General features: G+C 43.5%; 14 non-coding genes and 47 pseudogenes across 14 annotated transcripts; all 61 read right to left on the bottom strand.

The window, feature by feature from the left end:
* Positions 1-18,073: 18,073 nt before the first annotated feature.
* LOC142500562 (5S ribosomal RNA) lies at positions 18,074-18,192 on the bottom strand. Its single transcript, XR_012803108.1, has one exon. It is a non-coding gene; the product is annotated as a 5S ribosomal RNA (ribosomal RNA).
* A 7,778-nt stretch (positions 18,193-25,970) lies between these two features.
* LOC142500405 (5S ribosomal RNA) lies at positions 25,971-26,089 on the bottom strand. The gene has a single exon (XR_012802964.1). It is a non-coding gene; the product is annotated as a 5S ribosomal RNA (ribosomal RNA).
* A 285-nt stretch (positions 26,090-26,374) lies between these two features.
* On the bottom strand, positions 26,375-26,493 carry LOC142500031 (5S ribosomal RNA; annotated as a pseudogene).
* Positions 26,494-36,533: 10,040 nt separating this feature from the next.
* Positions 36,534-36,652, bottom strand: LOC142500705 (5S ribosomal RNA; annotated as a pseudogene).
* A 300-nt stretch (positions 36,653-36,952) lies between these two features.
* LOC142500677 (5S ribosomal RNA) lies at positions 36,953-37,071 on the bottom strand. Its single transcript, XR_012803209.1, has one exon. It is a non-coding gene; the product is annotated as a 5S ribosomal RNA (ribosomal RNA).
* Positions 37,072-37,371: 300 nt separating this feature from the next.
* LOC142500716 (5S ribosomal RNA) lies at positions 37,372-37,490 on the bottom strand (annotated as a pseudogene).
* Positions 37,491-37,774: 284 nt separating this feature from the next.
* On the bottom strand, positions 37,775-37,893 carry LOC142500783 (5S ribosomal RNA; annotated as a pseudogene).
* Positions 37,894-38,177: 284 nt separating this feature from the next.
* LOC142500196 (5S ribosomal RNA) lies at positions 38,178-38,296 on the bottom strand. The gene has a single exon (XR_012802843.1). It is a non-coding gene; the product is annotated as a 5S ribosomal RNA (ribosomal RNA).
* Positions 38,297-38,581: 285 nt separating this feature from the next.
* LOC142500372 (5S ribosomal RNA) lies at positions 38,582-38,700 on the bottom strand. Its single transcript, XR_012802931.1, has one exon. It is a non-coding gene; the product is annotated as a 5S ribosomal RNA (ribosomal RNA).
* A 285-nt stretch (positions 38,701-38,985) lies between these two features.
* Positions 38,986-39,104, bottom strand: LOC142500683 (5S ribosomal RNA; annotated as a pseudogene).
* A 300-nt stretch (positions 39,105-39,404) lies between these two features.
* On the bottom strand, positions 39,405-39,523 carry LOC142500487 (5S ribosomal RNA; annotated as a pseudogene).
* A 285-nt stretch (positions 39,524-39,808) lies between these two features.
* On the bottom strand, positions 39,809-39,927 carry LOC142500556 (5S ribosomal RNA; annotated as a pseudogene).
* Positions 39,928-40,212: 285 nt separating this feature from the next.
* Positions 40,213-40,331, bottom strand: LOC142500125 (5S ribosomal RNA; annotated as a pseudogene).
* A 282-nt stretch (positions 40,332-40,613) lies between these two features.
* LOC142500475 (5S ribosomal RNA) lies at positions 40,614-40,732 on the bottom strand (annotated as a pseudogene).
* A 300-nt stretch (positions 40,733-41,032) lies between these two features.
* On the bottom strand, positions 41,033-41,151 carry LOC142500083 (5S ribosomal RNA). Its single transcript, XR_012802797.1, has one exon. It is a non-coding gene; the product is annotated as a 5S ribosomal RNA (ribosomal RNA).
* Positions 41,152-41,452: 301 nt separating this feature from the next.
* Positions 41,453-41,571, bottom strand: LOC142500416 (5S ribosomal RNA). Its single transcript, XR_012802975.1, has one exon. It is a non-coding gene; the product is annotated as a 5S ribosomal RNA (ribosomal RNA).
* Positions 41,572-41,856: 285 nt separating this feature from the next.
* Positions 41,857-41,975, bottom strand: LOC142500694 (5S ribosomal RNA; annotated as a pseudogene).
* A 300-nt stretch (positions 41,976-42,275) lies between these two features.
* On the bottom strand, positions 42,276-42,394 carry LOC142500727 (5S ribosomal RNA; annotated as a pseudogene).
* Positions 42,395-42,679: 285 nt separating this feature from the next.
* On the bottom strand, positions 42,680-42,798 carry LOC142500427 (5S ribosomal RNA). Its single transcript, XR_012802986.1, has one exon. It is a non-coding gene; the product is annotated as a 5S ribosomal RNA (ribosomal RNA).
* Positions 42,799-43,098: 300 nt separating this feature from the next.
* On the bottom strand, positions 43,099-43,217 carry LOC142500446 (5S ribosomal RNA). Its single transcript, XR_012803003.1, has one exon. It is a non-coding gene; the product is annotated as a 5S ribosomal RNA (ribosomal RNA).
* A 285-nt stretch (positions 43,218-43,502) lies between these two features.
* LOC142500311 (5S ribosomal RNA) lies at positions 43,503-43,621 on the bottom strand. Its single transcript, XR_012802901.1, has one exon. It is a non-coding gene; the product is annotated as a 5S ribosomal RNA (ribosomal RNA).
* A 13,339-nt stretch (positions 43,622-56,960) lies between these two features.
* On the bottom strand, positions 56,961-57,079 carry LOC142500499 (5S ribosomal RNA; annotated as a pseudogene).
* Positions 57,080-57,379: 300 nt separating this feature from the next.
* Positions 57,380-57,498, bottom strand: LOC142500522 (5S ribosomal RNA; annotated as a pseudogene).
* A 285-nt stretch (positions 57,499-57,783) lies between these two features.
* On the bottom strand, positions 57,784-57,902 carry LOC142500789 (5S ribosomal RNA). The gene has a single exon (XR_012803293.1). It is a non-coding gene; the product is annotated as a 5S ribosomal RNA (ribosomal RNA).
* A 300-nt stretch (positions 57,903-58,202) lies between these two features.
* Positions 58,203-58,321, bottom strand: LOC142500025 (5S ribosomal RNA). Its single transcript, XR_012802777.1, has one exon. It is a non-coding gene; the product is annotated as a 5S ribosomal RNA (ribosomal RNA).
* Positions 58,322-58,606: 285 nt separating this feature from the next.
* Positions 58,607-58,725, bottom strand: LOC142500660 (5S ribosomal RNA; annotated as a pseudogene).
* Positions 58,726-59,025: 300 nt separating this feature from the next.
* LOC142500383 (5S ribosomal RNA) lies at positions 59,026-59,144 on the bottom strand. The gene has a single exon (XR_012802942.1). It is a non-coding gene; the product is annotated as a 5S ribosomal RNA (ribosomal RNA).
* A 300-nt stretch (positions 59,145-59,444) lies between these two features.
* Positions 59,445-59,563, bottom strand: LOC142500394 (5S ribosomal RNA). Its single transcript, XR_012802953.1, has one exon. It is a non-coding gene; the product is annotated as a 5S ribosomal RNA (ribosomal RNA).
* A 290-nt stretch (positions 59,564-59,853) lies between these two features.
* Positions 59,854-59,972, bottom strand: LOC142500829 (5S ribosomal RNA; annotated as a pseudogene).
* Positions 59,973-60,257: 285 nt separating this feature from the next.
* On the bottom strand, positions 60,258-60,376 carry LOC142500772 (5S ribosomal RNA; annotated as a pseudogene).
* A 284-nt stretch (positions 60,377-60,660) lies between these two features.
* On the bottom strand, positions 60,661-60,778 carry LOC142500090 (5S ribosomal RNA; annotated as a pseudogene).
* Positions 60,779-61,063: 285 nt separating this feature from the next.
* On the bottom strand, positions 61,064-61,182 carry LOC142500114 (5S ribosomal RNA; annotated as a pseudogene).
* A 7,795-nt stretch (positions 61,183-68,977) lies between these two features.
* On the bottom strand, positions 68,978-69,095 carry LOC142500818 (5S ribosomal RNA; annotated as a pseudogene).
* A 9,538-nt stretch (positions 69,096-78,633) lies between these two features.
* On the bottom strand, positions 78,634-78,752 carry LOC142500545 (5S ribosomal RNA; annotated as a pseudogene).
* Positions 78,753-79,037: 285 nt separating this feature from the next.
* On the bottom strand, positions 79,038-79,156 carry LOC142500534 (5S ribosomal RNA; annotated as a pseudogene).
* Positions 79,157-79,456: 300 nt separating this feature from the next.
* LOC142500592 (5S ribosomal RNA) lies at positions 79,457-79,576 on the bottom strand (annotated as a pseudogene).
* A 286-nt stretch (positions 79,577-79,862) lies between these two features.
* On the bottom strand, positions 79,863-79,981 carry LOC142500671 (5S ribosomal RNA; annotated as a pseudogene).
* Positions 79,982-81,151: 1,170 nt separating this feature from the next.
* LOC142500065 (5S ribosomal RNA) lies at positions 81,152-81,269 on the bottom strand (annotated as a pseudogene).
* A 1,047-nt stretch (positions 81,270-82,316) lies between these two features.
* On the bottom strand, positions 82,317-82,434 carry LOC142500077 (5S ribosomal RNA; annotated as a pseudogene).
* An 809-nt stretch (positions 82,435-83,243) lies between these two features.
* Positions 83,244-83,362, bottom strand: LOC142500605 (5S ribosomal RNA; annotated as a pseudogene).
* A 1,335-nt stretch (positions 83,363-84,697) lies between these two features.
* LOC142500150 (5S ribosomal RNA) lies at positions 84,698-84,814 on the bottom strand (annotated as a pseudogene).
* An 810-nt stretch (positions 84,815-85,624) lies between these two features.
* On the bottom strand, positions 85,625-85,748 carry LOC142500102 (5S ribosomal RNA; annotated as a pseudogene).
* Positions 85,749-86,558: 810 nt separating this feature from the next.
* On the bottom strand, positions 86,559-86,677 carry LOC142500649 (5S ribosomal RNA; annotated as a pseudogene).
* A 284-nt stretch (positions 86,678-86,961) lies between these two features.
* LOC142500054 (5S ribosomal RNA) lies at positions 86,962-87,080 on the bottom strand (annotated as a pseudogene).
* An 809-nt stretch (positions 87,081-87,889) lies between these two features.
* Positions 87,890-88,008, bottom strand: LOC142500042 (5S ribosomal RNA; annotated as a pseudogene).
* An 810-nt stretch (positions 88,009-88,818) lies between these two features.
* On the bottom strand, positions 88,819-88,937 carry LOC142500638 (5S ribosomal RNA; annotated as a pseudogene).
* Positions 88,938-89,222: 285 nt separating this feature from the next.
* Positions 89,223-89,341, bottom strand: LOC142500761 (5S ribosomal RNA; annotated as a pseudogene).
* Positions 89,342-89,624: 283 nt separating this feature from the next.
* Positions 89,625-89,743, bottom strand: LOC142500627 (5S ribosomal RNA; annotated as a pseudogene).
* Positions 89,744-91,715: 1,972 nt separating this feature from the next.
* On the bottom strand, positions 91,716-91,834 carry LOC142500806 (5S ribosomal RNA; annotated as a pseudogene).
* Positions 91,835-92,644: 810 nt separating this feature from the next.
* Positions 92,645-92,763, bottom strand: LOC142500616 (5S ribosomal RNA; annotated as a pseudogene).
* Positions 92,764-93,045: 282 nt separating this feature from the next.
* On the bottom strand, positions 93,046-93,164 carry LOC142500841 (5S ribosomal RNA; annotated as a pseudogene).
* An 809-nt stretch (positions 93,165-93,973) lies between these two features.
* Positions 93,974-94,092, bottom strand: LOC142500464 (5S ribosomal RNA; annotated as a pseudogene).
* Positions 94,093-94,902: 810 nt separating this feature from the next.
* On the bottom strand, positions 94,903-95,020 carry LOC142500138 (5S ribosomal RNA; annotated as a pseudogene).
* Positions 95,021-95,830: 810 nt separating this feature from the next.
* Positions 95,831-95,949, bottom strand: LOC142500750 (5S ribosomal RNA; annotated as a pseudogene).
* Positions 95,950-96,759: 810 nt separating this feature from the next.
* Positions 96,760-96,878, bottom strand: LOC142500452 (5S ribosomal RNA; annotated as a pseudogene).
* Positions 96,879-97,688: 810 nt separating this feature from the next.
* Positions 97,689-97,807, bottom strand: LOC142500440 (5S ribosomal RNA; annotated as a pseudogene).
* A 1,735-nt stretch (positions 97,808-99,542) lies between these two features.
* LOC142500738 (5S ribosomal RNA) lies at positions 99,543-99,661 on the bottom strand (annotated as a pseudogene).
* Positions 99,662-100,472: 811 nt separating this feature from the next.
* LOC142500510 (5S ribosomal RNA) lies at positions 100,473-100,591 on the bottom strand (annotated as a pseudogene).
* A 285-nt stretch (positions 100,592-100,876) lies between these two features.
* LOC142500795 (5S ribosomal RNA) lies at positions 100,877-100,995 on the bottom strand (annotated as a pseudogene).
* Positions 100,996-101,414: 419 nt separating this feature from the next.
* Positions 101,415-101,534, bottom strand: LOC142500580 (5S ribosomal RNA; annotated as a pseudogene).
* An 810-nt stretch (positions 101,535-102,344) lies between these two features.
* Positions 102,345-102,463, bottom strand: LOC142500569 (5S ribosomal RNA; annotated as a pseudogene).
* Positions 102,464-130,809: the final 28,346 nt, after the last annotated feature.

The raw sequence follows: 130,809 nt of genomic DNA, 5'->3' as shown, positions 1-130,809 counted from the left end.
AGTAACATTAAAGAAGAGGAGTCCCTGCCACGAGGAGCTTACAGTCTAATTGTTAGATAGGGAGAACGTACAGAGACAGTAGGAGGGAGTTCTAGTAAGTGCGTCTGCAGGGGGCCAAGCTTTATGTATCATGTGTTCAGAATATCCACAGTGCTATTCATATGCTTCTTTAAACAAGTGTGTCTTAAGGTGGGTCTTAAAGGTGGATAGAGAGGGTGCTAGTCGGGTACTGAGGGGAAGGGCATTCCAGAGGTGTGGGGCAGTCCGTGAAAAAAGTTTAAGGCGGGAGAGGGCTTTAGATACAAAGGGGGTAGAAAGAAGATATCCTTGAGAAGAACGCAAGAGTCTGGATGGTGCATAACGAGACATTAGGGCTGAGATGTAAGGAGGGGCAGAAGAGTGTAAAGCTTTAAAAGTGAGTAGAAGAATGGAGTGTGAGATGCGGGATTTGATCGGAAGCCAGGAGAGGGATTTCATGAGGGAGATGCTGAGACAGATCTAGGAAAGAGTAGAGCGATTCTGGCAGCAGCGTTTAGGATAGATTGTAGGGGAGACAGGTGAGAGGCAGGAAGGCCGGACAGCAGGAGGTTACAGTAATCAAGACGGGAGAGAATGAGGGTCTGAGTCAGAGTTTTAGCAGTCGAGCAACAGAGGAAAGGGCGTATCTTTGTTACATTGCGGAGGAAAAAGCGTCAGGTTTTAGAAATGTTTTGAATGTGAGGGGCGAATGTGAGAGAGAAGTCGAGTGTGACTGTGACGGGGAGGAAATAGTTAATACCTGATTGCCATGCATTACTACTGTTACCCTGTCCCCGCCATTTTTATTCCCCATGTGCAGGCCATTTCCTGTCTGCGAGGGTAAAAGACGAGATGCATTGCTTGCCATACCCTCTAACCAACACGATAGCAGATCTTAAATGTAAGGCAGGATGTATTTTTTTTGTAAGTCCATGCAGGAATTACTTTGACCTCCAGCTGTGATATGGGTGAATGAGCTTTGGTATTTTTATGACCAAGCCTCAAAAGGTTTTAATTATTTTTATGATGGAGCCTCAAAAGGCTCCCACAGATTTAGAGTCCCCCTGTCTAAAAGAGTGTCAATTATGAAAAGACCCAGAGGCCCATAATGTATACAATACTGGCATACTGATGCACAGCAGATGTCAGGCTAGTGACACCTTTAAGTCAAAAATCAGACTTAGGGGCCCCAAGTTATGGGTATAGCCCAGGTATGCTAAGTGGCATGGGCTTCAACCTGACCCATGCGCCCTGCCCACCGAACAGCCCTTTTGACCAGTCTTATGAACTGTGGGTCACTTGGCTATTTGTGGTTTTTTTTTGTTCCCACGAGGGGATTGGATCCACATGTTAAAGATAGCTTTGGGCAGTCTATAAATGTGGCTTCCCAATTATTCCCAGTGTGATTCTTGAATTTTAATCCATGATGTAAAGATGCAAGACTTTGTTCCAGTACAGCAGCAACCAGTCCAAGAGTGAAGGGGTTAACAACCACATAACCACAGGACTTTTAAAACCAAGGCTGCATTTCTTGCACTGGCAAGCAAAGGACAATTTCTTTCGTTCCAAGGACAATTTCTTTCATTTCCTTATCCCAGTGAGTGTTGTTTTGAGTGTATTCTGCAGATGTCGTGTGTTTGTCTATTAAGGAAATAAATCACAATTTATTTTGCAACTTGTTCTGTTCCATCACGTTTCCAGAAATATAAATGTGTTGATAAAAGTTGATGTCATCGTTACAGGCTTTTAAAAAACTACTGGCAGCTGGTGGTTTACTGATTGAACCTATATTGCAGTTTCCTGCGGGCTCTGTAATATAGTGAGGACCTTGTAGCTTGCGAGCTCCTCAGACAAGTAGCAACTGACACACTTCTAAAGAGCACGAGAGACTTCACTGTTCCCTTCACCCATACCCCGAAGGCACCATGAGCTATCGCTGAGGAAGGTTCAGGTCATGGACCAGAGAGAAAGTCGTGGAGAGATGTGTGGGATATGGCTTACCGACAGTAGGGCGGTCGAAGGCATAACTGGAGGAGGATTGGGAGCACTATGAGGACCGCATGGTCCTACCAGAGGGGCAAGTCTCTGTAGCTGCTGTGTTGGCTGACGCTATTCAGCCCGGAGTGCAGGAGGTCCCTCCAACTCTGGGGCTGCAAGGACATGAGGAGAGTGCTAGTGACCCCCCGGTCATGGGTGGCTTGGCGCCGGGGGTTGCGGACGAGGTAGCAGCTGCGGCTGCTGAGCGTGCCGTCCCCCGGGCTCACTGCACTTCTGGCTACATGGGGAAAGGGTGTTAGCACTGCGGAGCGGGTACAGCTCCTGGCGGCAGTGCTCGGAAGAACCCACAACTCCTACCTTGCAAACCGGGAACAAGGTCTTTCCCGGGCAGATCACAGCTTCAACAAGTTTGTGGATGGCACAGATGACCTCGTTGCGTTCCTGAATTACTTCGAGATGCAGTGTTCCCGGTTCCGAATTCCAAGAAGGGACTGGGTGGTCAGACTGCGACCACTGTTATCTGGCAAAAGCCAAACGGACTGTGATGGGTATTCCACGCATGGATGCCGATGACTATGGTCATGTGAAAAGCAAGCTGCTAACCCAGTATGCCCTGACCCCAGAATCTTACAGGGGCAAGTTCCGGATGGGGGTAGTACTCCCCGAGAGTCATACAGTACCTATGCCAGTAGAATGGCTTTGCACGGGACTCAGTGGGTGGAGGGGAATTTGGTTACAACATTCCATACCCTACTGGACTTATTCTTTCAAGAGCAGCTGCTGCAGCAGCTTCCCACAGATGTGAAGGGATGGGTCTATGACCATAAACCTCAGACCTATGAGGATGCAGCGAGAATGGCAGATGAGTATGTGGCCAGCCGAGTTGTAATGAAGGACCCTGTAGCACCCAAAGGAGCGGGCCGTGCGGCCCAGGGCGCTAAGACTACCCCTCCGTGGACTCACCAGCCTGAGGCAGCAAACAGCACACCCAAGGCTGCAGAGTTGAAGCATGAGAGGCGGTGTTACACTTGCAACAAGGGCATCTCAGGCCAGACTGTCCGGACCGGGACAGGTCCAAGGGACCCCATCAGGGGCAATGCTCACCAGCTGCGAGACCGGTCGCCCGTGTGCGACTGGCACACACAGAGGAGCCAAGTACAGCCGTGGAACCAGCCCACAGAGGGATGCCCAGCGGAGAGACTGCCCTTGCCACCACAGGACCAGCAGCTGAGAGCGGGGGACATCAGGTTGCTCCAGTCTGGATGCAGCCCAATGATGTCCGGCAGAAGCATCTACGGAAGGTGACCATCGGAGACCGGCAGGCGGACGGCTTGCTAGACTCCGGTGCCACTGTGTCTCTGGTTCGCCCTGATATGGTGCGGCCAGAGGATTTGCTGCCGGGCACCGGGATGCAAGTGACCATGCCAGACGGAGGACCGCGGTCACTCCAGGTTGCCCGGGTCTTTTTGGACTGGGGTGCCGGACGTGGCGTGAGGGAGGTGGTGGTTTTGCCTGGGTTAGATGCTGAGGTCTTGCTGGGTAACGACCTAGGACACGTTACCTGTGTTTTTACCACTGAGCTGGCACCTGTTGCAGCGATCACCAGGAGCCAGTCAGCAAGGATTGCAGCAGAACTAGCCCCTGTCCCCCTGCATTTTGGACCTACAGTTCCAATAGTCTCTGCAGAGACCAGACAGGTAAGCCAGACTCAGTCGCTTTCTGACACTGACTTACTGTTCCCTGTACCTGTTCCCTGTCCCCCTGACTCAGATGTGACCGGGGGGTGGCCAGAGTTAGGTGCCCAGGTTAAGGATGCAGTGCGATCTGATCCCAGCTTGGAGGGCATGAGACTGCGGGCGTCCGAGTCTAAGCCAAGCAAAGGGTCTGATTACTTGTGGCACCGCGGGCTCCTATACAGAGAGCAAGGGACCACCGGGTTAGATGAGGTATGGACGGGGAAGAGACAGCTAGTGGTACCCCGGGAATATAGGCAGCAGTTGTTGCGGGTAGCCCACTCCATTCCACTAGCGGGGCATCGGGGTCGCTAGGACGTGAGTCCGGCTGTTGCAGCGTTACTAGTGGCTGGGGGCATCCAGTGAGGTGGCAGAGTTCTGCCGATCCTGTGATGCCTGCCAGCGAGTAGGTAAGCGGGTGACTGTGTGAAGGCACCCTTGAACCCGTTACCGGTAATAGGGGAACCCTTTCAGCGGGTAGCTATGGACCTCGTGGGAACCCTCATGGTTCCCAGCTGGTCAGGAAAGCGCTAAATTCTCACGGTGGTGGATTTTGCCACCCCGTAGCGCTTGCCAGTATTGATGCTCGGGCAGTAGCTAGAGCTCTTTTAGCCATTTTTTCTAGGGTAGGTTTCCCTAGTGAGATCCTCACCGATCAGGGGTCGCAGTTCATGAGTGAATTGCTCCAGTGTCTCTGGGAGGCGTGCGGGCTGAAGCACTAGCGCACAACCCCTTACCACCCCCAAACCAACAGACTATGTGAGAGGTTTAATGGTACCCTGAAGCAGATGCTGCGAACATTTATAGAGGCAGAGGGAAAAGACTGGGAGATTCATCTGCAGCATTTGCTGTTTGCGTACCGAGAGGTGCCGCAAGAATCTACAGGCTTTTCTCCCTTTGAGCTGCTATATGGTCGCAAGGTACGTGGACCTCTGGACCTATTCCATGAGGGATGGGAAGGGGAGACTACCACTACTGATGCTTCTGTGCTTCAGTATGTGATAGATCTCAGAGTCCGGTTAGAGATGCTCATGGGGTTGGCACAGGACAACCTTAGGGCTGCTCAGACCAAGCAGAAGACTTGGTATGATCAGAATGCCCGTAGCAGAGAGTTCATCCCCGGACAGCAGGTACTTGTTGTCAAGCCCATTCGGGAGAACAAATTAATGGTTGCCTGGTCGGGACCGTATCCGGTACTGCGAAAGATGAACGAGTGCAACTATGTTGTACAGGTAGGTGCTGAGACAGGGAGAAATAAGACTTATCACATTAACATGCTGAAGGAGTACATAGCACCGAGTGTGGCGTCGGTGCTGGCCATTTGCAGCCCACCGATGGGGGATCCGGCGAGCAATGCTCTGCCTGATCTCCTGGGGGAGGCTAGGCAGGGAGGTACCATAGAGCAGGTGGAGATAGGGACTCAGCTGAGTGTCAGGCAGAGAGCAGAAGCCAGGGTTATGCTAGAGAAGTATAGGGCTCTTTTTTCAGACAAGCCAGGGAAGACACACATTGCAGAACACCCAGTGCTGACAGGATCTGAGACCCCAGCATAAGCACGCATATAGTGTCAGCAGAGGTGAAGGGAAGTATAGAGAGGGAGGTAGAAGAGATGCTGGCCCTAGAGGTAATTGTACCCTCCCAGAGCCCTTGGGCTTGTCCGGTAGTCCAGGTGCCTAAGAAGGACGGAACCACCCGGTTCTGTGTGGACAACCGGCAGCTCAATGCGGGCACGGTGTCAGATGCCACCCCAGGTTCGCATCGATGAGTTGTTAGATGAACTCGCGGGGGCAAGGTATCTGCCGACTATGGATCTCAGTAAAGGATACTGGCAGATCCCTTTGCCCCAGGAGGCTAGAGAGAAGTCTGCATTTATTACCCCAAGTGGTCTCTATGAATTGCTAGTGATGCCATTCAGGATGAAAAATGTACCGGCTACCTTTCAACGCCTGGTGAATCGCTTGCTGAAAGGTATGCAAGGGTTTGCAAGGGCATACCTGGACGACATTGCTGTCTTTAGTAATTCGTGGGACTCACACTTAGTGCATGTAGCTGCGGTGCTAGCCAGGATTAGGGAAGCGGGACTCACGTTGAAACCCACCAAGTGCTTAGTAGGGATGGCAGAGGTATTGTACCTAGGGCACAGAGTGGGTGGCGAGCATTTTAAGCCAGAACCAGCTAAGGTGGATGCTATAGTGCAGTGGCCCGTTCCCAAAACCAAATAGCAAGTCATGGCTTTCCAAGGCACCGCAGGCTACTACAGCAAGTTTGTCCCTCAGTATAGCGCCATTGCCAAATCCCTGACTGACTTGGCTTAGAAGCGACAGTCTGTGCTGGTAGTCTGGTCTCCTACCTGTGAGGTCTCGTTCAGGCATTAAAGACTGCACTAGCCAGCGCTCCTATACTTGCTGCTCCAGACTATGCAAAAAAGTTCCTGGTGCAGACTGATGCCTCAGACTTTGGCATTGGAGCTGCCAAAGTGGGCACATTGGCTCAGCCAAGTGGAGGAGGAGGGCGATGAGCACCCGGTAGTATATCTAAGCCGCAAACTGCTGCCCAGTGAGGTGCCACCATTGAGAAGGAGTGTCTGGCCATAGTGTGGGCTCTAAAGAAGTTACAGCCTTATTTGTATGGCAGACATTTCACAGTAATAACTGACCACAATCCTTTGAGTTGGTTACAGAGGGTGTCGGGGGGGGGGGGGGAAATGCTAAACTTTTGAGCTGGAGTCTTGCCTTACAGGAGTGGAACTTCACCATCCAGCACAAGGGAAGTGAGCATGGTAATGCTGATGGCCTTTCCCGCCAGGACAGCCCTCAGGACTTACTAACTTCAAGAGCTGGCAGGTCAGCCCAGCCACCGGATGGGGTGGTCAGGGCAGTCCCTGCGTCTTGAGTGGGGGAGGTGTGACGGGGAGGAAAGGGTTAATACCTGATTTGCCATGCATTACTGTTGTTGCCCTGTCCCTGCCATTTTTATTCCCCATGTGCAGGCCATTTCCTGTCTGCGAGGGTAAAAGACAAGATGCATTTAAGTCAAAAATCAGACTTAGGGGCCCCAAGTTATGGGTGTAGTCCAGGTATGCTAAGTGGCATGCGTGTCAATCTGACCCATGCACCCTGCCCACCGGACAGCCCTTTTGACTGGTCTTATGAACTGTGGGTCACTTGGCTATTTGTGGGTTTTTTTTGTTCCCACGAGGGGATTGGATCCAAATGTTAAAGATAGCTTTGGGCAGTCTATAAATGTGGCTTCCCAATTATTCCCAGTTTGATTCTTGAATTTTAATCCATGATGTAAAGATGCAAGACTTTGTTCCAGTACAGCAGCAACCAGTCCAGGAGTGAAGGGGTTAACAACCACATAACCACAGGACTTTTAAAACCAAGGCTGCATTTCTTGCACTGGCAAGCAAAGGACAATTTCTTTCGTTCCAAGGACAATTTCTTTCATTTCCTTATCCCAGTGAGTGTTGTTTTAAGTGTATTCTGCAGATGTCGTGTGTTTGTCGATCTTATTATATATTAGTGAAAGCACTGTATACCTGTCTGCATCTTCCTGTGTCCCTAGGGGAAATCTCATTGGTCCCTTGGGCCTCCCGCCCCCGCACCTCTCATTGACTTGAGGCGGAGTGACGACACACACACACACACACCTCTCTCTTCCCCCTCGGCCACACATACACTCTCTCTGTCCTCTCTCCCCCCCATCACACTCACCTCCCTCCCCGGAGCTCCACTCACCTCCCTCCCCGGAGCTCCACTCACCTACCTCCCGCTCCACTCACCTCTCCTGCTCCACTCACTTCCCTCCCGCTCCACTCCCTCCCGCTCCACTCCCCTCCCGCTCCATTCACCTCCCGCTCCACTCCCCTCCCACTCCCTCCCGTGCCACTCACCTCCCGCTCCACTCCCCTCCCACTCCCTCCCGCTCCACTCCCTCCCGTGCCACTCACCTCCCGCTCCACTCACCTCCCTCCCGCTCCACTCCCTCCTGCTCCACTCACCTCCCTCCCCGGCGGGGGGGACACGCGGCCACCTAAGATGGCGGCGCCCGGAAGGACCCCCTTCCTCCCTCGCGGACTAACTAAGATGGCGCACGGAAGGAGAGGTGACGTGTGTGTGTGTCTCACTGTGTATGTGTGTGACACTGTGTGTGTGTGTGACACTGTGTGTGTCTCACTGTGTGTGTGTGACACTGTGTGTGTGTGTCACATGGGGGGGCAGGAGCGGAGAGAGAGAGGGGAGCGAAGAAACATACAGGGAGAGTGGAGAGGAGAGACCCGGAAATTTTAACCAAACCACCCCCCTCCTGTCCACTGTTCCCCCCTCCTGTCCACCCCCCCTCCTGTCCACTGTCCACCCCCCCTCCTGTACACTGTCGTCCCCTCCTGTCCACTGTCGTCCCCCCTCCTGTCCACTGCCCCCCCTCCTGTCCACTGCCCCCCCTCTGTCCACTGCCCCCCTCTGTCCACTGCCCCCCTCTGTCCACTAACCCCCCTCCTGTCCACTGTCCCCCCCCCTCTGTCCACTGTCCCCCTCTGTCCACTGTCCCCCTCTGTCCACTAACCCCCCCTCCTGTCCACTGCCCCCCCTCCTGTCCACTGTCCCCCCTCCTGTCCACTGTCCCCCCCTCCTGTCCACTATCCCCCCCCTCCTGTCCACTTCCCCCCCTCCTGTCCACTTCCCCCCCCTCCTGTTCACTGTCCCCCCCCTCCTGTTCACTGTCCCCCCCCTCCTGTCCTCTGTCCCCCCCCTCCTGTCCACTTCCCCCCCTCCTGTCCACTGTCCCCCCCTCCTCCTGTCCACTGTCCCCCCCCCTCATCCTGTCCACTGCCCCCCTCCCGTCCGCTCTCCCCCACCCTCCCGCCCGCTCTCCCCCCACCCTCCCGCCCGCTCTCCCCCCACCCTCCCCTCCGCTCTCCCCCCACCCTCCCCTCCGCTCTCCCCCCACCCTCCCCTCCGCTCTCCCCCCACCCTCCCCTCCGCTCTCCCCCTGTCACACTTGCCTCTGATCCGCGCGGAGACCGACTCAGGGAAGCACCACGGGGCAGAGTCATGCGCCCACGCACTGCCAGGGCAGTGCAGGCGCAGCGGCGTGATGGCGGAGCTCCGCGAGACGCATTGCGCACGCGCACGGGTTGCTCGGCAACCAGGAAGCAGGAGAACGTGAGGGAGCTGCTGGAGCCTCCCACAGGCGGAGACTTGCTGAGTAAACCGCATGACGTCGTCGCGACGCGCATCGCGCACGCGCGCGGGTTGCCCGGCAACCAGACCTAGCATCAGGAAAGCCTAATTGCAAGCTGTTTTTGATCAGTGTCTCTCTGACACCATTGGTGGATCAGTACACACCCCTGCAAGGTAATTGGACCCTTCCCACATATATACCTGCTTCTGCCTGTCCTTGATTGCTGAGCATAAACTCCTGTTTATGCATTGTGCTCACCGCTGCTGTCTAGTTTTGTCTTGAACTTTGTCTGACCTGTTTGACCCTGCCTGTTACTTGGATTTCTACACTCTCCAGCACTTTGACCCCGGCTTCGTTACTCGACTACTCTACCTTCTATTACCCAGGACCTTGGCTACGAAACTCTACCTACCCGGACTCTCCAACCCTGGAACACGGCAAGTACCCTGACTACCCTGACCTCTCCAACCCTACGACGCGGTACGACTAGGACTACGCATTCCGGACAGGACTGCGTGGTTGTGGGTCGGTGCCTATCAATCCCCACCTCAGCCCCGCGGTCTTCCGTCCTGTTTGTGGTGAGCGCAGCGTGACACCCCCCACCCTCCCCTCCGCTCTCCCCCCAACCTCCCCTCCGCTCTCCCCCCAACCTCCCCTCCGCTCTCCCCCCAACCTCCCCTCCGCGCTCCCCCCACCCTCCCGTCCGCTCCCCCCACCCTCCCGTCCGCTCTCCCCCCACCCTCCCGTCTGCTCTCCCCCCTCCCCCTCCTCCTAGCGGGAAATTTAACTCACGGGCACCGCCGGGTCTCTCAGCTAGTTAAGGAAATAAATAACAATTTATTTTGCAACTTGTTCTGTTCAATCAAGTACCCAGGAAAAGGGAGACCAAAGCACCAGCACAAAAGGAGCAGGAAGGACCCAAAACAAAAAATTATTAAAAGGGCACTTTAATGTGACAAAAGACCCATCCAACGCGTTTCGAACGTCACAGCGTTATTTTTCAAGGATAAAACACAATGTAATAACATCCATTATATACCCTCTTACCTGTGGGCCGTTTCGCGCCAAAAAACGGAACCTGATGACATGACGCTACGCGCGTCATCGCGCATGCGCAGAGCGACTCAGTGCCGATCTAAGGGCAAAGCAAGTCTCACAGGCAGTGTGGCCATCTTGGTTAAGGGCAAGTCATAGAAAATCACTGCCCCACTAATACAATACATCCCTACGACGCATACATGCAGTGCTAATCACTGCGCATGCGCATTGCGACGAGGCAAACATCAACAATGCTGAAATACAAACGTTAAGAAATATAGAAGATAGAGAGAAAAAACATTCTATAATAGGAAAATTGAGAAAAACATAATAACTTCCAACTTATACTGACACATATGGGATAAATAAGAGATATTCAGCATTGTTGATGTTTGCCTCGTCGCAATGCGCATGCGCAGTGATTAGCACTGCATGTATGCGTCGTAGGGATGTATTGTATTAGTGGGGCAGTGATTTTCTATGACTTGCCCTTAACCAAGATGGCCACACTGCCTGTGAGACTTGCTTTGCCCTTAGATCGGCACTGAGTCGCTCTGCGCATGCGCGATGACGGAGCAGGGTAGAGACGGTTACATCAGGGAGGCTTTACGCCAACTGGATGATGGCCGGTCCTATCGTGTACTACCCGCCGATCCCACTCCTCACTTCTTGGATGTCCTTACTGAACTGGTTGACTCAGGTGTTATTATGGAAGTTTTATCCAAGGAAGAGGTTAAATACATTAGACCATCACATCCCATTATCCCTATCTTCCACCATCTCCCAAAGATCCACAAGACATTGGTCAACCCTTCGGGTCGTCCAATTGTCTCCAGCATTGGATCTTTGGGAGATGGTCTGTCAAGATATGTGAATGGTTTTCTTCAGCCATTTGTTAGGAAGTTTCCCTCATTTATACGGGACTCTGGTGATCTTCTTGATCAGATCAAAAATGTTAATTGGGGCAACCATTACTTGTGGGTAACACTTGATGTTACCTCTCTGTATTCAGTTATACAACATGATCATGGGATGGCAGCTGTCCGCCAATTTATTGAGATACCAGAAATTTCAATCTTTCAGTCGGCTTTTATTTTGGACGCTATTCATTTTTTACTCACGCACAACTTTTTCACATTTAACAATAAGTTTTATTTACAATTAATTGGCACTGCTATGGGCACAAGTTTTGCTCCTTCTTTTGCAAACTTATTTATGGGGTGGTGGGAAGCACTCTATATATTCAAGCACAAATTCTTTTCGTCACAATATTGTTTTTTATAAAAGGTTTGTGGATGACTTAATTATTATCTGGAAAGGGGATGTCACTATACTTCACGCTTTTGTATCCTATCTTAATGACAATATTTACAACTTAAAATTTACACTAAATTTTCATTTTCATCACATTGAATTTCTGGATCTACAATTATTTGTAGATACTGCACCGACACACTTTATTCGAGCAAATACCCAGTATGTACCTGGCAGATACCTGGAATGCGCCGCTCCTCACCTCTGACAAACCCCGTTGCGTTTGCCTTCCCAGCCTGGGTTCATGCCTGGCTGACGGGCGGCTGATCTGTTAAATGATAATGATTAGGATTTAATAGGTTGCAATGCTTCGCGTGTCTACCAGATGGCATAAATTCATGAATTGTAATGCAGTATATATATATATACTGTGCAGTATTGCAGCCAGCGGGAATAAAATGCTTCAATCCCTGCCTGGAAAATACCTCAATGCACTCGGGCAGAAAACAGTCACAAACCTCAATACACCCGGGTATACCCGAATTCGTGGAACTAGCCGAGCTCGAATAAAGTGTGTCGCCAGTGTATAGATAAAAAAAATCCAAACAGATGTGTGTAGGAAGTTAAACGCAAGAAATACATTTCTTAGGGCGGACAGCTGCCATCCATCTCATATTATAAAAGCCATACCCAAGGGACAGTTCCTCAGACTGAGAAGAAACTGCTCCACATTTAGTGGTTTTCTTTCTCAGTCTGAGGAACTGACGAAGAGGTTTTTGGAAAGGGGATATCCTAAATCCCATATAGCAATTGCTTTCAATAATGCAGTACAAACAGAGAGGGCATCATTGTTGCCCGCACATTCAATTGGGGATTCTCGCCTTGGCAATACTGAGACCATTGTTAATAAACAGGGTACACATGGATTGGTAAAGTCTAAAAATAAATGTCCTCTTTTTATTTCACAGTTTAATAAACAAAGTGGAAAAATTAACTCTATAATTTCAAAACATTGGAATGTCCTATCCATGAACCCTGTCCTTAAAAAATATGTTGAACCTGGTCCTACTTTTGTATACCGTAGAGCGAGAACAATTGGATCTTATGTCTCACCAAGTGAACTTAATACTTCTGGGTCTACAAAACGATTTATCACCAGGGGTTCCTTTAAATGTGGCTCTTGTAGTGTATGCAAACACATGAAGCCGGCAAAACGTTTTCTACAGTATGCCTTGCCGCAGCCACATGATGTGAATAAAGTAAAAAATAAGGAATTTAAGATCAACAGTTTTATAAATTGTAAAAGTCAATTTGTTGTTTATCTCATAACATGTGGTTGCGGCAAGAGATATGTGGGTAGAACGACTGGAGCCCTTAAGGTCAGGATGTTAGAGCACTTGAGGCTCATAAGATTGAAAGACACCAATCATCCTATTTCCAAACATTTCACGGAATGTGGTCAGGGAGGAACAAGTAATTTTTCCTGATCACCCTGGCAGTGGGCACCATTGGGTTAATCCTTTCTCACTCTAGGTAGGACAGGAAATAGACTTTTGCAGGTAGGCCATATAAGGCCCCTCCCTCTACCTGCACCTTAGTCTTTTTCCTGTCCTCACAGCTAGGAGTAGGATTTGTTATTTTCTAACAGGACTCACCTACTGCACCTTGTGCAGATATCCAGGGTCTCAGCCTCTCTGCCCTGAAGCTCCGGGCGACGCGCCCTACGGGTGGCAAGACGGAGACCCCTTAGAGTCGGGGGAGCCCCTGGTTGGGGGGGGGGAGCAGCCGCGGGCGGGGAAGCTTAGGTGCAAAGCCCCAGGACCAATCGAAGGCGCACAGCAGCTGCAGCTGGGAGCCTTGGAGGCCCAGACTCACGCATTAGCGTCTGGTATGCTGCGGTAAAGTACCCAGCAGCCCGCTACACGCGGAGGGGGGAGCAGCCATAGCTGCGAGTGGAGGAAGGCTCAATTGACCGCGCTAGCGTCTGGGACGCGGCGGTAAACTACCCCAGGAACTCTGCTGCGAACCGAAGGAGGTTCATATTGACCGCGTGAGTATCTGAAATACTGCGGTAAAAGGGTACAGTGCACGCGGCCGCTCGAGAGCGCGTGTGTCACGGCCGGCCGGCAGATGCGTGCACAGACACGCGAGCCGTGCACGAGCACTTGATGACGTCAGAGAAGCGACGACCACACTGTGTGTATGTGTGAGTGAAAGCTGCAGCATGGAACGCTCAGCAGGGAGAAGCCAAGTGCTGGATATGGATTAAAAAATGGAAACACCCAAAACTTCAGTTCCCAAGGCAAGGTGAGTCCTTAGTTTTAGTTCTACATGGGAAAGAGAGATGGTATATATACATTAGGGTGTATGTTTAGTATTTATTTTGTTTTTATAAATTAGTTCGGTGGTTACCCTCCCAGAAGCGGGATCTTCAAAAGGGACGGGGGTATCCCTGCAACATAAATGAAAGGTTGCTAAGAAAACTAAATGGTGTTCAGCTTGTGAGAAACCAGCCCTAATAGGGAAGTAATTATGTGAAGATTGTCTTAAGACACCTGCAGGTGATACCAATGAACAAATGAGCACTTTCCTTATTGATGAAGGAGGCTGTTAAACAGAGTGTTGATGCGGCTGTCCAGCAAGCTGTTAACCCTGCGCAGGAAAGATCTAGATCCCAGACCAGTCTGGATAAGGGGAAAGGTTTTTCATCATATGGGTCTGAAATTGATTGTTTTCATGTGTCAGAGAGTGAAATGGATTCATCAGATCAAGATATTCAGGAAGGAATCTGAATTTGATGTAGAAAGGGTGGATCCACTCATCAAAGCCATGATACAGGCTTTGGAACTGGAAGACACTGAGGAGTTAACCCACAAAAAAAGATAAACTTTTTGGGGCGAGACAAAGAGTGTCCTGGCTGCTTCAAGAGTTTCTGTACTGGCCTACTGTTTACAAGCTAAGCGGTCTGCTGCTGCTGCTGCTGCTTTATAAAGATAGAGTCTTTACTATCCATCAAGTAATTAAGGACCTCATTCAGGTGGAGTTGGCGCAACCAGACGCCAGAGTATTTACGCCTAAAAGGTTTGGGAAGATGTATCCATTCCCACAAGAGGAGGTAAAATTTTGGGATGTCAGCCCAAAGGTGGATACTGCTATTTCCAGAATAGTAGGAAAGACCACAATTCCAATAGAGGAACTTGCGTCATTGGAAGACGCTATGGATAGGAAGATGGATACGTATGGAAGAAAGCATATGTTACCGCAGGAACATCCTCAAACCTGCCATAGCAAATAAGTCAGCAGCAAGGGCTATGCGAGTGTGGATTGCCAACATGAAGAAGCAATATACAAAGGTGTGGGAAGAAGTGCAATTCTTAAAGCACTGTCCGAAGTAAAATGAGCAGCCAAATCTATGGTGCTGGCGGTATCAGCAAGAAGGGCTTTATGGCTCAGACAGTGGATGGCTGACACAGCATCAAAGAACAACTTGTGTGGATTACCATTGAAGGTGAGTTCCTCTTCGGTAACAAACTGGATGCAATAATAGCAAAAGCATCAGGAGGTAAGAGCATTTTTTACCTCAAGAAAAGCAGAAGATTCAGTTTCCAACAGGCTAATAGAAACCAATATAAGGAAGCAAGGCATATAGACCTGGCAGGTCATCTCCAAGACAAACAACATGCAGGGGCGGCCAGAACCGTTTTTTTCGTGACAGTTGCCAGTAGGAGGGCGACTGAAGCAGTTTTCTGCAACATGGGCCCAAACAATACAGGACAATTGGGTATTACAGACCATTCGTCAGGGGTACAGTATAGAATTCAGAGAGATGCCAAGAAGAAATATGTTCTTAACATGGATACAGTCCAAGGAAAAAAGAAGGCAGATGAATTCGGCTTTAAAGAAATTATTACAAGCAGAAGTAATAAAGAAGGTACCTCAGGAAGAGGAATTTTCTAGTAAAGAAACCTACAGGGGAGTACAGAGCAATTCTAGACCTAAGAAGTGTGAATTTATTCTTGAAAATAAGAAAATTCAAGATGGTGTCGTTGAACCTGATTATTCAAGAGGTACAACCAGGAGACTGGATGGTGGCAATAGAATTAAAAGATGCTTATCTACATGTGCCCATAGCAAAGGGACACCAAAGATGCCTAAGGTTTACAGTAAATCAAGATCATTATCAGTACACAGCACTGCCATTTGGTCTGGCGACTTCCCCAAGGACATTTACAAAGGTTCTAGCCCCTCTAGTGGCAAAAATGAGAGAAGAGGGGTAGAAATATACCCATACTTGGACGACATCCTGGTAAAATCAATGAGTCTGGAGAAACTCCAGCAAGACCTGAAGATGGTAATAACCTTCCTGGAACACCACGGTTGGTTAATAAACAGAAACAAGAGCCATCTCATGCTCACTCAGCTGTTAAGATTTCTGGGGGTAGAATTTGATACAGCAAAAGGAGAAGTGAGACTACCAGACGCAAAGAGGCAAGGCATAGCCATGCAACAAAGAATCTCAGGAAAGCTACCAGGACTTCAGCAGAAGAATGCATGAAGCTCCTAGGGAAATTCGCTTCAACATTAAGCGTCAGAAAATGGGCAGCAATACATATGAGACCACTGCAAAACAATTTTCGGCAACAATGGAACGGGAATCACAAGGAGACAAGACAAAGAATCTTGTTACACCCACACACAAAACAGGAACTAAAGTGGTGGGAAGATACCCGAAACCTGGAAAAAGGACAAACACTACACCCAGTGCACTGGGTAAGAATTACAACAGATGCGAGCAACACAGGTTGGGGTGTCCAGAGGGGAGAAACATTGGTGCAAGGAACCTGGACAAACCAGGAAAAGCATCTTCCATCAAATCTGCTGGAATTAAAAACAGTACAAAGGGCCTTAGAGCAGAAAGCTGATGAACCTCACAGCAGAAATCCTCTGCCACTTGTCGGAAATTACAGCCATACATATCCCAGGACTAGAAAATGTCACAGCAGACTTTCTAAGTCGGAACATCATACACCCAGGAGAATGGGCATTATATCCACAGGTGTTTCAAGAACTGGTAGAGCGATGGGGTCAGCCAGACATAGATCTCATGGCGACACACCAAAACCGCAAGGTAAGGAACTACTGTGCCAGACCGTTTCATCCAAGCGCACAAGGTACAGATGTTCTCAGTTTCAAATGGCACTTCAAGTTGGTATACCTGTTCCCTCCAATTCCCCTAATTCCGGAAACAATCAGGAAAATCAGGGAAGACCAAGCAGAGGTGATATTCATAGCACCATACTGGCAAAGAAGGCTTTGGTTTACACACTTGGTAAATATGGCAGTAGATACACCATGGCACATACCAGATCGCAAAGGGCTGATGCGACAAGGGCCAATATGTCATCCGAATGCCAAACAATGGGCTTTGACGGCATGGCGATTGAGCGGTAAACATTGAGACAGAAAGGTTGTTCAGACAAAAAAATTCAAACCCTGTTACAAGCAAGGAAAAGTTCCACATCAAGAGTATACCATAGAATCGGGCTTTGCTTTTGCGATTGGTGTGAAAAAGAGAAACAAAATTTCCTTTCACCAAGAATTGTATCTATAGTGGAGTTCCTGCATAAAGAATTTGAGAAAGGTCTCAGTCTCAGCTCATTGAAAGTACAGGTGTCTGCACTATCAGCTTTGTTGGAAAGAAATCTGGCAATGGAAAGATTGATAATCAGGTTTTTTCAAGCAGTTAAAAGGTTAAAACCTCAAATCTAGAACAGGGTACCTACATGGGACTTGTCTCTAGTGTTGGATGTATTAACAGCAGCTCCGTTTGAACCTATACAGGAGATAGGCCTAAAATGGTTGTCATGGAAAATGGCGTTTCTGATAGCAATCACCTCAGCAAGGAGAGTGGGAGAACTACAGGCTCTATCAGCCAAGGAACCATTCCTAGTCATACATCAAGACAAAGCAGTTCTCAGACCAGTACATCAATTCCTGCCAAAGGTGGTATCACAGTTCCACATTAATCAAGAAATTGTGATTCCGTCAATTTGTCCAGAACCAAAAAATTAGAAAGAAGAATGACTACACAAGTTAGACGTGGTAAGATGTCTTAAAGTATACCTGGAAAGGATGCGAGATATCAGAAAGTCAGACAAATTATTCGTCATTCCAGAGGGACCAAAGAAAGGACAAGCAGCATCAAAGACAACAATTTCCCAGTGGATTGTGTCTTGTATTAAAAAAGCTTATGAAAGCAAAGGACAAGATAAACCTTTGAACGTTAAAGCTCATTCTACAAGGGCCATGGCTACTTAATGGGCATTTAAGGCCCAGGCTACACCAGGACAAATATGCAAAGCAGGTGTCTGGTCTTCATTCAATACATTCTTGAAATACTACAGACGTACAATCATCAGCTGACGCAAGCTTTGGGCGTAGAGTGTTAGAAACTGTAGTGAAATAAGTGTAAAGTGTAATAAAGGTCAAACTGATAAGGCATTAAACTGGTGTTGTCTATTCTGATGTATCCCTCCCTAAAATTTGCACTGCTTGGGTATGTCCCAATGGTGCCCACTGCCAGGGTGATCAGAAAAGGAGAAAATTTAAACAACTTACCGTAATTTTCTTTTCCTGGAACCATGGCAGTGGGCACATAGGCATTAGACATGCATAGGGAGGGTAACTATGTGCCCACTGCCATGGTTCCAGGAAAAGAAAATTACGGTAAGTTGTTTAAATTTTCTCCTTTCTTTGCCACTGCGGGAAAAAGTAGCAAGAAATAAAACATTGTCTTTTGCTGCGAGGAATGCCATGTATATTTTAATTAGGGAAGTGAAAAATAAAAACACCTACAGCACCTGGTATTCCCAGGCAGTCTCCCAACCCGGTACTAATCAAGCCTCACACTGCTTAGCTTCCGAGATCTGACGGGATCGGGCGCTTTCAAGGTAGTATGGCCGTAGGTGGAGATTGCTGTCTCATGATATCCTCTCATTCTTAAATTCATGAGCCTATATCTTGCTCCATGCATACACAGAGACTGAGAAAAGGACAGGTGCACTCAAATGTACTATAGACGGAATTCTTGATGTCAGAATTCTTGATGTCAGAATTCTATTTTGGAAGGTTGCATTGTGTTGAACTTTCTGAGGAAAAAACGATATATTTCTTTGCCACTGCGGGAAAAAGTAGCAAGAAATGAAACATTTTCTTTTGCTGCGAGGAATGCCATGTATATTTTCATTAGGGAAGCGAAAAATAAAAACACCTACAGTGGGGGGCGTGCCGATGACGTCATCCAGGACAGACGGGTAAAGGCTGAGCTCCAGAGACCCACCTGAATAACCGTTGATTTTCGCCTTTTTACCCCGGGCAAAACCCCCGAAAAAAGCCCCTGACGACCCTCTAAAACCAGTGGCATGGCTAATAAGGGGAAAAATCCACCGATTCAGGGGGTGGGCAAGTACTTCAACCCCTGCAAAACAGCCCGCTGACACGGGGAGTAGAAGGCAAGATGGCGCCCAGGCTTCGGGCCCAAGAGGCAAACAAGGCCTCTCAGACACAGCAAGCCCTACTGAGACCCCCCCTTCCCCGGACGGGAGGATCACGAAGGAATATCTGGAGGAACTCCATGCCAAACTCCAACGTTCATTACAGGCCAATATAAAGGACGCGGTGGCGGAAATTAGGCATGATATCCAGGGTCTGCAGGAACGCACTACCACACTGGAAACCAGACTGGATGAGGCCTTACACCACCAATCGGAGGCCGATGATGAGATTATACACCTGGGCCAAGAAATAAATACGCTCCGAGACAGATTGGAAGATAAGGAAAACGGATCGCCGCCAGATTCTGCGGATCCGCGGCATCCCTGAGGCGGTACTACCCACGCATCTACGAGCATACCTGAATGATTTCTTCCTCTCCATATGCCCAGACCTTGATCCCCAGGATTTGGAACTTGATAGGGCGCACAGAGCCCTGGGCCCGCGCTCCGAGGACCCAAACCGTCGGCGGGACGTGATCGTGCGACTCCACAGCTACTCCACCAAATACAAACTAATAGGAGCTAGCAGAGGGAGGGACACGATCGCGTTCCGAAGCGAACCGCTTCAGGTCTATAATGACCTCTCCAAGCTGACAGTGGATCGACGTAAAGCGCTACGTCCCCTAACGTTACTCCTCCGCGAGAAAGGAATAAAATATAAATGGGGTTTTCCCTTTAAATTGATTATTCCCCACAAGGGTAAATTCCTTACCATCCGGCACCCAGAGGACATGGTACACCTAGCAAAAGCTCTGGGCCTTCCCGTGGATTCCCTCCACAATCTGCCCACCCAGCTGGTAACCAAAACCAGGATAAAGATGACCAACCTGTGAGAGCCTCGGAGCGGATTGCGGAACAAAGACAATCCCGGGACAGATAAAGAGAGATCCACAGTCATTCCAGCTTCCCGCCCGGGTCCACGCCACCATCAGCCCCGAAACCCCTTCAAAATGGCACCTGAAGCGGCCTTACCTCCCCACGTGGAAGGCCTCCGAGCCGCAGCCGCGAAGTATCCTTCTTCCTTCCCGGATCCAGCAGTCTTGCCAAGGACAATCGGAGGACCGACACCGCGCAGCCAACTTCGGATTTCCGCAGCAAGCCTCGGTTCCCGTCGGGGAGAACACCATCGCCTGCTCTGAAATTTCCTCAAAATGGCGCCCGGAGCGACCTTGCCAGCCCACGTGGATCCCTCAAACGAGCTGCAATCTCCCTCCACAAAATGGCACCCGGTGAGGACGTCCCCGTCCGCGGAGCGCCACGAGGTCTACTGACGAGCCATGACTGACGTCAACAAGGTGCGCGACTCACATCCGGCACCGACGGAAGCCTCGCCTGAACCCGGAGGCGATACTTGTACCAGAACACCAGGGCTCCCGAGTGACCTCCAGCCGAAGGGTCACACGTCACTCCCAGTTCAAGTTTGCCCGGCGCTCCCCCCCTCGGCCGAGGGGACCTCCCTAGGCATTCTATCTTTCTCACCGGACCCCTGGTTCCCCCTCCCTCCCTCCCTGGAAGAATGCCACCAGCGCAAGACTTCACAGACCCGCCCACGCCCTTCCGTGGACAAACGTCTAAGGATAGGGTCTGTAAAACTGTTGTACCTGCATACATTCCCCTCTTAGAGTCTCTCTTCCACCCTAAATTCAGTATGGTTCCCCCATTATTACCCTATTGTTGTGTTACCCCCCACTAGAAGGTTTATTATGATTAGATACCGACTCCTTCCCTCAATCTCCCAGGACCCCCACCCCCCCCTTTTTCCCTCCACCCAACCCCTCCCTCCCCTCTCTCCACCCCCCTCTCTCTCATGTGTCCCCCCCCCTACCCCATAACCAGCCCCCTCCCCATCACCCACGGAACCCCGACCACTGGAGCTCTGATAGGGCAATGCTAGCGTTATAGATATTCCCCCCTTTGATTCAGTACCCCATGAAATGTTGTTGCTGTTGTTGCTATCGTTACTGTTGTCGCTCCGAATGGAGCATAGGTTATTACTCTCGCCTCACTTACAGGCTGAGACAAACTGTTGTTTCTGCTGATATACAGTGGTACAACCCATACGGTTCCTATGTACATGAGCTCAAAGGTGCACTTTTGCCGGATCAAATCACTACTCATATGCCGTATCTCCGCCCCTATGCCCACCCACCCCCCCTCTCTCCCCCTCCCTCTCCACAAGGATCCTACCTTCCCGGAGATGACTCCTAACAATATTATCCCACCAGATATCAAGAGTGTGTAGCCTTTTCCAAAATGTTGGTACTACCTACCCTGGTGGTCAAGGAATATGTAATGTAATGTGTACTTTGCATGTATCATGCTAGCTAAAATGAAAACAAAGGGGGATATGTACATGAACTGACCTCTCACCCTCCCACCTCTACCCACCCACCTCCCCCCCTCCCCTTTCCGTATTTTATCTTTCCTTTTCCTTTTTGGTCCTCCCTTTCTCCCTCCCCTCGTCCCCCTCTATCCCTATGCACCCACCCTCATACCAGCAACTCATCCCCCCACTCCCACCAGCCCTTACCCACTTCCCCCCCTTCCTCCCGGACTCCCAACCTCACCCACACTTCACTACATGGGAAATCCAAAGAAGTTCCTCCCCTTCAATCTCCCCCACACGAAGGGACATGGGGCGTTGGCCGCATAGATCCTATCTGCCCTGCCGGCAATAGGTTCCATAGAAGCCTCTTCAACTAGGATACCCTAGAGAAAATATGCTCGGGTGTAACCGTAGACAGTTAAGGGTCTCTGCCCAGCCCGCCTCTGCTGGAGACCGTTACCGGACCCGCCCCCAAGGGTCTTATACCACACCTTAGATTAGACCAGTTTTCAACCTTTTAGACCCCATTAGGGTCGACTTTCTTCTCTCCTTCTTCTACCCGCTGTTACTGTCCCAGCGGTTCCCCACCCAACCCTCCCCCTCCTCCTCTCCATTTTGGCTGTTTGTCTCTAGCACTACTCCAACGAAAACATACACGCCGATTCCCCTGCAAGGCAGGAAACTCCCGCTACCGAGACTCCCTCTCAAGCCTCCCCCCCCTCAAACCGGAGGGGACCCCACCCACGGGCCAACAAAAGCTTTAGACAAAATGTCTCATCAAAAAGCATTAAAAATTGTTTCCCTAAATGTTAAGGGCCTACATAACAATAGGAAGAGACGCCTGGCTCTCCAGGAAATAAAGAAGTCGGGGGGTGATGTGGTTTTCCTCCAGGAGACACACTTCACATCTCAGGAGCCGCCTAAAACATTTCAGCAAGCGTATCCGTTGAGCTATTTCTCATCATTTAGTAGCAAACGAAGAGGGGTTGCCATTCTGATTCGTCAGGGTACCCCATTTAATCTAACAAAAATTCGGGCAGATCCAGAGGGAAGATTTATTGTGGTATACGGCTCACTTTCAGGCACGGCAATCACCCTTATTAACCTATACGCCCCAAACGAGAACCAGACAGAATTCTTAAAAAAAGTTCTGGAAGAAATTGACCCACAGTACCTATCCTCGCTACTTATCGCAGGGGACCTAAACATGGCTCTCAACCCAAGAGAAGACAAATCGAGCCTCCCAGGATGACAACATTCCACTCAGTCACAAAGACTGGGGAAAAAATTTAAAGACATTATGGGTGACTTTTCTCTTTTGGACATTTGGAGAACAAAACATCAGGGGCAAAGAGATTACACCTTTTACTCGGCACCTCACCAGACCTATTCCCGTATTGACTACTTTCTTGCTACCAAGAACATTCTAGAAGCCACCACACACTCAGATATCGGCCCAATCACGTGGTCAGATCATGCTCCCATCACCATGACCCTATCCATTCCATTTGTGAAAACGATCTCGTATTGCTGGAGACTTAACGACTCCTTACTGAATCACTCTGGGACAGTTCTGGAGCTCAAAAAATCCCTTAGGGAATACTTTCGCATAAATGCAGGGTTCGTCTCATCTCCAGCAAACCTGTGGGAAGCCCATAAGGCGACAATCTGAGGAAATCTCATCTCGATTGCCTCCCACCGGAAAAAAACTAAACTCAAACTAACCAAAGAGCTTACTGACAAAATAATCAGTTTAGAGTAGCAGCACAAAAATAATCCCTCCCGGAGAATTTATAAACAGCTGACAACTGCTAGAAGCGAATTAAGAATCATTCAATTGGATAACGTACAAAAAGCTCTCAAATGGACGGGTCAGAGGTATTATGTTAAAGGGAAAAAGGCCGATAGACTTCTTGCTAGCAAGTTACGAGGTATACAAAAAAGATCGCAAATAACGGCGATCCGGAACGGCTCTGGTGAGCTTCTATATAACGAAAAAAATAGCGGAGGAATTTACCAAATTTTATACCAAATTATATAACCTAAGGGCCAACTCTGCTAACCCAGGCTTAAAGGATCTTTCAGCAGCCACTGACTATCTAGCAGATTGCGATCTCCCCTCGCTAACAGAGGAGGAAAATCTTATCTTGAACGCCACAATCACAGCTGAAGAACTAGAAATGGCTGTAAAGGATTCAAAAATCTCCAAAATGCCGGGCCCTGATGGTTTTACAAATGCCTACTATAAGAAATTTCTCCCCATCTTGTCCACCCATCTATTGAGCTTGTTCAACTCATTCTTAGAAGGGAGTCCTATCCCGTCTTCAATGTCGTCCGCCAATCTGGCTATAATACTCAAAGAAGGGAAGGACCCCACCCAATGCGGAAGTTATAGACCAATCTCACTGTTGAACAATGATCTAAAATTATATAGTAAAATCTTGGCGAACAGACTTAATCCTATCCTCCCGAGACTAATACACATGGACCAGGTCGGGTTTGTCATGGTCCGCCAGGCCTCAGACAATACCCGTAAAATCATTAACCTAGTTGACCACGCCCACCTTTCAGGAGCAAAGGCGATGCTATTAAGCCTTGACGCGAAGAAGGCATTTGACAGAATTGACTTGCTATTTTTAGATCAAACACTGACAAAATTTGGGTTCAAAGATTCGTTCCTGAAGGGTGTCCAAGCGCTATATCAAAACCCATCAGCCTCAGTAAGACTATCAGGTGGAGGCCCCGAACGATTCCAAATTCGCAATGGAACCTGACAAGGATGCCCCCTCTCCCCTCTCCTTTTCGCCCTCACGATCGAACCACTGGCGACTAGAATAAGACAAAACCCGAATATCCAGGGTATCCCCCTCGATCAAGAACAATACAAAATTTCCCTTTTCGCTGATGATTTCATTCTAACTCTGACTGAGCCCCTAACTTCCCTCCCTAACCTTCAGATGGAACTAACGGAGTTTGGAAAGGTATCAGGATATAAAATAAACAGCGACAAATCAGAGGCCCTAAATCTTAGCCTCCCAGATCCCGTAGTCAAACTCCTTAAACTAAATTTTAGCTACAGATGGTGCCCTTCACACATTAAGTATCTGGGAATTAATGTGTCAAGGCACTACCGGGATAACTACCCGAAGTTATGGGACAAGATCAAAAAGGATCTAGATCAGTGGGAAGGTTACCAGATCTCGTGGTTCGGGAGGATGATCTCCGCAAAAATGAATATACTCCCAAGAATGTTATACTTTTTTCAGACACTCCCGATCCACGTTCCGGCCACTGATCTAAAATACATACAGAACAGATTGCTCCACTTCATTTGGCAGGGCAAGAGGCACAGAGTAGCCAGATCGGTCCTGATGGCCGCGAGATCCAGAGGGGGGTTGGGGGTACCAGATTTATATAAATACTACTTAGCTGCCCAGCTCAAGCAGGTAGTAATGTGGAACTCAGACCCGACCCGTTGTTGCTGGGTAAAAATAGAGACTCAATATGCCAAAATGCCTTCTTTGCAAGCCTACCTCTGGAGCCTGGACAGAGGAGATGGGCAAATATATAATCTTAAACTGCAGGCCTCACGATACACGTGGGACGTCTGGAATAGATGCAAAATTAAATATGACCTCTCCTCAACAAGCTCTCAACTGACCCCTATCTTTAACAACCCGAAATTCCCTCCGGGATGTGGATCTAAACTGTTCGTCCAATTCAACACACGGGGTACAGAGGCGATTGCTGATCTTCTGAGCCTAGGGACGCTCCTGAGCTATCAAGAACTGAGGACTAAATATAAAATTCGGGAATTGGACATATTTAAATATCTACAAATCAGAAATTTTGTACGGACCACCTGTCCTCTTCAAGAATACCCCACTCTCACTAAGTTCAAACACCTTTGCGAGGTTGAGACTCACCAGAAGGGTCTAATCTCGGAAATATATAATGTATTAGAGCACTCAACGACTCCCACACAGCATGACTACATGCTCAGATGGTCAGCAGACCTGAGTATGAATATAGAAAGAGAGACGTGGGATGAAATCTGGCAGGCAGCCTCAGAAACTTCCCTATGTACTACAATTAAGGAAAATATTTACAAGATCATGTTTGGCTGGTATCTTACCCCAGCACGATTAAACCAGATCTACCCTCTGGCATCAGACCTATGCTGGAGAGGCTGTGGTAATAGAGGGGACATGGTCCACATCTGGTGGTCCTGTCCAGAAATTGTGAAATACTGGGCCAAGGTCCAAATTTTGATAAAAGAGGTCACCGACCTAGAAATACCTATTGAACCACTGACCTACCTGTTGGCCGCGCCAATGCCAGACATTGTCCGGCCCACCAGGAAATTCATATCCTTCATTCTTACCGTGGCTAGATGCTGTATTGCGGCCTCTTGGAGGAAAACGACCACACCAGCACTGAATACAATCAAAAACAGAATCGGTGATGTGACGATTATGGAAAGGCTTACCGCCATCGTTAGACAAAAATTTCCCGCCTTTGAGGATATCTGGGAACCCTGGATCCTCCTTACTAGAGAGTGTCAGCCAACTCTGACGGGTCGAGGCCCACCCCCTCCCCGTAAAGGACTAATAAACTGTCCGAAATAGAGAACCTACAACAGCCAAATGGGTTACCCCCTCCCCCTTTCCCTCCCCTTCCTCCTCACCCCCCCTCTCTTTGCCTTCCTTCTCCGAAGGCATCCCCCCTTTTCTCTGGCAACTCTGGTTGCCACTCTGCTTCTCCCACAGAAAAGTTGTTCAAAATTTTTTTTTTAGGCTGTGATATTTGCTATGACAGTTGTATTGTTTAATTGCCTAATAAAAACACTGAAAAAAAAAAAAAAAACATCTACAGCACCTGGTATTCCCAGGCAGTCTCCCAACCCGGTACTAATCATGCCTCACGCTGCTTAGCTTCCGAGATCTGATGGGATCGGGCGCTTTCAAGGTAGTATGGCCGTAGGTGGAGATTGCTTTCTCATGATATCCTCTCATTCTTAAATTCATGAGCCTATATCTTGCTCCATGCATACACAGAGACTGAGAAAATGACAGGTGCACTCAAATGTACTATAGACGGAATTCTTGATGTAAGAATTCTATTTTGGAAGGTTGCATTGTGTTGAACTTTCTTAGGAAAAAACGATATATTTCTTTGCCACTGCGGGAAAAAGTAGCAAGAAATTAGACATTTTCTTTTGCTGCGAGGAATGCCATGTATATTTTCATTAGGGATGCGAAAAATAAAAACACCTGCAGCACCTGGTATTCCCAGGCAGTCTCTCAACCCGGTACTAATCAAGCCTCACCCTGCTTAGCTTCCGAGATCTGACGGAATCGGGCGCTTTAAAGGTAGTATAGCCGTTGGTGGAGATTGCTGTCTCATGATATCCTCTCATTCTTAAATTCATGAGCCTATATCTTGCTCCATGCATACACAGAGACTGAGAAAATGACAGGTGCACTCAAATGTACTATAGACGGAATTCTTGATGTAAGAATTCTATTTTGGAAGGTTGCATTGTGTTGAACTTTCTGAGGAAAAAACGATATATTTCTTTGCCACTGCGGGAAAAAGTAGCAAGAAATGAAACATTGTCTTTTGCTGCGAGGAATGCCATGTATATTTTAATTAGGGAAGCGAAAAATAAAAACACATACAGCACCTGGTATTCCCAGGCAGTCTCCCAACCCTGTACTAATCAAGCCTCACCCTGCTTAACTTCTGAGATCTGACGGGATCGGGCGCTTTCCAGGTACTGCACCGGCAGCTTTTATTCTTACTAATAACTGGCATGTACCTGGCATGTTCCTGGAATGTGACAATTTTCACCCGGAGCATGCCGGGCTCCTTTTGCCTTCCCAGCCATGCGCATTACACGGCTGACGCGCGGTTGATGTGTTAATTAATAATGGTTCAGGATTTACTAGGCTGCAATGCTTCGCGTGTCCGCCAGATGGCATAAATTCATGACATTTAATGCGCCGAATCAGTAATGTGTCGGCACTTGCTGGTGTTTCGTTTAAAAAAGATACTGTACCACAGTGTGCCATTGTAACTTGTAGAGAGTGATGCAGCGCACCGCGATCCAAAGGAAGGACATGTCTGGCCAAAAATGTATTTTCTTTATTGAAGTATCATAAAATCAAGGGATGCAACCCTTCTACGCGTTTCGTGCAAAGCACTTTATCAAGAAGTGATTATACACGATATACACAACATTTATGTAGTAATGGCTGCCAAATCTCGCGATAACTGTGACGTCACACTAATCTCTTATCCAATAGAACATAACTGTCCTGCGCATGCGCATCGCGGCTCAGAACGGGGGAATGACAGTCATAATGCAATCTCCTCACCTCTCCTGAGAAACGCCCCTAGGGGAGTGCCAGGAAGGGAAGAGTAATGACAGAAGAATCTGTATCCGCCCCCATCCCGGCTCTGTATGCCTGCTGCTACTGTGAGACAGCACAAAAATGTGACAGTAAGCATTAAGCTATACATAATCAGAGGAATTGTGAATATTAACCCCATCACAACACATATTATACCCCCATGTGGTGGGAGACTGACATCCAGACTCAAGCCAGCTCATCATCCAGGGAAAACAATTCACCAGAGAGAACTGAACAATGGAGTATGGTGTGTCTCCCCCAATCATGTGGACTGCATATGGGTCAAAAAATCATAACCAAAAGCTCATAAGCAAGAGTCATAAAAAGAAATATGTATTTAAGAAATAAGTAAATGATAATAATTAACATGTGCTTCAATTTTATGAACTAATGCTGTTAAGTCAAATAAATCATATATGGGTTGTAAAAAAAAATCTATATGTATATAACGATACTGGGCAACCATTTAACAAAAAACAAAACATACAATTTTATTAATTAAAAAATATATATATATCTATGAATACATGACAGTACATCTAAAAAAATATACGAGTAACTCGTGTAAAAACAAATGAGCATCCTTGTGATGACAATGAGACATGATTAATTCAAACAGTCTTATTTGTATATTTCATTTTGTGGGGCACCTAAGGAAAATTATCATTCATCTATATGACGACCTCAATACTATTTTTTATATAGAGAATACAAAGCAAGTCTCTCATATTTTATGATATTTTTTAATTTTAGCAAATTCGTATTATCGTATCTATATGCCATTGTAACTTGGCCTTGGCCTTGAGACTGAAGGAAGAGTTGCCAAAATGTATCAATTTAGGCTTTTCATATTAAAGAAAGACAAAGACCAGTTTCAGTTTGTACACTATTCTCCAGAGACCCACCCGCCATGAGTGTTCAAGTGCAGCCTGCTTTCCAAAAACCTGACAGAAGTTACGCGTATTTGATATGGGCTGCGATTAATGCAACAGAGGATTAAATGGCAACAGTTGCTCAAATTTATCAGTATTTTATCGAAAAATATGACTTTTACAAATTTTCGCCAACTCCTCATAAGTGGAAGCGTGCAGTAAGGAAAAGGTTATGTAGTGACCCCTGTTTTCACCGTATTGAGCCCCAATTTGTTGGAGGGTATTGGTGTGTATCACCGGGTTTTTCCCGTATCTATGATCATGGAGGCGGCAAAAGGCAAAGGGTCGTGTTAAAACCAAATAAGAAGCGACAGTCGCTGCCAAGCAATGCACCAGCACCAGAAACGGCTTCCAGTGACGGTCCCACTGTCAGTGACAACCCTGAGCCTGAGGCTGAGCTGGATTTGGCGTGCAGTTTTGATGAAGCTTGCATGTACCTACAAAGCGATTTCCAGCCTCACCTGCTGACTACAGATGGACTAGTCCTGCTGCCAACTATTGACGTGGATGATGAAGAAAGCTGGACTGGCAGTGGACCCGCGCCGGCGCAAGCTGAATGGGAAATTCAATGGTGAGTACTGTCTTGTTGCCGTATTATTTTGGTGGGGCTGGCTGGGTACTTCTTTAGGGGGTTGACCATTACTGTACTGTACTGTACATTAAAACTTTTCTTTTTGTTTTTTCTCAGAAAAGAAAACGGCTAATGGGGGGATTTCGATGGATAATATTGTATTGTATGCTGATGTTTTCCGGCCGTACAGTAGTGTAATAAACCCTGATTAAATAAAACTATGCATTTATTCTACATATTCAGTATCGTTTCATTATTTGTCTTCCACAGTATACTGTACAGTGGTATACAGTGCGTAACATCTATGGGCAAAAATAATTTTATTCCTAGGTGCCCTAGAACAGAAGTTCCCACGTCAATTGCCCGTGAACTTGACCGTGGCCCTAAGTAGTTCCCACGCCAATTGCGCGAATATAATGTAAAATAACCCGTTCTGTGGGTCTGAGCGGGTTGAAATTTACCTATCCCCATGCGGGGGACCCTTGCCATAGTGGCAAAATATCAGCCTCCCAAGACCCCCGGAACCGGAGGTACCAAAAGACAGTTTAGAAGCACATTACCAAAGTGGCTTTTTTTCTGCCATGCAAGTCAATGGCTGAAACCTGAACTTTAACATCACCCTGACTCTGTTCTGTTGATACGAGAGGGTCGCAATTTGCCAAGCAATCCTGTCGCAACTAGGGCTACATGGTGACCGAATTTGAGCGCTCTAGCTCGAACAGAACCGGAGTTCTGGGTTCCAGGTTTCTGCTCATTGTGACTTAGCTGCTTCAAAGCTTTCTCCGCCATTTGCGCTCAATGGTAGGACCCTCCTCGCCGGCGTGACCCTTTCTCGTCGCCATTACTGCTCGGACCCTGTTGGGGTCAAGTGAAGGGGTTCCTAACATCTAGGGGCCAAATAAATTTTATTTCTAGGTGCCCTAAAACAAAAGTTCCCACGCCAATTGACCTAGTTCCCACGCCAATTGCCATAGTTCCTACGCCAATTGCGCGACCAGCCAGTACAAAAACAGTACAAGCCTCTACAGTACACAGTACATTTGTTACACTGGCAAAGCAGCAGATGGAAACAATGTGAGGCAATTCAACATGGTCTTTTATTGGTTATTTACAATATTGAAACATTTAAAGTGCACAGCAATTCAAAACATCAAGAAAAACTGTGAAAATGAAAAAAAACACACAACATCTCCTTTGTTTAAGTACAGCAGGTACTGTAGGGCAAAACATGGAGAGTACAATACAGTTTAGCACAACAGTATGGTCTCACTGACAGTCCTCCACATTGTCCATCCATGGCCGATTCCTTGCATGGCGCAAAACGCCATTAATGCAGTCTCTAACGCCTTTCATTACAGGATCTGTAACTGTATAAAAGCGACGCATTTCATCCAGAATGTTTTTCCTTAAATTGTCAGGAAGGGCCTTTTTTACGCGATTCCCATCGTAGTTCACTTTGAACACCCAGTCGCAGTACAACGTGTAGGGAACCTGGGGCTTAAAAATGATCAAGGCATACTTGTGGGGTGCACCAGCACTCATCACCCTATACTTCTCCCTGAGCTTCAGTGGCAGATCGCGCAGGGTGATGTCGGGCACTGTTTCGATGCGAGCGGGTGTAGGTCTTTTGGGAGCGGGTGTGCTTGTGGCGATGGGCGATGGTAGGATGTCTGAGAGGAAGCTTTCCTCCGGTCGTGGTCGCCGTGTTGTCTCCTGGCGTGGTCTTGATGGGGTTGTCATGTCCTCCTCAACGGCATACATGTACTGGTACACTACATCTTGTGGTGGAGGGGGGGCGCTTGGTGATGGAAGGGGTTCGATGCTCCCATTCATCACATCCATGTCACCCTCCTGCTCCGGCGTCGGGGAAACAGGGGCATTAGCACCGAGCAAATAATGTATGCCCGCAATGTCAGCCTCTATCTTCTCCATCCGTTGATCCATCCGTTGCTCCATTTGTAGCATCCGTTGATCCATCCCTTTGCTCCATTTGTAGCATCCGTTGCTCCACATTTAGCATTGTCTCCAAAAGCAGATCTATCTTTGATAGCAAAATAGAATTCCCGGGGAGATCCAAACTTATCCCATTCAGCATCCGGTCCAACAGCTGCTTCTTGTGCATGGCGTCTGGACATCTGGGGGGATGGGTGCAACGGAGGATGAGATGGGGGTTCCATGGAGAGAAGCGGCATCGATGGAGAGTGGAGGAGGTGACCTGTGGATACCCGGTAGAGGAGAAGCGGCAGCATCGTCGAAGAGGGATGGAGAAGGTGACCTTTGGATTTCCGGGCGAGAAGCAGAGTCATCTAAGCGCAAAGGAGAAATTGACCCGTGGATTTCAGAGGTGGCAGCGTCATCAGATGGAACCGGAGAAGATGGGGGTGGAGAAGACGGGATGAAGATTTCCGGGACAGCTACAGCAGAGTCGTCGAAGCATATGGGTGGAAGTGGTCTGCGGGTGCGATGGGTTGGCTGCCATTCGTTTTCTGTAGAGAGCATATTAGCGTATATCTTCACATAATGAGGCTTATGTTTAAGAAAACCCTTAGCCTTTGGGGTCAGCAGAAGGTTTTCTTTATTGGCCTTAGCCTGTCGCTTTGCCCTTGGCGTGGAAACGGCAACCGCCTTTCGCTTTTTCAGCATGACAGGCACGGCAGAGGTGAGAGGGTTCTTGTGTCCATAGAACCGGGGATGCTCCATGGAAGCAGGTGGCACAATGCAGTACAGTATCTGGACAAGGGCAAGTTCAGATAAAGATCCTGGAGTGGTAGACTATGCAAAGTGTGTGACCTTTTATGCATTGTGGCCAGGTACAGGTGTTGAAAGTGGGCGTACTCTAATGTGAGTCATTACCGTATAAATACACCATCCATTTTGTGGATTGACTGCACATTGAATACACATCGACTAAACATCGAATATACATTCTTGTGTTTGTATTTCTTTCCACTCGCAGCAATGCCTGTTAAAAAGATTTCAAAGGATCTCAGCATGCGAATGAAGGAGATGTACAGGAGCGGACACCGAATTGCTGCTATCCAACGCTGGTTAGCTACTTCTGACCTCGTTATGCCATTAACCACCGTGAGCTATCATGCACAAGGAAAAAACAGAGACCGGAAAAAGGCACCAAGGGTTACAAACGCGTAAGTATATTTATAAAACTTAACAAAATTTTTTTTTTTTTGTATATTTCAATTAATCTTACAACGGTATATACTGAATAGGATGTACTGTATATTTATATTTATATTACAACAGTAGATTTATTTGGTATATTTATATTTATAGTACAACAGTATATATATTTTGTCTATTTATATTTATAGTACAGCAGTATACATTTTTTGTATATTTCAATTAATCTTACAACGGTATATACTGAATAGGATGTACTGTATATTTATATTTATATTACAACAGTAGATTTATTTGGTATATTTATATTTATAGTACAACAGTATATATATTTTGTCTATTTATATTTATAGTACAGCAGTATACATTTTTTGTATATTTCAATTAATCTTACAACGGTATATATATTTTGTCTATTTATATTTAATGTACTGTGCAGTATATTACAACATTGCATTTATATACATCTTATATTGCTGCATATTAATAAAACAATATAATTTCTTTACATTGTAGGGAGACAACTGTTCTGGTGGACAAAATAAGTGAGGAGAATGATGAGAGGAGTGCATTAAGGGTCAAATACACTCTGCAGGAAAAGCACAATCTGACTGTATCCGAGAGCAGCATAAAGAAGATGCGACGCAGCATTGGATGGAAATATGGACGTGTGAGGTTAGTACTGGACAGTACAGGAGGTAAAAGTGTTGTTTCGCAAACTGTATTGCATTGTGCCGCAAATTTTTTTAATTTCTTGTCATTACAGAACGTACCCCATGATACGGGACGCAAACAAAATCAAAAGAGTGCTCCAGGCCCAGGCATGGATCGACCGACAGCGGGGAGACTTTCCAGGATTGCATCTTCACTGATGAGTCTACTGTGTCGCTGGAGAGATTTGCAAGGTTTGCGTTCCACAAAAAAGGTCGCTTATCTTTGAAGCCGCGGCCAAAACACCCTGTGAAGCTGCATGTGTGGGGTGCCATCTCTAGGCGTGGACCGGGATGCATTGTCATCTTTGAAGGTAAAATGTATCAAATATAATGTCGCCTAATGCACTGTACTTGACTAGTGTTGCCTTACCGTATGCACTGTACTGTACTATTGTGCAGTTTTTTGAGCACTTTTCTTTTCTTGCTATAGGAATCATGAATAAAGCTTTCTTCCAAGACAACATTGTGCCCGAGATAGTGCAATACATCACACGAGACTTCCCCAATGGTCACTGCTTCTACCAGGACAATGATCCCAAGCACACCGCGTCAACGGCACATATCCTTGAATGCGGCATCAACTGGGTGAAGACGCCAGCGGAGTAAGTGCAGTAGACCGTGTCCCATTTTTGTTCCCCACTGTTTTTAGCTCTTAAACCAATTGTCCTTTCTTTCCAATGACAGGTCGCCAGACTTCAATCCGATCGAAATGGTCTGGCATCAGCTGAAGGACCATATCCGTAAAGTGGTGAAACCCTCCAAAAAGGACGAGTTGTTGAAAGGCATACTGAGTTTTTGGAAGGATGTACTCACCGTGGAACGCTGCAATAAATATATAGACCACATTGCCACTGTGTTGCCCATTGTCATGGCGCGTAATGGGCAAGCATCAGGAAAGTAGTACTGTGCTGTAGTATTGTAAGTACAGTACAGTATGTTACAGGTAAGTATGGCACAGATTTTTTCTTTCCAGATAGTAAGAGTATACAGTAGTTAGTTTTTTCTTTACAGAGACAGAGAGAGCAGCACCAGCCATTAGGTTACAGATACTCTGTACATAGAATTTAACAGTAGTCAGAGTATACAGTAGTTCCAGTACGGTATACAGTACACTAGTTGGACAGTACTACAGTAACTGCCTACTAACTGCCCCATTTTTTTTCTTTCCAGAGAAAGCTGCACCAGCCACCTACTACAGTAGTTCTGCCATAATACAGTACAGTAACTGCACTAATTTTTGGTTTTCTTGTCGTTCCAGGAAAAACGGTAGCCTAGCGGGATGGGGGCGTTGTGTCCAGTCAAATCTGCTTGTACAGTCAAATGTACAGTATATAAACAGCAGCAATGATGTACACAAAACCTCTCCTCTCTCAATGAACTACTGTACTGCAGATAGAATGAGGAAAAGATAAAGAAAGACTAAAGAAAAATCAATTTTACTATACAGTATGTACAGTACAGTATATTATACACTACATTACAGTACTGTACTGTATACTGTATACTGTAGTATTAAATAATATTCTTATAAATGTGCATTACTCATGTTTCCCCATGTTTCACAAAGGTTTTCCAAATTCGAGAGGGGACTTTTGAAAGCATTACAGTACCGTTCAAAGAACAGGCCTCTAAGGGTTGGGGGAGGGGGATGGTGTGATTAGACCCCAAAGACAACCCCCAAATATAGTATAAAAAGCAAGCCACTTTAACTCCCTGTGCCCCACGCACCAAAAATGTTTTGTGGCAGGCAGAAGAATTTAATAAAGGCTGCAGAATGTTTTATTGTGTATGGATGGTTAAAAAAAGCAAGCCACTTTAACTCCCTGTGCCCCACGCACCAAAAATGTTTTGTTTTCTTGATGTTTTGAATTGCTGTGCACTTTAAATGTTTCAATATTGTAAATAACCAATAAAAGACCATGTTGAATTGCCTCACATTGTTTCCATCTGCTGCTTTGCCAGTGTAACAAATGTACTGTGGACTGTAGAGGCTTGCTGCACTGTTTTTTTACTGGCTGGTCGCGCAATTGGCGTAGGAAATACGGCAATTGGCGTGGGAACTAGGTCAATTGGTGTGGGAACTTTTGTTTTAGGGCACCTAGAAATAAAATTTATTTGGCCCCTAGATGTTAGGAACCCCCTCACTTGACCCCAACAGGGTCCGAGCAGTAATGGCGGCGAGAAAGGGTCACGCTGGCGAGGAGGGTCCTACCATTGAGCGCAAATGGCGGAGAAAGCTTTGAAGCGGCTAAGTCACAATGAGCAGAAACCTGGAACCCAGAACTCCGGTTCTGTTCGAGCTAGAGCGCTCAGATTCGGTCACCATGTAGCCCTAGTTGCGGCAGGATTGCATGGCAAATTGCGACCCTCTCGTGTCAACAGAATGGAGTCAGGGTGATGTTAAAGTTCAGGTTTCTGCCATTGACTTGCATAGCAGAAAAAAAGCCACTTTGGTAATGTGCTTTTAAACTGTCTTTTGGTACCTCCGGTTCCGGGGGTCTTGGGAGGCTGATATTTTGCCACTATGGCAAGGGTCCCCCCGCGTGGGGACCAGGTAAATTTCAACCCGCTCAGACCCACAGAACGGGTTATTTTACATTATATTCGCGCAATTGGCGTGGGAACTACTTAGGGCCGCGGTCAAGTTCACGGGCAATTGGCGTGGGAACTTCTGTTCTAGGGCACCTAGGAATAAAATTATTTTGCCAATAGATGTTAGGCACTGTATACCACTGTACAGTATACTGTGGAAGACAAATAATGAAACGATACTGAATATGTAGAATAAATGCATAGTTTTATTTAATCAGGGTTTATTACACAGTATACTGTACGGCCGGAAAACATCAGCATACAGTACAATATTATCCATCGAAATCCCCCCATTAGCCGTTTTCTTTTCTGAGGAAAAAAAAAAGAAAAGTTTTAATGTACAGTACAGTAATGGTCAGCCCCCTAAAGAAGTACCCAGCCAGCCCCACCAAAATAATACGGCAACAAGACAGTACTCACCATAGAATTAAAATTCATTTCCCCCCAGATGTTAGTAACCCCCTCACCTACTGTACTTTAAAATAAATTAAATATGCAATTTTACTATTACTGCGCGCACACGCACAGACTGTGTACTGCAGGTTGAACGCGAAGGTATTAGACTTCAGAGACAACAGCTCGCAAGCGCCCCCATGCATTTTTACACCGCATTGCAGTATTGCAGCAAGCCGGAATAAAATGCTTAAATCACAGCCGTGGAAATAACGCTATACACCCCGGGAGAAAATGACACAAAACCGCACATCACCGGGATACTCTGAAATTCGCGGAGCTAGCCAAGTAAGAATACATTTGGTTGCCAGTGTAGTATGGTCGTAGGTGGAGATTGGTGTCTCATGATATCCTCTCATTCTTAAATTCATGAGCCTATATCTTGCTCCATGCATACACAGAGACTGAGAAAATGACAGGCGCACACAAATGTACTATAGACGGAATTCTTTATGTCAGAAATCTATTTTGGAAGGTTGCATTGTGTTAAACTTTCTGAGGAAAAAACGATATATTTCTTTGCCACTGCGGGAAAAAGTAGCAAGAAATGAAACATTTTCTTTTGCTGCGAGGAATGCCATGTATATTTTAATTAGGGAAGCGAAAAATAAAAACACCTACAGCACCTGGTATTCCCAGTCAGTCAACCAACATGGTACTAATCAAGACTCACCCTGCTTAGCTTCCGAGATCTGAAGGGATCAGGCACTTTCAAGGTAGTATGGCCGTAGGTGGAGATTGCTGTCTCATGATATCCTCTCATTCTTAAATTCATGAGCCTATATCTTGCTCCATGCATACACAGAGACTGAGAAAATGACAGGCGCACACAAATGTACTATAGACGGAATTCTTGATGTCAGAATTCTTGATGTCAGAATTCTATTTTGGAAGGTTGCATTGTGTTGAACTTTCTGAGGAAAAAACGATATATTTCTTTGCCACTGCGGGAAAAAGTAGCAAGAAATGAAACATTTTCTTTTGCTGCGAGGAATGCCATGTATATTTTAATTAGGGAAGCGAAAAATAAAAACACCTACAGCACCTGGTATTCCCAGGCAGTCTCCCAACCCGGTACTAATCAAGCCTCAACCTGCTTAGCTTCCGAGATCTGACGGGATCGGGCACTTTCAAGGTAGTATGGCCGTAGGTAGAGATTGCTGTCTCATGATATCCTCTCATTCTTAAATTCATGAGCCTATATCTTGCTCCATGCATACACAGAGACTGAGAAAATGACAGGTGCACTCAAATGTACTATAGACGGAATTCTTGATGTAAGAATTCTTGATGTCAGAATTCTATTTTGGAAGGTTGCATTGTGTTGAACTTTCGGAGGAAAAAACGATATATTTCTTTGCCACTGCGGGAAAAAGTAGCAAGAAATGAAACATTTTCTTTTGCTGCGAGGAATGCCATGTATATTTTCATTAGGGAAGCGAAAAATAAAAACACCTACAGCACCTGGTAGTCCCAGGCAGTCTCCCAACCCGGTACTAATCAAGCCTCACCCTGCTTAGCTTCCGAGATCTGACAGGATCAGGCGCTTTCAAGGTAGTATGGCCATAAGTAGAGATTGCTGTCTCATGATATCCTCTCATTCTTAAATTCATTAGCCTATATCTTGCTCCATGCATACACAGAGACTGAGAAAATAACAGGTGCACTCAAATGTACTATAGACGGAATTCTTGATGTCAGAACTCTATTTTGGAAGGTTGCATTGTGTTGAACTTTCTGAGGAAAAAACGATATATTTCTTTGCCACTGCGGGAGAAAGTAGCAAGAAATGAAACAATGTCTTTTGCTACGAGGAATGCCATGTATGTTTAATTAGGGAAGCGAAAAATAAAAACACCTACAGCACCTGGTATTCCCAGGCAGTCTCCCAACCCGGTACTAATCAAGCCTCACCCTGCATAGCTTCCGAGATCTGACAGGATTGGGCACTTTCAAGGTAGTATGGCCGTAGGTGGAGATTGCTGTCTCATGATATCCTCTCATTCTTAAATTCATGAGCCTATATCTTGCTCCATGCATACACAGACTGAGAAAATGACAGGTGCACTCAAATGTATTATAGACGGAATTCTTGATGTAAGAATTCTATTTTGGAAGGTTGCATTGTGTTGAACTTTCTGAGGAAAAAACGATATATTTCTTTGCCACTGCGGGAAAAAGTAGCAAGAAATGAAACATTTTCTTTTGCTGCGAGAAATGCCGTTGTATGTTTTCGTTAGGGAAGCGAAAAATAAAAACACCTGCAGCACCTGGTATTCCCAGGCAGTCTCCCAACCCGGTACTAATCAAGCCTCACCCTGCTTAGCTTCCGAGATCTGACGGGATCGGGAGCTTTCAAGGTAGTATTGCCGTAGATGGAGGTTGCTGTCTCATGATATCCTCTCATTCTTAAATTCATGAGCCTATATCTTGCTCCATGCATACACAGAGACTGAGAAAATGACAGGTGCACTCAAATGTTCTATAGACGGAATTCTTGATGTCAGAAATCTATTTTGGAAGGTTGCATTGTGTTAAACTTTCTGAGGAAAAAACAATATATTTCTTTGCCACTGCGGGAAAAAGTAGCAAGAAATGAAACATTTTCTTTTGCTGCGAGGAATGCCATGTATATTTTCATTAGGGAAGCAAAAAATAAAAACACCTTCAGCACCTGGTATTCCCAGGCAGTCTCCCAACCCGGTACTAATCAAGCCTCACCCTGCTTAGCTTCCGAGATCTGACGGGATCGGGAGCTTTCAAGGTAGTATTGCCGTAGATGGAGGTTGCTGTCTCATGATATCCTCTCATTCTTAAATTCATGAGCCTATATCTTGCTCCATGCATACACAGAGACTGAGAAAATGACAGGTGCACTCAAATGTATTATAGACGGAATTCTTGATGTAAGAATTCTATTTTGGAAGGTTGCTTTGTGTTGAACTTTCTGAGGAAAAAACGATATATTTCTTTGCCACTGCGGGAAAAAGTAGCAAGAAATGAAACATTGTCTTTTGCTGCGAGGAATGCCATGTATATTTTAATTAGGGAAGCGAAAAATAAAAACACCTAAAGCACCTGGTATTCCCAGGCAGTCTCCCAAACCAGTACTAATCAAGCCTCACCCTGCTTAGCTTCTGAGATCTGACGGGATCGGGCACTTTCAAGGTAGTATGGCCGTAGGTAGAGATTGCTGTCTCATGATATCCTCTCATTCTTAAATTCATGAGCCTATATCTTGCTCCATGCATACACAGAGACTGAGAAAATGACAGGTGCACTCAAATGTACTATAGACGGAATTCTTGATGTAAGAATTCTTGATGTCAGAATTCTATTTTGGAAGGTTGCATTGTGTTGAACTTTCGGAGGAAAAAACGATATATTTCTTTGCCACTGCGGGAAAAAGTAGCAAGAAATGAAACATTTTCTTTTGCTGCGAGGAATGCCATGTATATTTTCATTAGGGAAGCGAAAAATAAAAACACCTACAGCACCTGGTATTCCCAGGCAGTCTCCCAACCCGGTACTAATCAAGCCTCACCCTGCTTAGCTTCCGAGATCTGACAGGATCAGGCGCTTTCAAGGTAGTATGGCCATAAGTAGAGATTGCTGTCTCATGATATCCTCTCATTCTTAAATTCATTAGCCTATATCTTGCTCCATGCATACACAGAGACTGAGAAAATAACAGGTGCACTCAAATGTACTATAGACGGAATTCTTGATGTCAGAATTCTATTTTGGAAGGTTGCATTGTGTTGAACTTTCTGAGGAAAAAACGATATATTTCTTTGCCACTGCGGGAAAAAGTAGCAAGAAATGAAACAATGTCTTTTGCTACGAGGAATGCCATGTATGTTTTAATTAGGGAAGCGAAAAATAAAAACACCTACAGCACCTGGTATTCCCAGGCAGTCTCCCAACCCGGTACTAATCAAGCCTCACCCTGCTTAGCTTCCGAGATCTGACGGGATTGGACACTTTCAAGGTAGTATGGCTGTAGGTGGAGATTGCTGTCTCATGATATCCTCTCATTCTTAAATTCATGAGCCTATATCTTGCTCCATGCATACACACAGACTGAGAAAATGACAGGTGCACTCAAATGTACTATAGACGGAATTCTTGATGTCAGAAATCTATTTTGGAAGGTTGCATTGTGTTAAACTTTCTGAGGAAAAAACAATATATTTCTTTGCCACTGCGGGAAAAAGTAGCAACAAATGAAACATTTTCTTTTGCTGCGAGGAATGCCATGTATATTTTCATTAGGGAAGCAAAAAATAAAAACACCTTCAGCACCTGGTATTCCCAGGCAGTCTCCCAACCCGGTACTAATCAAGCCTCACCCTGCTTAGCTTCCGAGATCTGACGGGATCTTACTCTTTCAAGGTAGTATGGTCGTAGGTGGAGATTGCTGTCTCATGATATCCTCTCATTCTTAAATTCATGAGCCTATATCTTGCTCCATGCATACACAGAGACTGAGAAAATGACAGGTGCACTCAAATGTATTATAGACGGAATTCTTGATGTAAGAATTCTATTTTGGAAGGTTGCATTGTGTTGAACTTTCTGAGGAAAAAACGATATATTTCTTTGCCACTGCGGGAAAAAGTAGCAAGAAATGAAACATTTTCTTTTGCGAGAAATGCCATGTATGTTTTCGTTAGGGAAGCGAAAAATAAAAACACCTGCAGCACCTGGTATTCCCAGGCAGTCTCCCAACCCGGTACTAATCAAGCCTCACCCTGCTTAGCTTCCGAGATCTGACGGGATCGGTCGCTTTCAAGGTAGTATGGCCGTAGATGGAGGTTGCTGTCTCATGATATCCTCTCATTCTTAAATTCATGAGCCTATATCTTGCTCCATGCATACACAGAGACTGAGAAAATGACAGGTGCACTCAAATGTACTATAGACGGAATTCTTGATGTCAGAATTCTTGATGTCAGAATTCTATTTTGGAAGGTTGCATTGTGTTGAACTTTCTGAGGAAAAAACGATATATTTCTTTGCCACTGCGGGAAAAAGTAGCAAGAAATGAAACATTTTCTTTTGCTGCGAGGAATGCCATGTATATTTTCATTAGGGAAGCGAAAAATAAAAACACCGACAGCACCTGGTATTCCCAGGCAGTCTCCCAACCCGGTACTAATCAAGCCTCACCCTGCTTAGCTTCCGAGATCTGACGGGATCGGGCGCTTTCAAGGTTGTATGGCCGTAGGTGGAGATTGCTGTCTCATGATATCCTCTCATTCTTAAATTCATGAGCCTATATCTTGCTCCATGCATACACAGAGACTGAGAAAATGACAGGTGCACTCAAATGTACTATAGACGGAATTCTTGATGTCAGAATTCTTGATGTCAGAATTCTATTTTGGAAGGTTGCATTGGGTTGAACTTTCTGAGGAAGAAACGATATATTTCTTTGCCACTGCGGGGAGAAAGTAGCAAGAAATGAAACATTGTCTTTTGCTGCGAGGAATGTCATGTATATTTTCATTAGGGAAGCGAAAAATAAAAACACCTAAAGCACCTGGTATTCCCAGGCAGTCTCCCAACCCAGTACTAATCAAGCCTCACCCTGCTTAGCTTCTGAGATCTGACGGGATCGGGCGCTTTCAAGGTAGTATGGCCGTAGGTGGAGGTTGTTGTCTCATGATATCCTCTCATTCTTAAATTCATGAGCCTATATCTTGCTCCATGCATACACAGTGACTGAGAAAATGACAGGTGCAATCTAATGTACTATAGACGGAATTCTTGATGTAAGAATTCTATTTTGGAAGGTTGCATTGTGTTGAACTTTCTGAGGAAAAAACGATATATTTCTTTGCCACTGCGGGAAAAAGTAGCAAGAAATGAAACATTTTCTTTTGCTGCGAGGAATGCCATGTATATTTTCATTAGGGAAGCGAAAAATAAAAACACCGACAGCACCTGGTATTCCCAGGCAGTCTCCCAACCCGGTACTAATCAAGCCTCACTTTGCATAGCTTCCGAGATCTGACGGGATCGGGCGCTTTCAAGGTTGTATGGCCGTAGGTGGAGATTGCTGTCTCATGATATCCTCTCATTCTTAAATTCATGAGCCTATATCTTGCTCCATGCATACACAGAGACTGAGAAAATGACAGGTGCACTCAAATGTACTATAGACGGAATTCTTGATGTCAGAATTCTTGATGTCAGAATTCTATTTTGGAAGGTTGCATTGTGTTGAACTTTCTGAGGAAAAAACAATATATTTCTTTGCCACTGCGGGAAAAAGTAGCAAGAAATGAAACATTTTCTTTTGCTGCGAGGAATGCCATGTATATTTTCATTAGGGAAGCGAAAAATAAAAACACCGACAGCACCTGGTATTCCCAGGCAGTCTCCCAACCCGGTACTAATCAAGCCTCACGCTGCTTAGCTTCCAAGATCTGACGGGATCGGGCGCTTTCAAGGTTGTATGGCCGTAGGTGGAGGTTGTTGTCTCATGATATCCTCTCATTCTTAAATTCATGAGCCTATATCTTGCTCCATGCATACACAGAGACTGAGAAAATGACAGGTGCAATCAAATGTACTATAGACGGAATTCTTGATGTAAGAATTCTATTTTGGAAGGTTGCATTGTGTTGAACTTTCTGAGGAAAAAACGATATATTTCTTTGCCACTGCGGGAAAAAGTAGCAAGAAATGAAACATTTTCTTTTGCTGCGAGGAATGCCATGAATATTTTCATTAGGGAAGCGAAAAATAAAAACACCGACAGCACCTGATATTCCCAGGCAGTCTCCCAACCCGGTACTAATCAAGCCTCACCCTACTTAGCTTCCGAGATCTGACGGGATCGGGCGCTTTCAAGGTTGTATGGCCGTAGGTGGAGAATGCTGTCTCATGATATCCTCTCATTCTTAAATTCATGAGCCTATATCTTGCTCCATGCATACACAGAGACTGAGAAAATGACAGGTGCACTCAAATGTACTATAGACGGAATTCTTGATGTCAGAATTCTCGATGTCAGAATTCTATTTTGGAAGGTTGCATTGTGTTGAACTTTCTGAGGAAAAAACGATATATTTCTTTGCCACTGCGGGAAAAAGTAGCAAGAAATGAAACATTGTCTTTTGCTGCGAGGAATGCCATGTATATTTTAATTAGGGAAGCGAAAAATAAAAACACCTACAGCACCTGGTATTCCCAGGCAGTCTCCTAACCCGGTACTAATCAAGCCTCACCATGCTTAGCTTCCGAGTTCTGACGGGATCGGGCGCTTTCAAGGTAGTATGGCCGTAGGTGGAGATTGCTGTCTCATGATATCCTCTCATTCTTAAATTCATGAGCCTATATCTTGCTCCATGCATACACAGAGACTGAGAAAATGACAGGTGCACTCAAATGTACTATAGACGGAATTCTTGATGTAAAAATTCTATTTTGGAAGGTTGCATTGTGTTGAACTTTCTGAGGAAAAAATGATATATTTCTTTGCCACTGCGGGAAAAAGTAGCAAGAAATGAAACATTTTCTTTTGCTGCGAGGAATGCCATGTATATTTTCATTAGGGAAGCGAAAAATAAAAACACCTACAGCACCTGGTATTCCCAGGCAGTCTCCCAACCCAGTACTAATCAAGCCTCACCCTGCTTAGTTTCCGAGATCTGACGGGATCGGGCGCTTTCAAGGTTGTATGGCCGTAGGTGAAGATATTGTCTCATGATATCCTCTCATTCTTAAATTCATGAGCCTATGGGCCTCATGCAGTAAGCGTTGATAAGGATTTTTTCGGCATTTTATAGGCAAAATTGGGTTTGAGATTCAGTAAGCGCCGATAAGTGCTTGATTTCGCCAGTTTTCGTAGCCGATAATTTTGTTATGGCCAGTCGGCTGCCGATAAGCCTGTTTTCGCCACTGATCGCCACTTTTTTAAATCGGCTGGATTCAAGAACCAAAATCAGCTTATCGGGGCTGATCGGCACAACGAAATTGAGATGTTATGGCCAATTTCTCCCGCCAACTAAAGTTGGCAGTTTGGAGGGGAGAACGATCGCTAAGGCTGCCGGAACGGCACTTAGAAAAAAAAAATCTTCTGTACATCAATGGAAGTCAATGGAGCGGGGACGTATAACAGTATAGTACTGTTTACGTTTCATTGCTCACAATACAAACGTCATTTGCAGTACAGTGTGGGGGCATTCCCTGCATTGTGTCACAGCTGACGTGTATTATTTGCATAACATTGTACTTTTACATGTTTTCTGCATTTGCGTGTCACATTACTCATCATGTGATGATGTGTCAAGGGAAAATACTATACTCAACTCTTAAAGGAGAACCTCACATCATATCACACATTTTACTGAACTGAGCGACAATTATTTATATCATGTCACACATACACCGTATATTCATGTTCCTTTACATTACACAATGCTTGTAATGTGTGACGCATCTTTAAACGTTCATGTACATCTTTATTCTCATGTTTACATCTCGCTTTTGTCCTCACTATTTTCATGACGTCACTTATTGGACTCTCATTCACATTGCATGTTTACATTGTAACCGTTGCATTACAAGCACTTCAACCTAACTTCGACACACATGTACAGTAATTCATCATTGTGACACCTTGTAAACTCATTCTATAGCAACTATCCTCATTACAGAAATGCATGCATATGCACACGAAAATTCATTGTTGTCAACATGTCACAATAACATGCCTAATTACACATGTTACACCAAACTTTTCCCACGTCAATCTCAGCCTTTTTGTCTAATTACATGACTGACTGTTGCGTTCAGAAGTGTTACATGCATTGCACATTACACTATTTATTTTCAAGCAATCTTTGTACAAAGCTTCACGTCACATCTTTGGCAAATATCATCATTCCCTGCAGAATACACACAACAAATACTTCTAAGAACAACTGCACACAGCTTGCCACAGAAGTACTTTATTATGTTAATGTAACACCTTGCATTTTACTATGTCACCTGACATCATCACATACCTATTTAAAGGACGCCCATTACCTGCTCATTCACAGCTACTCATTTCAAAATGTTGCGATTTTTAGGAGACGGAGGAACATTCTTTTCTATGACATGCTTGCTGATCAAGACAATCATATAGGGCAAGGGAGGGACAGACCGAGGGACAGTGACAGGGACAGGCACGCGGATACGACAGGGACAGGGAGAGGGACAGGCCGAGGGAGAGGTAGAGGGACAGGAGATCAGAGGAGAAGACAGAGGAGACAAGTTGTGCCTCGTCCGCGTGTGTACAGGGAGAGAACCCTGTTAGATGGGATGAGTGAGGAGGAGATAGTAAGTCGCTATCGTTTGAGTTCAGCAGCAATCTTATCTCTTTATCAGGAGATAAGGGGAGATTTAGATTTTTACACAGCCAGAGGTCGTGCAGTCCCTGGGCTTGTTAAAATGCTGTGCTCATTACATTATCTTGCTTCCGCGTCATACCAGACAACTGTGGGCATAGTGGGCGGGGTCTCGCAATCTACATTCTCGCGGGCCTTTATCCAGTTTCTCTATGCACTCAATAGACGCGCTAGGAATTATATTCATTTTCCTACAGAGGCAACAGAGTGGCTGGAAGTCAGGACTGGCTTTTATAATATAGCAGGGATACCATCTGTGCTGGGTGCAATCGATTGCACACATGTTGCTTTGATTGCACCTAGTTAGAGTGAGCATGTGTACCGCAATTGTAAGCACTACCATTCACTCAATGTACAGGTGGTATGTGATGCCACGATGAGGATAATGCATGTGGTACCCAAATTCCCTGCTTCCAGTCACGATTCCTCTATCCTGAGGAACTCTTCAGTCTTCCATGCGTTCGAAGAGGGACATTTTGAATATGGTTGGCTGCTGGGTGAGTACACATTTACATGTTCTAACACAAAACACATTTTTCTTTAGGAATGTTGGCATTGTAGAATTTCATCACTAATGTCAGCTTATGTGTGCTCCATTCATTATAGGTGATTCAGGATACGGAATTAGGCCGTGGCTCTTGACTCCGGTGCTAAACCCTCAAACTGAAGCAGAGGAGAGGTACAATGCAGCCCATATATCTACAAGATCTGTTATAGAGAGGACATTTGGCCTACTCAAGGCCAGATTTAGGTGTCTGGACAGAACTGGTGGGGCTCTTCTATACAAGCCTCAAAAAGTCTCTGATATTATCCTTGCCTGTTGCATTTTGCACAATGTTGCACTCAGGCACAATGTACAATCAGACCTAGCTGAGCCTTTGGTAGACGAGCATCCCACCCATGTAGCTGCTGAAAATGAACAAACAGCCAGTGGTGGCCAGACACGCCAGAATCTCATCAATTCATTTTTTTCTTGTAAGTAAAAACAGATATGTTCCTAGTACTACTTTTATAGTTTAATTATGTTATATTAACAATAATGTTTTTTTTATATAACCTTCTGTTAGGACACAGATGAATATGGGTTGCACACCTTTCTTTTCTCTGCTGTGTGCACAAAGGGATGTGGCACCGGTATGTTATTGTTGCACAGGTTATATAATCCCTCTTCCATTGTACATTAGTTGTGTGTATGTGAATACAACTGGGGTAACAAAGCAGTAATATTTTAGCATTGTGTTGTTCGTTATGCAAACACAATACAAATAGTATGGCCATAGTCATTCATTCTTCTAGTATGCTTACATACAATGTTATTGGTGCAGTGTAACATGTACATCCAGATGATGTGTACACCAGGCTGCTTTACATGTTGAATGTCATTAAATATACATGGTGTTGCACATTGAACAGCAAATACACACTTTGCTGTGTTGCTTAGGGTACTGAAGATGGCATGTCAATGTTTGCAATTTACATATTGTTCCATTGCATTATAGGTATATCTCCAGTATGACTGATCATGGTATGTATATTTGCTGACATCTGGCATAAGATGTGCCTACCACAATATTCGTATAAGTATTTGAAGTGAAAACCCAACATATTGGTTTTAAGAAAAATGTAACATACATGTACTTTCTGTATCATGTACATGCATTTAGCTACTATTGAGGTTTCATGTGCATTGTATTAGAAAATGATTACTCCCATTTCATCACATTTTATGTATGTTCCCTTATAAATTCCATTAATGTAATATAGATGTGTTTGGAGAAAAGGGGATAACTGTACTTATTTGTTTACTTACGGGAGATCATTCATCACGGATGCAATTGACTGATCATAACACTCCATGCATGAATGCCTGTAATCACAACAATGCGTAGTACATCTTATATTTTGCAATGTAGGTGATTATTAATGCTACAAATTAATAGGCAACATTAAATAAAATGTGACACATGTTTATGTGTAAGTCACACGTGTGTGGATGTGACCTACATGTAACAAGTGGCAAAGTGTAAACAAAACCACAAATGTGTCACAAATGTTACTGTAGTGTAGCATTTCTAATTTCCCACAATTACAATGTTGGTAATATATTTGGAATGTAATTCACGTCACTTCATCATTATCATGATGATAATTATCAAGTTTTCTCTAAATATAAACGTCAATCATGTGCACATTAGCATAGGCACACTTTTTAAGACAACTGTTTGTGTCTGTATCAATTTGTGTAGGATCCATGTATAACATCAACAAATGAGAACAGCAGGTTTATTATGGTAGCTTATAGCATCATATTCACTGTACTATTTATTTATATAACGTTTAATAAACACAGTAAACTATAGTTAGTTAGGTAAATGAAATATACACAGAAACGTACTTCATTACATGATGTTGATGTAATATTCAGAACATCATGCATTGTAGGGGACCACAACATCTAGCCAATAACATTATTTGCTACAGTCCCAAACCATTTTATCAACATACCCATGTAACAAGAGATTTTTATCACGAAATGGCTAGTTGGTTGTAAGTGTCCTTTACATTGGGAGAAGGAGTGGCTCAGTGAGTAAAGACACACACTGGCACTGAGAGTTTGAAGCAGGGGAGTCTGGTTCAATTCCCGGTGTCGGCTCCTTGTAACCTTGGGCAAGTCACTTTATCTCCCTGTGCCTCAGGCGGCAAAAAATAAATAGTAAGTTCCACGGGCCAGGGACCTCATCCTGAAAAATGTGTCTGTAAAGCGCTGCGTACAGCTAGCAGCGCTATACATGAACATGCTCATATTATTATTATTATTGTTACATAGTTTCGACAGTCATACGTTCCATTACACAATAGAATACACAAATGTGTTAGCAGAGTGGGAATGGTTGTTATATATAAAACACACCATGCCATAAAATGTTAGTTGTAATTAAAGAACACTGAAGAAACATTCATGAGGCACTGTTTTTCAACATCATTATGTTAATTAAGTGCTTATGCAATATAGGCATAAGGGTATCACATTTTTAATTGTTTGTTAATAAGCGCTGCAAGCAATATAAAATTAGTTCCATATGTAGTACAGTAGTCGTTGGCTCCTCCTCACAATCATCTCATATAAAGGTAGACTCTTCTGAAATCATACATTGATCCGATTGTATCTTCCCCGACATCTCTGAAATACAGCAAACACATGATGGTCAAAGATGGCACCTTACTATATATGTATCCGTGACAACGCGTTACGCAGTTCTATATGATTGTGTAGATACACACGTCAGTCACTTATATGTTAGAAGTACAAGTGTATATCGGTATGTAATCTTTCATGAAAGTAGTAGCAGGCATAACTATGTATATGAAGTGAACGTTGCCTGTATACTGAAAAATGTGCGCGCACATCTTAGTGTGCGCACGCACTTCACGCTTGGGTCGACTAACTGTTAGCGCATGCGCAAAACAAAGCGTACGTTGTGCGTTCAATACATGTTGAAAATACCAGTATACATAAAATCTTTATTTCAAATACAATGAAGACGAAACTACATTCGTTCTAAACGAGTACATCTGTATTCTTTTTAAACAGACGTGTTTGGACAGAAAGCACGGCCGATAACACAATGCGCAAATGCAATACGTGTGACGTCATGTTAAGCCAGCGTGAAACGCACGCTAACACTCCTCCCACTCAATTAACATTCGGCTAACGCCCAGTTTACGCCTACAAACACTGAGCCGCACGCATGACACACTGCAGTTACCGTTACTATAACAAAACATGACAGCCAATAGGCTTTGAGGCGCGCACGTCGCTTGGGGGCGGGACTTACATCCGTAATCCTTTTTAAGGACGCCTTGGGCCATGACAAGGGTCCCACGTCATACGTGGTGGACCCGGTTTTAAATGTTGTAGATGTTGCATGATAACAAAACAGGTATGTGTTAGAGTTATGGAAAAATGTTGCTAATATGTTTACAGGGATAGGAAAGTACGTATATTTATTCCGTCAGCAATGTGTACTACTCTTTCAGGTTATACTATATTGTATTAGGAAACAATTTGTTTGTGATCGCTACATGTTATGCAGTCTGCAATGTTACGCTGTATCCACGCATTGAAAGTGAAAATGGTGGTTACAAAAAAAAAAAAAAATTTAAACGCAGAGTCAACGCATAACGAGTGTTATATTTACCATTCTTCTAGAATTAACTCTTCGTCTGCCTGCAACTGGTCGCTCCAGAAATGCAAGGCATTTTCATCCACGCTTGACCCAAACGCTGAATCCAGTATGACACACATCTCCTCCATGAAGCACTCATAGGAATCGCCACTGCTTTCTTCAAACAATTGGTCCGGAGGTAGGTTCATTTCTTCGGGTACCCATTCCAATGCATTTTCAGCTGAAAGGCTTGCTACATAATCATAGTAGTTTTGTTCTTGTACAATGTGGGTTTCAGGAATGGAGGGTGCAGATATTGCAGCAGGTATCGATTCACACGGAACAGTAGTAGCGGATCCATTGCTTTTGGCATTAGGAATAAATATGCCTTTAAGCACAATATGTGTGCCCTCTTTCACGGTGAAATGTTTTTCCTTGGCAATCTTCCAGAAACCATACTTGTCTTCTAGCTTATCCTGCACACGTTCAAAACAGTCATTAGTTGATAAAGTGAATCTTACTGAGGAATTAAAATTGCGCGCATGCCCACGGTCTTGGTAATAAGGATATTTTGCTCGAATCAAATCATAGATTTGGCGTGTGGTCGCTTTGTGTCCGCAAGTGGACAAAATCGCTTCTGATACCATGAATTTATACCCTAATTGCGGATTCATATTTTTAACGAATTCATCAGCCATTGCAGATTAGCACAAAAGATGTGTGCAGGTCTGTGTTCTTTGCTCATAAAAATGAAACTGCTCAATGGCTAACAAATTGCTGTGTTTCCTTTTCAAGGTCAACAAAAGTTTCAACTTTTACTCCTTAATTCAAACGCCAATTGGATCTGTAGTTTTAATTGGTTGAACATTTGTGGTTTCTGATAGCCGGTTGTGGGACAAACATGTATCCTTTTTTTATCTCGTTTCTCAAAACATTTAATTAAGTCACATTGAGTTTTCTTGAAAAATAACAAAGAGCACTGTGTGAAAATAGTGCTTAGACAGCCATATCATTAAATACACACACCTGCAAAATGAAATGTTTCTTTCCCGCATACATTTCTGTGTGTATTTGAAAGTCTGGTTAACTCCCTGTCTGCATGAGTTTAAATACGTGTGTATCTATATATATATATATATATAAATATATCTCTCTCATAAATATATATATATATATAAAGTGTATATTGTACTATATGTATATTGTGTGTATATATGTGTATATATATATATATATATATATATATATATATATATATATATATATATGTATATATATATATATATATATATATATGTATATATATATATATATATATATATATATATATGTATATATATATATATATATATATATATATATATGTGTGTGTGTGTGTGTGTGTGTGTGTATATATATATATGTGTGTATATATGTGTGTGTATATATATATATATATATATATATTTTTTTTTTATATATTGCAGGAGTACACACAACATATTGATGGCAGTAAGTAGGCCTTGTATGAAACCTATTTAAATGGTGATAAACATGAGTGAATTAAGTAATAAACATTTGTTTGAGCCCAATACTGTTAGAGGCTCACACTTAGTATAGTTCTCAAACATTAGGCCTGTATTATTAAAATAGTGTCTTTTCACAAGGAAGCATGAAGTGTATTTGTTTTGTAAATACATATATACCAGTTTACATAGTACTATATATACATACACACACACACTGTGTGTGTGTGTGTGTGTGTGTGTGTACATATATCCATACACTGGCGACACATTTTATTCGAGCTTGGCTAGTCCCACGAATTCGGGTATACCCGGGTGTATTGAGGTTTGTGACTGTTTTCTGCCCGAGTGCATTGAGGTATTTTCCAAGCAGGGATTGAAGCATTTTATTCCCGCTGGCTGCAATACTGCACAGTATATATATATATACTGCATTACAATTCATGAATTTATGCCATCTGGTAGACACGCGAAGCATTGCAGCCTATTAAATCCTAATCATTATCATTTAACAGATCAGCCAACCATCAGCCAGGCATGAACCCAGGCTGGGAAGGCAAACACAACGGGGCTTGTCAGAGGTGAGGAGCGGCGCATTCCAGGTATCTGCCAGGTACATACTGGGTATTTGCTCGAATAAAGTGTGTCGGTGCAGTACATACTACATATGTATTAGTATACATTCAGAGATGTTCTTGAAACAAGAACACATAAATGATTAAAGGACAACATTACAATGGGCAAGCAAGGCCAAGGTAAGTAATATTTTACACATAATCCTGCTGTACACGGACAATAAAGATGTTTGCAGTTAAATAGATGTGTGTTTTTAATTGCATGTGAATAATATGCACATGCAATGATTACATCAAGTAACACTCCCAAATACAATGTTTTGCACGTAAGTCTATGGCAGCTTCTCTAAACATAGCAACTGGCTCCTGCTGGACAATTACTGAACAGACGATTAATACATCAATATTTATAACACTATTCATTAATTATGACTGTTAACATTTCCAAAACTTCACGTGTACAAGAACATAGTTGAAAGTTTGGAAACAACACAGTCTTCAGCATACATACAATATTAATTCTATAATCTGAAGTCAACAAAACAAGGCCAAAAACATATTTAGTGAATTATAACATTTATTTTTTTTGTTCCTTTTGAGAGCGAGTAACAGGCCTGCTTGTTGTCTCTTGCATTTTCCTTTTTCGTTTTGCAACAACTTTAGCCACAACAGAGCCACTTTGAGTGGCCTCTGGCACTTCACGGGCAGGGCTTGTGGCCAGTGACTCAACTACAGGGCTTTTGGCCAGTGACTGTTCACCGACAGGGCTTTTGGCCAGTGACTGTTCACCTACAGGGCTTTTGGGCAGTGACTGTTCACCGACAGGGCTTTTGGGCAGTGACTGTTCACCTACAGGGCTTTTGGGCAGTGACTCACCTACAGGGCTTTTGGGCAGTGACTGTTCACGGACAGGGCTTGTGCCCACTGACACATGTGAGCAAGTTGGTAGACACTGCACAAGTGATGGTTGGTCTGTTTCATGTGTGTCTTTTTTTGTTTGTGTCCAAAAGCTGGTCAGTAGTAACTGCTTGTGGTGTTTTTTTGTTGTCGCCTCCTTTGTAGGTGTCAGCTGCTGATTTTGTACAGATGGCAGCGGTAGGATGTCGTCAGGAACGTGCACAGCAATGTCTGCTACTTGACCGGTAACATTCGGACCTGGGGAATGAAGTTCAGATGCATGTGGTGAAAACTGCCCAGCATCTAAGGATCCTGCCTGTGAGGTGTTGAAGTTGAATTGTGGTACATTAGTCATTCTCAAGTAATTTGCTTGGGTTTGCTGAACAACTAATGCTTCGAATGAGGTGTTGATTTTTTGCAACTGTTTAGGCACTTCAATGAAGACTCTGTGGAGATGTGCCAATTGTGATACTGTTTCTTCCTGCAGTGCAATCATCCTTTCCAGCACTGTCATCATGTCAGAATGGCGGCGATTTTCTGCTTCCACAATTTTTCCCTCAGAAGCTACAATTGCATCGTATGTCGTAGTTGATGGACGATTTGGCGGTAAAACAGTTTCTATTGGAACCTCTTCATGCTCACTTGATTGTATTTCTGTGTCTATGGCGGCATCATCCTCATCATCCTCATCATCATGTTCTAAAAATAAATGTACACATTATTAAATGGCATGTTAATCTCTGCTGTGTTACTATGTAATTCTACTGTGTCCTAAGTAACACCTAACATGTTTCCATACGTTTTATAACCACACATTAAAAACTACCTTGACTTACGAATAATGTTTGGACTCAGTATGAAATATGAATGAATGAAAAGTTGCTCTAAACTCAGAAGTCCTACATGATAGTTAACATCACTAACACAATACATGTTGCCTTACACTTAATTTTCACTGACACTAAGTAATCCTATTTAAAGAAGATGTGCAAAACAAATAATGAACATGACAACATAACATATAGAAGTGCACATATTATATGGCCACCAACTGATACACTCACCTTCTAGGTGTGTTGAGCTGCATGACCCAGGTGAAGACACTTGTTCCATCTCAGGTGACACATGTCCTCCAGGGGCAACTATATATAACAATAACATTAGTTGTACATTTACATGTGTAAATATTGAACAAACACTTATTGTATGTTGTGTATTTCTGAGTACCTAACAGCATCAGTTCCTTAACCCAAAATGTGTGTGTGAAAGTGAACATAAATAGTTGTACTAACAATGTACATGCCTGTGTACTTAGAACTTTTGAGTTCCCTAACATACAACATACTATGTTTCTGCAGTAATGCGTGAGGATAAATAGATTAAATTAGTACATACAAATCATATGTTGTGTAGTCATATCAGTATCATCATGTACATAACTATCATGAGATGAACATTCACAATGGTTATCATGAAGGTGGTCATATTGCAAAAAGTGTTGTTTTTGGTACAGGATATGTGTGGTACATTAATAGAAGATGTGGCACACCTGAATGTGGCTGTGACTCAACAAGACAACACATGCAGTGTGTGATAATGTGTCGTTGATAGTAGTTGAACTATAGATATGAGTGAACTAATGTGTGAGGTACGGTTTGATAACTAATGAGTTGTTGGGGCATTTAGTAGCTCTAGTTACGCTTTCAAATGAGTGTGATTAACTTCAGTTGTGCTAGTCAGGTTGTAAGAACGGTATTCCCTTCCCCAAAAAGCCTAATCAGCCAGACCTTTCAATTACTTAAAACAGGTGAAAATGGTGTGAACTAAGTTGACCCTAAAATGAGCCAGTAATTTGTGTGTGTGCTGAACCCCACCCCCTCTGTTGACGTGTATGCTGTGATGAGATATTCATTGCAGCTGCTTTAACACAATGTTAGAGGAGCTAAATAGTCGTCTGCAGTGTTTAAGTTATGAACACAATGACATAACATATGCTACGTGTTCCTCATTATGCTGTCTGTATATGACATAAAGCAAAAATGGACCTTTTCATAAACAACTATAGATGTGTTAGTGCAAGTGATGTTTGTAGGCCGTTGCATGCAATATATTTGATGCATGCTTAAAATAGGCAGTAATGTCATGTTTGTAGGAGTAAAATATATAAAATACACAATAATATTATTCATATTTATGTTGTGTACCTGTAGCTAGTAATAATTTCTCATTAGCATGTGTTACACATGTGTACTACCCTGTTGTTCCCCATCTTCGCCCAGCATCAATTGCTTCCACTGCAGCAATGCATTTTGTGAATTCACATGTAAATGACCACGCAATGGCACGTGCTATATTACTTACTGCTTTTAGTAGGACTACAACATATATGTCTATTTTGAGATATATATATATACAGAATCAGACATATACATATATAGATGCAGGTATGCTTATATTGTGAAGACAGTATAAAAAGCAGCGGAAATATGCAAAATAACTGAAAGCAACGACACGCCTAGTACAGTAATATTTCTCACCTGGTGGAAATTGTGAGGGATAAATTCCAATATCCCGGTCACCAGCCAAACCTTCCACGACGACGGGAAGTAATTTTGCCCGAAGCAGCTCCTCCAATGGAGTTAATATCAGACGTTGTGGTGTCGGCCCACCTCCAGTGCCAGTAGCATGCACGCGTTGGTCTTGTATTTTTTTTTTCAATTTTGACCTAATATCATCAAATCTTTTCCGACAATGATACTTGTCCCTGACACTATTCCCACACGCATTGACACCAATGACTATTGTGTCCCACATTTCTGTTCTGCTTGATGAACTTGTCCGCCCTTGAAAAACATTGAAAATATATGAGGTAAATTAATAATAATAGAAGCACCAGTTTCCTACACTGCTAGCTGTTCCAAGAGATAGCAAACATGCTGTTTTAGGTGTAATATGTGAAGCACATGAGCATTCACTACTAAACCTATACATGTAAGCAAGCTTGCATTCATATTGTATGCAGTTCTGGCAAATTGACCGCCTGTGTTTAGTTGTCCTTGTAACGCATGATAAAAAGCTGTGTTTCCACACTAATTAACATAGAAAGATATTCTGAACCCATATTTGTATATGAACAAAACTCAGATGACCTAGGATCACATGTATTTGAATAATAAATGTAAAGGTACACTTACCTAGTAAATGTCCATAGATACTGTCATAGTGCTCCAGAATCCCAGTGACAAGAGCTCTATTTTCCTGGTCATTGAAGCGAGGATTACGTGGCTTCTCCACACGTTTCTTCCGAGCAGGTTTAGGCTCAGAGCTTGGCTGGTGCTGACTGGACTCTCCTTCTTCCAATGGAAGAGCCTCCAAAAGCTGGCCACCAGCAAGCACGCCACCACCAGACACCCCATCAGCAACTGCGCCACCAGCAGCACTCCCAGCACCAGCACTCCCACTCCTAGCACCAGCACTCCCACTCCTAGCATCAGCACTCCCACTCCTAGCACCAGCACTCCCAGCACCAGCACTCCCACTCACAGCAACAGCACTCCCACTCCCAGCAACAGCACTCCCACTCCCAGCAACAGCACTCCCACTCCCAGCAACACCACTCGCAGCACCAGCACTCCCACTCCCAGCAACAGCACTCGCACTCCCAGCAACATCACTCCCCTGAACAGAACGTTCACTCCGACGCGTACTCGCACGAGTAGCACTCCCTCTCCCACCAGCATCACTCTTCCCACGCTTTGCGGGCATACTTCCAGCACTCACAAAAAACAGACAAGAAATGTACAGCCAATCACACGAAACACTTCCACATATAAAACAAGACAAAGATGTAAACAAAACAACAAAGGACAAAGCTCTCCCAATACACAACAAGTCTCTCAGTCAATATGCAAATCTTCAATCAGCCAGCTCTGTGCGTCTCTCTCTCTCTCACTCCCAACAACACAGAGAATGATTACCAGTACACGTTGCCTTTAAATATGGCGCGCTATCCAATACATGCTTGGTTCGCCTGATTCAGCAAGATTTGTGATTGGGCAACCTAACAGCACCCCGCCACGCACGCCGATACACCTGTGTGTGATCGGCAAATCATCGTGAGAGTGGGCGGATTTGTTTTCGGCTTGATTTTGAATGTATTCGGCACTTACTGCATACGGAGAGGAAAAATCGCCAATAACATGACTAATCGGTAAGCTTGCCGATTTCACATAATCGTCGCTTACTGCATGAGGCCCTATATCTTGCTCCATGCATACACAGAGACTGAGAAAATGACAGGTGCACTCAAATGTACTATAGACGGAATTCTTGATGTAAGAATTCTATTTTGGAAGGTTGCATTGTGTTGAACTTTCTGAGGAATTAACGATATATTTCTTTGCCACTGCGGGAAAAAGTAGCAAGAAATGAAACATTTTCTTTTGCTGCGAGGAATGCCATGTATATTTTCATTAGGGAAGCGAAAAATAAAAACACCGACAGCACCTGGTATTCCCAGGCAGTCTCCCAACCCGGTACTAATCAAGCCTCACCCTGCTTAGCTTCCGAGATCTGACGGGATCAGGCGCTTTCAAGGTTGTATGGCCGTAGGTGGAGATTGCTGTCTCATGATATCCTCTCATTCTTAAATTCATGAGCCTATATCTTGCTCCATGCATACACAGAGACTGAGAAAATGACAGGTGCACTCAAATGTACTATAGACGGAATTCTTGATGTCAGAATTCTTGATGTCAGAATTCTATTTTGGAAGGTTGCATTGTGTTGAACTTTCTGAGGAAAAAACGATATATTTCTTTGCCACTGCGGGAAAAAGTAGCAAGAAATGAAACATTGTCTTTTGCTGCGAGGAATGCCATGTATATTTTAATTAGGGAAGCGAAAAATAAAAACACCTACAGCACCTGGTATTCCCAGGCAGTCTCCAAACCCGGTACTAATCAAGCCTCACCATGCTTAGCTTCCGAGTACTGACAGGATCGGGCGCTTTCAAGGTAGTATGGCTGTAGGTGGAGATTGCTGTTTCATGATATCCTCTCATTCTTAAATTCATGAGCCTATATCTTGCTCCATGCATACACAGAGACTGAGAAAATGACAGGTGCACTCAAATGTACTATAGACGGAATTCTTGATGTAAAAATTCTATTTTGGAAGGTTGCATTGTGTTGAACTTTCTGAGGAAAAAACGATATATTTCTTTGCCACTGCGGGAAAAAGTAGCAAGAAATGAAACATTTTCTTTTGCTGCGAGGAATGCCATGTATATTTTCATTGGGGAAGCGAAAAATAAAAACACCGACAGCACCTGGTATTCCCAGGCAGTCTCCCAACCCGGTACTAATCAAGCCTCACCCTGCTTAGCTTCCGAGATCTGACGGGATCGGGCGCTTTCAAGGTTGTATGGCCGTAGGTGGAGATTGCTGTCTCATGATATCCTCTCATTCTTAAATTCATGAGCCTATATCTTGCTCCATGCATACACAGAGACTGAGAAAATGACAGGTGCACTCAAATGTACTATAGACGGAATTCTTGATGTCAGATTTCTTGATGTCAGAATTCTATTTTGGAAGGTTGCATTGTGTTGAACTTTCTGAGGAAAAAACGATATATTTCTTTGCCACTGCGGGAAAAAGTAGCAAGAAATGAAACATTGTCTTTTGCTGCGAGGAATGCCATGTATATTTTAATTAGGGAAGCGAAAAATAAAAACACCTACAGCACCTGGTATTCCCAGGCAGTCTCCTAACCCGGTACTAATCAAGCCTCACCATGCTTAGCTTCCGAGTTCTGACGGGATCGGGCGCTTTCAAGGTAGTATGGCCGTAGGTGGAGATTGCTGTCTCATGATATCCTCTCATTCTTAAATTCATGAGCCTATATCTTGCTCCATGCATACACAGAGACTGAGAAAATGACAGGTGCACTCAAATGTACTATAGACGGAATTCTTGATGTAAAAATTCTATTTTGGAAGGTTGCATTGTGTTGAACTTTCTGAGGAAAAAACGATATATTTCTTTGCCACTGCGGGAAAAAGTAGCAAGAAATGAAACATTTTCTTTTGCTGCGAGGAATGCCATGTATATTTTCATTTGGGAAGCGAAAAATAAAAACACCGACAGCACCTGGTATTCCCAGGCAGTCTCCCAACCCAGTTCTAATCAAGCCTCACCCTGCTTAGCTTCCGAGATCTGACGGGATCGGGCGCTTTCAAGGTTGTATGGCCGTAGGTGGAGATTGCTGTCTCATGATATCCTCTCATTCTTAAATTCATGAGCCTATATCTTGCTCCATGCATACACAGAGACTGAGAAAATGACAGGTGCACTCAAATGTACTATAGACGGAATTCTTGATGTCAGAATTCTTGATGTCAGAATTCTATTTTGGAAGGTTGCATTGTGTTGAACTTTCTGAGGAAAAAACAATATATTTCTTTGCCACTGCGGGAAATAGTAGCAAGAAATGAAACATTTTCTTTTGCTGCGAGGAATGCCATGTATGTTTTCATTAGGGAAGCGAAAAATAAAAACACCTACAGCACCCGGTATTCCCAGGCAGTCTCCCAACCCGGTACTAATCAAGCTTCACCCTGCTTAGCTTCCGAGATCTGACGGGATCAGGCGCTTTCAAGGTAGTATGGCCGTAGGTGGAGATTGTTGTCTCATGATATCCTCTCATTCTTAAATTCATGAGCCTATATCTTGCTCCATGCATACACAGAGACTGAGAAAATGACAGGTGCACTCAAATGTACTATAGACGGAATTCTTGATGTCAGAATTCTTGATGTCAGAATTCTATTTTGGAAGGTTGCATTGTGTTGAACTTTCTGAGGAAAAAACGATATATTTCTTTGCCACTGCGGGAAAAAGTAGCAAGAAATGAAACATTTTCTTTTGCTGCGAGGAATGCCATGTATATTTTCATTAGGGAAGCGAAAAATAAAAACACCGACAGCACCTGTTATTCCCAGGCAGTCTCCCAACCTGGTACTAATCAAGCCTCACCCTGCTTAGCTTCCGAGATCTGACGGGATCGGGCGCTTTCAAGGTTGTATGGCCGTAGGTGGAGATTGCTGTCTCATGATATCCTCTCATTCTTAAATTCATGAGCCTATACAGTATCTTGCTCCATGCATACACAGAGACTGAGAAAATGACAGGTGCACTCAAATGTACTATAGACGGAATTCTTGATGTAAGAATTCTATTTTGGAAGGTTGCATTGTGTTGAACTTTCTGAGGAAAAAACGATATATTTCTTTGCCACTGCGGGAAAAAGTAGCAAGAAATGAAACATTTTCTTTTGCTGCGAGGAATGCCATGTATATTTTCATTAGGGAAGCGAAAAATAAAAACACCGACAGCACCTGGTATTCCCAGGCAGTCTCATAACCCGGTACTAATCAAGCCTCACCCTGCTTAGCTTCCGAGATCTGACGGGATCGGGCGCTTTCAAGGTTTTATGGCCGTAGGTGGAGATTGCTGTCTCATGATATCCTCTCATTCTTAAATTCATGAGCCTATATCTTGCTCCATGCATACACAGAGACTGAGAAAATGACAGGTGCACTCAAATGTACTATAGACGGAATTCTTGATGTAAGAATTCTATTTTGGAAGGTTGCATTGTGTTGAAATTTCTGAGGAAAAAACGATATATTTCTTTGCCACTGCGGGAAAAAGTAGCAAGAAATTAGACATTTTCTTTTGCTGCGAGGAATGCCATGTATTTTTCCATTAGGGAAGCGAAAAATAAAAACACCTGCAGCACCTGGTATTCCCAGGCAGTCTCCCAACCCGGTACTAATCAAGCCTCACCCTGCTTAGCGTCCGAGATCTGACGGGATGGGGCGCTTTAAAGGTAGTATGGCCGTAGGTAGAGATTGCTGTCCCATGATATCCTCTCATTCTTAAATTCATGAGCCTATATCTTGCTCCATGCATACACAGAAACTGAGAAAATGACAGGTGCACTCAAATGTACTATAGACGGAATTCTTGATGTAAGAATTCTATTTTGGAAGGTTGCATTGTGTTGAACTTTCTGAGGAAAAAACGATATATTTCTTTGCCACTGCGGGAGAAAGTAGCAAGAAATTAGACATTTTCTTTTGCTGCGAGGAATGCCATGTATATTTCATTAGGGATGCGAAAAATAAAAACACATACAGCACCTGGTATTCCCAGGCAGTCTCCCAACCCGGTACTAATCAAGCCTCACCCTGCTTAGCTTCCAAGATCTGACAGATCGGGCACTTTCAAGGTAGTATGGCCATAGGTGGAGATTGCTGTCTCATGATATCCTCTCATTCTTAAATTCATGAGCCTATATCTTGCTCCATGCATACACAGAGACTGAGAAAATGACAGGTGCACTCAAATGTACTATAGACGGAATTCTTGATGTAAGAATTCTATTTTGGAAGGTTGCATTGTGTTGAACTTTCTGAGGAAAAAACGATATATTTCTTTGCCACTGCGGGAAAAAGTAGCAAGAAATTAGACATTTTCTTTTGCTGCGAGGAATGCCATGTATATTTTCATTAGGAAAGCGAAAAATAAAAACACCTGCAGCACCTGGTATTCTCAGGCAGTCTCCCAACCCGGTACTAATGAAGCCTCACCCTGCTTAGCTTCCGAGATCTGACGGGATCGGGCGCTTTCAAGGTTTTATGGCCGTAGGTGGAGATTGCTGTCTCATGATATCCTCTCATTCTTAAATTCATGAGCCTATATCTTGCTCCATGCATACACAGAGACTGAGAAAATGACAGGTGCACTAAAATGTACTATAGACGGAATTCTTGATGTCAGAATTCTTGATGTCAGAATTCTATTTTGGAAGGTTGCATTGTGTTGAACTTTCTGAGGAAAAAACGATATATTTCTTTGCCACTGCGGGAGAAAGTAGCAAGAAATGAAACATTTTCTTTTGCTGCGAGGAATGCCATGTATATTTTCATTAGGGAAGCGAAAAATAAAAACACCTACAGCGGGGGGCGTGCCGATGACGTCATCCAGGACAGACGGGTAAAGGCTGAGCTCCAGAGACCCACCTGAATAACCGTTGATTTTCGCCTTTTTACCCCGGGCAAAACCCCCGAAAAAAGCCCCTGACGACCCTCTAAAACCAGTGGCATGGCTAATAAGGGGAAAAATCCCCCGATTCAGGGGGTGGGCAAGTACTTCACCCCTGCAAAACAGCCCGCTGAGATGGGGAGTAGAAGGCAAGATGGCGCCCAGGCTTCGGGCCCAAGAGGCAAACAAGGCCTCTCAGACACAGCAAGCCCTACTGAGACCCCCCCTTCCCCGGACAAAGGAGGATCACGAAGGAATATCTGGAGGAACTCCATGCCAAACTCCAACGTTCATTACAGGCCAATATAAAGGACACGGTGGCGGAAATTAGGCATGATATCCAGGGTCTGCAGGAACGCACTACCACACTGGAAACCAGACTGGATGAGGCCTTACACCACCAATCGGAGGCCGATGATGAGATTATACGCCTGGGCCAAGAAATAAATACGCTCCGAAACGGATTGGAAGATAAGGAAAACAGGGATCGCCGCCAGATTCTGCGGATCCGCGGCATCCCTGAGGCGGTACTACACACGCATCTACGAGCATACCCGAATGATTTCTTCCTCTCCATATGCCCAGACCTTGATCCCCAGGATTTGGAACTTGATAGGGCGCACAGAGCCCTGGGCCCGCGCTCCGAGGACCCAAACCGTCGGCGGGACGTGATCGTGCGACTCCACAGCTACTCCACCAAAGACAAACTAATAGGAGCTAGCAGAGGGAGGGACACGATCGCGTTCCGAAGCGAACCGCTTCAGGTCTATAATGACCTCTCCAAACTGACAGTGGATCGACGCAAAGCGCTACGTCCCCTAACGTTACTCCTCCGCGAGAAAGGAATAAAATATAAATGGGGTTTTCCCTTTAAATTGATTATTCCCCACAAGGGTAAATTCCTTACCATCCGGCACCCAGAGGACATGGTACACCTAGCAAAAGCTCTGGGCCTTCCCGTGGATTCCCTCCAATCTGCCCACCCAGCTGGTAACCAAAACCAGGATAAAGATGACCAACCTGTGAGAGCCTCGGAGCGGATTGCGGAACAAAGACAATCCCGGGACAGATAAAGAGAGATCCACAGTCATTCCAGCTTCCCGCCCGGGTCCACGCCACCATCAGCCCCGAAACCCCTTCAAAATGGCACCTGAAGCGGCCTTACCTCCCCACGTGGAAGGCCTCCGAGCCTCAGCCGCGAAGTATCCTTCTTCCTTCCCGGATCCAGCAGTCTTGCCAAGGACAATCGGAGGACCGACACCGCGCAGCCAACTTCGGATTTCCGCAGCAAGCCTCGGTTCCCGTCGGGGAGAACACCATCGCCTGCTCTGAAATTTCCTCAAAATGGCGCCCGGAGCGACCTTGCCAGCCTACGTAAATCCCTCAAACGAGCTGCAATCTCCCTCCACAAAATGGCGCCCGGTGAGGACGTCCCCGTCCGCGGAGCGCCACGAGGTCTACTGACGAGCCATGACTGACATCAACAAGGTGCGCGACTCACATCCGGCACCGACGGAAGTCTCGCCTGAACCCGGAGGCGATACTTGTACCAGAACACCAGGGCTCCCGAGTGACCTCCAGCCGAAGGGTCACACATCACTCCCAGTTCAAGTTTGCCCGGCGCTCCCCCCCTCGTCTGAGGGGACCTCCCTAGGCATTCTATCTTTCTCACCGGACCCCTGGTTCCCCCTCCCTCCCTCCCTGGAAGAATGCCACCAGCGCAAGACTTCACAGACCCGCCACGCCCTTCCGTGGACAAACGTCTAAGGATAGGGTCTGTAAAACTGTTGTACCTGCATACATTCCCCTCTTAGAGTCTCTCTACCACCCTAAATTCAGTATGGTTCCCCCATTATTACCCTATTGTTGTGTTACCCCCCACTAGAAGGTTTATTAAGATTAGATACCGACTCCTTCCCTCAATCTCCCAGGACCCCCACCCCCCCCTTTTTCCCTCCACCCAACCCCTCCCTCCCCTCTCTCCACCCCCCTCTCTCTCATGTGTTCCCCCCCCTACCCCATAACCAGCCCCCTCCCCATCACCCACGGAACCCCGACCACTGAAACTCTGATAGGGCAATGCTAGCGTTATAGATGTTCCCCCCTTTGAATCAGTACCCCATGAAATGTTGTTGCTGTTGTTGCTATCGTTACTGTTGTCGCTCCGAATGCAGCATAGGTTATTACTGTCGCCTCACTTACAGGCTGAGACAAACTGTTGTTTCTGCTGATATACAGTGGTACAACCCATACGGTTCCTATGTACATGAGCTCAAAGGTGCACTTTTGCCGGATCAAATCACTACTCATATGCCGTATCTCCGCCCCTATGCCCACCCACCCCCCCTCTCTCCCCCTCCCTCTCCACAAGGATCCTACCTTCCCGGAGATGACTCCTAACAATATTATCCCACCAGATATCAAGAGTGTGTAGCCTTTTCCAAAATGTTGGTACTACCTACCCTGGTGGTCAAGGAATATGTAATGTAATGTGTACTTTGCATGTATCATGCTAGCTAAAATGAAAACAAAGGGGGATATGTACATGAACTGACCTCTCACCCTCCCACCTCTACCCACCCACCTCCCCCCCTCCCCTTTCCGTATTTTATCTTTCCTTTTCCTTTTTAGTCCTCCCTTTCTCCCTCCCCTCCCCTCGTCCCCCTCTATCCCTATGCACCCACCCTCATACCAGCAACTCATCCCCCCACTCCCACCAGCCCTTACCCACTACCCCCCCTTCCTCCAGGACTCCCAACCTCACCCACACTTCACTACATGGGAAATCCAAAGAAGTTCCTCCCCTTCAATCTCCCCCACACGAAGGGACATGGGGCGTTGGCCGCATAGATCCTATCTGCCCTGCCGGCAATAGGTTCCATAGAAGCCTCTTCAACTAGGATACCCTAGAGAAAATATGCTTGGGTGTAACCGTAGACAGTTAAGGGTCTCTGCCCAGCCCGCCTCTGCTGGAGACCGTTACCGGACCCGCCCCCAAGGGTCTTATACCACACCTTAGATTAGACCAGTTTTCAACCTTTTAGACCCCATTGGGGTCGACTTTCTTCTCTCCTTCTTCTACCCGCTGTTACTGTCCCAGCGGTTCCCCACCCAACCCTCCCCCTCCTCCTCTCCATTTTGGCTGTTTGTCTCTAGCACTACTCCAACGAAAACATACACGCCGATTCCCCTGCAAGGCAGGAAACTCCCGCTACCGAGACTCCCTCTCAAGCCTCCCCCCCTCAAACCGGAGGGGACCCCACCCACGGGCCAACAAAAGCTTTAGACAAAATGTCTCATCAAAAAGCATTAAAAATTGTTTCCCTAAATGTTAAGGGCCTACATAACAATAGGAAGAGACGCCTGGCTCTCCAGGAAATAAAGAAGTCTGGGGGTGATGTGGTTTTCCTCCAGGAGACACACTTCACATCTCAGGAGCCGCCTAAAACATTTCAGCAAGCGTATCCGTTGAGCTATTTCTCATCATTTAGTAGCAAACGAAGAGTGGTTGCCATTCTGATTCGTCAGGGTACCCCATTTAATCTAACAAAAATTCAGGCAGATCCAGAGGGAAGATTTATTGTGGTATACGGCTCACTTTCAGGCACGGCAATCGCCCTTATTAACCTATACGCCCCAAACGAGAACCAGACAGAATTCTTAAAAAAAAGTTCTGGAAGAAATTGACCCACAGTACCTATCCTCGCTACTTATCGCAGGGGACCTAAACATGGCTCTCAACCCAAGAGAAGACAAATCGAGCCTCCCAGGATGACAACATTCCACTCAGTCACAAAGACTGGGGAAAAAATTTAAAGACATTATGGGTGACTTTTCTCTTTTGGACATTTGGAGAACAAAACATCAGGGGCAAAGAGATTACACCTTTTACTCGGCACCTCACCAGACCTATTCCCGTATTGACTACTTTCTTGCTACCAAGAACATTCTAGAAGCCACCACACACTCAGATATCGGCCCAATCACGTGGTCAGATCATGCTCCCATCACCATGACCCTATCCATTCCATTTGTGAAAACGATCTCGTATTGCTGGAGACTTAACGACTCCTTACTGAATCACTCTGGGACAGTTCTGGAGCTCAAAAAATCCCTTAGGGAATACTTTCGCATAAATGCAGGGTTCGTCTCATCTCCAGCAAACCTGTGGGAAGCCCATAAGGCGACAATCTGAGGAAATCTCATCTCGATTGCCTCCCACCAGAAAAAAACTAAACTCAAACTAACCAAAGAGCTTACTGACAAAATAATCAGTTTAGAGTAGCAGCACAAAAATAATCCCTCCCGGAGAATTTATAAACAGCTGACAACTGCTAGAAGCGAATTAAGAATCATTCAATTGGATAACGTACAAAAAGCTCTCAAATGGACGGGTCAGAGGTATTATGTTAAAGGGAACAAGGCCGATAGACTTCTTGCTAGCAAGTTACGAGGTATACAAAAAAGATCGCAAATAACGGCGATCCGGAACGGCTCTGGTGAGCTTCTATATAACGAAAAAAATAGCGGAGGAATTTACCAAATTTTATACCAAATTATATAACCTAAGGGCCAACTCTGCTAACCCAGGCTTAAAGGATCTTTCAGCAGCAACTGACTATCTAGCAGATTGCGATCTCCCCTCGCTAACAGAGGAGGAAAATCTTATCTTGAACGCCACAATCACAGCTGAAGAACTAGAAATAGCTGTAAAGGATTCAAAAATCTCCAAAACGCCGGGCCCTGATGGTTTTACAAATGCCTACTATAAGAAATTTCTCCCCATCTTGTCCACCCATCTATTGAGCTTGTTCAACTCATTCTTAGAAGGGAGTCCTATCCCGTCTTCAATGTCGTCCGCCAATCTGGCTATAATACTCAAAGAAGGGAAGGACCCCACCCAATGCGGAAGTTATAGACCAATCTCACTGTTGAACAATGATCTAAAATTATATAGTAAAATCTTGGCGAACAGACTTAATCCTATCCTCCCGAGACTAATACACATGGACCAGGTCGGGTTTGTCATGGTCCGCCAGGCCTCAGACAATACCCGTAAAATCATTAACCTAGTTGACCACGCCCACCTTTCAGGAGCAAAGGCGATGCTATTAAGCCTTGACGCGAAGAAGGCATTTGACAGAATTGACTTGCTATTTTTAGATCAAACACTGACAAAATTTGGGTTCAAAGATTCGTTCCTGAAGGGTGTCCAAGCGCTATATCAAAACCCGTCAGCCTCAGTAAGACTATCAGGTGGAGGCCCCGAACGATTCCAAATTCGCAATGGAACCCGACAAGGATGCCCCCTCTCCCCTCTCCTTTTCGCCCTCACGATCGAACCACTGGCGACTAGAATAAGACAAAACCCGAATATCCAGGGTATCCCCCTCGATCAAGAACAATACAAAATTTCCCTTTTCGCTGATGATTTCATTCTAACTCTGACTGAGCCCCTAACTTCCCTCCCTAACCTTCAGATGGAACTAACGGAGTTTGGAAAGGTATCAGGATATAAAATAAACAGCGACAAATCAGAGGCCCTAAATCTTAGCCTCCCAGATCCCGTAGTCAAACTCCTTAAACTAAATTTTAGCTACAGATGGTGCCCTTCACACATTAAGTATCTGGGAATTAATGTGTCAAGGCACTACCGGGATTTATACCGGGATAACTACCCGAAGTTATGGGACAAGATCAAAAAGGATCTAGATCAGTGGGAAGGTTACCAGATCTCGTGGTTCGGGAGGATGATCTCCGCAAAAATGAATATACTCCCAAGAATGTTATACTTTTTTCAGACACTCCCGATCCACGTTCCGGCCACTGATCTAAAATACATACAGAACAGATTGCTCCACTTCATTTGGCAGGGCAAGAGGCCCAGAGTAGCCAGATCGGTCCTGATGGCCGCGAGATCCAGAGGGGGGTTGGGGGTACCAGATTTATATAAATACTACTTAGCTGCCCAGCTCAAGCAGGTAGTAATGTGGAACTCAGACCCGACCCGTTGTTGCTGGGTAAAAATAGAGACTCAATATGCCAAAATGCCTTCTTTGCAAGCCTACCTCTGGAGCCTGGACAGAGGAGATGGGCAAATATATAATCTTAAACTGCAGGCCTCACGATACACGTGGGACGTCTGGAATAGATGCAAAATTAAATATGACCTCTCCTCAACAAGCTCTCAACTGACCCCTATCTTTAACAACCCGAAATTCCCTCCGGGATGTGGATCTAAACTGTTCGTCCAATTCAACACACGGGGTACAGAGGCGATTGCTGATCTTCTGAGCCTAGGGAAGCTCCTGAGCTATCAAGAACTGAGGACTAAATATAAAATTCGAGAATTGGACATATTTAAATATCTACAAATGAGAAATTTTGTACGGACCACCTGTCCTCTTCAAGAATACCCCACTCTCACTAAGTTCGAACACCTTTGCGAGGTTGAGACTCACCAGAAGGGTCTAATCTCGGAAATATATAATGTATTAGAGCACTCAACGACTCCCACACAGCATGACTACATGCTCAGATGGTCAGCAGACCTGAGTATGAATATAGAAAGAGAGACTTGGGATGAAATCTGGCAGGCAGCCTCAGAAACTTCCCTATGTACTACAATTAAGGAAAATATTTACAAGATCATGTTTGGCTGGTATCTTACCCCAGCACGATTAAACCAGATCTACCCTCTGGCATCAGACCTATGCTGGAGAGGCTGTGGTAATAGAGGGGACATGGTCCACATCTGGTGGTCCTGTCCAGAAATTGTGAAATACTGGGCCAAGGTCCAAATTTTGATAAAAGAGGTCACCGACCTAGAAATACCCATTGAACCACTGACCTACCTGTTGGCCGCGCCAATGCCAGACATTGTCCGGCCCACCAGGAAATTAATATCCTTCATTCTTACCGCGGCTAGATGCTGTATTGCGGCCTCTTGGAGGAAAATGACCACGCCAGCACTGAATACAATCAAAAACAGAATCGGTGATGTGACGATTATGGAAAGGCTTACCGCCATCGTTAGACAAAAAGTCCCCGCCTTTGAGGATATCTGGGAACCCTGGATCCTCCTTACTAGAGAGTGTCAGCCAACTCTGATGGGTCGGAGGCCCACCCCCTCCCCGTAAAGGACTAATAAACTGTCTGAAATAGAGAACCTACAACAGCCAAATGGGTTACCCCCTCCCCCTTTCCCTCCCCTTCCTCCTCACCCCCCCTCTCTTTGACTTCCTTCTCCGAAGGCATCCCCCCTTTTCTCTGGCAACTCTGGTTGCCACTCTGCTTCTCCCCCAGAAAAGTTGTTCAAAATTTTTTTTTTTAGGCTGTGATATTTGCTATGACTGTTGTATTGTTTAATTGCCTAATAAAAACATTGAAAAAAAAAAAAAACATCTACAGCACCGGTATTCCCAGGCAGTCTCCCAACCCGGTACTAATCAAGCCTCACGCTGCTTAGCTTCGGAGATCTGACGGGATCGGGCGCTTTCAAGGTAGTATGGCCGTAGGTGGAGATTGCTGTCTCATGATCTCCTCTCATTCTTAAATTCATGAGCCTATATCTTGTTGCATGCATACACAGAGACTGAGAAAATGACAGGTGCACTCAAATGTACTATAGACGGAATTCTTGATGTAAGAATTCTATTTTGGAAGGTTGCATTGTGTTGAACTTTCTGAGGAAAAAACGATATATTTCTTTGCCACTGCGGGAAAAAGTAGCAAGAAATTAGACATTTTCTTTTGCTGCGAGGAATGCCATGTATATTTTCATTAGGGAAGCGAAAAATAAAAACACATACAGCACCTGGTATTCCCAGGCAGTCTCCCAACCCTGTACTAATCAAGCCTCACCCTGCTTAACTTCCGAGATCTGACGGGTTCGGGCGCTTTCAAGGTACTGCACCGGCAGCTTTTATTCTTACTAATAACTGGCATGTACCTGGCATGTTCCTGGAATGTGACAATTTTCACCCGGAGCATGCCGGGCTCCTTTTGCCTTCCCAGCCATGCGCATTACACGGCTGACGCGCGGTTGATGTGTTAATTAATAATGGTTCAGGATTTACTAGGCTGCAATGCTTCGCGTGTCAGCCAGATGGCATAAATTCATGACATTTAATGCGCCGAATCAGTAATGTGTCGGCCCTTGCTGGTGTTTCGTTTAAAAAAGATACTGTACCACAGTGTGCCATTGTAACTTGGCCTTGGCCTTGAGACTGAAGGAAGAGTTGCCAAAATGTATCAATTTAGGCTTTTCATATTAAAGAAAGACAAAGACCAGTTTCAGTTTGTACACTATTCTCCAGAGACCCACCCGCCATGAGTGTTCAAGTGCAGCCTGCTTTCCAAAAACCTGACAGAAGTTACGTGTATTTGATATGGGCTGCGATTAATGCAACAGAGGATTAGATGGCAACAGTTGCTCAAATTTATCAGTATTTTATCGAAAAATATGACTTTTACAAATTTTCGCCAACTCCTCATAAGTGGAAGCGTGCAGTAAGGAAAAGGTTATGTAGTGACCCCTGTTTTCACCGTATTGAGCCCCAATTTGTTGGAGGGTATTGGTGTGTATCACCGGGTTTTTCCCGTATCTATGATCATGGAGGCGGCAAAAGGCAAAGGGTCGTGTTAAAACCAAATAAGAAGCGACAGTCGCTGCCAAGCAATGCACCAGCACCAGCACCGGCTTCCAGTGACGGTCCCACTGTCAGTGACAACCCTGAGCCTGAGGCTGAGCTGGATTTGGCGTGCAGTTTTGATGAAGCTTGCATGTACCTACAAAGCGATTTCCAGCCTCACCTGCTGACTACAGATGGACTAGTCCCGCTGCCAACTATTGACGTGGGTGATGAAGAAAGCTGGACTGGCAGTGGACCCGCTCCGGCGCAAGCTGAATGGGAAATTCAATGGTGAGTACTGTCTTGTTGCCGTATTATTTTGGTGGGGCTGGCTGGGTACTTCTTTAGGGGGTTGACCATTACTGTACTGTACTGTACATTAAAACTTTTCTTTTTGTTTTTTCTCTGAAAAGAAAACGGCTAATGGGGGGATTTCGATGGATAATATTGTATTGTATGCTGATGTTTTCCGGCCGTACAGTATACTGTGTAATAAACCCTGATTAAATAAAACTATGCATTTATTCTACATATTCAGTATCGTTTCATTATTTGTCTTCCACAGTATACTGTACAGTGGTATACAGTGCGTAACATCTATGGGCAAAAATAATTTTATTCCTAGGTGCCCTAGAACAGAAGTTCCCACGTCAATTGCCCGTGAACTTGACCGCGGCCCTAAGTAGTTCCCACGCCAATTGCGCGAATATAATGTAAAATAACCCGTTCTGTGGGTCTGAGCGGGTTGAAATTTACCTGGTCCCCATGCGGGGGGACCCTTGCCATAGTGGCAAAATATCAGCCTCCCAAGACCCCCGGAACCGGAGGTACCAAAAGACAGTTTAGAAGCACATTACCAAAGTGGCTTTTTTTCTGCCATGCAAGTCAATGGCAGAAACCTGAACTTTAACATCACCCTGACTCTGTTTTGTTGATACGAGAGGGTCGCAATTTGCCAAGCAATCCTGCCGCAACTAGGGCTACATGGTGACCGAATTTGAGCGCTCTAGCTCGAACAGAACCGGAGTTCTGGGTTCCAGGTTTCTGCTCATTGTGACTTAGCTGCTTCAAAGCTTTCTCCGCCATTTGCGCTCAATGGTAGGACCCTCCTCGCCGGCGTGACCCTTTCTCGTCGCCATTACTGCTCGGACCCTGTTGGGGTCAAGTGAGGGGGTTCCTAACATCTAGGGGCCAAATAAATTTTATTTCTAGGTGCCCTAAAACAAAAGTTCCCACGCCAATTGACCTAGTTCCCACGCCAATTGCCATAGTTCCTACGCCAATTGCGCGACCAGCCAGTACAAAAACAGTACAAGCCTCTACAGTACACAGTACATTTGTTACACTGGCAAAGCAGCAGATGGAAACAATGTGAGGCAATTCAACATGGTCTTTTATTGGTTATTTACAATATTGAAACATTTAAAGTGTACAGCAATTCAAAACATCAAGAAAAAATGTGAAAATGAAAAAAAACACACAACATCTCCTTTGTTTAAGTACAGCAGGTACTGTAGGGCAAAACATGGAGAGTACAATACAGTTCAGCACAACAGTATGGTCTCACTGACAGTCCTCCACATTGTCCATCCATGGCCGATTCCTTGCATGGCGCAAAACGCCATTAATGCAGTCTCTAACGCCTTTCATTACAGGATCTGTAACTGTATAAAAGCGACGCATTTCATCCAGAATGTTTTTCCTTAAATTGTCAGGAAGGGCCTTTTTTACGCGATTCCCATCGTAGTTCACTTTGAACACCCAGTCGCAGTACAACGTGTAGGGAACCTGGGGCTTAAAAATGATCAAGGCATACTTGTGGGGTGCACCAGCACTCATCACCCTATACTTCTCCCTGAGCTTCAGTGGCAGATCGCGCAGGGTGATGTCGGGCACTGTTTCGATGCGAGCGGGTGTAGGTCTTTTGGGAGCGGGTGTGCTTGTGGCGATGGGCGATGGTAGGATGTCTGAGAGGAAGCTTTCCTCCGGTCGTGGTCGCCGTGTTTTCTCCTGGCGTGGTCTTGATGGGGTTGTCATGTCCTCCTCAACGGCATACATGTACTGGTACACTACATCTTGTGGTGGAGGGGGGGCGCTTGGTGATGGAAGGGGTTCGATGCTCCCATTCATCACATCCATGTCACCCTCCTGCTCTGGCGTCGGGGAAACAGGGGCATTAGCACCGAGCAAATAATGTATGCCCGCAATGTCAGCCTCTATCTTCTCCATCCGTTGATCCATCCGTTGCTCCATTTGTAGCATCCGTTGATCCATCCCTTTGCTCCATTTGTAGCATCCGTTGCTCCACATTTAGCATTGTCTCCAAAAGCAGATCTATCTTTGATAGCAAAATAGAATTCCCGGGGAGATCCAAACTTATCCCATTCAGCATCCGGTCCAACAGCTGCTTCTTGTGCATGGCGTCTGGACATCTGGGGGGATGGGTGCAACAGAGGATGAGATGGGGGTTCCATGGAGAGAAGCGGCATCGATGGAGAGTGGAGGAGGTGACCTGTGGATACCCGGTAGAGGAGAAGCGGCAGCATCGTCGAAGAGGGATGGAGAAGGTGACCTTTGGATTTCCGGGCGAGAAGCAGAGTCATCTAAGCGCAAAGGAGAAATTGACCCGTGGATTTCAGAGGTGGCAGCGTCATCAGATGGAACCGGAGAAGATGGGGGTGGAGAAGACGGGATGAAGATTTCCGGGACAGCTACAGCAGAGTCGTCGAAGCATATGGGTGGAAGTGGTCTGCGGGTGCGATGGGTTGGCTGCCATTCGTTTTCTGTAGAGAGCATATTAGCGTATATCTTCTTCACATAATGAGGCTTACGTTTAAGAAAACCCTTAGCCTTTGGGGTCAGCAGAAGGTTTTCTTTATTGGCCTTAGCCTGTCGCTTTGCCCTTGGCGTGGAAACGGCAACCGCCTTTCGCTTTTTCAGCATGACAGGCACGGCAGAGGTGAGAGGGTTCTTGTGTCCATAGAACCGGGGATGCTCCATGGAAGCAGGTGGCACAATGCAGTACAGTATCTGGACAAGGGCAAGTTCAGATAAAGATCCTGGAGTGGTAGACTATGCAAAGTGTGTGACCTTTTATGCATTGTGGCCAGGTACAGGTGTTGAAAGTGGGCGTACTCTAATGTGAGTCATTACCGTATAAATACACCATCCATTTTGTGGATTGACTGCACATTGAATACACATCGACTAAACATCGAATATACATTCTTGTGTTTGTATTTCTTTCCACTCGCAGCAATGCCTGTTAAAAAGATTTCAAAGGATCTCAGCATGCGAATGAAGGAGATGTACAGGAGCGGACACCGAATTGCTGCTATCCAACGCTGGTTAGCTACTTCTGACCTCGTTATGCCATTAACCACCGTGAGCTATCATGCACAAGGAAAAAACAGAGACCGGAAAAAGGCACCAAGGGTTACAAACGCGTAAGTATATTTATAAAACTTAACAAAATTTTTTTTTTTTTGTATATTTCAATTAATCTTACAACGGTATATACTGAATAGGATGTACTGTATATTTATATTTATATTACAACAGTAGATTTATTTGGTATATTTATATTTATAGTACAACAGTATATATATTTTGTCTATTTATATTTATAGTACAGCAGTATACATTTTTTGTATATTTCAATTAATCTTACAACGGTATATACTGAATAGGATGTACTGTATATTTATATTTATATTACAACAGTAGATTTATTTGGTATATTTATATTTATAGTACAACAGTATATATATTTTGTCTATTTATATTTATAGTACACCAGTATACATTTTTTGTATATTTCAATTAATCTTACAACGGTATATACTGAATAGGATGTACTGTATATTTATATTTATATTACAACAGTAGATTTATTTGGTATATTTATAGTACAACAGTATATATATTTTGTCTATTTATATTTATAGTACAGCAGTATACATTTTTTGTATATTTCAATTAATCTTACAACGGTATATACTGAATAGGATGAAATGTATATTTATAGTTATATTACAACAGTAGATTTATTTGGTATATTTATATTTATAGTACAACAGTATATATATTTTGTCTATATATATTTATAGTACAGCAGTATACATTTTTTGTATATTTCAATTAATCTTACAACGGTATATATATTTTGTCTATTTATATTTAATGTACTGTGCAGTATATTACAACATTGCATTTATATACATCTTATATTGCTGCATATTAATAAAACAATATAATTTCTTTACATTGTAGGGAGACAACTGTTCTGGTGGACAAAATAAGTGAGGAGAATGATGAGAGGAGTGCATTAAGGGTCAAATACACTCTGCAGGAAAAGCACAATCTGACTGTATCCGAGAGCAGCATAAAGAAGATGCGACGCAGCATTGGATGGAAATATGGACGTGTGAGGTTAGTACTGGACAGTACAGGAGGTAAAAGTGTTGTTTCGCAAACTGTATTGCATTGTGCCGCAAATTTTTTTAATTTCTTGTCATTACAGAACGTACCCCATGATACGGGACGCAAACAAAATCAAAAGAGTGCTCCAGGCCCAGGCATGGATCGACCGACAGCGGGGAGACTTTCCAGGATTGCATCTTCACTGATGAGTCTACTGTGTCGCTGGAGAGATTTGCAAGGTTTGCGTTCCACAAAAAAGGTCGCTTATCTTTGAAGCCGCGGCCAAAACACCCTGTGAAGCTGCATGTGTGGGGTGCCATCTCTAGGCGTGGACCGGGATGCATTGTCATCTTTGAAGGTAAAATGTATCAAATATAATGTCGCCTAATGCACTGTACTTGACTAGTGTTGCCTTACCGTATGCACTGTACTGTACTATTGTGCAGTTTTTTGAGCACTTTTCTTTTCTTGCTATAGGAATCATGAATAAAGCTTTCTTCCAAGACAACATTGTGCCCGAGATAGTGCAATACATCACACGAGACTTCCCCAATGGTCACTGCTTCTACCAGGACAATGATCCCAAGCACACCGCGTCAACGGCACATATCCTTGAATGCGGCATCAACTGGGTGAAGACGCCAGCGGAGTAAGTGCAGTAGACCGTGTCCCATTTTTGTTCCCCACTGTTTTTAGCTCTTAAACCAATTGTCCTTTCTTTCCAATGACAGGTCGCCAGACTTCAATCCGATCGAAATGGTCTGGCATCAGCTGAAGGACCATATCCGTAAAGTGGTGAAACCCTCCAAAAAGGACGAGTTGTTGAAAGGCATACTGAGTTTTTGGAAGGATGTACTCACCGTGGAACGCTGCAATAAATATATAGACCACATTGCCACTGTGTTGCCCATTGTCATGGCGCGTAATGGGCAAGCATCAGGAAAGTAGTACTGTGCTGTAGTATTGTAAGTACAGTACAGTATGTTACAGGTAAGTATGGCACAGATTTTTTCTTTCCAGATAGTAAGAGTATACAGTAGTTAGTTTTTTCTTTACAGAGACAGAGAGAGCAGCACCAGCCATTAGGTTACAGATACTCTGTACATAGAATTTAACAGTAGTCAGAGTATACAGTAGTTCCAGTACGGTATACAGTACACTAGTTGGACAGTACTACAGTAACTGCCTACTAACTGCCCCATTTTTTTTCTTTCCAGAGAAAGCTGCACCAGCCACCTACTACAGTAGTTCTGCCATAATACAGTACAGTAACTGCACTAATTTTTGGTTTTCTTGTCGTTCCAGGAAAAACGGTAGCCTAGCGGGATGGGGGCGTTGTGTCCAGTCAAATCTGCTTGTACAGTCAAATGTACAGTATATAAACAGCAGCAATGATGTACACAAAACCTCTCCTCTCTCAATGAACTACTGTACTGCAGATAGAATGAGGAAAAGATAAAGAAAGACTAAAGAAAAATCAATTTTACTATACAGTATGTACAGTACAGTATATTATACACTACATTACAGTACTGTACTGTATACTGTATACTGTAGTATTAAATAATATTCTTATAAATGTGCATTACTCATGTTTCCCCATGTTTCACAAAGGTTTTCCAAATTCGAGAGGGGACTTTTGAAAGCATTACAGTACCGTTCAAAGAACAGGCCTCTAAGGGTTGGGGGAGGGGGATGGTGTGATTAGACCCCAAAGACAACCCCCAAATATAGTATAAAAAGCAAGCCACTTTAACTCCCTGTGCCCCACGCACCAAAAATGTTTTGTTTTCTTGATGTTTTGAATTGCTGTGCACTTTAAATGTTTCAATATTGTAAATAACCAATAAAAGACCATGTTGAATTGCCTCACATTGTTTCCATCTGCTGCTTTGCCAGTGTAACAAATGTACTGTGGACTGTAGAGGCTTGCTGCACTGTTTTTTTACTGGCTGGTCGCGCAATTGGCGTAGGAACTACGGCAATTGGCGTGGGAACTAGGTCAATTGGTGTGGGAACTTTTGTTTTAGGGCACCTAGAAATAAAATTTATTTGGCCCCTAGATGTTAGGAACCCCCTCACTTGACCCCAACAGGGTCCGAGCAGTAATGGCGGCGAGAAAGGGTCACGCCGGCGAGGAGGGTCCTACCATTGAGCGCAAATGGCGGAGAAAGCTTTGAAGCGGCTAAGTCACAATGAGCAGAAAAATGGAACCCAGAACTTCGGTTCTGTTCGAGCTAGAGCGCTCAGATTCGGTCACCATGTAGCCCTAGTTGCGGCAGGATTGCTTGGCAAATTGCGACCCTCTCGTGTCAACAAAACGGAGTCAGGGTGATGTTAAAGTTCAGGTTTCTGCCATTGACTTGCATGGCAGAAAAAAAGCCACTTTGGTAATGTGCTTTTAAACTGTCTTTTGGTACCTCCGGTTTCGGGGGTCTTGGGAGGCTGATATTTTGCCACTATGGCAAGGGTCCCCCCGCATGGGGACCAGGTAAATTTCAACCCGCTCAGACCCACAGAACGGGTAATTTTACATTAAACAGTACTGTATGTACTTACAGTATACAGTATACAGGATTTATATATTTTTATTTTAAAGATATTAACGAATGTACTGTACTGTACTGTATTGTATTAAAAAATGTGACTGTAAACCATAGTGACTGACAAATATTTTCACACCCTGATGAAATACTGTACTGTCTCAGTGTACTCTCAATTCTCTCAGTGCTGTGCACATCAGATATACATTTCAAATTTGAGAGGGGACTTTTGAAAGCATCACAGTACTGTTCAAAGAACAGGCCTCTAAGGGTTGGGGGAGGGGGATGGTGTGATTAGACGCAGGTGTATCGCACTGTGTTTGAAGCTCGGCTATGGGCGGTTACTGCAAGAACACAATGCAAATGCAAATATGCTTGGCTAGGGAGGTATTAAAAAGTCTGGAGGTGTGTGGCTGAAATACTGTAGTTAACAGCAGTGTAATTTCAAAAGGCAGTTGATCATAATAATTGGATGAATAAAAGCCCCAAAGACAACCCCCAAATACAGCACATACAAAGCAAGCCACTTTAACTCCCTGTGCCCCACGCACCAAAAATGTTTTGTGGCAGGCAAAAGAATTTAATAAAGGCTGCAGAATGTTTTATTGTGTATGGATGGTTAAAAAAAGCAAGACACTTTAACTCCCTTTGCCCCATGCACCAAAAATGTGCATTACTCATGTTTCCCCATGTTTCACAAAGGTTTTCCAAATGGTTATCCAATTTCAAGCTGCCAAAATAACTTAATAAAGACTGCATTACTGTATGTACTGTACTATTCCTGATTATTTTTAAAATAAAATAAATATTTATTCACTTTGCTGCGAATCATAATCATTTACATTTCAAATTCGAGAGGGGACTTTTGAAAGCATCACAGTACCGTTCAAAGAACAGGCCTCTAAGGGTTGGGGGAGGGGGATGGTGTGATTAGACGCAGGCGTATCGCACTGTGTTTGAAGCTCGGCTATGGGCGGATTACTGCAAGAACACAATGCAAATGCAAATATGCTTGGCTAGGGAGGGATTAAAAAGTCTGGAGGTGTGTGGCTGAAATACTGTAGTTAACAGCAGTGTAATTTCAAAAGGCAGTTGATCATAATAATTGGATGAATAAAAGCCCCAAAGACAACCCCCAAATACAGCACATACAAAGGTATGTATGGCCGTAGGTGGAGATTGCTGTCTCATGATATCCTCTCATTCTTAAATTCATGAGCCTATATCTTGCTCCATGCTTACACAGAGACTGAGAAAATGACAGGTGCACTCAAATGTACTATAGACGGAATTCTTGATGTCAGAATTCTATTTTGGAAGGTTGCATTGTGTTGAACTTTCTGAGGAAAAAACGATATATTTCTTTGCCACTGCGGGAAAAAGTAGCAAGAAATGAAAGATTTTCTTTTGCTGCGAGGAATGCCATGTATATTTTAATTAGGGAAGCTAAAAATAAAAACACCTACAGCACCTGGTATTCCCAGGCAGTCTCCCAACACGGTACTAATCAAGCCTCACCCTGCTTAGCTTCCGAGATCTGACAGGATCACGCGCTTTCAAGGTAGTATGGCCGTAGGTGGAGATTGCTGTCTCATGATATCCTCTCATTCTTAAATTCATGAGCCTATATCTTGCTCCATGCATACACAGAGACTGAGAAAATGACAGGTGCACTCAAATGTACTATAGACTGAATTCTTGATGTAAGAATTCTATTTTGGAAGGTTGCATTGTGTTAAACTTTCTGAGGAAAAAACGATATATTTCTTTGCCACTGCGGGAAAAAGTAGCGAGAAATGAAACATTTTCTTTTGCTGCGAGGAATGCCATGTATATTTTCATTAGGGAAGCGAAAAATAAAAACACCTACAGCACCTGGTATTCCCAGGCAGTCTCCCAACCCAGTACTAATCAAGCCTCACCCTGTTTAGCTTCCGAGATCTGACGGGATCAAGCACTTTCAAGGTAGTATGGCCGTTGGTGGAGGTTGCTGTCTCATGATATACTCTCATTCTTAAATTCATGAGCCTATATCTTGCTCCATGCATACACAGAGACTGAGAAAATGACAGGTGCACTCAAATGTACTACAGACGGAATTCTTGATGTCAGAATTCTTGATGTCAGAATTCTATTTTAGAAGGTTGCATTGTGTTGAACTTTCTGAGGAAAAAACGATATATTTCTTTGCAACTGCGGGAAAAAGTAGCAAGAAATGAAACATTTTCTTTTGCTGCGAGGAATGCCATGTATATTTTCATTAGTGAAGCGAAAAATTAAAAAACCTACAGCACCTGGTATTCCCAGGCAGTCTACCAACAACGGTACTAATCAAGCCTCACCCTGCTTAGCTTCCGAGATCTGATGGGATCGGGCGCTTTCAATGTAGTATGGCCGTAGGTGGAGATTGCTGTCTCATGATATCCTCTCATTCTTAAATTCATGAGCCTATATCTTGCTCCATGCATACACAGAGACTGAGAAAATGACAGGTGCACTCAAATGTACTATAGACTGAATTCTTGATGTAAGAATTCTATTTTGGAAGGTTGCATTGTGTTGAACTTTCTGAGGAAAAAACGATATATTTCTTTGCCACTGCGGGAAAAAGTAGCAAGAAATGAAACACTTTCTTTTGCTGCGAGGAATGCCATGTATATTTTCATTAGAGAATTGAAAAATAAAAAACACATACAGCACCTGGTATTCCCAGGCAGTCTCCCAACCCCGTACTAATCAAGCCTCACGCTGCTTAGCTTCCGAGATCTGACGGGATCGGGCATTTTCAAGGTAGTATGGCCGTAGGTGGAGATTGCTGTCTCATGATATCCTCTCATTCTTAAATTCATGAGCCTATATCTTGCTCCATGCATACACAGAGACTGAGAAAATGACAGGTGCACTCAAATGTACTATAGACGGAATTCTTGATGTCAGAATTCTATTTTGGAAGGTTGCATTGTGTTAAACTTTCTGAGGAAAAACGATATATTTCTTTGCCACTGCGGGAAAAAGTAGCAAGAAATGAAAGATTTCTTTTGCTGCGAGGAATGCCATGTATATTTTCATTAGGGAAGCGAAAAATAAAAACACCTACAGCACCTGGTATTCGAAAAAACGATATATATCTCAGCCACTGCGGGAAAAAAGTAGTAAAAAGTTTCAGAGGTGCCTATTTTCAACCTCCTCCTGTTTGGATACGATCTCACTATTTCTTCCAAGTATCAGCTTAAACACTGCACACCCCAACTCTGTGAGGCACAAGTTCACCATGTTACATGCTGTGTGTTCTGAGGCCTACACTGCCGACACACTTAATTGCAGTCCGGCCAGATCCGCAAGCCGGGAGATTTCCCGGCTTGCTAGTGGCCGCCCCTCGGCGTGCCGCGCGTCATAGACGCGCGGTCACGCGTCTTCGGGAGCCTGCGCCACCTGCACGCGCGTCCAGGGCTCCCCGAGGGAGCCCTGGTGTCCCGCGATGTGGGGGACGGCGGCAGGGGGTTCCGGGGGACCCGGCGGACCCGGCAGCGGTAGGGAGAGCGCCCCGATCGGAGGGCGCTCATCCGCTGCTTCGGCGCGCGCCCGTCACCCTCGGGCGCGCACCAGGCTACTGCTGCGGCCAAGAACGGGCAAATGCTCGAATAAACTTGGCCGCAGCAGTATATGATATATTTCTAAATGACATGGGAGGCATAGGTGTATTATTCTGACCGTTAAAACAAATACATTCTTCAAGAATTACCTTAAATGGAGAAATTAAATCAGAGACTGAGAAAATGAGAGGTGCACTCAAATGTACTATAGACGGAATTCTTGATGTCAGAATTCTATTTTGGAAGGTTGCATTGTGTTAAACTTTCTGAGGAAAAAACAATATATTTCTTTGCCACTGCGGGAAAAAGTAGCAAGAAATGAAACATTTTCTTTTGCTGCGAGGAATGCCATGTATATTTTCATTAGGAAGCGAAAAATAAAAACACTTACTGCACCTGGTATTCCCAGGCAGTCTCCCAACCGGTACTATTCAAGCCTCGCCCTGCTTAGTTTCCGAGATCTGACGGGATCGGGCACTATGAAGGTAGTATGGCCGTAGGTGGAGATTGCTGTCTCATGATATCCTCTCATTCTTAAATTCATGAGCCTATATCTTGCTCCATGCATACACAGAGACTGAGAAAATGACAGGTGCACTCAAATGTACTATAGACGGAATTCTTGATGTCAGAATTCTATTTTGGAAGGTTGCATTGTGTTAAACTTTCTGAGGAAAAAACGATATATTTCTTTGCCACTGCGGGAAAAAGTAGCAAGAAATGAAAGATTTTCTTTTGCTGCGAGGAATGCCATGTATATTTTCATTAGGGAAGCGAAAAATAAAAACACCTACAGCACCTGGTATTCGAAAAAACGATATATATCTCAGCCACTGCGGGAAAAAAGTAGTAAAAAGTTTCAGAGGTGCCTATTTTCAACCTCCTCCTGTTTGGATACGATCTCACTATTTCTTCCAAGTATCAGCTTAAACACTGCACACCCCAACTCTGTGAGCCACAAGTTCACCATGTTACATGCTGTGTGTTCTGAGGCCTATATGATATATTTCTAAATGACATGGGAGGCATAGGTGTATTATTCTGACCGTTAAAACAAATACATTCTTGAAGAATTACCTTAAATGGAGAAATTAAATCCATTGTGCCTATTTTCAACCTCCTCCTGTTTGGATACGATCTCACTATTTCTTCCAAGTATCAGCTTAAACACTGCACACCCCAACTCTGTGAGCCACAAGTTCATCATGTTACATGCTGTGTGTTCTGAGGTATATATGATATATTTCTAAATGACATGGGAGGCATAGGTGTATTATTCTGACCGTTAAAACAAATACATTCTTGAAGAATTACCTTAAATGGAGAAATTAAATCAGAGACTGAGAAAATGAGAGGTGCACTCATATGTACTATAGACGGAATTCTTGATGTCAGAATTCTATTTTGGAAGGTTGCATTGTGTTAAACTTTCTGAGGAAAAAACAATATATTTCTTTGCCACTGCGGGAAAAAGTAGCAAGAAATGAAACATTTTCTTTTGCTGCGAGGAATGCCATGTATATTTTCATTAGGAAGCGAAAAATAAAAACACTTACAGCACCTGGTATTCCCAGGCAGTCTCCCAACCGGTACTATTCAAGCCTCACCCTGCTTAGCATCCGAGATCAAACGGGATCCGGCACTTTCAAGGTAGTATGGCTGTAGGTGGAGATTGCTGTCTCATGATATCCTCTCATTCTTAAATTCATGAGCCTATATCTTGCTCCATGCATACACAGAGACTGAGAAAATGACAGGTGCACTCAAATGTACTATAGACGGAATTCTTGATGTCAGAATTCTATTTTGGAAGGTTGCATTGTGTTAAACTTTCTGAGGAAAAAACGATATATTTCTTTGCCACTGCGGGAAAAAGTAGCAAGAAATGAAAGATTTTCTTTTGCTGCGAGGAATGCCATGTATATTTTCATTAGGGAAGCGAAAAATAAAAACACCTACAGCACCTGGTATTCGAAAAAACGATATATATCTCAGCCACTGCGGGAAAAAAGTAGTAAAAGTTTCAGAGGTGCCTATTTTCAATCTCCTCCTGTTTGGATACGATCTCACTATTTCTTCCAAGTATCAGCTTAAACACTGCACACCCAAACTCTGTGAGCCACTAGTTCACCATGTTACATGCTGTGTGTTCTGAGGCCTATATGATATATTTCTAAATGACATGGGAGGCATAGGTGTATTATTCTGACCGTTAAAACAAATACATTCTTGAAGAATTACCTTAAATGGAGAAATTAAATCAGAGACTGAGAAAATGAGAGGTGCACTCAAATGTACTATAGACGGAATTCTTGATGTCAGAATTCTATTTTGGAAGGTTGCATTGTGTTAAACTTTCTGAGGAAAAAACAATATATTTCTTTGCCACTGCGGGAAAAAATAGCAAGAAATTAAATATTTTCTTTTGCTGCGAGGAATGCCATGTATATTTTCATTAGGAAGCGAAAAATAAAAACACTTACAGCACCTGGTATTCCCAGGCAGTCTCCCAACCCGGTACTAATCAAGCCTCACCCTGCTTAGCTTCCGAGATCTGACGGGATAGGGCACTTTCAAGGTAGTATGGCCGTAGGTGGAGATTGCTGTCTCATGATATCCTCTCATTCTTAAATTCATGAGCCTATATCTTGCTCCATGCATACACAGAGACTGAGAAAATGACAGGTGCACTCAAATGTACTATAGACGGAATTCTTGATGTCAGAATTCTATATTGGAAGGTTGCATTGTGTTAAACTTTCTGAGGAAAAAACGATATATTTCTTTGCCACTGCGGGAAAAAGTAGCAAGAAATTAAATATTTTCTTTTGCTGCGAGGAATGCCATGTATATTTTCATTAGGAAGCGAAAAATAAAAACACCTACAGCACCTGGTTTTCGAAAAATCGATATATTTCTCAGCCACTGCGGGAAAAAAGTAGTAAAAAGTTTCAGAGGTGCCTATTTTCAACCTCCTCCTGTTTGGATACGATCTCACTATTTCTTCCAAGTATCAGCTTAAACACTGCACACCCCAACTCTGTGAGCCACAAGTTCACCATGTTACATGCTCTGTGTTCTGAGGCCTATATGATATATTTCTAAATGACATGGGAGGCATAGGTGTATTATTCTGACCGTTAAAACAAATACATTCTTGAAGAATTACCTTAATTGGAGAAATTAAATCAGAGACTGAGAAAATGAGAGGTGTACTCAAATGTACTATAGACGGAATTCTTGATGTCAGAATTCTATTTTGGAAGGTTGCATTGTGTTAAACTTTCTGAGGAAAAAACGATATATTTCTTTGCCACTGCGGGAAAAAGTAGCAAGAAATGAAAGATTTTCTTTTGCTGCGAGGAATGCCATGTATATTTTCATTAGGGAAGCGAAAAATAAAAACACCTACAGCACCTGGTTTTCGAAAAAACGATATATATCTCAGCCACTGCGGGAAAAAAGTAGTAAAAAGGTTCAGAGGTGCCTATTTTCAACCTCCTCCTGTTTGGATACGATCTCACTATTTCTTCCAAGTATCAGCTTAAACACTGCACACCCCAACTCTGTGAGCCACAAGTTCACCATGTTACATGCTGTGTGTTCTGAGGCCTATATGATATATTTCTAAATGACATGGGAGGCATAGGTGTATTATTCTGACCGTTAAAACAAATACATTCTTGAAGAATTACCTTAAATGGAGAAATTAAATCAGAGACTGAGAAAATGAGAGGTGCACTCAAATGTACTATAGACGGAATTCTTGATGTCAGAATTCTATTTTGGAAGGTTGCATTGTGTTAAACTTTCTGAGGAAAAAACAATATATTTCTTTGCCACTGCGGGAAAAAGTAGCAAGAAATGAAACATTTTCTTTTGCTGCGAGGAATGCCATGTATATTTTCATTAGGAAGCGAAAAATAAAAACACTTACAGCACCTGGTATTCCCAAGCAGTCTCCCAACCGGTACTATTCAAGCTTCACCCTGCTTAGCTTCCGAGATCTGACGGGATCAGCACTTTCAAGGTAGTATGGCCGTAGGTGGAGATTGCTGTCTCATGATATCCTCTCATTCTTAAATTCATGAGCCTATATCTTGCTCCATGCATACACAGAGACTGAGAAAATGACAGGTGCACTCAAATGTACTATAGACGGAATTCTTGATGTCAGAATTCTATATTGGAAGGTTGCATTGTGTTAAACTTTCTGAGGAAAAAACGATATATTTCTTTGCCACTGCGGGAAAAAGTAGCAAGAAATGAAAGATTTCTTTTGCTGCGAGGAATGCCATGTATATTTTCATTAGGGAAGCGAAAAATAAAAACACCTACAGCACCTGGTATTCGAAAAAACGATATATATCTCAGCCACTGCGGGAAAAAAGTAGTAAAAAGTTTCAGAGGTGCCTATTTTCAACCTCCTCCTGTTCTGGATACGATCTCACTATTTCTTCCAAGTATCAGCTTAAACACTGCACACCCCAACTCTGTGAGCCACAAGTTCATCATGTTACATGCTGTGTGTTCTGAGGCCTATATGATATATTTCTAAATGACATGGGAGGCATAGGTGTATTATTCTGACCGTTAAAACAAATACATTCTTGAAGAATTACCTTAAATGGAGAAATTAAATCAGAGACTGAGAAAATGAGAGGTGCACTCAAATGTACTATAGACGGAATTCTTGATGTCAGAATTCTATTTTGGAAGGTTGCATTGTGTTAAACTTTCTGAGGAAAAAACGATATATTTCTTTGCCACTGCGGGAAAAAGAAGCAAGAAATGAAAGATTTTCTTTTGCTGCGAGGAATGCCATGTATATTTTCATTAGGAAGCGAAAAATAAAAACACTTACAGCACCTGGTATTCCCAGGCAGTCTCCCAACCCGGTACTAATCACGCCTCACCCTGCTTAGCTTCCGAGATCTGACAGGATCGGGCACTTTCAAGGTAGTACAGTATGGCCGTAGGTGGAGATTGCTGTCTCATGATATCCTCTCATTCTTAAATTCATGAGCCTATATCTTGCTCCATGCATACACAGAGACTGAGAAAATGACAGGTGCACTCAAATGTACTATAGACGGAATTCTTGATGTCAGAATTCTATATTGGAAGGTTGCATTGTGTTAAATTTTCTGAGGAAAAAACGATATATTTCTTTGCCACTGCGGGAAAAAGTAGCAAGAAATGAAAGATTTTCTTTTGCTGCGAGGAATGCCATGTATATTTTCATTAGGGAAGCGAAAAATAAAAACACCTACAGCACCTGGTTTTCGAAAAATCGATATATTTCTCAGCCACTGCGGGAAAAAAGTAGTAAAAAGTTTCAGAGGTGCATATTTTCAACCTCCTCCTGTTTGGATACGATCTCACTATTTCTTCCAAGTATCAGCTTAAACACTGCACACCCCAACTCTGTGAGCCACAAGTTCACCATGTTACATGCTGTATGTTCTGAGGCCTATATGATATATTTCTAAATGACATGGGAGGCATAGGTGTATTATTCTGACCGTTAAAACAAATACATTCTTGAAGAATTACCTTAAATGGAGAAATTAAATCAGAGACTGAGAAAATGAGAGGTGCACTCAAATGTACTATAGACGGAATTCTTGATGTCAGAATTCTATTTTGGAAGGTTGCATTGTGTTAAACTTTCTGAGGAAAAAACAATATATTTCTTTGCCACTGCGGGAAAAAGTAGCAAGAAATGAAACATTTTCCTTTGCTGCGAGGAATGCCATGTATATTTTCATTAGGAAGCGAAAAATAAAAACACTTACAGCACCTGGTATTCCCAGGCAGTCTCCCAACCCGGTACTAATCACGCCTCACCCTGCTTAGCTTCCGAGATCTGACAGGATCGGGCACTTTCAAGGTAGTATGGCCGTAGGTGGAGATTGCTGTCTCATGATATCCTCTCATTCTTAAATTCATGAGCCTATATCTTGCTCCATGCATACACAGAGACTGAGAAAATGACAGGTGCACTCAAATGTACTATAGACGGAATTCTTGATGTCAGAATTCTATATTGGAAGGTTGCATTGTGTTAAACTTTCTGAGGAAAAAACGATATATTTCTTTGCCACTGCGGGAAAAAGTAGCAAGAAATGAAAGATTTTCTTTTGCTGCGAGGAATGCCATGTATATTTTCATTAGGAAGCGAGAAATAAAAACACTTACAGCACCTGGTATTCCCAGGCAGTCTCCCAACCCGGTACGAATCACGCCTCAACCTGCTTAGCTTCCGAGATCTGACAGGATCGGGCACTTTCAAGGTAGTATGGCCGTAGGTGGAGATTGCTGTCTCATGATATCCTCTCATTCTTAAATTCATGAGCCTATATCTTGCTCCATGCATACACAGAGACTGAGAAAATGACAGGTGCACTCAAATGTACTATAGACGGAATTCTTGATGTCAGAATTCTATATTGGAAGGTTGCATTGTGTTAAACTTTCTGAGGAAAAAACGATATATTTCTTTGCCACTGCGGGAAAAAGTAGCAAGAAATGAAAGATTTTCTTTTGCTGCGAGGAATGCCATGTATATTTTCATTAGGGAAGCGAAAAATAAAAACACCTACAGCACCTGGTTTTCGAAAAATCGATATATTTCTCAGCCACTGCGCGAAAAAAGTAGTAAAAAGTTTCAGAGGTGCCTATTTTCAACCTCCTCCTGTTTGGATACGATCTCACTATTTCTTCCAAGTATCAGCTTAAACACTGCACACCCCAACTCTGTGAGCCACAAGTTCCCCATGTTACATGCTGTGTGTTCTGAGGCCTATATGATATATTTCTAAATGACATGGGAGGCATAGGTGTATTATTCTGACCGTTAAAACAAATACATTCTTGAAGAATTACCTTAAATGGAGAAATTAAATCAGAGACTGAGAAAATGAGAGGTGCACTCAAATGTACTATAGACGGAATTCTTGGTGTCAGAATTCTATTTTGGAAGGTTGCATTGTGTTAAACTTTCTGAGGAAAAACAATATATTTCTTTGCCACTGCGGGAAAAAGTAGCAAGAAATGAAACATTTTCCTTTGCTGCGAGGAATGCCATGTATATTTTCATTAGGAAGCGAAAAATAAAAACACTTACAGCACCTGGTATTCCCAGGCAGTCTCCCAACCCGGTACTAATCACACCTCACCCTGCTTAGCTTCCGAGATCTGACAGGATCAGGCACTTTCAAGGTAGTATGGCCGTAGGTGGAGATTGCTGTCTCATGATATCCTCTCATTCTTAAATTCATGAGCCTATATCTTGCTCCATGCATACACAGAGACTGAGAAAATGACAGGTGCACTCAAATGTACTATAGACGGAATTCTTGATGTCAGAATTCTATATTGGAAGGTTGCATTGTGTTAAACTTTCTGAGGAAAAAACGATATATTTCTTTGCCACTGCGGGAAAAAGTAGCAAGAAATGAAAGATTTTCTTTTGCTGCGAGGAATGCCATGTATATTTTCATTAGGGAAGCGAAAAATAAAAACACCTACAGCACCTGGTTTTCGAAAAATCGATATATTTCTCAGCCACTGCGGGAAAAAAGTAGTAAAAAGTTTCAGAGGTGCCTATTTTCAACCTCCTCCTGTTTGGATACGATCTCACTATTTCTTCCAAGTATCAGCTTAAACACTGCACACCCCAACTCTGTGAGCCACAAGTTCACCATGTTACATGCTGTGTGTTCTGAGGCCTATATGATATATTTCTAAATGACATGGGAGGCATAGGTGTATTATTCTGACTGTTATAACAAATACATTCTTGAAGAATTACCTTAAATGGAGAAATTAAATCAGAGACTGAGAAAATGAGAGGTGCACTCAAATGTACTATAGACGGAATTCTTGATGTCAGAATTCTATTTTGGAAGGTTGCATTGTGTTAAACTTTCTGAGGAAAAAACAATATATTTCTTTGCCACTGCGGGAAAAAGTAGCAAGAAATGAAACATTTTCCTTTGCTGCGAGGAATGCAATGTATATTTTCATTAGGAAGCGAAAAATAAAAACACTTACAGCACCTGGTATTCCCAGGCAGTCTCCCAACCCGGTACTAATCACGCCTCACCCTGCTTAGCTTCCGAGATCTGACAGGATCGGGCACTTTCAAGGTAGTATGGCCGTAGGTGGAGATTGCTGTCTCATGATATCCTCTCATTCTTAAATTTATGAGCCTATATCTTGCTCCATGCATACACAGAGACTGAGAAAATGACAGGTGCACTCAAATGTACTATAGACGGAATTCTTGATGTCAGAATTCTATATTGGAAGGTTGCATTGTGTTAAACTTTCTGAGGAAAAAACGATATATTTCTTTGCCACTGCGGGAAAAAAGTAGCAAGAAATGAAAGATTTTCTTTTGCTGCGAGGAATGCCATGTATATTTTCATTAGGAAGCGAGAAATAAAAACACTTACAGCACCTGGTATTCCCAGGCAGTCTCCCAACCCGGTACGAATCACGCCTCACCCTGCTTAGCTTCCGAGATCTGACAGGATCGGGCACTTTCAAGGTAGTATGGCCGTAGGTGGAGATTGCTGTCTCATGATATCCTCTCATTCTTAAATTCATGAGCCTATATCTTGCTCCATGCATACACAGAGACTGAGAAAATGACAGGTGCACTCAAATGTACTATAGACGGAATTCTTGATGTCAGAATTCTATATTGGAAGGTTGCATTGTATTAAACTTTCTGAGGAAAAAACGATATATTTCTTTGCCACTGCGGGAAAAAGTAGCAAGAAATGAAAGATTTTCTTTTGCTGCGAGGAATGCCATGTATATTTTCATTAGGAAGCGAAAAATATAACACTTACAGCACCTGGTATTCCCAGGCAGTCTCCCAACCCGGTACTAATCACGCCTCACCCTGCTTAGCTTCCGAGATCTGACAGGATCGGGCACTTTCAAGGTAGTATGGCCGTAGGTGGAGATTGCTGTCTCATGATATCCTCTCATTCTTAAATTCATGAGCCTATATCTTGCTCCATGCATACACAGAGACTGAGAAAATGACAGGTGCACTCAAATGTACTATAGACGGAATTCTTGATGTCAGAATTCTATTTTGGAAGGTTGCATTGTGTTAAACTTTCTGAGGAAAAAACGATATATTTCTTTGCCACTGCGGGAAAAAGTAGCAAGAAATGAAAGATTTCTTTTGCTGCGAGGAATGCCATGTATATTTTCATTAGGGAAGCGAAAAATAAAAACACCTACAGCACCTGGTATTCGAAAAAACGATATATATCTCAGCCACTGCGGGAAAAAAGTAGTAAAAAGTTTCAGAGGTGCCTATTTTCAACCTCCTCCTGTTTGGATACGATCTCACTATTTCTTCCAAGTATCAGCTTAAACACTGCACACCCCAACTCTGTGAGCCACAAGTTCATCATGTTACATGCTGTGTGTCTGAGGCCTATATGATATATTTCTAAATGACATGGGAGGCATAGGTGTATTATTCTGACCGTTAAAACAAATACATTCTTGAAGAATTACCTTAAATGGAGAAATTAAATCAGAGACTGAGAAAATGAGAGGTGCACTCAAATGTACTATAGACGGAATTCTTGATGTCAGAATTCTATTTTGGAAGGTTGCATTGTGTTAAACTTTCTGAGGAAAAAACAATATATTTCTTTGCCACTGCGGGAAAAAGTAGCAAGAAATGAAACATTTTCTTTTGCTGCGAGGAATGCCATGTATATTTTCATTAGGAAGCGAAAAATAAAAACACTTACAGCACCTGGTATTCCCAAGCAGTCTCCCAACCGGTACTATTCAAGCTTCACCCTGCTTAGCTTACGAGAACTGACAGGATCAGCACTTTCAAGGTAGTATGGCCGTAGGTGGAGATTGCTGTCTCATGATATCCTCTCATTCTTAAATTCATGAGCCTATATCTTGCTCCATGCATACACAGAGACTGAGAAAATGACAGGTGCACTCAAATGTACTATAGACGGAATTCTTGATGTCAGAATTCTATTTTGGAAGGTTGCATTGTGTTAAACTTTCTGAGGAAAAAACGATATATTTCTTTGCCACTGCGGGAAAAAGTAGCAAGAAATGAAAGATTTCTTTTGCTGCAAGGAATGCCATGTATATTTTCATTAGGGAAGCGAAAAATAAAAACACCTACAGCACCTGGTATTCGAAAAAACGATATATATCTCAGCCACTGCGGGAAAAAAGTAGTAAAAAGTTTCAGAGGTGCCTATTTTCAACCTCCTCCTGTTTGTATAAGATCTCACTATTTCTTCCAAGTATCAGCTTAAACACTGCACACCCCAACTCTGTGAGCCACAAGTTCATCATGTTACATGCTGTGTGTTCTGAGGCCTATATGATATATTTCTAAATGACATGGGAGGCATAGGTGTATTATTCTGACCGTTAAAACAAATACATTCTTGAAGAATTACCTTAAATAGAGAAATTAAATCCATTGTGCCTATTTTCAACCTCCTCCTGTTTGGATACGATCTCACTATTTCTTCCAAGTATTAGCTTAAACACTGCACACCCCAACTCTGTGAGCCACAAGTTCACCATGTTACATGCTGTGTGTTCTGAGGCCTATATGATATATTTCTAAATGACATGGGAGGCATAGGTGTATTATTCTGACAGTTAAAACAAATACATTCTTGAAGAATTACCTTAAATGGAGAGATTAAATCAGAGACTGAGAAAATGAGAGGTGCACTCAAATGTACTATAGACGGAATTCTTGATGTCAGAATTCTATTTTGGAAGGTTGGATTGTGTTAAACTTTCTGAGGAAAAAACAATATATTTCTTTGCCACTGCGGGGAAAAAGTAGCAAGAAATGAAACATTTTCTTTTGCTGCGAGGAATGCCATGTATATTTTCATTAGGAAGCGAAAAATAAAAACACTTACAGCACCTGGTATTCCCAGGCAGTCTCCCAACCTGGTACTAATCACGCCTCACCCTGCTTAGCTTCTGAGATCTGACAGGATCGGGCACTTTCAAGGTAGTATGGCCGTAGGTGGAGATTGCTGTCTCATGATATCCTCTCATTCTTAAATTCATGAGCCTATATCTTGCTCCATGCATACACAGAGACTGAGAAAATGACAGGTGCACTCAAATGTACTATAGACGGAATTCTTGATGTCAGAATTCTATATTGGAAGGTTGCATTGTGTTAAACTTTCTGAGGAAAAAACGATATATTTCTTTGCCACTGCGGGAAAAAGTAGCAAGAAATGAAAGATTTTCTTTTGCTGCGAGGAATGCCATGTATATTTTCATTAGGGAAGCGAAAAATAAAAACACCTACAGCACCTGGTTTTCGAAAAATCGATATATTTCTCAGCCACTGCGGGAAAAAAGTAGTAAAAAGTTTCAGAGGTGCCTATTTTCAACCTCCTCCTGTTTGGATACGATCTCACTATTTCTTCCAAGTATCAGCTTAAACACTGCACACCCCAACTCTGTGAGCCACAAGTTCACCATGTTACATGTTGTGTGTTCTGAGGCCTATATGATATATTTCTAAATGACATGGGAGGCATAGGTGTATTATTCTGACCGTTAAAACAAATACATTCTTTAAGAATTACTTTAAATGGAGAAATTAAATCAGAGACTGAGAAAATGAGAGGTGCACTCAAATGTACTATAGACGGAATTCTTGATGTCAGAATTCTATTTTGGAAGGTTGCATTGTGTTAAACTTTCTGAGGAAAAAACAATATATTTCTTTGCCACTGCGGGAAAAAGTAGCAAGAAATGAAACATTTTCCTTTGCTGCGAGGAATGCCATGTATATTTTCATTAGGAAGCGAAAAATAAAAACACTTACAGCACCTGGTATTCCCAGGCAGTCTCCCAACCCGGTACTAATCACGCCTCACCCTGCTTAGCTTCCGAGATCTGACAGGATCGGGCACTTTCAAGGTAGTATGGCCGTAGGTGGAGATTGCTGTCTCATGATATCCTCTCATTCTTAAATTCATGAGCCTATATCTTGCTCCATGCATACACAGAGACTGAGAAAATGACAGGTGCACTCAAATGTACTATAGACGGAATTCTTGATGTCAGAATTCTATATTGGAAGGTTGCATTGTGTTAAACTTTCTGAGGAAAAAACGATATATTTCTTTGCCACTGCGGGAAAGTAGCAAGAAATGAAAGATTTTCTTTTGCTGCGAGGAATGCCATGTATATTTTCATTAGGAAGCGAGAAATAAAAACACTTACAGCGCCTGGTATTCCCAGGCAGTCTCCCAACCCGGTACGAATCACGCCTCACCCTGCTTAGCTTCCGAGATCTGACAGGATCGGGCACTTTCAAGGTAGTATGGCCGTAGGTGGAGATTGCTGTCTCATGATATCCTCTCATTCTTAAATTCATGAGCCTATATCTTGCTCCATGCATACACAGAGACTGAGAAAATGACAGGTGCACTCAAATGTTCTATAGACGGAATTCTTGATGTCAGAATTCTATATTGGAAGGTTGCATTGTGTTAAACTTTATGAGGAAAAAACGATATATTTCTTTGCCACTGCGGGAAAAAGTAGCAAGAAATGAAAGATTTTCTTTTGCTGCGAGGAATGGCATGTATATTTTCATTAGGGAAGCGAAAAATAAAAACACCTACAGCACCTGGTTTTCGAAAAATCGATATATTTCTCAGCCACTGCGGGAAAAAATAGTAAAAAGTTTCAGAGGTGCCTATTTTCAACCTCCTCCTGTTTGGATACGATCTCACTATTTCTTCCAAGTATCAGCTTAAACACTGCACACCCCAACTCTGTGAGCCACAAGTTCACCATGTTACATGTTGTGTGTTCTGAGGCCTATATGATATATTTCTAAATGACATGGGAGGCATAGGTGTATTATTCTGACCGTTAAAACAAATACATTCTTGAAGAATTACTTTAAATGGAGAAATTAAATCAGAGACTGAGAAAATGAGAGGTGCACTCAAATGTACTATAGACGGAATTCTTGATGTCAGAATTCTATTTTGGAAGGTTGCATTGTGTTAAACTTTCTGAGGAAAAAACAATATATTTCTTTGCCACTGCGGGAAAAAGTAGCAAGAAATGAAACATTTTCCTTTGCTGCGAGGAATGCCATGTATATTTTCATTAGGAAGCGAAAAATAAAAACACTTACAGCACCTGGTATTCCCAGGCAGTCTCCCAACCCGGTACTAATCAAGCCTCACCCTGCTTAGCTTCCGAGATCTGACAGGATCGGGCACTTTCAAGGTAGTATGGCCGTAGGTGGAGATTGCTGTCTCATGATATCCTCTCATTCTTAAATTCATGAGCCTATATCTTACTCCATGCATACACAGAGACTGAGAAAATGACAGGTGCACTCAAATGTACTATAGACGGAATTCTTGATGTCAGAATTCTATATTGGAAGGTTGCATTGTGTTAAACTTTCTGAGGAAAAAACGATATATTTCTTTGCCACTGCGGGAAAAAGTAGCAAGAAATGAAAGATTTTCTTTTGCTGCGAGGAATGCCATGTATATTTTCATTAGGGAAGCGAAAAATAAAAACACCTACAGCACCTGGTTTTCGAAAAATCGATATATTTCTCAGCCACTGCGGGAAAAAAGTAGTAAAAAGTTTCAGAGGTGCCTATTTTCAACCTCCTCCTGTTTGGATACGATCTCACTATTTCTTCCAAGTATCAGCTTAAACACTGCACACCCCAACTCTGTGAGCCACAAGTTCACCATGTTACATGTTGTGTGTTCTGAGGCCTATATGATATATTTCTAAATGACATGGGAGGCATAGGTGTATTATTCTGACCGTTAAAACAAATACATTCTTGAAGAATTACTTTAAATGGAGAAATTAAATCAGAGACTGAGAAAATGAGAGGTGCACTCAAATGTACTATAGACGGAATTCTTGATGTCAGAATTCTATTTTGGAAGGTTGCATTGTGTTAAACTTTCTGAGGAAAAAACAATATATTTCTTTGCCACTGCGGGAAAAAGTAGCAAGAAAAGAAACATTTTCCTTTGCTGCGAGGAATGCCATGTATATTTTCATTAGGAAGCGAAAAATAAAAACACTTACAGCACCTGGTATTCCCAGGCAGTTTCCCAACCCTGTACTAATCACGCCTCACCCTGCTTAGCTTCCGAGATCTGACAGGATCGGGCACTTTCAAGGTAGTATGCCGTAGGTGGAGATTGCTGTCTCGTGATATCCTCTCATTCTTAAATTCATGAGCCTATATCTTGCTCCATGCATACACAGAGACTGAGAAAATGACAGGTGCACTCAAATGTACTATAGACGGAATTCTTGATGTCAGAATTCTATATTGGAAGGTTGCATTGTGTTAAACTTTCTGAGGAAAAAACGATATATTTCTTTGCCACTGCGGGAAAAAGTAGCAAGAAATGAAAGATTTTCTTTTGCTGCGAGGAATGCCATGTATATTTTCATTAGGGAAGCGAAAAATAAAAACACCTACAGCACCTGGTATTCGAAAAAACGATATATTTCTCAGCCACTGCGGGAAAAAAGTAGTAAAAAGTTTCAGAGGTGCCTATTTTCAACCTCCTCCTGTTTGGATACGATCTCACTATTTCTTCCAAGTATCAGCTTAAACACTGCACACCCCAACTCTGTGAGCCACAAGTTCACCATGTTACTTGCTGTGTGTTCTGAGGCCTATATGATATATTTCTAAATGACATGGGAGGCATAGGTGTATTATTCTGACCGTTAAAACAAATACATTCTTGAAGAATTACTTTAAATGGAGAAATTAAATCAGAGACTGAGAAAATGACAGGTGCACTCAAATGTACTATAGACGGAATTCTTGATGTCAGAATTCTATATTGGAAGGTTGCATTGTGTTAAACTTTCTGAGGAAAAAACGATATATTTCTTTGCCACTGCGGGAAAAAGTAGCAAGAAATGAAAGATTTTCTTTTGCTGCGAGGAATGCCATGTATATTTTCATTAGGAAGCGAGAAATAAAAACACTTACAGCACCTGGTATTCCCAGGCAGTCTCCCAACCCGGTACGAATCACGCCTCACCCTGCTTAGCTTCCGAGATCTGACAGGATCGGGCACTTTCAAGGTAGTATGGCCGTAGGTGGAGATTGCTGTCTCATGATATCTTCTCATTCTTAAATTCATGAGCCTATATCTTGCTCCATGCATACACAGAGACTGAGAAAATGACAGGTGCACTCAAATGTACTATAGACGGAATTCTTGATGTCAGAATTCTATATTGGAAGGTTGCATTGTGTTAAACTTTCTGAGGAAAAAACGATATATTTCTTTGCCACTGCGGGAAAAAGTAGCAAGAAATGAAAGATTTTCTTTTGCTGCGAGGAATGCCATGTATATTTTCATTAGGGAAGCGAAAAATAAAAACACCTACAGCACCTGGTTTTCGAAAAATCGATATATTTCTCAGCCACTGCGCGAAAAAAGTAGTAAAAAGTTTCAGAGGTGCCTATTTTCAACCTCCTCCTGTTTGGATACGATCTCACTATTTCTTCCAAGTATCAGCTTAAACACTGCACACCCCAACTCTGTGAGCCACAAGTTCACCATGTTACATGCTGTGTGTTCTGAGGCCTATATGATATATTTCTAAATGACATGGGAGGCATAGGTGTATTATTCTGACCGTTAAAACAAATACATTCTTGAAGAATTACCTTAAATGGAGAGATTAAATCAGAGACTGAGAAAATGAGAGGTGCACTCAAATGTACTATAGACGGAATTCTTGATGTCAGAATTCTATTTTGGAAGGTTGCATTGTGTTAAACTTTCTGAGGAAAAAACAATATATTTCTTTGCCACTGCGGGAAAAAGTAGCAAGAAATGAAACATTTTCCTTTGCTGCGAGGAATGCCATGTATATTTTCATTAGGAAGCGAAAAATAAAAACACTTACAGCACCTGGTATTCCCAGGCAGTCTCCCAACCCGGTACTAATCAAGCCTCACCCTGCTTAGCTTCCGAGATCTGACAGGATCGGGCACTTTCAAGGTAGTATGGCCGTAGGTGGAGATTGCTGTCTCATGATATCCTCTCATTCTTAAATTCATGAGCCTATATCTTGCTCCATGCATACACAGAGACTGAGAAAATGACAGGTGCACTCAAATGTACTATAGACGGAATTCTTGATGTCAGAATTCTATATTGGAAGGTTGCATTGTGTTAAACTTTCTGAGGAAAAAACGATATATTTCTTTGCCACTGCGGGAAATAGTAGCAAGAAATGAAAGATTTTCTTTTGCTGCGAGGAATGCCATGTATATTTTCATTAGGGAAGCGAAAAATAAAAACACCTACAGCACCTGGTTTTCGAAAAATCGATATATTTCTCAGCCTCTGCGCGAAAAAAGTAGTAAAAAGTTTCAGAGGTGCCTATTTTCAACCTCCTCCTGTTTGGATACGATCTCACTATTTCTTCCAAGTATCAGCTTAAACACTGCACACCCCAACTCTGTGAGCCACAAGTTCACCATGTTACATGCTGTGTGTTCTGAGGCCTATATGATATATTTCTAAATGACATGGGAGGCATAGGTGTATTATTCTGACCGTTAAAACAAATACATTCTTGAAGAATTACCTTAAATGGAGAAATTAAATCAGAGACTGAGAAAATGAGAGGTGCACTCAAATGTACTATAGACGGAATTCTTGATGTCAGAATTCTATTTTGGAAGGTTGCATTGTGTTAAACTTTCTGAGGAAAAAACAATATATTTCTTTGCCACTGCGGGAAAAAGTAGCAAGAAATGAAACATTTTCCTTTGCTGCGAGGAATGCCATGTATATTTTCATTAGGAAGCGAAAAATAAAAACACTTACAGCACCTGGTATTCCCAGGCAGTCTCCCAACCCGGTACTAATCAAGCCTCACCCTGCTTAGCTTCCGAGATCTGACAGGATCGGGCACTTTCAAGGTAGTATGGCCGTAGGTGGAGATTGCGGTCTCATGATATCCTCTCATTCTTAAATTCATGAGCCTATATCTTGCTCCATGCATACACAGAGACTGAGAAAATGACAGGTGCACTCAAATGTACTATAGACGGAATTCTTGATGTCAGAATTCTATATTGGAAGGTTGCATTGTGTTAAACTTTCTGAGGAAAAAACGATATATTTCTTTGCCACTGCGGGAAAAAGTAGCAAGAAATGAAAGATTTTCTTTTGCTGCGAGGAATGCCATGTATATTTTCATTAGGGAAGCGAAAAATAAAAACACCTACAGCACCTGGTTTTCGAAAAATCGATATATTTCTCAGCCACTGCGGGAAAAAAGTAGTAAAAAGTTTCAGAGGTGCCTATTTTCAACCTCCTCCTGTTTGGATACGATCTCACTATTTCTTCCAAGTATCAGCTTAAACACTGCACACCCCAACTCTGTGAGCCACAAGTTCACCATGTTACATGCTACTGCACCGACACACTTTATTCGAGCAAATACCCGGTATGTACCTGGCAGATACCTGGAATGCGCCACTCCTAACCTCTGACAAGCCCCGTTGCATTTGCCTTCCCAGCCTGGGTTCATGCCTGGCTGATGGGCGGCTGATCTGTTAAATGATAATGATTAGGGTTTAATAGGCTGCAATGCTTCGCGTGTCTACCAGATGGCATAAATTCATGAATTGTAATGCAGTTTATATATATATACTGTGCAGTATTGCAGCCATAGGGAATAAAATGCTTCAATCCCTGCTTGGAAAATAACTCAATGTACTCGGGCAGAAAACAGTCACAAACCTCAATACACCCGGGTATACCCGAATTCGTGGGACTAGCCAAGCTCGAATAAAGTGTGTCGCCAGTGTATGTGTTCTGAGGCCTATATGATATATTTCTAAATGACATGGGAGGCATAGGTGTATTATTCTGACCGTTAAAACAAATACATTCTTGAAGAATTACCTTAAATGGAGAAATTAAATCAGAGACTGAGAAAATGACAGGTGCACTCAAATGTACTATAGACGGAATTCTTGATGTCAGAATTCTATTTTGGAAGGTTGCATTGTGTTAAACTTTCTGAGGAAAAAACGATATATTTCTTTGCCGCTGCGGGAAAAAGTAGCAAGAAATGAAAGATTTTCTTTTGCTGCGAGGAATGCCATGTATATTTTCATTAGGGAAGCGAAAAATAAAAACACCTACAGCACCTGGTATTCGAAAAAACGATATATTTCTCAGCCACTGCGGGAAAAAAGTAGTAAAAAGTTTCAGAGGTGCCTATTTTCAACCTCCTCCTGTTTGGAAACGATCTCACTATTTCTTCCAAGTATCAGCTTAAACACTGCACACCCCAACTCTGTGAGCCACAAGTTCACCATGTTACATGCTGTGTGTTCTGAGGCCTATATGATATATTTCTAAATGACATGGGAGGCATAGGTGTATTATTCTGACCGTTAAAACAAATACATTCTTGAAGAATTACCTTAAATGGAGAAATTAAATCAGAGACTGAGAAAATGACAGGTGCACTCAAATGTACTATAGACGGAATTCTTGATGTCAGAATTCTATTTTGGAAGGTTGCATTGTGTTAAACTTTCTGAGGAAAAAACAATATATTTCTTTGCCACTGCGGGAAAAAGTAGCAAGAAATGAAAGATTTTCTTTTGCTGCGAGGAATGCCATGTATATTTTCATTAGGAAGCGAGAAATAAATACACTTACAGCACCTGGTATTCCCAGGCAGTCTCCCAACCCGGTACGAATCACGCCTCACCCTGCTTAGCTTCCGAGATCTGACAGGATCGGGCACTTTCAAGGTAGTATGGCCGTAGGTGGAGATTGCTGTCTCATGATATCCTCTCATTCTTAAATTCATGAGCCTATATCTTGCTCCATGCATACACAGAGACTGAGAAAATGACAGGTGCACTCAAATGTACTATAGACGGAATTCTTGATGTCAGAATTCTATATTGGAAGGTTGCATTGTATTAAACTTTCTGAGGAAAAAACGATATATTTCTTTGCCACTGCGGGAAATAGTAGCAAGAAATGAAAGATTTTCTTTTGCTGCGAGGAATGCCATGTATATTTTCATTAGGGAAGCGAAAAATAAAAACACCTACAGCACCTGGTTTTTGAAAAATCGATATATTTCTCAGCCACTGCGGGAAAAAAGTAGTAAAAAGTTTCAGAGGTGCCTATTTTCAACCTCCTCCTGTTTGGATACGATCTCACTATTTCTTCCAAGAATAAACTTAAACACTGCACACCCCAACTCTGTGAGCCACAAGTTCATCATGTTACATGCTGTGTGTTCTGCGGCCTATATGATATATTTCTAAATGACATGGGAGGCATAGGTGTATTATTCTGACCGTTAAAACAAATACATTCTTGAAGAATTACCTTAAATGGAGAAATTAAATCAGAGACTGAGAAAATGAGAGGTGCACTCAAATGTACTATAGACGGAATTCTTGATGTCAGAATTCTATTTTGGAAGGTTGCATTGTGTTAAACTTTCTGAGGAAAAAACAATATATTTCTTTGCCACTGCGGGATAAAAGTAGCAAGAAATGAAACATTTTCTTTTGCTGCGAGGAATGCCATGTATATTTTCATTAGGAAGCGAAAAATAAAAACACTTACAGCACCTGGTATTCCCAGGCAGTCTCCCAACCCGGTACTATTCAAGCCTCATCCTGCTTAGCTTCCGAGATCTGACGGGATCGGGCACTTTCAAGGTAGTATGGCCGTAGGTGGATATTGCTGTCTCATGATATCCTCTCATTCTTAAATTCATGAGCCTATATCTTGCTCCATGCATACACAGAGACTGAGAAAATGACAGGTGCACTCAAATGTACTATAGACGGAAATCTTAATGTCAGAATTCTATTTTGGAAGGTTGCATTGTGTTAAACTTTCTGAGGAAAAATCGATATATTTCTTTGCCACTGCGTGAAAAAGTAGCAAGAAATGAAAGATTTTCTTTTGCTGCGAGGAATGCTATGTATATTTTCATTAGGGTAGCGAAAAATAAAAACACTTACAGCACCTGGTATTCCCAGGTAGTCTCCCAACCTGGTACTATTCAAGCCTCATCCTGCTTAGCATCCGAGATCTGTCGGGATCGGGCACTTTCAAGGTAGTATGGCCGTAGGTGGAGATTGCTGTCTCATGATATCCTCTCATTCTTAAATTCATGAGCCTATATCTTGCTCCATGCATACACAGAGACTGAGAAAATGAGAGGTGCACTCAAATGTACTATAGACGGAATTCTTGATGTCAGAATTCTATTTTGGAAGGTTGCATTGTGTTAAACTTTCTGAGGAAAAAACGATATATTTCTTTGCCACTGCGGGAAAAAGTAGCAAGAAATGAAAGATTTTCTTTTGCTGCGAGGAATGCCGTGTATATTTTCATTAGGGAAGCGAAAAATAGAACACCTACAGCACCTGGTATTCGAAAAAACGATATATTTCTCAGCCACTGCGGGAAAAAGTAGCAAGAAATGAAACATTTTCTTTTGCTGCGAGGAATGCCATGTATATTTTCATTAGGGAAGCGAAAAATAAAAACACTTACAGCACCTGGTATTCCCAGGCAGTCTCCCAACCTGGTACGAATCAAGCCTCAACCCTGCTTAGCTTCCGAGATCTGATGGGATCGGGCACTTTCAAGGTAGTATGGCCGTAGGTGGAGATTGCTGTCTCATGATATCCTCTCATTCTTAAATTCATGAGCCTATATCTTGCTCCATGCATACACAGAGACTGAGAAAATGACAGGTGCACTCAAATGTACTATAGACGGAATTCTTGATGTCAGAGTTCTATATTGGAAGGTTGCATTGTTTTAAACTTTCTGAGGAAAAAACAATATATTTCTTTGCCACTGCGGGAAAAAGTAGCAAGAAATGAACGATTTTCTTTTGCTGCGAGGAATGCCATTTATATTTTCATTAGGGAAGCGAAAAATAAAAACACCTACAGCACCTGGTTTTCGAAAAAACGATATATTTCTCAGCCACTGCAGGAAAAAAGTAGTAAAAAGTTTCAGAGGTGCCTATTTTCAACCTCCTCCTGTTTGGATACGACCTCACTATTTCTTCCAAGTATCAGCTTAAACACTGCACACCCCAACTCTGTGAGCCACAAGTTCACCATGTTACATGCTGTGTGTTCTGAGGCCTATATGATATATTTCTAAATGACATGGGAGGCATAGGTGTATTATTCTGACCGTTAAAACAAATACATTCTTGAAGAATTACCTTAAATGGAGAAATTAAATCAGAGACTGAGAAAATGAGAGGTGCACTCAAATGTACTATAGACGGAATTCTTGATGTCAGAATTCTATTTTGGAAGGTTGCATTGTGTTAAACTTTCTGAGGAAAAAACAATATATTTCTTTGCCACTGCGGGAAAAAGTAGCAAGAAATGAAACATTTTCTTTTGCTGCGAGGAATGCCATGTATATTTTCATTAGGAAGCGAAAAATAAAAACACTTACAGCACCTGATATTCCCAGGCAGTCTCCCAACCCAGTACTATTCAAGCCTCATCCTGCTTAGCTTCCGAGATCTGACGGGATCAGGCACTTTCAAGGTAGTATGGCCGTAGGTGGAGATTGCTGTCTCATGATATCCTCTCATTCTTAAATTCATGAGCCTACAGTATATCTTGCTCCATGCATACACAGAGACTGAGAAAATGACAGGTGCACTCAAATGTACTATAGACGGAATTCTTGATGTCAGAATTCTATTTTGGAAGGTTGCATTGTGTAAAACTTTCTGAGAAAAAAACGATATATTTCTTTGCCACTGCTGGTTGGTACTATTCAAGCCTCATCCTGCTTAGTTTCCGAGATCTGACAGGATCAGGCACTTTCAAGGTAGTATGGCCGTAGGTGGAGATTGCTGTCTCATGATATCCTCTCATTCTTAAATTCATGAGCCTATATCTTGCTCCATGCATACACAGAGACTGAGAAAATGACAGGTGCACTCAAATGTACTATAGACGGAATTCTTGATGTCAGAATTCTATTTTGGAAGGTTGCATTGTGTTAAACTTTCTGAGGAAAAAACGATATATTTCTTTGCCACTGCGGGAAAAAGTAGCAAGAAATGAAACATTTTCTTTTGCTGCGAGGAATGCCATGTATATTTTCATTAGGAAGCGAAAAATAAAAACACCTACAGCACCTGGTATTCGAAAAAACGATATATATCTCAGCCACTGCGGGAACAAAGTAGTAAAAAAAAATTTCAGAGGTGCCTATTTTCAACCTCCTCCTTTTTGGATTCGATCTCACTATTTCTCCAAGTATCAGCTTAAACACTGCACACCCCAACTCTGTGAGCCACAAGTTCACATTATGGCTGGTTGGAGACAGTCCGAACCACAAGTACCGGGTGCATGGTTCTGGCCGTATACTGGGGGGACGGGGACGACTCCCATTAACCCCTGAATATACCGGGGATACGCTTATCACAATGCCTTTCTGGTCTGTGCTGAAGCAGGGCATTCTGGCAGCCAAGTGGCTTGACCTTTATTAGTGAGCCTGGTTACCCCCTCTCGGAACCACAGACTTAGAAATCGCCAGCTCATATACAGTGCATAAAATATATTTAAATATATACCCTTATGCACCATATTAATAAAAAATATCACAAAATTCTTCTAAGTCCCTCGGGAAGAGTGAAAGATGCGCACGTTCATTTTCAGTGCTCGAAGACCTTCCTATAAGAAGTTAGCCAAAAAGTAGCTTCGAAAAACGCTTAGGTTAAGTTTGATAGTTGCTTCTAATGTACCAAAGCTGGACTTAGACATAATTTCACTCTCACAACATTATGGCTGGTTGGAGACAGTCCGAACCACAAGTACCGGGTCCATGTTTCTGGGCGTATACTGGGGGGACGGGAACGACTCCCATTAACCCCTGACTATACCGGGGATACGCTTATCACAATGCCTTTCTGGTCTGTGCTGAAGCAGGGCATTCTGGCAGCCAAGTGGCTTGACCTTTATTAGTGAGCCTGGTTACTCCCTCTCGGAACCACAGACTTAGAAATCGCCAGCTCATATACAGTGCATAAAATATATTTAAATATATACCCTTAAACACCATTTTAATAAAAAATATCACAAAATTCTTCTAAGTCCCTCGGGAAGAGTGAAAGATGCGCACGTTCATTTTCAGAGCTCCTAGACCTTCCTATAAGAAGTTAGCCAAGAAGTAGCTTCGAAAAACGTTTAGGTTAAGTTTGAGAATTGCTTCTAATGTACCAAAGCTGGACTTAGACATAATTTCACTCTCACAACATTATGGCTGGTTGGAGACAGTCCGAACCACAAGTACCGGTTTCATGGTTCTGGGCGTATACTGGGGGGACGGGGACGACTCCCATTAACCCCTGACTATACCGGGGATACGCTTATCACAATGCCTTTCTGGTCTGTGCTGAAGCAGGGCATTCTGGCAGCCAAGTGGCTTGACCTTTATTAGTGAGCCTGGATACCCCCTCTCGGAACCACAGACTTAGAAATCGCCAGCTCATATACAGTGCATAAAATATATTTAAATATATACCCTTAAACACCATTTTAATAAAAAATATCACAAAATTCTTCTAAGTCCCTCGGGAAGAGTGAAAGACGCGAACGTTCATTTTCAGAGCTTCTAGACCTTCGTATAAGAAGTTAGCCAAAAAGTAGCTTCGAAAAACGCTTAGGTTAAGTTTGAGAGTTGCTTCTAATGTACCAAAGCTGGACTTAGACATAATTTCACTCTCACAACATTATGGCTGGTTGGAGACAGTCCGAACCACAAGTACCGGGTTCATGGTTCTGGGCGTATACTGGGGGGACGGGGACGACTCCCATTAACCCCTGACTATACCGGGGATACGCTTATCACAATGCCTTTCTGGTCTGTGCTGAAGCAGGGCATTCTGGCAGCCAAGTGGCTTGACCTTTATTAGTGAGCCTGGTTACCCCCTCTCGGAACCACAGACTTAGAAATCGCCAGCTCATATACAGAGCATAAAATATATTTAAATATATACCCTTATGCACCATATTAATAAAAAATATCACAAAATTCTTCTAAGTCCCTCGGGAAGAGTGAAAGATGCGCACGTTCATTTTCAGTGCTCGTAGACCTTCCTATAAGAAGTTAGCCAAAAAGTAGCTTCGAAAAACGTTTAGGTTAAGTTTGAGAGTTGCTTCTAATGTACCAAAGCTGGACTTAGACATAATTTCACTCTCACAACATTATGGCTGGTTGGAGACAGTCCGAACCACAAGTACCGGGTCCATGTTTCTGGGCGTATACTGGGGGGACGGGAACGACTCCCATTAACCCCTGACTATACCGGGGATACGCTTATCACAATGCCTTTCTGGTCTGTGCTGAAGCAGGGCATTCTGGCAGCCAAGTGGCTTGACCTTTATTAGTGAGCCTGGTTACCCCCTCTCGGAACCACAAACTTAGAAATCGCCAGCTCATATACAGTGCATAAAATATATTTAAATATATACCCTTAAACACCATTTTAATAAAAAATATCACAAAATTCTTCTAAGTCCCTCGGGAAGAGTGAAAGATGCGCACGTTCATTTTCAGAGCTCCTAGAACTTCCTATAAGAAGTTAGCCAAGAAGTAGCTTCGAAAAACGTTTAGGTTAAGTTTGAGAATTGCTTCTAATGTACCAAAGCTGGACTTAGACATAATTTCACTCTCACAACATTATGGCTGGTTGGAGACAGTCCGAACCACAAATACCGGGTCCATGGTTCTGGGCGTATACTGGGGGGACGGGAACGACTCCCATTAACCCCTGACTATACCGGGGATACGCTTATCACAATGCCTTTCTGGTCTGTGCTGAAGCAGGGCATTCTGGCAGCCAAGTGGCTTGACCTTTATTAGTGAGCCTGGATACCCCCTCTCGGAACCACAGACTTAGAAATCGCCAGCTCATATACAGTGCATAAAATATATTTAAATATATACCCTTAAACACCATTTTAATAAAAAATATCACAAAATTCTTCTAAGTCCCTCGGGAAGAGTGAAAGACGCGAACGTTCATTTTCAGAGCTTCTAGACCTTCGTATAAGAAGTTAGCCAAAAAGTAGCTTCGAAAAACGCTTAGGTTAAGTTTGAGAGTTGCTTCTAATGTACCAAAGCTGGACTTAGACATAATTTCACTCTCACAACATTATGGCTGGTTGGAGACAGTCCGAACCACAAGTACCGGGTTCATGGTTCTGGGCGTATACTGGGGGGACGGGGACGACTCCCATTAACCCCTGACTATACCGGGGATACGCTTATCACAATGCCTTTCTGGTCTGTGCTGAAGCAGGGCATTCTGGCAGCCAAGTGGCTTGACCTTTATTAGTGAGCCTGGTTACCCCCTCTCGGAACCACAGACTTAGAAATCGCCAGCTCATATACAGTGCATAAAATATATTTAAATATATACCCTTAAACACCATTTTAATAAAAAATATCACAAAATTCTTCTAAGTCCCTCGGGAAGAGTGAAAGATGCGCACGTTCATTTTCAGTGCTCGAAGACCTTCCTATAAGAAGTTAGCCAAAAAGTAGCTTCGAAAAACGCTTAGGTTAAGTTTGATAGTTGCTTCTAATGTACCAAAGCTGGACTTAGACATAATTTCACTCTCACAACATTATGGCTGGTTGGAGACAGTCCGAACCACAAGTACCGGGTCCATGTTTCTGGGCGTATACTGGGGGGACGGGAACGACTCCCATTAACCCCTGACTATACCGGGGATACGCTTATCACAATGCCTTTCTGGTCTGTGCTGAAGCAGGGCATTCTGGCAGCCAAGTGGCTTGACCTTTATTAGTGAGCCTGGTTACTCCCTCTCGGAACCACAGACTTAGAAATCGCCAGCTCATATACAGTGCATAAAATATATTTAAATATATACCCTTAAACACCATTTTAATAAAAAATATCACAAAATTCTTCTAAGTCCCTCGGGAAGAGTGAAAGATGCGCACGTTCATTTTCAGAGCTCCTAGACCTTCCTATAAGAAGTTAGCCAAGAAGTAGCTTCGAAAAACGTTTAGGTTAAGTTTGAGAATTGCTTCTAATGTACCAAAGCTGGACTTAAACATAATTTCACTCTCACAACATTATGGCTGGTTGGAGACAGTCCGAACCACAAGTACCGGTTTCATGGTTCTGGGCGTATACTGGGGGGACGGGGACGACTCCCATTAACCCCTGACTATACCGGGGATACGCTTATCACAATGCCTTTCTGGTCTGTGCTGAAGCAGGGCATTCTGGCAGCCAAGTGGCTTGACCTTTATTAGTGAGCCTGGTTACCCCCTCTCGGAACCACAGACTTAGAAATCGCCAGCTCATATACAGTGCATAAAATATATTTAAATATATACCCTTAAACACCATTTTAATAAAAAATATCACAAAATTCTTCTAAGTCCCTCGGGAAGAGTGAAAGATGCGCACGTTCATTTTCAGAGCTCCTAGACCTTCCTATAAGAAGTTAGCCAAGAAGTAGCTTCGAAAAACGTTTAGGTTAAGTTTGAGAATTGCTTCTAATGTACCAAAGCTGGACTTAGACATAATTTCACTCTCACAACATTATGGCTGGTTGGAGACAGTCCGAACCACAAATACCGGGTCCATGGTTCTGGGCGTATACTGGGGGGACGGGAACGACTCCCATTAACCCCTTACTATACCGGGGATACGCTTATCACAATGCCTTTCTGGTCTGTGCTGAAGCAGGGCATTCTGGCAGCCAAGTGGCTTGACCTTTATTAGTGAGCCTGGATACCCCCTCTCGGAACCACAGACTTAGAAATCGCCAGCTCATATACAGTGCATAAAATATATTTAAATATATACCCTTAAACACCATTTTAATAAAAAATATCACAAAATTCTTCTAAGTCCCTCGGGAAGAGTGAAAGACGCGAACGTTCATTTTCAGAGCTTCTAGACCTTCGTATAAGAAGTTAGCCAAAAAGTAGCTTCGAAAAACGCTTAGGTTAAGTTTGAGAGTTGCTTCTAATGTACCAAAGCTGGACTTAGACATAATTTCACTCTCACAACATTATGGCTGGTTGGAGACAGTCCGAACCACAAGTACCGGGTTCATGGTTCTGGGCGTATACTGGGGGGACGGGGACGACTCCCATTAACCCCTGACTATACCGGGGATACGCTTATCACAATGCCTTTCTGGTCTGTGCTGAAGCAGGGCATTCTGGCAGCCAAGTGGCTTGACCTTTATTAGTGAGCCTGGTTACCCCCTCTCGGAACCACAGACTTAGAAATCGCCAGCTCATATACAGAGCATAAAATATATTTAAATATATACCCTTATGCACCATATTAATAAAAAATATCACAAAATTCTTCTAAGTCCCTCGGGAAGAGTGAAAGATGCGCACGTTCATTTTCAGTGCTCGTAGACCTTCCTATAAGAAGTTAGCCAAAAAGTAGCTTCGAAAAACGTTTAGGTTAAGTTTGAGAGTTGCTTCTAATGTACCAAAGCTGGACTTAGACATAATTTCACTCTCACAACATTATGGCTGGTTGGAGACAGTCCGAACCACAAGTACCGGGTCCATGGTTCTGGGCGTATACTGGGGGGACGGGAACGACTCCCATTAACCCCTGACTATACCGGGGATACGCTTATCACAATGCCTTTCTGGTCTGTGCTGAAGCAGGGCATTCTGGCAGCCAAGTGGCTTGACCTTTATTAGTGAGCCTGGATACCCCCTCTCGGAACCACAGACTTAGAAATCGCCAGCTCATATACAGTGCATAAAATATATTTAAATATATACCCTTAAACACCATTTTAATAAAAAATATCACAAAATTCTTCTAAGTCCCTCGGGAAGAGTGAAAGACGCGAACGTTCATTTTCAGAGCTTCTAGACCTTCGTATAAGAAGTTAGCCAAAAAGTAGCTTCGAAAAACGCTTAGGTTAAGTTTGAGAGTTGCTTCTAATGTACCAAAGCTGGACTTAGACATAATTTCACTCTCACAACATTATGGCTGGTTGGAGACAGTCCGAACCACAAGTACCGGGTTCATGGTTCTGGGCGTATACTGGGGGGACGGGGACGACTCCCATTAACCCCTGACTATACCGGGGATACGCTTATCACAATGCCTTTCTGGTCTGTGCTGAAGCAGGGCATTCTGGCAGCCAAGTGGCTTGACCTTTATTAGTGAGCCTGGTTACCCCCTCTCGGAACCACAGACTTAGAAATCGCCAGCTCATATACAGAGCATAAAATATATTTAAATATATACCCTTATGCACCATATTAATAAAAAATATCACAAAATTCTTCTAAGTCCCTCGGGAAGAGTGAAAGATGCGCACGTTCATTTTCAGTGCTCGTAGACCTTCCTATAAGAAGTTAGCCAAAAAGTAGCTTCGAAAAACGTTTAGGTTAAGTTTGAGAGTTGCTTCTAATGTACCAAAGCTGGACTTAGACATAATTTCACTCTCACAACATTATGGCTGGTTGGAGACAGTCCGAACCACAAGTACCGGGTCCATGGTTCTGGGCGTATACTGGGGGGACGGGAACGACTCCCATTAACCCCTTACTATACCGGGGATACGCTTATCACAATGCCTTTCTGGTCTGTGCTGAAGCAGGGCATTCTGGCAGCCAAGTGGCTTGACCTTTATTAGTGAGCCTGGATACCCCCTCTCGGAACCACAGACTTAGAAATCGCCAGCTCATATACAGTGCATAAAATATATTTAAATATATACCCTTAAACACCATTTTAATAAAAAATATCACAAAATTCTTCTAAGTCCCTCGGGAAGAGTGAAAGACGCGAACGTTCATTTTCAGAGCTTCTAGACCTTCGTATAAGAAGTTAGCCAAAAAGTAGCTTCGAAAAACGCTTAGGTTAAGTTTGAGAGTTGCTTCTAATGTACCAAAGCTGGACTTAGACATAATTTCACTCTCACAACATTATGGCTGGTTGGAGACAGTCCGAACCACAAGTACCGGGTTCATGGTTCTGGGCGTATACTGGGGGGACGGGGACGACTCCCATTAACCCCTGACTATACCGGGGATACGCTTATCACAATGCCTTTCTGGTCTGTGCTGAAGCAGGGCATTCTGGCAGCCAAGTGGCTTGACCTTTATTAGTGAGCCTGGTTACCCCCTCTCGGAACCACAGACTTAGAAATCGCCAGCTCATATACAGAGCATAAAATATATTTAAATATATACCCTTATGCACCATATTAATAAAAAATATCACAAAATTCTTCTAAGTCCCTCGGGAAGAGTGAAAGATGCGCACGTTCATTTTCAGTGCTCGTAGACCTTCCTATAAGAAGTTAGCCAAAAAGTAGCTTCGAAAAACGTTTAGGTTAAGTTTGAGAGTTGCTTCTAATGTACCAAAGCTGGACTTAGACATAATTTCACTCTCACAACATTATGGCTGGTTGGAGACAGTCCGAACCACAAGTACCGGGTCCATGTTTCTGGGCGTATACTGGGGGGACGGGAACGACTCCCATTAACCCCTGACTATACCGGGGATACGCTTATCACAATGCCTTTCTGGTCTGTGCTGAAGCAGGGCATTCTGGCAGCCAAGTGGCTTGACCTTTATTAGTGAGCCTGGTTACCCCCTCTCGGAACCACAAACTTAGAAATCGCCAGCTCATATACAGTGCATAAAATATATTTAAATATATACCCTTAAACACCATTTTAATAAAAAATATCACAAAATTCTTCTAAGTCCCTCGGGAAGAGTGAAAGATGCGCACGTTCATTTTCAGAGCTCCTAGAACTTCCTATAAGAAGTTAGCCAAGAAGTAGCTTCGAAAAACGTTTAGGTTAAGTTTGAGAATTGCTTCTAATGTACCAAAGCTGGACTTAGACATAATTTCACTCTCACAACATTATGGCTGGTTGGAGACAGTCCGAACCACAAATACCGGGTCCATGGTTCTGGGCGTATACTGGGGGGACGGGAACGACTCCCATTAACCCCTGACTATACCGGGGATACGCTTATCACAATGCCTTTCTGGTCTGTGCTGAAGCAGGGCATTCTGGCAGCCAAGTGGCTTGACCTTTATTAGTGAGCCTGGATACCCCCTCTCGGAACCACAGACTTAGAAATCGCCAGCTCATATACAGTGCATAAAATATATTTAAATATATACCCTTAAACACCATTTTAATAAAAAATATCACAAAATTCTTCTAAGTCCCTCGGGAAGAGTGAAAGACGCGAACGTTCATTTTCAGAGCTTCTAGACCTTCGTATAAGAAGTTAGCCAAAAAGTAGCTTCGAAAAACGCTTAGGTTAAGTTTGAGAGTTGCTTCTAATGTACCAAAGCTGGACTTAGACATAATTTCACTCTCACAACATTATGGCTGGTTGGAGACAGTCCGAACCACAAGTACCGGGTTCATGGTTCTGGGCGTATACTGGGGGGACGGGGACGACTCCCATTAACCCCTGACTATACCGGGGATACGCTTATCACAATGCCTTTCTGGTCTGTGCTGAAGCAGGGCATTCTGGCAGCCAAGTGGCTTGACCTTTATTAGTGAGCCTGGTTACCCCCTCTCGGAACCACAGATTTAGAAATCGCCAGCTCATATACAGTGCATAAAATATATTTAAATATATACCCTTAAACACCATTTTAATAAAAAATATCACAAAATTCTTCTAAGTCCCTCGGGAAGAGTGAAAGATGCGCACGTTCATTTTCAGAGCTCCTAGACCTTCCTATAAGAAGTTAGCCAAGAAGTAGCTTCGAAAAACGTTTAGGTTAAGTTTGAGAATTGCTTCTAATGTACCAAAGCTGGACTTAGACATAATTTCACTCTCACAACATTATGGCTGGTTGGAGACAGTCCGAACCACAAATACCGGGTCCATGGTTCTGGGCGTATACTGGGGGGACGGGAACGACTCCCATTAACCCCTTACTATCCCCTTACCGGGGATACGCTTATCACAATGCCTTTCTGGTCTGTGCTGAAGCAGGGCATTCTGGCAGCCAAGTGGCTTGACCTTTATTAGTGAGCCTGGATACCCCCTCTCGGAACCACAGACTTAGAAATCGCCAGCTCATATACAGTGCATAAAATATATTTAAATATATACCCTTAAACACCATTTTAATAAAAAATATCACAAAATTCTTCTAAGTCCCTCGGGAAGAGTGAAAGACGCGAACGTCATTTTCAGAGCTTCTAGACCTTCGTATAAGAAGTTAGCCAAAAAGTAGCTTCGAAAAACGCTTAGGTTAAGTTTGAGAGTTGCTTCTAATGTACCAAAGCTGGACTTAGACATAATTTCACTCTCACAACATTATGGCTGGTTGGAGACAGTCCGAACCACAAGTACCGGGTTCATGGTTCTGGGCGTATACTGGGGGGACGGGGACGACTCCCATTAACCCCTGACTATACCGGGGATACGCTTATCACAATGCCTTTCTGGTCTGTGCTGAAGCAGGGCATTCTGGCAGCCAAGTGGCTTGACCTTTATTAGTGAGCCTGGTTACCCCCTCTCGGAACCACAGACTTAGAAATCGCCAGCTCATATACAGAGCATAAAATATATTTAAATATATACCCTTATGCACCATATTAATAAAAAATATCACAAAATTCTTCTAAGTCCCTCGGGAAGAGTGAAAGATGCGCACGTTCATTTTCAGTGCTCGTAGACCTTCCTATAAGAAGTTAGCCAAAAAGTAGCTTCGAAAAACGTTTAGGTTAAGTTTGAGAGTTGCTTCTAATGTACCAAAGCTGGACTTAGACATAATTTCACTCTCACAACATTATGGCTGGTTGGAGACAGTCCGAACCACAAGTACCGGGTCCATGTTTCTGGGCGTATACTGGGGGGACGGGAACGACTCCCATTAACCCCTGACTATACCGGGGATACGCTTATCACAATGCCTTTCTGGTCTGTGCTGAAGCAGGGCATTCTGGCAGCCAAGTGGCTTGACCTTTATTAGTGAGCCTGGATACCCCCTCTCGGAACCACAGACTTAGAAATCGCCAGCTCATATACAGTGCATAAAATATATTTAAATATATACCCTTAAACACCATTTTAATAAAAAATATCACAAAATTCTTCTAAGTCCCTCGGGAAGAGTGAAAGACGCGAACGTTCATTTTCAGAGCTTCTAGACCTTCGTATAAGAAGTTAGCCAAAAAGTAGCTTCGAAAAACGCTTAGGTTAAGTTTGAGAGTTGCTTCTAATGTACCAAAGCTGGACTTAGACATAATTTCACTCTCACAACATTATGGCTGGTTGGAGACAGTCCGAACCACAAGTACCGGGTTCATGGTTCTGGGCGTATACTGGGGGGACGGGGACGACTCCCATTAACCCCTGACTATACCGGGGATACGCTTATCACAATGCCTTTCTGGTCTGTGCTGAAGCAGGGCATTCTGGCAGCCAAGTGGCTTGACCTTTATTAGTGAGCCTGGTTACCCCCTCTCGGAACCACAGACTTAGAAATCGCCAGCTCATATACAGTGCATAAAATATATTTAAATATATACCCTTAAACACCATTTTAATAAAAAATATCACAAAATTCTTCTAAGTCCCTCGGGAAGAGTGAAAGATGCGCACGTTCATTTTCAGAGCTCCTAGAACTTCCTATAAGAAGTTAGCCAAGAAGTAGCTTCGAAAAACGTTTAGGTTAAGTTTGAGAATTGCTTCTAATGTACCAAAGCTGGACTTAGACATAATTTCACTCTCACAACATTATGGCTGGTTGGAGACAGTCCGAACCACAAATACCGGGTCCATGGTTCTGGGCGTATACTGGGGGGACGGGAACGACTCCCATTAACCCCTGACTATACCGGGGATACGCTTATCACAATGCCTTTCTGGTCTGTGCTGAAGCAGGGCATTCTGGCAGCCAAGTGGCTTGACCTTTATTAGTGAGCCTGGATACCCCCTCTCGGAACCACAGACTTAGAAATCGCCAGCTCATATACAGTGCATAAAATATATTTAAATATATACCCTTAAACACCATTTTAATAAAAAATATCACAAAATTCTTCTAAGTCCCTCGGGAAGAGTGAAAGACGCGAACGTTCATTTTCAGAGCTTCTAGACCTTCGTATAAGAAGTTAGCCAAAAAGTAGCTTCGAAAAACGCTTAGGTTAAGTTTGAGAGTTGCTTCTAATGTACCAAAGCTGGACTTAGACATAATTTCACTCTCACAACATTATGGCTGGTTGGAGACAGTCCGAACCACAAGTACCGGGTTCATGGTTCTGGGCGTATACTGGGGGGACGGGGACGACTCCCATTAACCCCTGACTATACCGGGGATACGCTTATCACAATGCCTTTCTGGTCTGTGCTGAAGCAGGGCATTCTGGCAGCCAAGTGGCTTGACCTTTATTAGTGAGCCTGGTTACCCCCTCTCGGAACCACAGACTTAGAAATCGCCAGCTCATATACAGTGCATAAAATATATTTAAATATATACCCTTAAACACCATTTTAATAAAAAATATCACAAAATTCTTCTAAGTCCCTCGGGAAGAGTGAAAGATGCGCACGTTCATTTTCAGAGCTCCTAGACCTTCCTATAAGAAGTTAGCCAAGAAGTAGCTTCGAAAAACGTTTAGGTTAAGTTTGAGAATTGCTTCTAATGTACCAAAGCTGGACTTAGACATAATTTCACTCTCACAACATTATGGCTGGTTGGAGACAGTCCGAACCACAAATACCGGGTCCATGGTTCTGGGCGTATACTGGGGGGACGGGAACGACTCCCATTAACCCCTTACTATCCCCTTACCGGGGATACGCTTATCACAATGCCTTTCTGGTCTGTGCTGAAGCAGGGCATTCTGGCAGCCAAGTGGCTTGACCTTTATTAGTGAGCCTGGATACCCCCTCTCGGAACCACAGACTTAGAAATCGCCAGCTCATATACAGTGCATAAAATATATTTAAATATATACCCTTAAACACCATTTTAATAAAAAATATCACAAAATTCTTCTAAGTCCCTCGGGAAGAGTGAAAGACGCGAACGTCATTTTCAGAGCTTCTAGACCTTCGTATAAGAAGTTAGCCAAAAAGTAGCTTCGAAAAACGCTTAGGTTAAGTTTGAGAGTTGCTTCTAATGTACCAAAGCTGGACTTAGACATAATTTCACGTTCACAACATTATGGCTGGTTGGAGACAGTCCGAACCACAAGTACCGGGTTCATGGTTCTGGGCGTATACTGGGGGGACGGGGACGACTCCCATTAACCCCTGACTATACCGGGGATACGCTTATCACAATGCCTTTCTGGTCTGTGCTGAAGCAGGGCATTCTGGCAGCCAAGTGGCTTGACCTTTATTAGTGAGCCTGGTTACCCCCTCTCGGAACCACAGACTTAGAAATCGCCAGCTCATATACAGAGCATAAAATATATTTAAATATATACCCTTATGCACCATATTAATAAAAAATATCACAAAATTCTTCTAAGTCCCTCGGGAAGAGTGAAAGATGCGCACGTTCATTTTCAGTGCTCGTAGACCTTCCTATAAGAAGTTAGCCAAAAAGTAGCTTCGAAAAACGTTTAGGTTAAGTTTGAGAGTTGCTTCTAATGTACCAAAGCTGGACTTAGACATAATTTCACTCTCACAACATTATGGCTGGTTGGAGACAGTCCGAACCACAAGTACCGGGTCCATGTTTCTGGGCGTATACTGGGGGGACGGGAACGACTCCCATTAACCCCTGACTATACCGGGGATACGCTTATCACAATGCCTTTCTGGTCTGTGCTGAAGCAGGGCATTCTGGCAGCCAAGTGGCTTGACCTTTATTAGTGAGCCTGGATACCCCCTCTCGGAACCACAGACTTAGAAATCGCCAGCTCATATACAGTGCATAAAATATATTTAAATATATACCCTTAAACACCATTTTAATAAAAAATATCACAAAATTCTTCTAAGTCCCTCGGGAAGAGTGAAAGACGCGAACGTTCATTTTCAGAGCTTCTAGACCTTCGTATAAGAAGTTAGCCAAAAAGTAGCTTCGAAAAACGCTTAGGTTAAGTTTGAGAGTTGCTTCTAATGTACCAAAGCTGGACTTAGACATAATTTCACTCTCACAACATTATGGCTGGTTGGAGACAGTCCGAACCACAAGTACCGGGTTCATGGTTCTGGGCGTATACTGGGGGGACGGGGACGACTCCCATTAACCCCTGACTATACCGGGGATACGCTTATCACAATGCCTTTCTGGTCTGTGCTGAAGCAGGGCATTCTGGCAGCCAAGTGGCTTGACCTTTATTAGTGAGCCTGGTTACCCCCTCTCGGAACCACAGACTTAGAAATCGCCAGCTCATATACAGAGCATAAAATATATTTAAATATATACCCTTATGCACCATATTAATAAAAAATATCACAAAATTCTTCTAAGTCCCTCGGGAAGAGTGAAAGATGCGCACGTTCATTTTCAGTGCTTCTAGACCTTCCTATAAGAAGTTAGCCAAAAAGTAGCTTCGAAAAACGTTTAGGTTAAGTTTGAGAGTTGCTTCTAATGTACCAAAGCTGGACTTAGACATAATTTCACTCTCACAACATTATGGCTGGTTGGAGACAGTCCGAACCACAAGTACCGGGTCCATGTTTCTGGGCGTATACTGGGGGGACGGGAACGACTCCCATTAACCCCTGACTATACCGGGGATACGCTTATCACAATGCCTTTCTGGTCTGTGCTGAAGCAGGGCATTCTGGCAGCCAAGTGGCTTGACCTTTATTAGTGAGCCTGGTTACCCCCTCTCGGAACCACAAACTTAGAAATCGCCAGCTCATATACAGTGCATAAAATATATTTAAATATATACCCTTAAACACCATTTTAATAAAAAATATCACAAAATTCTTCTAAGTCCCTCGGGAAGAGTGAAAGATGCGCACGTTCATTTTCAGAGCTCCTAGAACTCCCTATAAGAAGTTAGCCAAGAAGTAGCTTCGAAAAACGTTTAGGTTAAGTTTGAGAATTGCTTCTAATGTACCAAAGCTGGACTTAGACATAATTTCACTCTCACAACATTATGGCTGGTTGGAGACAGTCCGAACCACAAATACCGGGTCCATGGTTCTGGGCGTATACTGGGGGGACGGGAACGACTCCCATTAACCCCTGACTATACCGGGGATACGCATATCACAATGCCTTTCTGGTCTGTGCTGAAGCAGGGCATTCTGGCAGCCAAGTGGCTTGACCTTTATTAGTGAGCCTGGATACCCCCTCTCGGAACCACAGACTTAGAAATCGCCAGCTCATATACAGTGCATAAAATATATTTAAATATATACCCTTAAACACCATTTTAATAAAAAATATCACAAAATTCTTCTAAGTCCCTCGGGAAGAGTGAAAGACGCGCACGTTTATTTTCAGAGCTCCTAGACCTTCCTATATGAAGTTAGCCAAAAAGTAGCTTCGAAAAACGCTTAGGTTAAGTTTGAGAGTTGCTTCTAATGTACCAAAGCTGGACTTAGATATAATTTCACTCTCACAACATTATGGCTGGTTGGAGACAGTCCGAACCACAAGTACCGGGTCCATGTTTCTGGGCGTATACTGGGGGGACGGGAACGACTCCCATTAACCCCTGACTATACCGGGGATACGCTTATCACAATGCCTTTCTGGTCTGTGCTGAAGCAGGGCATTCTGGCAGCCAAGTGGCTTGACCTTTATTAGTGAGCCTGGTTACCCCCTCTCGGAACCACAGACTTAGAAATCGCCAGCTCATATACAGAGCATAAAATATATTTAAATATATACCCTTATGCACCATATTAATAAAAAATATCACAAAATTCTTCTAAGTCCCTCCGGAAGAGTGAAAGATGCGCACGTTCATTTTCAGTGCTCGTAGACCTTCCTATAAGAAGTTAGCCAAAAAGTAGCTTCGAAAAACGTTTAGGTTAAGTTTGAGAGTTGCTTCTAATGTACCAAAGCTGGACTTAGACATAATTTCACTCTCACAACATTATGGCTGGTTGGAGACAGTCCGAACCACAAGTACCGGGATCATGGTTCTGGGCGTATACTGGGGGGACGGGGACGACTCCCATTAACCCCTGACTATACCGGGGATACGCTTATCACAATGCCTTTCTGGTCTGTGCTGAAGCAGGGCATTCTGGCAGCCAAGTGGCTTGACCTTTATTAGTGAGCCTGGATACCCCCTCTCGGAACCACAGACTTAGAAATCGCCAGCTCATATACAGTGCATAAAATATATTTAAATATACCCTTATGCACCATATTAATAAAAAAGATCACAAAATTCTTCTAAGTCCCTCGGGAAGAGTGAAAGATGCGCACGTTCATTTTCAGTGCTCGTAGACCTTCCTATAAGAAGTTAGCCAAAAAGTAGCTTCGAAAAACGTTTAGGTTAAGTTTGAGAGTTGCTTCTAATGTACCAAAGCTGGACTTAGACATTATTTCACTCTCACAACATTATGGCTGGTTGGAGACAGTCCGAACCACAAGTACCGGGTCCATGTTTCTGGGCGTATACTGGGGGGACGGGAACGACTCCCATTAACCCCTGACTATACCGGGGATACGCTTATCACAATGCCTTTCTGGTCTGTGCTGAAGCAGGGCATTCTGGCAGCCAAGTGGCTTGACCTTTATTAGTGAGCCTGGATACCCCCTCTCGGAACCACAGACTTAGAAATCGCCAGCTCATATACAGTGCATAAAATATATTTAAATATATACCCTTAAACACCATTTTAATAAAAAATATCACAAAATTCTTCTAAGTCCCTCGGGAAGAGTGAAAGACGCGAACGTTCATTTTCAGAGCTTCTAGACCTTCGTATAAGAAGTTAGCCAAAAAGTAGCTTCGAAAAACGCTTAGGTTAAGTTTGAGAGTTGCTTCTAATGTACCAAAGCTGGACTTAGACATAATTTCACTCTCACAACATTATGGCTGGTTGGAGACAGTCCGAACCACAAGTACCGGGTTCATGGTTCTGGGCGTATACTGGGGGGACGGGGACGACTCCCATTAACCCCTGACTATACCGGGGATACGCTTATCACAATGCCTTTCTGGTCTGTGCTGAAGCAGGGCATTCTGGCAGCCAAGTGGCTTGACCTTTATTAGTGAGCCTGGTTACCCCCTCTCGGAACCACAGACTTAGAAATCGCCAGCTCATATACAGAGCATAAAATATATTTAAATATATACCCTTATGCACCATATTAATAAAAAATATCACAAAATTCTTCTAAGTCCCTCGGGAAGAGTGAAAGATGCGCACGTTCATTTTCAGTGCTTCTAGACCTTCCTATAAGAAGTTAGCCAAAAAGTAGCTTCGAAAAACGTTTAGGTTAAGTTTGAGAGTTGCTTCTAATGTACCAAAGCTGGACTTAGACATAATTTCACTCTCACAACATTATGGCTGGTTGGAGACAGTCCGAACCACAAGTACCGGGTCCATGTTTCTGGGCGTATACTGGGGGGACGGGAACGACTCCCATTAACCCCTGACTATACCGGGGATACGCTTATCACAATGCCTTTCTGGTCTGTGCTGAAGCAGGGCATTCTGGCAGCCAAGTGGCTTGACCTTTATTAGTGAGCCTGGTTACCCCCTCTCGGAACCACAAACTTAGAAATCGCCAGCTCATATACAGTGCATAAAATATATTTAAATATATACCCTTAAACACCATTTTAATAAAAAATATCACAAAATTCTTCTAAGTCCCTCGGGAAGAGTGAAAGATGCGCACGTTCATTTTCAGAGCTCCTAGAACTCCCTATAAGAAGTTAGCCAAGAAGTAGCTTCGAAAAACGTTTAGGTTAAGTTTGAGAATTGCTTCTAATGTACCAAAGCTGGACTTAGACATAATTTCACTCTCACAACATTATGGCTGGTTGGAGACAGTCCGAACCACAAATACCGGGTCCATGGTTCTGGGCGTATACTGGGGGGACGGGAACGACTCCCATTAACCCCTGACTATACCGGGGATACGCATATCACAATGCCTTTCTGGTCTGTGCTGAAGCAGGGCATTCTGGCAGCCAAGTGGCTTGACCTTTATTAGTGAGCCTGGATACCCCCTCTCGGAACCACAGACTTAGAAATCGCCAGCTCATATACAGTGCATAAAATATATTTAAATATATACCCTTAAACACCATTTTAATAAAAAATATCACAAAATTCTTCTAAGTCCCTCGGGAAGAGTGAAAGACGCGCACGTTTATTTTCAGAGCTCCTAGACCTTCCTATATGAAGTTAGCCAAAAAGTAGCTTCGAAAAACGCTTAGGTTAAGTTTGAGAGTTGCTTCTAATGTACCAAAGCTGGACTTAGATATAATTTCACTCTCACAACATTATGGCTGGTTGGAGACAGTCCGAACCACAAGTACCGGGTCCATGTTTCTGGGCGTATACTGGGGGGACGGGAACGACTCCCATTAACCCCTGACTATACCGGGGATACGCTTATCACAATGCCTTTCTGGTCTGTGCTGAAGCAGGGCATTCTGGCAGCCAAGTGGCTTGACCTTTATTAGTGAGCCTGGTTACCCCCTCTCGGAACCACAGACTTAGAAATCGCCAGCTCATATACAGAGCATAAAATATATTTAAATATATACCCTTATGCACCATATTAATAAAAAATATCACAAAATTCTTCTAAGTCCCTCCGGAAGAGTGAAAGATGCGCACGTTCATTTTCAGTGCTCGTAGACCTTCCTATAAGAAGTTAGCCAAAAAGTAGCTTCGAAAAACGTTTAGGTTAAGTTTGAGAGTTGCTTCTAATGTACCAAAGCTGGACTTAGACATAATTTCACTCTCACAACATTATGGCTGGTTGGAGACAGTCCGAACCACAAGTACCGGGATCATGGTTCTGGGCGTATACTGGGGGGACGGGGACGACTCCCATTAACCCCTGACTATACCGGGGATACGCTTATCACAATGCCTTTCTGGTCTGTGCTGAAGCAGGGCATTCTGGCAGCCAAGTGGCTTGACCTTTATTAGTGAGCCTGGATACCCCCTCTCGGAACCACAGACTTAGAAATCGCCAGCTCATATACAGTGCATAAAATATATTTAAATATACCCTTATGCACCATATTAATAAAAAAGATCACAAAATTCTTCTAAGTCCCTCGGGAAGAGTGAAAGATGCGCACGTTCATTTTCAGTGCTCGTAGACCTTCCTATAAGAAGTTAGCCAAAAAGTAGCTTCGAAAAACGTTTAGGTTAAGTTTGAGAGTTGCTTCTAATGTACCAAAGCTGGACTTAGACATTATTTCACTCTCACAACATTATGGCTGGTTGGAGACAGTCCGAACCACAAGTACCGGGTCCATGTTTCTGGGCGTATACTGGGGGGACGGGAACGACTCCCATTAACCCCTGACTATACCGGGGATACGCTTATCACAATGCCTTTCTGGTCTGTGCTGAAGCAGGGCATTCTGGCAGCCAAGTGGCTTGACCTTTATTAGTGAGCCTGGTTACCCCCTCTCGGAACCACAGACTTAGAAATCGCCAGCTCATATACAGTGCATAAAATATATTTAAATATATACCCTTAAACACCATTTTAATAAAAAATATCACAAAATTCTTCTAAGTCCCTCGGGAAGAGTGAAAGACGCGAACGTTCATTTTCAGAGCTTCTAGACCTTCGTATAAGAAGTTAGCCAAAAAGTAGCTTCGAAAAACGCTTAGGTTAAGTTTGAGAGTTGCTTCTAATGTACCAAAGCTGGACTTAGACATAATTTCACTCTCACAACATTATGGCTGGTTGGAGACAGTCCGAACCACAAGTACCGGGTTCATGGTTCTGGGCGTATACTGGGGGGACGGGGACGACTCCCATTAACCCCTGACTATACCGGGGATACGCTTATCACAATGCCTTTCTGGTCTGTGCTGAAGCAGGGCATTCTGGCAGCCAAGTGGCTTGACCTTTATTAGTGAGCCTGGTTACCCCCTCTCGGAACCACAGACTTAGAAATCGCCAGCTCATATACAGAGCATAAAATATATTTAAATATATACCCTTATGCACCATATTAATAAAAAATATCACAAAATTCTTCTAAGTCCCTCGGGAAGAGTGAAAGATGCGCACGTTCATTTTCAGTGCTCGTAGACCTTCCTATAAGAAGTTAGCCAAAAAGTAGCTTCGAAAAACGTTTAGGTTAAGTTTGAGAGTTGCTTCTAATGTACCAAAGCTGGACTTAGACATAATTTCACTCTCACAACATTATGGCTGGTTGGAGACAGTCCGAACCACAAGTACCGGGTCCATGTTTCTGGGCGTATACTGGGGGGACGGGAACGACTCCCATTAACCCCTGACTATACCGGGGATACGCTTATCACAATGCCTTTCTGGTCTGTGCTGAAGCAGGGCATTCTGGCAGCCAAGTGGCTTGACCTTTATTAGTGAGCCTGGTTACCCCCTCTCGGAACCACAAACTTAGAAATCGCCAGCTCATATACAGTGCATAAAATATATTTAAATATATACCCTTAAACACCATTTTAATAAAAAATATCACAAAATTCTTCTAAGTCCCTCGGGAAGAGTGAAAGACGCGAACGTTCATTTTCAGAGCTTCTAGACCTTCGTATAAGAAGTTAGCCAAAAAGTAGCTTCGAAAAACGCTTAGGTTAAGTTTGAGAGTTGCTTCTAATGTACCAAAGCTGGACTTAGACATAATTTCACTCTCACAACATTATGGCTGGTTGGAGACAGTCCGAACCACAAGTACCGGGTTCATGGTTCTGGGCGTATACTGGGGGGACGGGGACGACTCCCATTAACCCCTGACTATACCGGGGATACGCTTATCACAATGCCTTTCTGGTCTGTGCTGAAGCAGGGCATTCTGGCAGCCAAGTGGCTTGACCTTTATTAGTGAGCCTGGATACCCCCTCTCGGAACCACAGACTTAGAAATCGCCAGCTCATATACAGTGCATAAAATATATTTAAATATATACCCTTAAACACCATTTTAATAAAAAATATCACAAAATTCTTCTAAGTCCCTCGGGAAGAGTGAAAGACGCGAACGTTCATTTTCAGAGCTTCTAGACCTTCGTATAAGAAGTTAGCCAAAAAGTAGCTTCGAAAAACGCTTAGGTTAAGTTTGAGAGTTGCTTCTAATGTACCAAAGCTGGACTTAGACATAATTTCACTCTCACAACATTATGGCTGGTTGGAGACAGTCCGAACCACAAGTACCGGGTTCATGGTTCTGGGCGTATACTGGGGGGACGGGGACGACTCCCATTAACCCCTGACTATACCGGGGATACGCTTATCACAATGCCTTTCTGGTCTGTGCTGAAGCAGGGCATTCTGGCAGCCAAGTGGCTTGACCTTTATTAGTGAGCCTGGTTACCCCCTCTCGGAACCACAGACTTAGAAATCGCCAGCTCATATACAGTGCATAAAATATATTTAAATATATACCCTTAAACACCATTTTAATAAAAAATATCACAAAATTCTTCTAAGTCCCTCGGGAAGAGTGAAAGATGCGCACGTTCATTTTCAGAGCTCCTAGAACTTCCTATAAGAAGTTAGCCAAGAAGTAGCTTCGAAAAACGTTTAGGTTAAGTTTGAGAATTGCTTCTAATGTACCAAAGCTGGACTTAGACATAATTTCACTCTCACAACATTATGGCTGGTTGGAGACAGTCCGAACCACAAGTACCGGGTTCATGGTTCTGGGCGTATACTGGGGGGACGGGGACGACTCCCATTAACCCCTGACTATACCGGGGATACGCTTATCACAATGCCTTTCTGGTCTGTGCTGAAGCAGGGCATTCTGGCAGCCAAGTGGCTTGACCTTTATTAGTGAGCCTGGTTACCCCCTCTCGGAACCACAGACTTAGAAATCGCCAGCTCATATACAGTGCATAAAATATATTTAAATATATACCCTTAAACACCATTTTAATAAAAAATATCACAAAATTCTTCTAAGTCCCTCGGGAAGAGTGAAAGATGCGCACGTTCATTTTCAGAGCTCCTAGACCTTCCTATAAGAAGTTAGCCAAGAAGTAGCTTCGAAAAACGTTTAGGTTAAGTTTGAGAATTGCTTCTAATGTACCAAAGCTGGACTTAGACATAATTTCACTCTCACAACATTATGGCTGGTTGGAGACAGTCCGAACCACAAATACCGGGTCCATGGTTCTGGGCGTATACTGGGGGGACGGGAACGACTCCCATTAACCCCTTACTATCCCCTTACCGGGGATACGCTTATCACAATGCCTTTCTGGTCTGTGCTGAAGCAGGGCATTCTGGCAGCCAAGTGGCTTGACCTTTATTAGTGAGCCTGGATACCCCCTCTCGGAACCACAGACTTAGAAATCGCCAGCTCATATACAGTGCATAAAATATATTTAAATATATACCCTTAAACACCATTTTAATAAAAAATATCACAAAATTCTTCTAAGTCCCTCGGGAAGAGTGAAAGACGCGAACGTCATTTTCAGAGCTTCTAGACCTTCGTATAAGAAGTTAGCCAAAAAGTAGCTTCGAAAAACGCTTAGGTTAAGTTTGAGAGTTGCTTCTAATGTACCAAAGCTGGACTTAGACATAATTTCACGTTCACAACATTATGGCTGGTTGGAGACAGTCCGAACCACAAGTACCGGGTTCATGGTTCTGGGCGTATACTGGGGGGACGGGGACGACTCCCATTAACCCCTGACTATACCGGGGATACGCTTATCACAATGCCTTTCTGGTCTGTGCTGAAGCAGGGCATTCTGGCAGCCAAGTGGCTTGACCTTTATTAGTGAGCCTGGTTACCCCCTCTCGGAACCACAGACTTAGAAATCGCCAGCTCATATACAGAGCATAAAATATATTTAAATATATACCCTTATGCACCATATTAATAAAAAATATCACAAAATTCTTCTAAGTCCCTCGGGAAGAGTGAAAGATGCGCACGTTCATTTTCAGTGCTCGTAGACCTTCCTATAAGAAGTTAGCCAAAAAGTAGCTTCGAAAAACGTTTAGGTTAAGTTTGAGAGTTGCTTCTAATGTACCAAAGCTGGACTTAGACATAATTTCACTCTCACAACATTATGGCTGGTTGGAGACAGTCCGAACCACAAGTACCGGGTCCATGTTTCTGGGCGTATACTGGGGGGACGGGAACGACTCCCATTAACCCCTGACTATACCGGGGATACGCTTATCACAATGCCTTTCTGGTCTGTGCTGAAGCAGGGCATTCTGGCAGCCAAGTGGCTTGACCTTTATTAGTGAGCCTGGATACCCCCTCTCGGAACCACAGACTTAGAAATCGCCAGCTCATATACAGTGCATAAAATATATTTAAATATATACCCTTAAACACCATTTTAATAAAAAATATCACAAAATTCTTCTAAGTCCCTCGGGAAGAGTGAAAGACGCGAACGTTCATTTTCAGAGCTTCTAGACCTTCGTATAAGAAGTTAGCCAAAAAGTAGCTTCGAAAAACGCTTAGGTTAAGTTTGAGAGTTGCTTCTAATGTACCAAAGCTGGACTTAGACATAATTTCACTCTCACAACATTATGGCTGGTTGGAGACAGTCCGAACCACAAGTACCGGGTTCATGGTTCTGGGCGTATACTGGGGGGACGGGGACGACTCCCATTAACCCCTGACTATACCGGGGATACGCTTATCACAATGCCTTTCTGGTCTGTGCTGAAGCAGGGCATTCTGGCAGCCAAGTGGCTTGACCTTTATTAGTGAGCCTGGTTACCCCCTCTCGGAACCACAGACTTAGAAATCGCCAGCTCATATACAGAGCATAAAATATATTTAAATATATACCCTTATGCACCATATTAATAAAAAATATCACAAAATTCTTCTAAGTCCCTCGGGAAGAGTGAAAGATGCGCACGTTCATTTTCAGTGCTTCTAGACCTTCCTATAAGAAGTTAGCCAAAAAGTAGCTTCGAAAAACGTTTAGGTTAAGTTTGAGAGTTGCTTCTAATGTACCAAAGCTGGACTTAGACATAATTTCACTCTCACAACATTATGGCTGGTTGGAGACAGTCCGAACCACAAGTACCGGGTTCATGGTTCTGGGCGTATACTGGGGGGACGGGGACGACTCCCATTAACCCCTGACTATACCGGGGATACGCTTATCACAATGCCTTTCTGGTCTGTGCTGAAGCAGGGCATTCTGGCAGCCAAGTGGCTTGACCTTTATTAGTGAGCCTGGTTACCCCCTCTCGGAACCACAGACTTAGAAATCGCCAGCTCATATACAGTGCATAAAATATATTTAAATATATACCCTTAAACACCATTTTAATAAAAAATATCACAAAATTCTTCTAAGTCCCTCGGGAAGAGTGAAAGATGCGCACGTTCATTTTCAGAGCTCCTAGACCTTCCTATAAGAAGTTAGCCAAGAAGTAGCTTCGAAAAACGTTTAGGTTAAGTTTGAGAATTGCTTCTAATGTACCAAAGCTGGACTTAGACATAATTTCACTCTCACAACATTATGGCTGGTTGGAGACAGTCCGAACCACAAATACCGGGTCCATGGTTCTGGGCGTATACTGGGGGGACGGGAACGACTCCCATTAACCCCTTACTATCCCCTTACCGGGGATACGCTTATCACAATGCCTTTCTGGTCTGTGCTGAAGCAGGGCATTCTGGCAGCCAAGTGGCTTGACCTTTATTAGTGAGCCTGGATACCCCCTCTCGGAACCACAGACTTAGAAATCGCCAGCTCATATACAGTGCATAAAATATATTTAAATATATACCCTTAAACACCATTTTAATAAAAAATATCACAAAATTCTTCTAAGTCCCTCGGGAAGAGTGAAAGACGCGAACGTCATTTTCAGAGCTTCTAGACCTTCGTATAAGAAGTTAGCCAAAAAGTAGCTTCGAAAAACGCTTAGGTTAAGTTTGAGAGTTGCTTCTAATGTACCAAAGCTGGACTTAGACATAATTTCACGTTCACAACATTATGGCTGGTTGGAGACAGTCCGAACCACAAGTACCGGGTTCATGGTTCTGGGCGTATACTGGGGGGACGGGGACGACTCCCATTAACCCCTGACTATACCGGGGATACGCTTATCACAATGCCTTTCTGGTCTGTGCTGAAGCAGGGCATTCTGGCAGCCAAGTGGCTTGACCTTTATTAGTGAGCCTGGTTACCCCCTCTCGGAACCACAGACTTAGAAATCGCCAGCTCATATACAGAGCATAAAATATATTTAAATATATACCCTTATGCACCATATTAATAAAAAATATCACAAAATTCTTCTAAGTCCCTCGGGAAGAGTGAAAGATGCGCACGTTCATTTTCAGTGCTCGTAGACCTTCCTATAAGAAGTTAGCCAAAAAGTAGCTTCGAAAAACGTTTAGGTTAAGTTTGAGAGTTGCTTCTAATGTACCAAAGCTGGACTTAGACATAATTTCACTCTCACAACATTATGGCTGGTTGGAGACAGTCCGAACCACAAGTACCGGGTCCATGTTTCTGGGCGTATACTGGGGGGACGGGAACGACTCCCATTAACCCCTGACTATACCGGGGATACGCTTATCACAATGCCTTTCTGGTCTGTGCTGAAGCAGGGCATTCTGGCAGCCAAGTGGCTTGACCTTTATTAGTGAGCCTGGTTACCCCCTCTCGGAACCACAGACTTAGAAATCGCCAGCTCATATACAGTGCATAAAATATATTTAAATATATACCCTTAAACACCATTTTAATAAAAAATATCACAAAATTCTTCTAAGTCCCTCGGGAAGAGTGAAAGACGCGAACGTTCATTTTCAGAGCTTCTAGACCTTCGTATAAGAAGTTAGCCAAAAAGTAGCTTCGAAAAACGCTTAGGTTAAGTTTGAGAGTTGCTTCTAATGTACCAAAGCTGGACTTAGACATAATTTCACTCTCACAACATTATGGCTGGTTGGAGACAGTCCGAACCACAAGTACCGGGTTCATGGTTCTGGGCGTATACTGGGGGGACGGGGACGACTCCCATTAACCCCTGACTATACCGGGGATACGCTTATCACAATGCCTTTCTGGTCTGTGCTGAAGCAGGGCATTCTGGCAGCCAAGTGGCTTGACCTTTATTAGTGAGCCTGGTTACCCCCTCTCGGAACCACAGACTTAGAAATCGCCAGCTCATATACAGTGCATAAAATATATTTAAATATATACCCTTAAACACCATTTTAATAAAAAATATCACAAAATTCTTCTAAGTCCCTCGGGAAGAGTGAAAGATGCGCACGTTCATTTTCAGAGCTCCTAGACCTTCCTATAAGAAGTTAGCCAAGAAGTAGCTTCGAAAAACGTTTAGGTTAAGTTTGAGAATTGCTTCTAATGTACCAAAGCTGGACTTAGACATAATTTCACTCTCACAACATTATGGCTGGTTGGAGACAGTCCGAACCACAAATACCGGGTCCATGGTTCTGGGCGTATACTGGGGGGACGGGAACGACTCCCATTAACCCCTTACTATCCCCTTACCGGGGATACGCTTATCACAATGCCTTTCTGGTCTGTGCTGAAGCAGGGCATTCTGGCAGCCAAGTGGCTTGACCTTTATTAGTGAGCCTGGATACCCCCTCTCGGAACCACAGACTTAGAAATCGCCAGCTCATATACAGTGCATAAAATATATTTAAATATATACCCTTAAACACCATTTTAATAAAAAATATCACAAAATTCTTCTAAGTCCCTCGGGAAGAGTGAAAGACGCGAACGTCATTTTCAGAGCTTCTAGACCTTCGTATAAGAAGTTAGCCAAAAAGTAGCTTCGAAAAACGCTTAGGTTAAGTTTGAGAGTTGCTTCTAATGTACCAAAGCTGGACTTAGACATAATTTCACGTTCACAACATTATGGCTGGTTGGAGACAGTCCGAACCACAAGTACCGGGTTCATGGTTCTGGGCGTATACTGGGGGGACGGGGACGACTCCCATTAACCCCTGACTATACCGGGGATACGCTTATCACAATGCCTTTCTGGTCTGTGCTGAAGCAGGGCATTCTGGCAGCCAAGTGGCTTGACCTTTATTAGTGAGCCTGGTTACCCCCTCTCGGAACCACAGACTTAGAAATCGCCAGCTCATATACAGAGCATAAAATATATTTAAATATATACCCTTATGCACCATATTAATAAAAAATATCACAAAATTCTTCTAAGTCCCTCGGGAAGAGTGAAAGATGCGCACGTTCATTTTCAGTGCTCGTAGACCTTCCTATAAGAAGTTAGCCAAAAAGTAGCTTCGAAAAACGTTTAGGTTAAGTTTGAGAGTTGCTTCTAATGTACCAAAGCTGGACTTAGACATAATTTCACTCTCACAACATTATGGCTGGTTGGAGACAGTCCGAACCACAAGTACCGGGTCCATGTTTCTGGGCGTATACTGGGGGGACGGGAACGACTCCCATTAACCCCTGACTATACCGGGGATACGCTTATCACAATGCCTTTCTGGTCTGTGCTGAAGCAGGGCATTCTGGCAGCCAAGTGGCTTGACCTTTATTAGTGAGCCTGGATACCCCCTCTCGGAACCACAGACTTAGAAATCGCCAGCTCATATACAGTGCATAAAATATATTTAAATATATACCCTTAAACACCATTTTAATAAAAAATATCACAAAATTCTTCTAAGTCCCTCGGGAAGAGTGAAAGACGCGAACGTTCATTTTCAGAGCTTCTAGACCTTCGTATAAGAAGTTAGCCAAAAAGTAGCTTCGAAAAACGCTTAGGTTAAGTTTGAGAGTTGCTTCTAATGTACCAAAGCTGGACTTAGACATAATTTCACTCTCACAACATTATGGCTGGTTGGAGACAGTCCGAACCACAAGTACCGGGTTCATGGTTCTGGGCGTATACTGGGGGGACGGGGACGACTCCCATTAACCCCTGACTATACCGGGGATACGCTTATCACAATGCCTTTCTGGTCTGTGCTGAAGCAGGGCATTCTGGCAGCCAAGTGGCTTGACCTTTATTAGTGAGCCTGGTTACCCCCTCTCGGAACCACAGACTTAGAAATCGCCAGCTCATATACAGAGCATAAAATATATTTAAATATATACCCTTATGCACCATATTAATAAAAAATATCACAAAATTCTTCTAAGTCCCTCGGGAAGAGTGAAAGATGCGCACGTTCATTTTCAGTGCTTCTAGACCTTCCTATAAGAAGTTAGCCAAAAAGTAGCTTCGAAAAACGTTTAGGTTAAGTTTGAGAGTTGCTTCTAATGTACCAAAGCTGGACTTAGACATAATTTCACTCTCACAACATTATGGCTGGTTGGAGACAGTCCGAACCACAAGTACCGGGTTCATGGTTCTGGGCGTATACTGGGGGGACGGGGACGACTCCCATTAACCCCTGACTATACCGGGGATACGCTTATCACAATGCCTTTCTGGTCTGTGCTGAAGCAGGGCATTCTGGCAGCCAAGTGGCTTGACCTTTATTAGTGAGCCTGGTTACCCCCTCTCGGAACCACAGACTTAGAAATCGCCAGCTCATATACAGTGCATAAAATATATTTAAATATATACCCTTAAACACCATTTTAATAAAAAATATCACAAAATTCTTCTAAGTCCCTCGGGAAGAGTGAAAGATGCGCACGTTCATTTTCAGAGCTCCTAGACCTTCCTATAAGAAGTTAGCCAAGAAGTAGCTTCGAAAAACGTTTAGGTTAAGTTTGAGAATTGCTTCTAATGTACCAAAGCTGGACTTAGACATAATTTCACTCTCACAACATTATGGCTGGTTGGAGACA

The sequence above is a fragment of the Ascaphus truei genome, chromosome 7 (assembly GCF_040206685.1).
Source record: "Ascaphus truei isolate aAscTru1 chromosome 7, aAscTru1.hap1, whole genome shotgun sequence".
Classification (NCBI taxonomy): domain Eukaryota; kingdom Metazoa; phylum Chordata; class Amphibia; order Anura; family Ascaphidae; genus Ascaphus; species Ascaphus truei.
Note: the sequence above shows the minus strand (reverse complement) of the source record. Positions and strands in the feature narration are given on the sequence as shown.